General features: G+C 43.0%; 3 protein-coding genes and 7 long non-coding RNA genes across 15 annotated transcripts; 4 read left to right on the top strand and 6 right to left on the bottom strand.

Annotated features, from left to right (window-relative positions):
- The first annotated feature begins 366 nt into the window (after positions 1-366).
- Positions 367-53,146, top strand: LNPEP (leucyl and cystinyl aminopeptidase). Of its 4 annotated transcripts, none has more exons than XM_064402953.1 (19): positions 408-633; positions 21,191-21,297; positions 23,368-24,208; positions 26,582-26,720; positions 29,409-29,540; positions 31,689-31,809; positions 32,633-32,787; positions 33,095-33,208; positions 38,488-38,619; positions 41,374-41,505; positions 42,628-42,788; positions 45,290-45,378; positions 46,084-46,264; positions 46,973-47,129; positions 48,503-48,687; positions 49,334-49,495; positions 50,323-50,463; positions 51,435-51,516; positions 52,496-53,146. In XM_064402953.1, the coding sequence occupies exons 3-19, from the start codon at positions 23,391-23,393 to the stop codon at positions 52,625-52,627; spliced, it is 3,033 nt and encodes a 1,010-aa protein (XP_064259023.1). In that variant the 5' UTR covers positions 408-633; positions 21,191-21,297; positions 23,368-23,390; the 3' UTR covers positions 52,628-53,146. The 4 variants fall into 4 exon arrangements, with proteins under 4 accessions (XP_064259020.1, XP_064259023.1, XP_064259022.1 ...); XM_064402951.1 differs by lacking the exon at positions 408-633 and adding an exon at positions 1,349-1,487; XM_064402950.1 differs by lacking the exon at positions 21,191-21,297 and having other exon boundaries at positions 367-633.
- On the bottom strand, positions 6,120-7,174 carry LOC135290700 (uncharacterized). The gene is made up of 3 exons (XR_010353480.1): positions 7,142-7,174; positions 6,595-6,683; positions 6,120-6,171 (listed from the first exon to the last, which is right to left on the bottom strand). It is a non-coding gene; the product is annotated as an uncharacterized LOC135290700 (long non-coding RNA).
- LOC135289397 (uncharacterized) lies at positions 52,809-56,557 on the bottom strand. The gene is made up of 2 exons (XR_010352152.1): positions 55,973-56,557; positions 52,809-55,717 (listed from the first exon to the last, which is right to left on the bottom strand). It is a non-coding gene; the product is annotated as an uncharacterized LOC135289397 (long non-coding RNA).
- A 567-nt stretch (positions 56,558-57,124) lies between these two features.
- On the bottom strand, positions 57,125-59,008 carry LOC135289395 (uncharacterized). Its single transcript, XR_010352150.1, has 2 exons — positions 58,299-59,008; positions 57,125-57,806 (listed from the first exon to the last, which is right to left on the bottom strand). It is a non-coding gene; the product is annotated as an uncharacterized LOC135289395 (long non-coding RNA).
- Positions 58,500-61,082, top strand: LOC135289394 (acrosin-like). The gene is made up of 5 exons (XM_064402954.1): positions 58,500-58,682; positions 58,964-59,176; positions 59,489-59,754; positions 60,036-60,172; positions 60,568-61,082. The coding sequence occupies exons 1-5, from the start codon at positions 58,621-58,623 to the stop codon at positions 60,904-60,906; spliced, it is 1,017 nt and encodes a 338-aa protein (XP_064259024.1). The 5' UTR covers positions 58,500-58,620; the 3' UTR covers positions 60,907-61,082.
- Positions 61,083-87,254: 26,172 nt separating this feature from the next.
- Positions 87,255-89,155, bottom strand: LOC135291400 (uncharacterized). Its single transcript, XR_010354205.1, has 3 exons — positions 89,084-89,155; positions 88,648-88,752; positions 87,255-88,213 (listed from the first exon to the last, which is right to left on the bottom strand). It is a non-coding gene; the product is annotated as an uncharacterized LOC135291400 (long non-coding RNA).
- A 9,810-nt stretch (positions 89,156-98,965) lies between these two features.
- Positions 98,966-101,494, top strand: LOC135290954 (uncharacterized). 2 transcript variants are annotated; one of them, XR_010353786.1, is made up of 3 exons: positions 98,966-99,179; positions 99,624-99,735; positions 100,948-101,494. It is a non-coding gene; the product is annotated as an uncharacterized LOC135290954 (long non-coding RNA). The 2 variants fall into 2 exon arrangements; XR_010353787.1 differs by having other exon boundaries at positions 98,966-99,125.
- A 1,911-nt stretch (positions 101,495-103,405) lies between these two features.
- Positions 103,406-112,924, bottom strand: LOC135290925 (serine/threonine-protein kinase PAK 3-like). Its single transcript, XM_064404944.1, has 9 exons — positions 112,721-112,924; positions 111,790-111,827; positions 110,200-111,388; positions 109,190-109,253; positions 107,269-107,317; positions 106,021-106,133; positions 105,379-105,496; positions 104,641-104,740; positions 103,406-104,208 (listed from the first exon to the last, which is right to left on the bottom strand). Exons 3-9 carry the CDS (start codon positions 110,435-110,437, stop codon positions 103,973-103,975), a joined length of 918 nt encoding a protein of 305 aa, XP_064261014.1. The 5' UTR covers positions 110,438-111,388; positions 111,790-111,827; positions 112,721-112,924; the 3' UTR covers positions 103,406-103,972.
- Positions 112,925-113,016: 92 nt separating this feature from the next.
- Positions 113,017-118,414, top strand: LOC135291074 (uncharacterized). 2 transcript variants are annotated; one of them, XR_010353941.1, is made up of 3 exons: positions 113,017-113,356; positions 116,844-116,957; positions 117,877-118,414. It is a non-coding gene; the product is annotated as an uncharacterized LOC135291074 (long non-coding RNA). The 2 variants fall into 2 exon arrangements; XR_010353942.1 differs by lacking the exon at positions 117,877-118,414 and adding an exon at positions 117,077-117,306.
- Positions 118,415-123,956: 5,542 nt separating this feature from the next.
- LOC135289779 (uncharacterized) lies at positions 123,957-126,929 on the bottom strand. The gene is made up of 5 exons (XR_010352520.1): positions 126,497-126,929; positions 126,246-126,366; positions 125,086-125,661; positions 124,615-124,729; positions 123,957-124,262 (listed from the first exon to the last, which is right to left on the bottom strand). It is a non-coding gene; the product is annotated as an uncharacterized LOC135289779 (long non-coding RNA).
- Positions 126,930-142,412: the final 15,483 nt, after the last annotated feature.

Consider the following 142,412-nt stretch of genomic DNA (forward strand, 5'->3'; position numbering starts at 1 on the left):
ACACTATCCAGTCTTTCTTCGTAGCATCATTTGATCACAGTCCACACAATCGCTTGTGCCTTTTGATTCCTGTGTCTTGCGCAGCAGAACACTACCGGATGATAAGGGAATTATTTGTTTAAACAAAAAGTAAGGTTAAATTGCGACAGAAGGCGCACGGCAGGGAGATGCAGGCAAAGCCGGCCCGGCAGCACCACCACGGCCTGCGCGGCCGCTGCGCGGCGGGCCCCGTGCCGCGGCCGGGCCACCCCGCTCTCGGAGCGGCCCAGGGCACGCCGCGATCCGACACCCGCTCCCTCGGGGCCCGCAGCCCGCCCCGGCATCCCCGGCGTGAGGCGGGCCCATGCGGGGAGGAGGCGGTGCCGCGGGGCCCAGCCAGGGGCACGGAGGAAGCGAGCGCTGAGGCAGCGGCGGGTGGTGGTTGGCCGGAGCCGCCTCGCCTGGAAGAGCTGCCGGGCAGGGAGGGAGCCGCGGGCTGATACCGCTGCGGCCTCGGCGGGGTGGTGCTGGCAGGGGACACGGACTGAGCCCGTCCTGGGAGTATGCGGCGGCGGGAGGAGGAGGAGTAAAGAGCCGTGGCAGCGCCTCCGCTGAGAGCGGACTCCGGGAGGAAGATGGAGCCCTTTCCCAGCGGTGAGTACCCGGGCGGCCGTCGGAGCCCGGGACGGGGCCGGGGGCCTGCCGGCGGAGCCGCGTCCAGCGGGAGCTGCTTGCCCAGAGGAAAACGAGAGGCTTCGTAGTATTGCTGCCTTCGTGGTCCGGCGGCTTGAAAATTGTCTCAGGTTAATTAGGAATAGGTGTCTTGAACGACAGAGGTGAGAGGCGCTCCCTCGCGTTTTCGGCGTTGTTGCGCTTCTCACTGCCCGGCCGGGGTCTCACTGACACCGGGAAGCCGGGGCCACTTGTACACCAGGTGTACACTCGCCGTGTGTGGCACCACCGAAGGAACCTTATAGGTGTCTGGAGTTCCAAAGCCATCGTGATTCTGGTGGGAAGTAGGAAGCAGACCCGCTAGTCATGGCGTTTTCCTGATCGGGGCATTCGCACCACAACGTACCCCCTTCTTCCCCCCCTCCCGAGCGGAAGGAGAAATAAAATACAGAAGTATAAGCGGTGTACGAAATAGTGTTTCAGGGTGTTCTTGAAATGCAGAAAGCTTTCAGAGCTGCCCATGCGTTGACAGAAGTGCTTGAAATTCCGACGTGGTTGTATATGCTCAGAGATAAGCGTTTGCTGGCATCGTGATACGGCAGTGTGTGTGCATCCTGTGCTTGTGCCTGAAATGAAGCCATGAAAAGTCCGTGTTGCTTCTGCCTCTACTAATAGTAACGCATTCTACCCGTCCAGGGCAGAGGAGGAAACGAAGCTCTCAGATCAAACTGAAACTGAAGTATGTTTGGTTAGACTCGCAACCATGGCCAAATATGGAATTAGACAGTGGGTAAAACAACAGCCTTCCTGCTGAAAAAGCAGCACTTTTGTTACAGGTGGGATTTGGTCTGTTAAATGACAAGCACGTTGGATAGCCATCGCTAAAGTACCATGTAGTTTGCTGCATCGTTTTTTTAAAAAAACCCATGCACCAAAAAATAAATTTTCTGTTTCATGGCAGGGGGGTTGGCACTAAATGATATCTAGCGTTCCTTCTATTCCAGTCTATGGTTCTATGAACCGTATTGTGAATTTATAAGTATGTCTTCATTGCATTGCATTTCCCTGTTTTCAAACACATGAAATATCCCCTATAATTTGATGCTGCTGTTTAGAATCGGAAAGAAACTGAAGGTCATGAGCTCTGATTTTGGTGGCATAACTAGCAAGAGAGATATTTTCCCTCTTCTTTTTTTTCCCCCCTCTTTGTATTGTCATGCTAAAATTACAGTTGGTACAAGCAGTTGATGTTCTGGTTCTCTAGTTAATCCTGGCCTTAGTATAAGGTATTTCAACTACAGCCTATTTCAGTTACAGGGCTGTATTCTGCATTGTTTTATGCACCATAAAAAGAGCTTGTCTTTAAGAGTAAGGCAGTTTGGGGGAGAATTTTATTTTTAAGTCATCTTGCTAAGGCCATTCCTTTTGAAAGAGATGAAATGTTGTCTTAAAGGTGTGTTTGACATAATGCTATTGCTGCACTGTGCAACAAAACGTTTTAAAAATTCTGCTCCATGCAACTGGAAGAAATGGACCTGTGGGCTTTAGCATGTAGCTTAAGGTACTGAGAAGCAATATTCATGCACTGAGGTTCCTAATTTTGTTCCCTGAAATGAAAACCCTGCATGGTGGTAAGACTGGAAGAAAATTTGGCTCTCAAGTTGGTCAGTAAGTTTCTTTCTGAAAGCTAGCTCTGCTGGAATGGACACCACAGAGAATATACAAATACTAGAGCAAAAATGTTCCTCCTTATTTCTGATGATCTTGAAGCATGTCTGGTGCTCAATAGCACCTGCAAAAATCTGAAATGAAGAGGGTGCTTACATTATTGGCTTTTTGAATAGAATTTTCATTTTCATGCCTGGTGATCTGTAACTTTTTGCGGGTATCATATTTTTCAAATAAACTGGATTTTTGTTTTGTGTTATACAATGCTTACGAGTTCTGTTTGTGAGTCTGTTGACTTCCTGTGCAAAGTGCCGTTTAAATTGAGAAGAAAGCATGCCTATCACAGGAAGCTTACAATATTATAATTGTAGATCTTTTCAGTTCTTTGGGGTTTTTACCCTTGTAAAACATGGGGAAGAGGGAATAGACTGGATCTTAAGATTTTGCAAAAGCATTTTAGTTGGATTCAGAACTTTGATACCCATTGGGCAAACTAGCAATGAGACAATTTCTTGTTTTTCTTTATGCAAGTAGAGCTGTGTCAGAATGAGTATGTGTCTTAAAATAGATTTGAAGGCAGCAAGTGTACTAAAGTGGATATAAATTCCAGCTTTTCTAGTTCAGTATTGTGTTGGATTTTTCTTTTCTTAAATAAAAGAAAAAACACAGCCATAATGCATTTCAAAAGTCAAAGAAGCCCTTATCCTTTCCTTGAAATCCTAGTGTGTGTCCTGAACTCTTTACTGTTTGAATAGCTTCTCCAGTGAAAATGCTCAGATAAACTAAATAAACTTAAGATTTAATTTTTTTTTTTTACTTCTTCCCTCATCTCTGTACTGTAAACTTAGTTCTGGACCTGTCTGAAGAGATCTAGGCTGTGTCTTCCTCCCTGCCTAAGAATTTAGGTGATGATGTATGAGGTCTGTAGCTCTGGAAGAACAGTTAATTGCATATTTATTTTTAGCGCCTGGAATAGCTGAGTTAATCATAGAATATCTCAAGCTGGAAGGGAACTACAAGGATCATTAAGTCCAACTCCCTGATCCTCTCAGGACTACCTAAAACCAAACCATATAACTAAGAGTGGCATCTAGACATTCTGTGATCTCTGGCAGGCTTAATGCCATAACCCCATCCCTGTTCCAGTGACCAGCCACCCTTTCAGTGAAGAACATTTTCCTGATGTCCCATCTTCACTTTTCCTTGAAAGTTATGAATGCTATAAAGTAGTAAATGTTCTAGAAATGGTTACTGATAGGATTTTTTTTAGATGGATTCCTCTGTTTTGCATGACTGTTCTTATTTTGAGATTTTCCCCAAGAATGAATAATCAAAGTTTAATTAAAAGTTAATGGAAGTCTTCTTTATTTGTTGCTCAGAATTTTTCCCCCAAAGATATATGGTCTCCCATTCCTTTGAATTCTGCTCTGAATCCATGAGCAGAATTAATTTATTTTGACTAGTCATTTGTTACCTAAACAGTTTCACTAAAATTAAAAAAACCCAAACAAACAAACAAAAAAACCCCAAAAAACAACAACAACAACAACAAAAAAAAAAAAAAAAAAAACCAAACCAAAAAAAAACCCCAAAAAAACCCCAAAAAACAAGTGGAAGAAGTGAAATACAGATTAAAGGGAATATGTAATGTAATTTTGGACCTCTTTATCTTGGACATCAGTACAAATTATTTTGCAAGTCTTTTGCTTATTTTTTAGATTGTATGTGTTTCGGAAAGGTCATTTCATCATTTCCTGTTTAATACATTAAATATGTCAGTTCTCTACTTGACATGGAAAAAAGAGGTAGAAGTGAGCTATTACAGAATTTCTCATTTAAGACAGGTGACATGCATGAACTTGCAACTGCAGATGGGATAACTTGTGAGGATCTGAAGTGCAAATAACATGCACTTTCACTGACATTCCTGAATTATGTTTATCCTCCTCATACACAACAGATGCAATCTTTGATATTGATTACATGACTAAATTGATGAACAAAATAAAAAGACTCTTGGGAAGAAGTGGGGGGTTTTTGGAAAGTAGAAATAAAACAAGTTAGGTAATGTCCTTTACAAAATGAAAATGTTATTTGCAAAGTCTAGTTATTTCAGGTAGTTCCTGTCAATTCTAAAATATTTTTGTTCTTTGTGTTAATTTTGTTCAGTACAGAAGTGTATTGGAGGTTTCAGGAGCATGTACCTGTGTGCATAGCTTTAATTCTATTGGGGACAGCAGGCATAGCCTTGACTGTCAATGTTTTACGATGTTGAGTCACGGAGCAGAGGGGTTCCTGTTTGTCTTGAACTGTTACTAGGTCCTAAACAACAGATTGAGTAATTTTTTTTTGTACAATGGTAGATAGAAAACATCAAAGAGGTCTGTTCTTTATGTCTTTTTTTCTGCCCTGTGTTTTGCCTATCCCATCAATTATTACTGGAAAAAAACACTGATTTAATCTGTTCCTGAGTGTGAGTTTTACGTTGTCCAAGTGCATTGTGCTGGGTTGTTGTTTTCCACAAAGCCATGTTGTAGTATCTGTGCTTGTGTTCCTGTGTCAGCTCAGCTGAACAGGAACCTGTTTTTTCAATGTATTGGGTATGTGTTTGCTTTTACTGCTTCCCTGTGAACTCCCTGTCAAGCAATGGATGTTCAGAAGGGGAATTCAGTAACTTAAAGAATGTCTGAAGATGAGAGTATTGGTTCTCACTATTGATCATTTGTTAGTGTTTTTCCACTAAGCAGTTGGTCTTCCACTTGCAGAATGAAACCATGGAGTATCTGTGTGTTTAATTCATAAGTAAAAAACAATGAAAGCTTATGCTGACCTCAGTAGCTACCTGTAAAAGTATTCCAAGACTGTCCTGTCATCTTTTTTGGGAAGATGATGTAAAGTTGAGCGACCATGTTTCACATTGTTGGGGCTACGTGAATGTGTGGTGCATAAAGCCCTGGAACAACTGCGATAAAAAATAGTAGACACAAATAAAAGCAAGGATAAAACTACCTCTGTTTTATCCACTAGTCAGAATACTCTTTCATGTTAGACGGGCACTGGTGTAACAATTACATACAAAGAAGCTGAATTTTATTTATTTAATGCATCCTCTGATTAAAGTAGTGATGAATTCAGAGAATTCAAGTTTTACATCCTTTGCTCAGTGATTTAAGAAAGTTCAGTGAATTTCCAGTTCTCCTGCACAATATTTTTTTTCATTAAGTACAAAAGCAAAGATTGTGTAGAAGAGCAAAAACATTAAGATTTCTTTATAATTTGGAGCAGTATTATTCCTTTGTCTCATATGCATGGCAGCTGCTGCTTAGACTTCTGTCCAACACTGCCTTAAAATAAGATCATATTAACTTTTAAAATAAACCAGGATCTTGTGTGATCCAGGTTTTAATTGCCTCAAAGTATTTTAAAGAGTACATATGTACATTTTGAAGTTGTGTTTTGACTACTTATGATACTGCTTTAAATAGTGGAAGTATATTAATTTTAAATGGTAATAATCGCACAATGATTGTGTGCCTTCTTGCACGCAGAAAGATGGATACTCCTGAAGGAAATTTGGAGTAAGGAGGGGAGGGAACATGTCTGGAAAACTTATCTGGTTGATCAAAGAGACCGAAATTTCAGGGTGATACGTTCTGTTGGGTTCTGTGCAGTGTCCCTAGGGCACAGCTGATCCTTTATTGCTTCATGAATGTTGTCTCAAAATAGATGTTCAAGGAAGACCTCAGAGCCCAGCCCTTCTTCTAGATTATTCAGTGCACGCAGTAGTTTGTTGAAGCAGGGGTCGTCCTTGCTACATCAGGTGGAAAGTGAAGAAGTGGAATCCTGATTCCACTGAAACATGAGATGCTTTCAGTCAGCTCTTCTGTTCGTGTGGAAATAAAGTGAGTTTTGATTTTGGGATTTGTTTTTTATTCCAATCAAAACTCCCACCAAGATGTTTGGAGGAGTGTTTCAGTGTGCTTTACTAACATAACTGTGTGCAGAAAGCTTTCCTTTAGTTGTAATTGCTCTGACATTGAAGGAATGTATTCTATTAACTGGAGTTCTTGTGTAACAATACTTCTACCACAGTGCCATTGACTTTTATGGAGAATTGATTGTGTTCAAAACTAAGAATGTGCCTAATTCACCTACTGTTCTGTGGCCTAATAGTGATTTTTATTTAAGCCTTTCTTTTGTATAGAAACTGACAGTTTCTTCAGTAGTAGTGAGCTGGTAGCACATTAGAAGAACCACTTGTACTATTTTTCATACATGAAAAACAAAAGTTCTGGACTTCAGCAAGACTTGTGTTTGGAAGACCAAAATGCTTTGATGTGCTTTAGAGGCCTCATACTTCTGACCTGTAAACCATTAGAAGAGAACAACAAAGAGTGGTTTTTAGAAAATTGAGCTATGAATACAACATGTATAAACTCAGTTGCTGTCAAAACCTGTGTTTTATATTAATATCTCCTGTGATGGAGATATTAATGAGGCTTTAGTGTCTCTTTTGAAACAAAGATATAATCATAAGTGTGAATCATTGAATGATTTAGTTTGCCAAAGACCTTCTGAAATGTGTCCAGTACCTGAGCTGCCCACATTCCCCCATGGTGATGGTTGTTACAATGGTAATTTCAAAGCTGATATATGATACCTATATGGGGTTTTGGAGCAATCTAGATTTCAGTACGTCTTAAAATACCAGGCAGAGGCACTCTACCACTTCTTTCTTTGTCAATACCCTTTGTCTCGTTGTATTATGAAACTGAGAAAAATGTAGATAGATGTATTTTTGCTCCGTTAACACAAAACTTACTGTGTTGGGAATCGTAGGCCATAACCTCTAGCCATTTGCTTTCTGTGAACTGGACTAGTTCTAGGAAACTCACCACTTAGGGAGCAGTGAACACATAATGTGTGCTTGTGACCTGCAGATGGTTTGGTATGGTTGGAGTTATCAAGTGGGTATTAAGTAACAGTAGTAATCCAGAAGGCGTATCGGATTGCGTCTGCAGAGAGTGTTCAAGACAAGAGGATATGATTCTATTAATTTATTGCTACAAGCAAACAAGAGAACAAAAAGATTAGGCAAGCATTAGGCAGGTTTGTATATAGTCTGTCAGGTTCTATACCTAACAGTTAGATGTTTCAGAAAACTGTCAATTTTTTTTTTCTTCAGAACAACTGGTACCAGCAGAGAGATGTTTTGTATTCTCAGCAGTGATGAACGAGATATTTATCAGACATGATATTAATGGACAGCTGTTGTGAAAGGGACAGTCAGTAGTTCTGAATATGAGAGTTGAGTAGCTCAGGAAATCTGAGACACAACTTTCTGTGTGCCTCTTAAGATTCAGGACCTCTTCATTAGATCTCTGTGGTTAAACGTTTTATGTGATTTTAATTACAAAATGCACCTTTGGTAAGCCTGGAAGCAGGAAACTAAAACAACCATATTCTGTAATTAAAGCCAGAAGCTTTTTTCCTATCCCATTCTTTGTTCAACTGGTGGCTGAGGATTGAACACTGCCTCAACCTTCTGGAAGGTTTTCCTTCTCAGTAGTATCCAAAGAGGAAAATGTAATGTGATGTAAGCTACATCCTCTTTCCTTCCATGCACTGCCCCTGCATTTTCTCATAGGAAACCTAACTGGTACCAGATTTAAACTTGAAAATATATGTTAATGTGAACAGAGGTGATATATATCTGTTGGATATCAAAACCCAGACTAGCCCTGGTTTGGTTAGCCTTAAGTTCTCTTGTTTCCTCATAGCTCCTCATAGCTAATGGACAACATCTGTCCATTAATTTGATGTCTGATAAATAATTAAGACAAAAATAAATTGTGAATTTTTGCCAGTTGTATAGGTGGAGTATTCAGTAAGTGATCTACTCACTTTTTCACCTTCTATAATATTTTCTTTTTGTTGAGAACATAGAAGTGAAGATTTGAAAAGAAGGCTCCATATAGTAGCCTGGCTATTTGCATTTAAATCTAACTGGTAAATGGTGACATGTAATTGATCCATGTAGTTCTTCAGTCTGAGGTCCTGACAAAGAAAATGCAGTGGTACTTTGCTTAAAAATCATGAAGAGACTTTCAGAGAACCTTTTACAAGCACCCAAGACTAATAAACACTGACTTCCTTGAAATTACACTCCTCGCTGATGTTTCTTATGGCAACTTCAGATAAGAGAAAGTCTTAAAATACATAATCACACATTGTTTTAATTTCCATTATACAGTGAATTGGCAGGGTTTTGTTCCAGTCGATGTGCAGAAGCTTGTTATTGCAGTATTTATCTCACATTCATTTTTAAAACCCACGTAAACAACTAAACAGCAGAAGTGGACCTTGGAGTATGGCTTGCAGGGCAAGTGACCTTGTAAGGCTTTGAACTTGAATTCCCTTGTGTAGTTTGGAGTGGAAAGCAAAATTTGTCCTCCTTTGCAATGCAGGAAAATCTATTCATTTTCAAGTTAGGTTTTTTTGTTTTTTGTTTTGTTTTTTTTTTGAGAAAGAAGGGGTTTTTGGTTTTTTTTTCCCCCAAAACCAGCATCTGTTTTGAAGACCTTTTGTCTGTCCAGTAGAAGTCATTATATATGCTTAACTATACAGATTCTTCTAAACGTCTACCAATTATTTGTTTCTTAAAATCAAACCCTTGCAGAGTGGCATATGAGCTTTAGGTCGTGAGCAGATGTTAAGAGTATTTATTAAAAAAGTATTTATTAAAGAGTATAAGAGTATTTGTTGAAATCATATGGAGTCATATCTGTTTGCATGTAGATGTTGACATTACAAAAAACAACAGACTCTCTTTTGTTTTACTGGAGTCTGTGTGCCTTTTTTTTAATTTCTTTTAAAAATTTTTTTAGTTGCATTCAGCATATAAAAGTATATATAAGTATATATGTGTCCATTTTTGTCTATTAAAAATATGCAATGCATATGTAATCTTGCTGCATAGTGGGAATTAAGAACTTGCTCTTCGCTTACTTGTTGCTTCTGTTCTGTCTCTAAAAAGCAGGCAAATCCTATGGATGATTCAGATTCTCATAGCAATGCTTCATATTGCCTAATACTTCTTCTTTTTTTTTTTTTTTCCATTGGATTATTTCCTCTTTTTTTCTGAATTCATTAATTTGAGAAAGAAAAATGGTGACATCTATATTGTAGCAGCCTAACCTTTCTTTTTCCCCAGAAATGTTGTTCTCCTGTAAAGGTTCTTAAAGTAAGGTTTAACACGTTTGAAATAACTGCAGGCATGAATGTTTTTGTTCCTAAATGCAAAGACTTGTGCTTTCCTGTAAGTGGCTGTATATTAACCCTTTACAGTGACTGTACCAATAAGTAAAAATTCTGCTTAAATGTTCTTGTTGTAGGTAAACCCTGATAGGTAGCTAATCCCCTCGTAGCCACATGCTTAATTCCATGCAGCAGGGTGGGGAAAGAATCACAAGGGTAAAAAAAGGAAAAGTCAGGAGATGAAAATATTTTGATAGGGAGAGCAAAATCTGTGTACACACAAGCAAAGAGAAGCCTCAGCTCCAAAGCCGTAGGTGAAACCATGGTGAAATGAAGGCAAAGGTCTTTCCAGTAGGACTTGTGATTTCTGTGACATTCCAGTGGCTTGCTTTGTCTTTGTTAGCTGAGTAAAGGTTATAACCTTTTTCTTACTGCAGATAGATGCAGGTCTGAAATTATATGAATGACATTGTGTACTGTCCTGCTTTAGTAAGAATAAATAATTTTTCTGTGTAGAATTTAATTATTTTCTTGCTCAGAAGGAACTTAGAGTGTATGGAATGATTAGGGAGACATGGTAGAGAAGAAGGAAATCTTTGGTAAGAATCTTAGCATAACTAATGTGTTTGTGGACATGGGCTTTGTTTGCTGAACAAGCTTGTTGGAAGAGATAAGCTTTCCTTCATTCCCTCCAAACAAGAATTATAAATGGATGAGTTGGAGACAGCCCAGGGCATAACAGTGCAGGAAGTAATTTGCGTTATAGAAGGAAGAGCTAAATTGATGTGACAAGGAATAATAATCATAAACAAACAAGTTCTTGAAGCATGCTGAAAAGATTATAAAATTAAAAGGCAGCCTTGTAAAAAATCACTGCTTTCTTCAATTCAGTAACTTTTAATGTCTGATATGATCTATCTGTTGATACTTACCCACAAGAAGAAATAGTGTAATGCAATATTTAAGTATTAATACAGTGACGTTAATCACTGCTTCTACAAGACACAATTTTGCAGAAAGTTTTGAAAAGATGAAGATTTTTACTTGTTTTACTCTTATGTTTTACTTACACACTGTTCCACTAACAGTACACAAAGTACACTATCTTTCAAAAATTAGATTTCATAAGTAAATATTCAGGGTTTGGGTTTTTTTTTTTTTGCCTGTAAATGCGCAAACTCAAATTTGAGCATGTCTTCAGTTTAAGGAATTTTGCTTGTCTCCTATGAGATCCATGCAGCCAGTCTTCAGAGTTTTGATGTTGAGTTCTGGCTCCAGAAATGCCATGAGTAATTTGCTTTCATGAAGACTTTGAATAAATATAACTTTTTGCTTGATGTTCCTCCTCGCACTTCCTTTCCTATGTGGGAGGGAGGATAGGACTAGAAACATCACTGCTTGCCTGACCTCTGAAAGCTTGAGATTTTAGTTAGGATTTTGGGTAGGTTTCCTGATATACTCAGGCATTTGGCATGTGATCATCAACAGCCTGTGCCAATACCCTTATATGCTTTCCATATGTGAATTTCTTTGTCCCAAAGAGCAAGCAGGTGGCAACAAGGGTTATTTACTGACTATGCTGTAAAACAACTGTCTGTGAGAAAAATTCAACAAAGCTGATATAACTTCTGTGGGGTGATATTTTAGAAGAACGGAAAAGCAATTTTAAAAATTAATATTTGTTAATTAAGTATTTTTTCCACTTCACAGTTTTTTTTTAATTGCTTCCTCCAAAATTTTAAGGCATTTCTTTCAAGCTATGATCAGACAAGGCATATACAGTGACAGAGCAGGGAGAGCTGGCAATTAGAAGAGCTAAGTGAGTCTTGTATCTTTTCATGGAAACCAAGGTAAGGAAGCAGGTAGTTGAGAATTTCTGACTGTCACAAGGTTTCAGAATAAGGAACTGCACTAATTTCTGTGTTAATTGCTCCTCAAAATAGGCATGCAGTCCTACAGTGAATCAATGAATGTAGTGCTCAGAGGAGAAGTAGAAGAGCTTGCTCACATTTTTAATTATTTAGTCTTCTCGGTATTTAATCTGCTCGGTAGCAGCAGCTAGGTGTCCAAAACTGTTATTATTAAAGGAGAAAAAGAGCAAAGAGGAGGGTGGAAAATAAAACAGTGTCTGCATTATCCTGAACACTGGTGTCTGGGAAGGAATGGTGAGATGTGCTGAGGGGGTGATGTACCTTCTGTTAGAGGAAGTGATGAGTTGCGTAGGGGAATAGGCCCAATAATGTTCAGAGGGATGTTCTATCAGGATTAACAGCTAGGAATACAGTATGACATCAGCAAGTAAATTGCAAATTGTACAATTTACTTAATTAAATCAGATTTGTAGAATTTATACGTAATATTAGAATTCCCCATGATAAGCAATTATTTATTGAATCGTAGAGTCATTTAGTGTGGAAAAGACCTTTAGGATCATGGATTACAGCCGCTAACCTAACTGGCAAGTCCACCACTAAACCTTGTTCCTTAGTGCCACATCCATTTGTCCTTACATATGTCCAAGGATGATGACTCCATCACTTCCCTGGCTAGCCTGTTCCAAAGCTTGATAACCCTTTTGATGAAGAAATTTTTCCTAATATCCAGTCTAAACCACACTTGGTGAACTTGAGGCCATTTCTTCTTGTGTCTGTCATTTACTACCTGAGAGAAAAGACCAACACCCACCTCACTAACCAACTTTCTGGTAACTAAGTAACTTGGAAAGTTCCTGTCCTGCTTAACTGTGGTTTGAGTTTTGATGTGGTTTTTGTTTTTCTTCAGAATGTGTAGTTGAAATCTGGTGTAAAAATTGGAATTTTCTATATTGTGTGGGAACTGGCGTTAAATTTAGGTAACTTAACTCAGCATTTTGGCTCTAATTTTTTCCTTGTTATTTCAAGTCACTTAGAAGTAGAGTAATTTACCCATGGATAGAGTATACAAAAAAGAAATATCCTGAACCAGATTTAACCAAATAAGAATGAAATTTCTGGATAGAAGACATTAAATCTCTATACTGACCTCAGTTCCTTCATCATGAACATTCAGCAGTGGCTCTGAATTGATGAGGTAATAACTTCAATCAATGTTCTGCTTTGTTTTTTTTTCCTATGAAGAGAAACTGCTTACTGATCATCATGTTTTTTCCAGAAGTAACTGCAACTAAATGTTTTAATTACACTTCTGTAGATGTTTTGATCACAAGGCCGTACAGTAACTTAGACTCTCTGAGAACTGGTTATAGAAATGCAAATGGCAAAGTTGCCTCTGAATTGTGGCTTTTGTTTTTCAACAAGAAATTAATTTTAGGCTTTCTGTTTCTTTTTTCTTTTAAATAACCTACTCTTTACCCATATTTGATGTATTTGAACTGCAGAAATCTTTATGAACACAGCCTGGGTATTTTCACACAAGTTTTAAATTGAACTGCTACAAAGGCAGAACAGCTGAAAAGTGGAAATATCAGTAACAAATAACTTCCTGAGTATTTCAGTTAGTCTTAGCTGGAGTTTTCATATAAAGAAATGGAAAAAATGGCTCTATGGGCCAGGAAAAAAGAATCCACAAACACAAGACGCTGCATGACTGTTTTGGGAGAAATTTGAGGACATCAAAATATCTGCTGCATAGAGGAGAGCGCAGATGAGATGCTGTTTTGACTTGGACTGCTGAGATTCAAAGTAATTCCTCCTAGAAAAGATCATTGCTGAACTATCAAGTAACACCTTTATCTGTTGTTTAAACCTCTGTTTTGTAAAAGAGGGGAGAGGCCTATGTTTTTAAGAGCTGGTATCATTAGACTGCTATTGTTAAGCATAGCCTTTGATTTTATTTTTCTATTGTCTGCATCAGTGATACCAGAAATCAGACTGTCGACTCCTACAACTCCAAGACCTGTTGAGCCGCTAGAAGCCTTTTGTGTTCAGTTAACTTTTGCTCAAATCTCTAAGTGCTGCTTCTGACTTCACAGCTCTCACTGAAGGAAGGTATTAACTCTCACTGCAGCCTAACCTACAGGCCTACATACTAAACCTTTAGGCCGAGGGTTGCCTTGGAGCAGCTAAAATAAGAGCAAATATCTTTAGAGGAATTACCTCAATCCTGAAATAGATTAGAGAGTTTGTAAACTAGGGAAAGCAATTTTAAACATCAGATTTTCTTTTTTATAAAATGCTGCTTGCTCAGACTGTCCAGAAGAGCTTATCAGCAAGCAGTGAATGAAAAATTCAAAACTAAGTTCTTTAAAAAGTAAATACCTATCAGACAAAATCATATAGCAATTCTCCTAACTGTTTATAAGCACAGGTCTGATCAACTGTTACTACCATTTTCTGCTAAATATATAAAATGTCTGCCTTGTTTTTTTTTTTTGGCTTGATTTCAGAACTTTTGTTCATTTTTTAAAAAATCAATCTACAGCAACCACTGTGCTATGTGATAATGTACATAATTCATCAAGAAAAAATAAGACACTAGATCACAGCAATTAACAGTTCATACAAAAGGCAAATTTAATCCTTAAAGAATGGTTGCTAGGTAGTAGCAGGGACCCTGCAGTATTGGGAATAATTGCATGCTGAGCATGGAATATTGCTAGCAAATAAACTGAAGAAACTTTCCAAGACTGTCTGTAGCATTATTGATACTACTGAGTGTTTATTTTTCAGTGCACCTTTATTTTTGTATGCAGGGGTTGTGAGATATGGCTTCAGATTCATAGTTTTTTGCTTTTGAGGGGAATGGAATTGCATGTAAAGTCTGTCTGACTGATCATCAGTTGTTTTGCATGTCTATGACAACAACTGTATTGCACAGCTCCAGTCTGGGTCCAGTCAGTACTGTACTCCTACTGTTAAATTTTCTGATTGAGCAGAGATGGGAGGCAGTTCTGCTTTAGAAGTAACTTTGGAGGTGGTCTCCTTTCAGATGTCAAAAAGTAATGCAGCTTCTCTGTACTCATAGTCTGTGTTCAGGTGGATTGAGAGGCTTCAACCCATAGTTCTGGACTGCCCATGGACATTTAGATGACAATCACTTTTGCATATGAGTACATCTGTTTGTTTATCTGTTTGCTTAATTGTACTTAAAAATTCAGGATTCATATTTTTACTCAATGTTGAGAAAGCCTGGCTTTTCTTTCCTAGCTGCTGATGCTTCAACTGTGAAATACAGTTTGAAGGTTAAATACCAGTGTGGTTGATTTTGGCCAGTTGATTTAAGTATTTCTTGCAAAATTGTTGTTCAGGTTTTGAAGTGCTTGCCTGAACAAGCAATCTGTCATAGGCCTTATTGCAGAGCTGAGGTTATTTCTGATTTGACCAGTAGGTTTTGAAATTACAGTAACATAGAAAGCAGCTCTGAATCTGCATTCCAAACATAACAGAAGGCTTTTGATAGCAGGACGTTTTTTCGTCATAAGCACTTATTTGTAGACTGAGCATTTGCTGGCACATACTGCCAGAGAACAATCAGTGCCGATTATTTGTATTCTTTGAGAATTTTGTGGTAAAAAATTAGATGTTACCTAGTGATGAGATAATGTCATCTCTGTATTAAAATCCTGTGGCAAATATCTTATAGTACAGCATATAGATAGGACATAATAGATACATATGGATATGAATGGTGCCTAAATAAATAGGGAAGTGGGACTGTGAAAAACAAAAAACCGAATTGCCTCAGTAATCTGTTGAGGGTTTTATTCTTGAAATAGTTATCTTCCACAAAAGTATTGATACAAAATACTCCTAGTTTACTAAGTTGTCACTTCTGTTTCTTCATCTTTTTTTTTCTCATTTTATTTGCTGAAGTAGTTAAGTAGGGTAGAATGTGGCTTCCTTTTTTGTTGGATTTTTGAAACTCATTTTTGTCATATTAGGTTATGCAGTTCATAAACAGCATTAGCTGGAGTTCCCAGCCTTATTTCATCTTTAGGTTTAGAAAGATGAAGTTTATATATAAGAACATGTTAGCAATTAATGTTTTAAGTGTGCATTTTCAAAGTCTATCAATTCAGCTGTTTAGCTGTTAATTAAACTTTTTGTTTGCTGACTATTTTATTTCTCATCTGTTGAAAAAAAATATGATAGACATTTGATCTTTATCTATACCCTTGGCTGTTCTTATTTCTGTTTACTTGAACTCTAATGCTGATCTGCTGTAATAAAAAGCCTTAACTAGTGATGTTTGGAACTAGTGATTTTTGGTCTCCATTGAGGAAGTGATTGCACTTTCTGAAATATTTTTCACCTTTTGGATTTCCAGTGTAGTATTTGGAACCAAATTTTCTTCAAAATGCCTTTGTATGCCAGTTTGAGTATCTGTGACAATGAATCTGTTTTGGCACTCCCCTTTGGGCTGCCCATCTTTCTTCTCTCCTCTCAGACAACTTAGAAACAATAACCAGGACAATAGTTTTGGGTGAGAATAAGATGTAAGATTTGGAGCAAGTCTCAAGCATTGAGTCCAGCATGAGGTGCACAAATAACAGTGGATGTTCCCTTCTGTGTTCCATAAAACCATAAATATTTGGTAGTTTGGAACTGGAGTGATTGATCTTCTGCTTCCTGTAAAGTAGAATTGGTGAACTGCCATTAGTAAGAGCAGAGCCCATGTATATAGTTTTAATTTTTACAGTTCTGTTAAAGTTATATTTTTACTAAGTTACTCGGCATAGATAGATTTAAGTTATATGTGGAAGTTGGGCCTATGCTGAATTTAATTTAAAAGTCTCCCAAACTTAAAAGAGGTGACTGAATACTATATATGTTGCTTTTCCGTAGTAGCACTTCTGAATTTTTAGATAGGACAATTCTGAGAGATTTGGTGTATTAAACATTCCTCTGTCTCTAGCCTCCTCCTGTTTGAGGTTGAAGATGCAGATTTGCATCAGAATGTTCAGGAACAAAAGTGTAAACCTTTAATAGTGTTTCCAAATCCTTAGTGCTTCAGATGCCATTAAACACATTTTAAATGACCCTTTAATGTGAAAAATCAAAGTTTTGTTTCTACAGTCAAGTTTAGTTTTTCTAGGAAAAGAAGGAGAATTACGTTTTTTTTTGGTGACAGTCTTAGTGGCTTGTGCATTTAAAATATTGAGTTACTTTAAATTTAAGTAGAAACTAATAACAGAAACATGTAACATTTCTGAAAGCTTGTTGAATATTTGTTATACTCTTCTGCTATAGCTTGTTTTATTCCTTCTTGCATGCAAACTCTACAATGCAAGTACATCTGGTTTTAATTGAGTCTCGTACTTCATCATGTTCTGTTCACTAGCTTGATATGACTGAAGACATGATATGTGTGAGAAATTTCACTAAGTAGGTATATTTTTGGTTTCCTCTCATAAATATAGATGAGTACTGTACTGTGAATAATGTCTTAATCTTTTCCCTGAAAGAACTGATTCTGTAGCAGGTGCACCTGTTATTTGCAAACTTTCTAGAGCCATGTCTGCGCAAATCATATTACCTCTTAAAGACAGTGGAGTTGTAGCAAAAAACTTTAATGCATTTGTTATGGCTAACAGGTTCTTTTTAATTTGTGCTGTTTCTATTTGGTTATTTGGTTTTTTTACAGATACAATGAGAAAATATTATTTCACTAAGCAAAATATAAAGTTACAGTGAAAACATTTTTTGATATCTTTTGATATCAATTTTCAACCTTTCCCTTCTTTTTCTGGGAAATAGTTATACTAAATTTACTGCTTTTGATATGAGAGAGGGCAATGACTCTATATGTGTCATTATTTCTGCAGAATTCCTTCACTGGCTTTTCCAAGTGACATACTGTTAGTACTGACAAGGACTAAACAGCTTAAAGAGAAGTAGCATTTGTACAGTTTTGTATCCATGGCTATGTATGAGTGACCTGCTTCAGTTCTAACTACCACATTCCTTTCTGCTTGTCCCAAAGACCAAGAAAAGGAGAAAAGGTCAGATTCCATGTACTCTAACCAGTCTTATTATTTTTACTGATGAGTTAAACATACATACAAGCATGCATTTCTCTGCTTGGAGCATGCTTACATGCCATGCACAAAGTATTTGCAAGCGCTCATAAGTGCTTCAAATAGTTCCTCAGAGTCCTGGAAACAAGGAATTTTATACTGTTAACTAAACCTTAACAGTGTAGAACTAATTCTCTAATTCTTAAGTAGTAGTGGAGCCTTTGTTCTTTTAGTTTTAGACCGTGGTACACAGTGTTTGTGCCCAATGGCATCTTCTCCTCCAACTCACTTTACCATCCTGGTGGCATGAAGCTCATTCCTGTATTAGGAAAAACATACTCTGATCTTAATACCTGTGCTGAAATCCTGCAAGTGTTTCACTGCTACTTGTAGCTGAGGTGACATTTGAACAGGTACATGAAGATAAAAGATACTTTTAAAGGAAAAAATCCATCTTGGAGTTGCTTTTTGCCCTGCTGGATGGCGTTAGCCAAAGCAACCAGGCTTTTAATAGGAGCAAATTTATGTGGTTCGTCTATGGAATTTGCTGTTTTGTCAGCAGGTGCTTCTGCAAAAAACAAAAACAAAAACAAAAACAAACAAACAAAAAAAACAACCACACAAACAAACAAACAAAAAAAAACCCAAAAAACCAATGCTTTTAATTTGGACATAAAAGTTATGTATGCAAAACAGTATTATAGTTCTTAATAGCTAATGGTATTGTTAAACATCTATTACTGAAATCAGTGGGCAAAATTATTCTTTGACATAATATCAGTGAGTTGCTTGATAGCAAAACAAGTACTTGGCTCATGGTTTCTGTGTTCTTTCCTGATCCACAAGGCATGAATGTCTTGTTTTGGGCAGTCTTAACTCTGCACCTTCTCTCCTATTATTTATATGCAGCTGAAGTAGTTTACATTCAGTGGGAATCAGTTTTTATTCCAGTTGGTTGCCACACTTTATACCCCTTTACAAATTTGGTCTGGCCTTGGGTTTTGCTACTTCTGCTGGTACATGTTACCCAATAGTTGTTTTGCTCCTAGTTTATTCCAGAATTACAGAAAGGTTCTCACTTATTTTCAGTGGGAGTTTGATTGCTACAATGTGTCAAGTGTTACTGTAATTCCTCTAACATTTTTTTCAGCTAAAATATTTTATGATATCTTATCACTTATTTAAAGATTATATTGTGAATTTCAGTCTCAGGAAGCAGTAACAGTCTGTCTGAACTGAATAGGATTGAATACGATTTTTAGGGGTTTTTTTTTAGTTTTAGGCTCTTAATCAGAACTGAAAAATTGAAAAATAAAATGCCGTGAGCATTTTCTGCATATCTTTTAAAAAGGAATGAACTCAATTAATAGGTCACTTAGATCCATATAAGACTTTTGAGTATTGAGATTTCTGCTCAGAGGTAGAATACCCAGACATGATAGACATAGACAAAAGACTACTGATTTTGTTTTGCAAGGGAAAAGTACATACTTCCAGAACTAAAGAGAGGTATCAATAGCATTACAGGAAGATACTGTCTCTGAAATACAAAGGAATAATTTCTTTCTGTATTCTAGAGAATATTTATAATGGATTCCAAAAAAAACAAACATCATGAGATACTTTGTTATTGTACACACTAAAATTCAAAATATTGTGTTGTCTGTTAAACTTCAGGAAAAAACTTACTTTCCTCTCCTTAATGAGATTGGACCTCTTCCGACAAAATAAATACTGGCAGCAAACTAGACTACTGTTTCACTTCAACACCTGATTGTTCCTGTAGGATCATGTTTCACACTGAACATGAGTATTGTTGTGAAGTTGCTTCATAAGTTTAAAGACTACTTTGTGGGAGGTATAGAAGTGAAGAGTGTATGTTTTGTAAGAACAAGCTGTGTGGCTTGCCTTTGTGTCCTTAAGTCACACCACTCTATACCACCCAGGACACATTATCAAAGCCTATGGGGATTACATTGTCAAAGACTGCAGTACATACAGCAAGCTCACTGTACTGTTGTCTTGGCGCAAACTGCATCTGAAGTTCACATCTAAGCATTCTGTCCTCTTCACAGGAAATAATAGACCCAGCTTGTTACCATCCCTGAATATTGTAATGAGGAGATATCTTGCAATAGATTTTTTGGAATCTGTGCTGCAGGAGGCAGCTCTAAAGAAACTTCCAGAACCATCATTTTTGAGAAAATGTCTGCCTTCCTTCATTTTTTCAGTATAAGGAAGATTAGCTTTCTGGATTTGTCGATTGTATAGTAGTTAAGCTCAATTCTTTTATCAGAATTGTTCCTAACTGTGAGTATTCATATTATTCACCCTTAAATGTGATAATAGATCATGTATTAGGGAAGATGTTTAAAATCTCTTGCTTTCAGAATAAAAATTTGTAGAAGAATTGTGTAAAATCACTTTTGTTTGGGTATGTTTAAGCTTTTAGCTAATGTAGCTAAAAGCTTAAGCTTTCACCTTTAGGCTCTTAGCATTTCATTAGGGCCATTTAGAGAGCTGCAAGACTCACTTCCTAGACTTTTTCCTTTTACCTCCTTGTTTACTGCACACTAGACTTGTGTGTAGCAAAGATTTAGATTCAAGTTGCCATGCTTGATGTCAGATGGCTTTTGTAACGCATTTTGGCAGCTCAGATCCGTACTTCAGTTATTGTGGACTGGTATGACCACAAATGCCTCTAGTGCACCTGCAGCTTCTGGCATGACAGTGGTAGTTCACTAGAACTATGCAAGTTCTTTCCAGGTTAATTTTGCTACTCCTGAATTTATAATAATTTATCCTCTGTTATATTTGGAATATGAATTAATCTGCTTTGTATCTGTTTTAAAATGGGAATGTTTGCTGCTTGGCCTTACATGGTATGAGAGATGACAGTGAAATGTGATGCTTGCAATCATCTCTTCAAGCTGCTCCTTATTCCTTGTGGCATGTTTCAGTTTTAGAATACTCGGTTTTTTCCCTTTATGTGGCTGTTTAGCTCATATTGTAACAGATCATGGATTAATATTGAAATGTCATAAAAGTACAATTCACTCACACTATCATGTTACCAATGCCAGTGAACCAGCAAGAAGCAAAGAGTTCACAGTTTATTTGAGTGTTAAAGTTTTAAACAAATTTTCTATGGTTTGTTTATTAAAAATGTGTTCGGTAATAAAGAAAATGATTAAAAGACTTTTATGTCAGCATAAATAGCTCTAGTAACCTTTTGATACTTAGTCTGTGTTCTTTCCAGTGGAGAGTAGCAGTCTGGTGATGCTTTTGATACTCAGTAAAGTTTTGCTCTTACAGATTTTGATTACTTCCACTTTGTGCAAATATTTCTGTAGAAATTACCTGTAACTGTTGTTTTCCTAGAAATAAATGTCTCTAGGTATTAAAACTGTGAATTGTCTTGAAGCTAACTTCTAGTTTAACTTTTCTATCTTAGTTTCAGTTTGAGATTTTTTAGTATAATTCTATTTGACTGAAACAGTTGTTAGTACATGCATGCAACTTTGAAAATACTGTCTTTAGAAGTAACTTATTAGAAAATAAGTTCCTCAAAAAGCAAACTGTTCTCTAAGCCTCAGAGCTGATGAAACTTACTTTCTGCTAGATTTATGCACTTTATCTTTCTCCTCCTTCCCTCTGCAGTGCCTCCCCTGTCTTCTACCTCTTTTGCTGGCCATGCAGCTGCACATGCCATGGCTGGGGTTGGAGCTGTGTACTGATTGACTGCTACCTTTTGGAGTGGTTAAGATGTGAGTCTTAATACCTGCCTTTTCTACATAGCAGATATGGATTTGGGTGTCTTCTACCAGCAGCTGGTTGTTTTGGGGTGGGATTACATTGGGACTTGAAGAAATTTGGTCTTGAGTCTGTTTTCAAATTTGATTAAAGCTAGTCAGCAGATTTCAAAAGCAACCAGCAGAGGGGAGGAATCAAGAAATTCTGTTAAAAGTTGTAGTGAATTCTTGATAAACTGCTCTTGAGGAGAGAAATTGTAAAAGAGTTTCTGCTGCACAGTACTTTCTTCCCACATTTTTTTCCTCCACTAGTTTGCCTATGTGTTTTCACTTCTAATTTAACTTAGCTTTTGTCCTCAATTCTGTGTGGCCCCCAGTCTGACATGCAGGCGCATGTGCTCCAGTGTAAAGGTCATGGTGCTAGACCACTGAATACAGCTGCAGCCTGAAGGCTGGCATGTGAGCACTGTACTGGGAGATGCCATAAGAATAGAAAATTCTGGAAGCTGCTTTTGCCCAGAGGTTGGAGCAGGTGACTTCCTGAAGTCCCTTCTAGCCTCAGATATCTTGTGTCCCTCTGATCCTGTTCCTTCTTAGAGCAGGTAGATATAAGTTTCACCAAATTCCCTGCTTTTATACATTACTGTTATCTCCTGTTCAGGTTGACTAGAACCTTTCTCTTACTGAATTTTCTGGGCAAGGATTTTTTATTTTCTTTTTACTTTATTTTAAAGTCTTTTCATTGCTACAGCTACTGACACTCCAGTTTTTCTGAGTTTGTGGCCTTGGAACAGGAAGTCTTGATATATTTAGAGTGAATGTTGAGGAACTTTGTATATCTGGGTTGAAAATATTCTTCCCATCTTTTCTTTAAAGTGTTTTATTTTCACTTTTAAGATTTCCAGCCATATAGAAACTTGACTTTAATAAAATTAAAAATAAAATAAATAATACATTGGAGGAACAGTTATATTCTAGGTTGTTTATAGATTGGCAAAATGTACATTCTTGCCAGAAATTAATGAAAGTTAGCTTACTTCATAGTAGGTTTACATCCAGAGCAAAAATCAGCTTTCTTCTTCTGGAAACAAATAATGTGGAAGATGGAGGTCCGATGTGAATATTTTTTCAGTTGATTGTAGACAGGCATGTCCGAAAGAGATTAGGTTAATTTCTGGACCCTTGCAGTTGGGCAAAAGTATTATCTGGTCCCTTGGATAGAACCTGTGACTGCAGACTAATTAGCTAAAAGATAACCTTTACATAAACAGTGGAAGATATTATCAGAAGCTTCATCAAAATGTAACTGCATGTTATAAAAATGTGGTTTTAAAATTTGGTATGGATTTCAATTCCTCATTTATATTCACTGGCCCATTAGCTATTAAGGACAAATTTTAAGGAGGCAAATAGTCTGATTGGCACTGATTTGACTTCTTAGATGTGTGGATTGTTTCAAGAATTGTATGAGCTAGATCTTAAATGAAGATGTCAATTGGAACTATGATTTTTATACTGCTATTTTTGTGTGAGAAATATTTTCGTCTTTTTTGCAATGTTTCTGAAAATTGAGTTTAAAAATGTCTGATGGATGTTTTATTTGTGTGGCTGCCATCGCATTGGCAGATTTTCTCTGCTGCTAAAGAACTCAAAAAGTAGCATTTTTGAAACACTTCTAGACCTGTATTGGCTGCTGTGCTTTACTGTGCAACATAAGAAATAATCCAGCTTGAAGAATTTAGTTGAGTACCAATATTGTTTACTGGAATAGAGGAAATGCAGCCAAGCCAGTGACATCAGTGGACTGGGAGAGCAGTGCAGTGGTCTAGCTGATCTCCAGTTATGGTGTAAGATGCTTTTGATTATGCCCAAGGAAAGCATCCTTTTGAAGATACTGAAATCAAAATTAGGGTAGGCAGAAAAGCGTAGAAATATTTCCAGGAAACAAACTTATCAGAGAAGGTGGAAGAGATCTTGATGGTATATACTGTAAAGACATTTCCCATTCTGTAATTCAGTGAAATATCTTTGAGGCATTAAAATCAAGCCTGTTTATGATGTGATACATGGTAATTTATTTTTCAGATCGAATCCAGTTACCCAGGAATATGATTGAAAACAGTATGTTTGAAGAGGAGCCCGATGTGGTTGACCTGGCAAAAGAGCCTTGTTTACATCCACTGGAGCCTGATGAAGTGGAATATGAACCAAGAAGCTCTCGTCTCCTGGTGCGTGGGCTTGGAGAGCATGAAATGGATGATGATGAAGAGGATTATGAGTCATCAGCAAAATTGTTGGGGATGTCCTTCATGAACAGAAGCTCGGGTCTGCAGAATAACATGTCTGCATATAGACAAAATCCAAATGGATCATGCTCAGTTCCCTCTACGAGGACCATGGTGGTTTGCACAGTTGTTTTTGTGATTGCATTTTCATTAATAATAGTGATTTATCTTCTTCCCAAGTGTACATTTACCAAAGAAGGCTGCCATAAAAAAAATCATACAATGGAACTAGTATATCCTTTGGCAACCAATGGAAAACTATTTCCATGGGCAAAAATAAGACTTCCTCCTGATGTTGTACCACTGCACTATGATCTTGTCTTGCAGCCAAATTTAACTACTCTGAAATTTGCAGGCTCTGTAAAAATAGTGGTCAACATCCGCCATGTAACTCGGAAGATTGTACTTCACAGCTCAGGACTTAATATCACCAAGGCAACAATTACTTCAGCACAAGGGCAGCAAGCAACGCCAGTTGAATTCCTGGAATATCCATTGCATGACCAGATTGCACTCATGGCTCCAGAGTCTCTCCTTGCAGGACAGAATTATACTGTCGACGTGGAATATTCATCTAATTTATCAGACACCTACTATGGCTTCTACAAAATTTCTTACAAAGATGAGAACTCTAAGCAAAGGTATGCCCACTAATACAGCTTCTCTGTTCTGTCATTTCTAGATTGTGCTTTGATAGCGGAAGTAAAAAGGTTGCTTTTTTTATTGGGCATTTTATGCAACTTATTCCTGTTAAGAAAAATCAGTCTTTTTATCTATTGATTAATCTACCTGAAAAATGTGTTTCATGGATGAGTTCCTTAAGTAAGGGCAGCCTCTCCTACAGTGAAATGTACTTCAGTGTGGGGGTTGTAGTGTGGCTTTCTTGGTTTGTTAAATTTTTGGTTTCTCTCTTCGGAAATTCTTCCCACATTTCTTGAGCCCTTGAGTCTCAAGGCAGGGACTGAGGAAACAAAGTCCTGTCCTCATAGAAAGAGGCCAGGTTCAAGACCACCAGAGGAACCCAGTGGGGCCCAAAGGGATACATCACACAGTCATAAGGGAACTGAAATGTCATTGCCAAGACACTCTCAATCATATATGGAAAAGTCATGGCAGTCAAGCAAGTCTCACGTGACTAGAGAAAAGGGAAACATTGCCTTTATTTTTGCAAAGAGTAAATTAGTGCTTTTTATCAAGGAGATTATTAAAAATTGGCCCTTCCTTCCCACTTCAGATGGGCCTTATGTTGCCCATGTATTTAAGAGCGTTCATGCCTTTGTGGGCAAGTAACTATGCAGGTCGTCTAGAAACAGTGTGGTGCAATAAAAAAGAGACAGGAAGGGCAGTGTGGGTCAGCTAAGCAACTTAGTCTAAGCATTAAAAACATGCATTCCCATGAAGTAAGTGGACATAAGAGTGCAGTGGCAAGTCTAATAGGCAAAAATTATCTATATGGTTGAAACTCAGTGGATTTTTTTCCTATTCCAATATAGCTGCAGCTTTCTTTTCTGTTTGTATTTACCATAGTAGAAAGAGAATGCTTAATTGTTCACAGAGGAAGGATATGACCTGTGAGTAATTTTTTGAGGTTTTGTCTCCCTTCAGTCCAGTGCTACCCGCTTTTGTTCAGGAACAGGGTGTTATAACCTGTATGTTGAACATGTTTTAACCTGTATGTTTTTCAGTAAATTCTTTCCAGATAACTTTTTAGTGATTTCATAATTTCCATTGCCTTGCCTGCCTTTTCTTTTTGCAGGGACATTATCTCTGTCTGTCTGTTGTCTGTAGTTTTATAAATGCAGATTACTCTGATAACATCTGTTGTTACTGTACTTTCTATATAAGACTCAAACTGTCAGTTGATTTTGGAAGAAAATATATTTTCTTTAGTTTAGTTCTACTTTCTTTTAGATATTTTTTATATCATCACAAAAACACAAAATTACAAAATGGCAAAATAACTCACTTGTTGCCAAAACCAAAATAAAAGTGAAGAAATTTGGCCTTATTTATATTTTTACGCAGAATGGTTTTTTATTCGTTGCTTTTCTTCTGCACAATCTTGTGGTGAAACTACATTAATTTGTCAGAGGAAACAAAGAGTAAGAAATTGAAAGCAGACATGCAGTTTAATCTTGTGACTTGTCAGCACTGTGCCTTCTCAGAAGAGCTGTATATCCAGAAATGTTCAAATCATGGTGCAGAACAAATAAACCGCCCAAACATTTGTGGGTAGCTTGGCAGTAGGTTAAAAAAAAAAAAGCAAGGAAATAAAAAAACCCCACAATGTGTACCATCTTCCCCATGTAGCGCTAGTAAATACTTCAGTTAGTAGACTTGCTGAACTGTGTGTTGTCTTGCAGCTGCGGGAGTCAGAGATGCTCTCCATCAAAAGCTGTAATTTCCATGGCTAGTTAGTATAAAAAGAGTGAAGAAGGAAGATAGACTCCTGAGAAGTCTTCTTGTGATATTAATAGCTGTTGGATTAGAGACAAGACAGTACATGAACTTGGACAGAATCCAGCTACTAGCCAGCACAGGGAGCAGGCATACAGTTAGATGAACTGTGAGAACATCTGCAGGAAATGGCCTGGCAATTAGATGAAAAAACTTCCTTGCAGTCCTATCTGTTGCAGAGGTTTCCTAATTCTTATTTCGTAGGCATGCTTGCTAATTTAATTTTTCAATCTTATTTTTGTTTCCTTTCTCTGGAAACTGGCTGGTTTATATTTTGGCAATTGTTTTGTAAGGGAGTTATTCCAGGTGTATTCTTCTTTGTTCAGAAAGCAAAAAATAGCCAAGAAGATTACTCCTCAAATGGGTATGTTACTGGTTTTAAGGAAAAAATTGTGAATAAAACATTTATTCTGGCTGGCCCAACCAGTCTTCAAAAAGTTATTCCTATAAAAACTCTTAGAGTGTTTGGGAGGGAAATGACTGTTCTATCCTAGCTAAACTGACATTTATGCTTTTAATAATTCTTACTTTGCACTTTTCTCCACTCTTCCCATTAGGTGGTTTGCAGCAACTCAGTTTGAACCTCTGGCAGCAAGGTCTGCTTTTCCATGCTTTGATGAACCAGCACTTAAAGCTACTTTTTTAATCAAGATCAAAAGGGATGAGAAACTTTCCACTCTGTCAAATATGCCAAAGGTACGTGCTTTTGTAGGGGAATTTTAGTAGAGCTGCTGCCTAGGTAATCCATTTCAGTGTTTGTGATTGCATTTTTATTGCATTAATGTCCAGGGGATTTACCTGAGTGGGTAAGCTATAAACTATGACTTTATCAACTGTTTGGTTCTCAAGACTTGAAATTTGTAGAGAAAACACCTGTTCAATGCATTGCACAGTATAGGATGTTACTGACAGACCACTGAATGACCGAAGGATTCCTGTTGAAATTAAATTAACTTTTATTTTGCAAAGGTTATGTTGTTGGTGACATTGGTCTCAATAGCCCTTAAAGTTTGCTTTCAAGTTTTCTGTGTTTGATGCTGTTGCACATGTGCAGAGTACTGGAGTACCTTCAGCAGTAGTTTGTGTGATTATCACCAGTCTATGTGAAAGATACACCTGATCTTGAAGGGTGTTCTTCTGTGGCTAAATGAGGGGAGGTGTGGTATGAACACAGACAGAGTCAGCTCCAGAATGTGAATGAGGAATCTGACATTACTTCAGCTAGAATTTTTCAGACAAAGTCTTGTAAGAGCTTATCTGAATTTTATGGTGATGTTTTATGCTCTTATGCCTTTGACAAACCTTTATAGAAGCCTAATTTAATTTTAGACAGACAAGAAAGACTAACATTACCTAGTCTGTGTCTGAACTAGGTATTCTCTCATCAAAACATTACCACCATTTATCACCCTGAAGAAACTCAATACTGACATTGGTCTAATCCATAAATGAGAAAATTACACCTTTGGTGTTTCTGGTACATTTATGTACACTGTGCAGCTTGGGTTCCAGGAAGCTGTCTAAAGCTCAGGTGCTGATGCAGATGTGTTGTTTTTGAAAACCAACCTCATAACTGCAGCCTTATGAAATAGTATCTTTTCACACTGTGTGAACATTTATTTGGATTTCTAGTGATTCTTAGCAATACAAGAAGAAATGAACTCTGGTGGACTTCTCTTCTGTTTTATGTAAAAAAGAAAGGGTGCTCACTCACTTCCCTCTGCTAGTAGCTGGGCAAGTGGCTAAGGCGTCTTTCAACAGCCTCCCAAATTCTTCAGGTACAGAAAGTAAATGATGGTTTAGCCCTGCTGCATACACCCACAATTAGTTCCATTGGTCAGAACAAAGTGCTAATAATGCCAAGGCTGTGGGTTAGAGCCCTGTATGGGCCATAGACTTGGATTCTGTGGTCCTTGTAGATTCCTTCCAACTCAGAATATTTTGTGATGTGTGCAGCAGATGTTGCTGAAATAATCATCTATACCTACACGACCAAGAGATCTCAGAAGTAGGCCTTGTCAGCTAGTGTGTGCATCACTAACTTGCCAACATATAGTGTCTGACATGGATTAAGGCTAGAAATAAACTGTGTATTTTGGGCCTGTAGAGCTACCTTTTGTGGTTTTGTTTCTCCTGTTTTTGGTTTGGGTGTGTTGGTGTTTTTTTTTTTTTTTTTTTTTTTTTTTTTTTAATGAGCACAACTAATTTTCAAACCAGTTTATCTGCAGCTGCAGTAGATTTTCTTAAATAGACTGTCATCTCCTTATGAAACAAAAGCTGTAATAAAGGCAGAAATTTATGAATTCACTAGAGAAATTCAAATATGGCATTCTGCTCATATGTAATGGTCAGATTAAATTATTATAGTGGTTATATCTTCAGGTTTAAAAATCCATTTTTCTTTAAGGCTGACAGTTAAATTTGTAGTGACAAACCAAACATTGTTGGGTTTCAAATGGTCTTGTTTAAACTAAGGTTATTGTTGTTTTTTAAATCTTTTTGGGTTCTGAAAACAAAATCATATATGAAGTTTCAGAATTTATAAACTCATCTTTCCAGACCTTTAGTATTCTGCACTATAGTGGTTTTAAAAATTTTGCTTTGTTCTTTTTGTATTTCATGATTGTGAAGGAATACATAGAAAAGTACTTAAAGGCATATAGCCTGCTTTTCTAGGACTAGTATTAAAGAAAACTACAGAGAAAGTGAGTTGAGGTACAGTACAGTATCCTACTTCTATATGGTATCTTTCTATGTGCTCAGAAAACTGGGCAGACAGTCGCTTTTGTCAGTGTATGGTTAAGCTGGGCATCTTTTTGCTTTGAAGTAACTGAAGTCTTAGGTTTTCTTCAGTTTTTAAAATGCATTATTTTTTAATTTGTAAAAGTGCATTTTATGAATATTTTGTTTGATTTTAAAATAGTAAGTATGTCTGGTTACGTAGTTTTGCTGAGACTTATGGGAAGAGACAAATACTTAACTGATGTAACACCAGTATTTTTAGTAGGCTATGCTGAACTGTGTCTCTGGTCTAGCCTAACGCTCCCTTGAATCAATGCTGATCTATATGTTGACTTTGGATTATACTGCAACTTTAAATGCAACCCAAATTAGATTAGTTTCTCCAGCAGAGTAGTTGTTTGGTAATATTACATAATAAAACTTGACAAATAATTTTTGTACATGTAAGTGTAAATGTTTCATGTCTTCTTAAGCTTGTTACATTATTGTGAGTATCATCAGTCCCTCTGAAATATAACAAAAAAATAAAGATATTATGTAAGTGTGCCTATAAACTGTTTGTAGCATGAAATTATTTAATATTGATTTATTTTATGACTTAGTTCTTTTGTCTGCATTAATAATACTTCATTTCCCCTGCAGAAAGCCTCTACACCTGTGACAAATGGAATTGTTCAGGATGAGTTTTTTGTGAGTTTGAAGATGAGCACCTATCTAGTAGCTTTTGTTGTTGCAGACTTGAAAAACATCAGCAGGGAAACTAATGGGACTCTGGTATGTGTTCTTTGCACTTTAAGTTCTGCTTCAGTCTTCCCAAGGTGACCAGGCTACTAAACAAAACAAAAGTATCCCCAAACCAAAAAGCAAATTCTGTCTCTTTTAAATTTATTTATCTTCTTGGTTTCATTATGCTCATCATAGGTAGGGGACAAAAGCCATATGCTATAAAGTGGACTGATGTGATATCAGACTGAATACACTTTTACAACAAGGAAGTCTGCATCAGTTAAAAGTGGAAATTTACAAAATGTAAAATTCCTAAGAGCTTGTCAGAGCTGGCAGCTTTAAACTCTTCAGTGCTTCGTCTGTGAACAGTAATGTCACACAAACCAGGAGTTGTTCCGAGGGTGTAAAGAAATGTGACAAATTTCTAGGAACACCTACACATGGTTTCAAGCAGTGCCACAAAAATTTTCTGTACCTGCCAAGATAACTTAACTGAAAAGCTCATGCCCTACAGTAAAGCAAATTTAGGTTGACTTTAAATCAGCATTTAGTCCCTTAAATACAATTATTTCATTTTGTTTTTCCCAAGTTCCAAACATGAAAGAGTGGGTCCTGCTTGAGTTGTCCTTTACAAGGGTATGGCCTATCTCTATAATGTGTGCAGTTAGAGAAACTAAAGAATAATCGTGGTAATATTAGTAGATGCTCCTGAATCTTATTTTAGAAAGTGCATAAGTTTCATGTAAGCAACGACTTTCATGGCTTGTTAGCAGAAACTGCCCCTTTGTGGTGAAATGTCAGAAGTGCCTATGTACCTAGGAAAAGCCAGAGGGAATAGTATTGTAGAAGGAGAAGCTCTCTCTTTAATCCAGTAAATAAACACAAGTAAAGATGCAAGACAGGCTTTGATTCTGATTTAGACAAGTATTTCTAATGAAAGATGAATAGAACAGATTGCTACGCTTCTTTTTTTTTGCCTGTGGCTTTTATTCAGGTCTGTATTTGAACTGTACACTGGTAAGACTACTGTCAGTTCTTTGAGGCAGATAACTTCTAAATTTAGTAAGAATACTTTTTACTTACCTTTAATTTTTTAGTTTTAATTTATTCATTTTTTAAAAATTTATTTCTATTTTAATCTTATTAAGAGTACTTGCTACCATGAAGGGAGAAAGCGTAAGAATACCAGGTAAGGCCAGGGTTTTAGTAGGTCTAAAGTAGACTCATCAGTGTCCAGCAGGCCAAGGAAGTCAGTAAAAAAGAAGCATATATTGGCATTTCCCAGGAAATACAGACTCAGAATGCTTCCAGCTATTTGTGGTTGGGAGAGCCAAAGAATTTGAGCTTCACACAGAAGTCTATTGTCATGAAAGCTTTAATATAGTGCAGAGTTGAAGTAAAGTTGCTTCGTGCTTATGCTTTTGTACTCCAGGAACACTGGACTGGATTCTTATGTATATGTACTTCATTCAGACTCAAAAATTAAAAGATGACCTTTTCCATCTGTTTGAAATGTTGTTTGTTGAACTAATTTATAGCACAGGAAGAGTGGCTCTTTTTTTATAGAACTGGAATATGGTTGTCCATATTCCAAGCATTTCTTTGTGTAGGAAAGGGTCTCCTAAATGTGAGTGTACCTGTAACCGAATCAAAGATGTTTTCTTGATACAGACAATTCAACATAAATAGGGGGAGATTGTAACCTCTCAATTTTGACATAAATGCTTCTTACATCATGTCTGATGTGGCCATACCTTAGATAGGGATGAGCTTTATGCCTTTTTTTTTTTTGAGAGAGAGAATTTCTTGCAGATTATACTACTGCTGTCATACTATAAATGCTGTCATAGACTAAAGATTGGTTGAGGTGTACAGGGAGGGTCACTTAATAGCTCATGAAGGATTTTAAAATTTGTGTCACATAGACCCTTCTTGAACACATTCCTTAAAGTTGTCATTCTTGAATTGTTCTTGCATATGCACAGGACAACGTCCCTGTATTTTGACCTGTTAATAAGCTCTAGTAAGAAAAATTAGCTCTTTATGAGCAGCTTTGTAACTACTCTATGTAATTTGTGTATGTACTTGCAAAAATGTGTCTTATCTGTTTCAGGAACTCCTGCCAGCTCCTCCTTCAATTCTAAATCATTTGTAGCTATGAGTTTCAAAATATTTTCTCTTCTCTGTTTGGACTAGGTATCTGTTTATGCCATACCGCAGCATCTAAACCAAGTTGGGTATGCGCTAGACACAGCAGTGAAGCTTCTGGAATTTTACCAAAAATACTTTTTTATGAAATACCCTCTTGAAAAATTAGGTAAGTTCTTTAGGACTTTTTTTAACAAAAAAAAACCAAACAAAAAAACAAACACAAAACCAACAAAAAAAAACAAAAAAAACCCAAACAAACAAAAAAACCAAAACCCACCAAAAAACCCCCAAACAAACAAACAAAAAAACCCCCCAAAAAACCAGCCAAAAAACCCAAAACAAAACAAAAAAAACCCCAAAAAACCACCATAAAAAAAACTCAGAGGAAACTCTGATCTGAAAAAATGCATGGGAATTTTCATTTTTAAAAAAAATTACAATTATTAAATACATCAAAAAACTAAGTTTATGTTTATCTGACTGCAAGTATTGAGTCCCAAGTTGGAAAGCTTTTGTGAGCATTTGGAGACAGATTGCTTATATTTTTACGTAAATTTACACAGGAGAATTTCTTTGGTGTTACTCCACTTAGTAGTGACAAAATTCTCAGTCTGTGAACCATATTCACAACTGCAAGATTTGCAGCCTGACTCCTCTACATGCATTAGTTTGACTGGAAAGATAGTAAAATGCAGTCTTCTAAGACACTACTTTTCAGTATGTACTTTTCAGGTCATCTCGTTGCCATGCTACTTTTGCTCATGCAGGATCCCTAGGCAGGGTCTTGTTAAGTTGTTTGTGTCAGAGTACTGCTAGAGAAACATAATTATAAATCTGTGGGGCTTCTGTACCTCAGATTTGAGTGTATGTCCACACTGCAGGGTTTAAATAATTAATTTTTTAATTATTGTCTCATATAATAGGTGGGCTTGAAAGATAAGATTGGTTTAATTAGCAATTTTCAAAATCTTCTTTGACATCTTTTCCAGATCTGGTAGCAATTCCTGATTTTCAGTCTGGTGCAATGGAAAACTGGGGATTGATCACCTTCCGAGAAACAACACTCTTATTTGACAAAAATACTTCTTCAGTGAGGGATAAAAAGCTAATAACTGCAGTGATAGCACATGAGCTTGCCCATCAGGTACTAGTCTGGGAAGATTATTTTTTTCTTTTTTCATTTCTTTGTTTTTTAAGTGCAATTCTGTCCTTAAATTCACTCCGCTCCTCACTGTTACTGTGCATTGTATCTGTTTAGAAAAGCTGAAGGTATATTTTCTACAGCACAACAGGCAGAGTTCAACTCTCATGCCGTGCTTCAGGAGTTGTTGCTGCAAAGGCTTTACTGTGGTTTTGACTGACCTTCATTTTAGATAAGGCAGAGGATGAATGGAGTACTTCTCATTTGATTTTAATTCTAAGAAAATAATGATGTTTTTGGTCTTTCTTAGTGGTTTGGCAACCTAGTGACTATGGAATGGTGGAATGATCTCTGGCTGAATGAGGGATTTGCCACATTCATGGAATACTTTGCCATGGAGGAGGTATTTCCAGAATTACGTTCAGTAAGTAATTTCTGTAGTTACATTTACAGTACCTTCACTATTATCTGGTTTTATTGTTGCCTATAAATGATTAATACGTATAAACTGATATTAAAATTAATTTTGTGCATCATTGAGATCTTGCTACATCTCTGCTTTGGCATTTTATTATACTGGAAGTGACTTTGAGAAGGGTACATTGTTCCTGTGGATTTAAATTTTTTTTAATGCCTTTTTTTGGTAGTAATCTACAGGCAGACTGCTGTGTTTTGTGAAGGTTAAAGTATTCTGTGCAAAATAGCAGGTGTTAAAACATGTAGATGTCTATATATCAAATTATAAATTAAAATCTTTCTAGAAGTGCAGACATGTTGTTGAACAAGTTTGTCTACTTCTGCTTTTCCTAATAGACCTATGAAGCTTTAGGTTATTAAATATGCCTGAGAGTGCAAGCGCATGAAAGAAACTGAGTCCCCAGTCGTGGTATAAAAGTGTACATAGCTTTTATAATATTTTCACCATTGGGTTAGAATAGCGTTACCCTGGAAAGCCAATAGTATAATTGTTAATAAACTTGCTAACCAATAATATGTGTGATCAGTTCCCTAACAGCAACATCAGACTTTTCTCTTAAAGATAAATGCTTATATAATAGTTTTCTGCAAACTACTGTGCTCCTGCTACTTGTTACATTTTTTAAAATTTTGTTACATCTCTGGTGACTGAATAGTCTTCTCTTTCTAACTAAATGCTCTTTGTTCTCTCAGTTACAGATTCCCATTGTTTTCTTTCCCTATGTCTCCCCATTTCTTTTTTACTAAGTATTGCAAAATACGGTATGTGTCTGCATAACCATTACATGCTTTATGTTCTGTTGGATAAACAACTGAACACAAGGAAATACATGCTAAACTTAACATAATCATCCAAAACGCTATGAGTCCTACTGCAGCTAAACCAACAACATGTTTGACCCAAGGTCCAAAATTAAATCTTCCCAACAAAGAGAATAGGCCAAAGGATCCCATCCCTGGTTTTGCCACAGCTCTCCAGATAGCTCCTTCAATTACTGGATGTGTTTCTGAATGGATTTGGGGTGGTCATACAGCAGCACATTATCTTGGGAGTCTTCATATCTGTGTCCTTGGGCTAACATTAAAAAGTCTATTGCTGCTCTGTTTTGCAGTGTTGTTTTACGTTCTGAGTTGACATCACTTAACAATCCTGTTAAAGCATTACTAGTAGTGTTAGTTTCTTTTGCAAGCCAACAACCTGATTTATTAATTGTGTTTGTGACATGTGCAGTATCAATAGATTCAACTAAGGAACTGAAAAATCTCTTTGCACTATTCCAGAATTCAACTTCAGAGTTACTGTCAGGGTCAACTGACTCGGCATCCTGTTTATTTTGCCGATGTCAGAGTGTCCATTTAGTTAGAGTTTTCAGACTGGGATGAAACAACAGTCAAACAACCAAAAGTACATGGACCTCCCACTGCATTACTTGGAATGCCTTTCCATGCTCTGTTGCCACATATTGAAAATATGTTACCAGGCATATTATTGCACGTGTCTCTGTTGTGATTTGTGAAGGAGTAGTAAAATTGCACCACGTAGAAGCATTGCAATAAATGCCATCGCCATTTATGTCAGCCCCTGTGTTTTCTGCTTTTGGATCATTAGCATAATTAAGTTCAAAACACACAGGAGCTTTTATAGAGCCTGGTACATCCAGTTCTTGAGGCTGCAGGGTGGCAGCAGGGAAGTTAGTTACTTCTCTCATGCCTCCATTAGCAATGCCCAGGTACCATCCCACAGACTGACAGGCATTAGACTGGTGTGATCCCAAACACCATGAAGGATCTATGCTTACCTGGAGTTGTACAATCATGTGGAATTGTTTGATTGTATAATTTGGTCTGTTTGTCCTCCGACAAAGGGATGGCAACCAGACGTGTTTGAAATGGATCACTAGGTCTGGTATACAAGGGCAGATTGGTTAATTGCTTTGGCTGATGTGAGCCTAACATTGGTATTTAGTTGTGGGACCCATGCTTCCTTCACATTCATTGAGGATACACTGAGAATGATAAAAAGGGTTACATATGTTGTGCCCAAACCCATTGCAACTGATTACCAAACCTTCAATCTGTGATGCCTTCAAGTCTTCATCCCTTCCGTGGTGGGTTTGGTGTTCTTCGCTGGTAGCCAGTGAGCTCCTATGGATAGAGAAACACAGCCGTAACCACACCCCCATGTTAACAAAAGCACAGGGCCTAGCCATTGTCCACTCTGCAAATCTTTATAATAAAGAAGTCACTGACAATCTGTTAAAGCATCATGGGAAAATCTTTTTTCATTTGCTGTTTATCATAAAATCTGGAAATATTTAAATAAAGCTTTCCAGTCATCAGGTAGCATATCACAGCTCTCTGCAGTAGCTTCTGTAGGTCTTAATGTATAGGAAGATTGCAAACCATTCTCTTTCACAGATTTTCTTAATTCTTTAGCCATTTCATAGAAAAGTTGCTCACATCGAGGGTGAATGCCTTGGTACACCACAGGCAAAGGATGAAGCAATTCAACATCTTGAAGCAAAGCATTTTTCTACAGGTATCTAAAAAGTATTTTGGCTCAGGGAGCAGCAGAAATTCACTATCAGTAATAAAGGCTGGTCTAGCACCTTTTTGTCATTAGATGGCGCTGCAGCCATAATTTTCAGCTGTTGCAATGGTATTTTAGAACATGTTTTTTTTACAAGTTTGCTTTCTTTTTCCTCCCCAGTGGTCCCCTCCACGTGCAAAGCAGGTGAATGAAAGCATTGCTGTGGGTGCAGGGGAAGCATCTGCTGGAGGATTTACAGCTGGGAGTACTATGTCTTTGGAATTATGAAAAGCTTGCAATGCAGAATATATAATTTTCCATGTTGTAAATTCATCTGAGTCAATCTCAGGCGTATGTGTTTGACATGCTTTAAAGTATCCCCCACTCACTTCTAGTGATCGAGGTCATAGGAGCCTTTAGGGGGGTACCAGTGACAGTTTTCTCGCATATAAGGAGTTGTATTTGTTTCTTTTCCTGAATGTGAAGGTTTTGCTCCTTTGCTATGCATAATAAGCAGTCTTTATGGAAGGCTTCTAGTTTAGAGATATTGTTGCCTGTTTTATGAAAGAATTACCCAACTGCATTGCTAACCTGTTTATTAGCCAGAGATGAAGGGATGTCCTCAGTGATCCTGAAGCTCACCGTTGGTACAGTTGGGATGCACTGCTGGTCAAGGATTGTCTTATGAGATTGTATGTATGTTCAATGAGCCATTTGTAAGCACATGAAAGAAACACAGTCCCCAGTTGTGGTATAACCACAGACGTCTATAAAAAGTGTACATAGCATTTATAATATTTTCACTATTGGGTTAGAATAGTGTGAGCCTGGAAAGCCAATAGTATAATACTATAATTATATAGTGTAGTTTGTTAATAGGCTTGCTAAGCAATAATATTCGTGATCAATTCCCTAATAGCAACATCAGACTTTTCTCTCAAAGATAAATGCTTATATAATAGTTCTTTCTGCAAACTGCTGTGCTCCTGCTACTTGTTACATTTTTTAAAACTTTGTTGTATCTCTTCTGCCTTGACTGAATAGTCTTTTCTTCATAACTAAATGCTCTTTGTTATAAGTTCCCTTTGTTTTCTTTCCCTACGTGTCTTCCCGTCATCGTGGTACTTGCTTGTGTCTGAATCAGTTTGAATTTCACAAATGAGCAGACCTGGCATAAAAATAACAAAGGATTTTGATAGCATTGAGTTACACTTAATACAAAGCACTACTCCTACAGGTATTTCTGTTCACATATGTGGCTGTAGGATAGTAAATAATCACTACATTATTATATCAGAAAGATTCTAACTCGCTCAGGTACTAAGTGACCTAGCTTTTCAGGCACTGAAAAACATGATGGATTCAAATTTTGGTCTCTCTTTTCCAATGAAAGGATATCAGCTACTGCTATAAAACTTTCTTTTCACTGAGAATGACGGACAGATAAACAAAGGTTAGTGGAATTAAATGTAGAGGGTAGTGGAGAGACTAATTTTTCATTCTGGATAGAGATATCTCCAAGGAGAAGACATACCTGAGCCCTGAAATCAACTTCTAGGAGTGTTCACATGATTTGCCTTAGTTATGGGATTAAATACCTGATTTGTACTGACTGTTTCCTGCCTGATAGACAGCATTCTTCTCAGCATTCTGGAGAAGTGAGACTTTGAGTTCTTAAATCACTCTTAAAAGTATTAAGAAACTTGAGTTGCTAACCTGGTCCAGTAGAATTCTTACACAGCACTGGATGTTTCAAAACTTCTTCATTTGGCATAGCTTGGTTGCTCAGTTGGATTGTCACCATTCTGCTTGTTGGGTGTGTATGTGCTGAGGGTGATACACAAAATAGTGTCATTTTTTAGAAGAACACATCTCACATCTGTGTACTTCATTCCAAAAGCTGTCTGATAAGCTGCCTTGATGAATATCTCATTTCATTGTTTGGTGGTACAGAATGTGTTTTGGTGAAAATAAAAGATATCACCCAGAACTTCTCCATTCAAGAAGAATTGCCTTAACATGTTAAACTTTAACAGTTATTTTTATTTTATTTCACAGAGGGTTTTTGTGGATTTGTTTTCTTGTTGTTATTATTATTGCTGATTTTGGGGTTTTTTTTTAACTCTCTGCTGTATAGAGAATTGTTTGCTTGCCTTGATGAAATGAAATGGACAACTACCAATATGATCAGTTTCTTTTCAGTGTTTAGGGTTTTCTTGTTCTGGTACCAAGGTATTAAATTCTTATATCCTCATTCTAGAAGAAAAGAACTAAAGAGATTTTGGTCATCACTAGAGAAGCTGCTGTTTACATTTTCCCAAACATTACTATAATGAATAATTTCCCTAGACTTCATTACATGAAAGTCATATTTTTGTATTCCCTATCTCCTGTAAATGAACCGAAAACAGCGGTGAAATTTAATATTAAATTTGACACACACTTACTTAGAAGGTGCATTTTTGTCTAGTGCCTTTGACATGCTTGCCTGAGACAGGGGCTGTATAATGATGCAAACTCAAAAGTGAGATTGCATTGCTAAAATGTGGCAGGGAAATAGTAGCTTTTATTAATGATATCCTGACAATTGTTGTGCTGCCTAGAGCAATGGAGGAGCAAAGCAGAGACAACTTCTACTTTTCTGTTTAACATGTACATTTCAGCTTCCTAAACAGTTACAAATGTTCCTCTTCCAGGATGAAGATTTCCTTACTTTAATTTTCAAGGCTATGATGAAGGATGCCTTGAATTCTTCACATCCAGTCTCTTCTTCTGTTCAGTCTTCAGAGCAAATTGAAGAAATGTTTGATGCTCTTTCTTACATCAAGGTAACTGTAAAAATATTCCAAAATATTAGGAAAGTGATACATTGGGTATTGAAAATATGAATGTGGAATCACAAGTAAGTAGGCATGTATTGACAGACCTTTGGAGGTTATTTACACCCAATTCAAATAATGCAGGATTTCTCAATAATGTTTTTGATCATCTATGTAGCATTTGATTGGGAAAATACTATGTATATGTATTTGTTGCCTTACTTGCCACCTTGTTGAAAGCTTGAGCACAAGGTGGACTGCAGGTAAATACTCTGAATTTTTTGCTCATCTTATTCCAAAGTTCTTTCATATAAACAGGGAGATTACTCATGAAGACAGAAGAGGGGGAACCAATAGATGAAGCAACGTAACCAGTTAGGCATATATTCTTCTGGTAGCAGACTGTAACAAGTGATTAAAAAAAGAGTTAAAACAAAACACCAAAGTAATCATTCCATCTTTTACTCTCTCTGGTTTAAAAAACCTCCAGTATTTTAGAGATATCCTGAACTGGAAGCTTGCCTCTGAAGGCAAATTATTTTACTGCATATCCTGGTTGTCTGAAACGTGATTATTTCTAATGTCTAGTGAGAGTTGTGTGTTAGGCTTATGTTATTAAAGCATCTCAGTGCCTTGCTTAAAAATGCATGAGAGAAGAAATACCTGTGTTTGCAAAATTTTTATTCACATTGTCTCAGGTTTTAGATACCAGATTTTGGTAGTGTTGGAGGAAAGCCTTTTGTTTGTTTATTTTAGATTAGCTGGCATTTTTTTTCATCACTGTCCTGTACTTTCATCTAATTAGAAATCATGGGGACAGCTACTATTTTCTGCTAGAAAATAGTCAAATACTATATCTTCCTCTGCTCAGTGGAATGCAGTTCCCATGACAGTCTTGGTTTGTTTCCTCTGACTTCCATTTGCAAGTCTCAGCTGGTCAACACAGGCTGTCTGGCATCCTTGAATAGTCTGGGATGCCAAATAGACTTATGTAGTGATGTGCTTCCATTTATTTTGGACTCTGCTCTCTCAGCTGCAAGAAAAGATATGTGTGATTTTCAGGTTACCATGGTTACCAAATGAATTTGGATTCTCTCCTTTTATCAAAAGGCATGGCTGTTGTTTCGTGCTTCAGAGGTGCTGTCTCAAGTAATTCCCTTTTTGGTGAGCTTCTGGAAGCTATGGATTTGGCACAATTATGTGTGTAGCCAGCTAACTTTGGAGATAGAAATTCTGACAGTCTTTGATTGAAACTTTTCTATATAATTTTAATGGAAAAGTTTCCTAAGTGATTGGATGGGAGTTTTAGTCAGTATAACATTATATTTGGAGAATTATTTTATTATTTCATTGCTACTAATAAGTATTTGTACATTTTGAATAGAATTGTCCTAACCTACACCTTCAAGAGCTGACCAAAAGAGGTTTTGCACATTGTCAGAAATACTGTTTTTGCAGGTGCTTTCTATGTTTCAGAGGATTTCATTGCATAGCTTTTCATTCATGCATGAAGTTCTTGTATTCACTATTTTTGTCCTTGTAGCTTAGGTAGAGTTCTTAGTGATTCATGTGAGAAGACACTTGCAATGTAGTCCCTGATAGGCAAAGGATTGTCTGTTACTGAATTGTACAATGTAATTTGTTTTACTGAACTACCAACTGACACAGATTAGTAGGTGACCTCTGCATTGTACTGTCTTGAACATAAATAATTGTATAATATTATTTTTAGTCCAACTGTTTTGCAGACTGTCAGTAAACCTAACACCCACTTGGAAGGATGTGACAGTATGGAGAACAAAGGAGTAGAGCTGTAGGTCAAGTATGGATGCATACAGGATAGGAAATTGTGGCCATATTATTAAAAGCTGTAGTAAGGGCTATTCCTGACATTTGATGAGTAGTGAATAACTAGGCAGCCTTCAGATAAGATGAAATTCCAGAACTTGAAACTGGAATGTGTGGGAACAATGCATTATCTCTCCAAAATCTTCTCCTTTACTTCTTGTTTCTTTCCTAGAAATAGTACCAAAAATATAAAGTGTACCTTTAAACTATTCTTGATCTATGGCTGCTCCTGTGTTCAGTTCTCCAGTATGGAAGCCCTCAGGCAATTTACTTATTGGTGGCTTTCACATAGGAACATTCACAGCCCTTTTGATACTAAAAGTATACTTTCATTTTTTGCTTTACAAGACATGGCTGTATTTAAACACATCAAAATGTACTTGTTCATCTGCAGTCAGTTCCAGCCTACCACGTGTATCTTATCTTTTTCCTGTATTCTTCGGTTTTTGATATAAGTGCACATCATATGACTGTTAAACAGTGACTCACAAGAGCAGTTCTGTACCATACAGACGAGTGCTGGTAATGAAAAATGGCAGCCAGCAGAGACATATCAGTAAGAAGGCAATATTTTTCAGATTTTGTTGATTGGAAAAAATATAAAATTCTACTAGTCCATTTTGTAATTGTAGTTTGAGGCTTTAAAATATTTTTTTTTCCAAAGCAGCTGGGTAAAATTTTCAAACTACATTAGCCTTTTCTGTAACTGTATTTGGAGTTCATGAAATAGTAAAAGAATATTTTTCCAAGGAAACTGAGTGTAATGGTAATTATTTGAAGGATATTATTTGGAATAAAATCTGCTAGCTTCTGACTTACTCCTGTACTCTGAAAGAGCTATAATATGCATATGCTTAAAAAAGTTCTGTAACTTCAATTTACTGATTCATTTTCTGTTTTTTTTTCTCCCTAAAGGGGGCTTCACTTCTTTTGATGCTGAAGCATTATCTCACTAAGGACGTTTTCCAAGCTGGCATTGAGGTATACTTGCATAATCACAACTATGGAACTGCCCAGAGTGATGACCTGTGGGACAGCATGAATGAGGTATCCGTCTTGGACACACTGTTCTTCTTTTTTTTTTTTTTTTTCTCCACTTCTCTGAGTATCACAGGTTTTATTTATTTCCTTGTAGATTAAAAAAGTAGGATAATGGGCTGCAGGTAAATACTCTAAATTTTTTGCTCATCTTATTCCAAAGTTCATTCATATAGATAGGGAGATTACTGAAGCTTCTAGGGGGTACATTGCATACCATCCCAGAAAAAGCACTATGAGTGAGTATGTACTGCCCTGCATGTCCATCCAGAATGGACATATCATCTCTACAATTACATAGGTAGTGTGTTAAGACCAGAATGAAAGTAATAAAATTCAGGATAAAATTTACTTTCAATGAATAGCTATATCCAACCTCACAGAGGTCTTAGGTTACTTGCTACTAATGTAACTTTGTCATAGCTTCTGTTTTAATAAGTGTGATGAAATTTTAGATAAGCAGACTGTACAGGCAGCTCTCAAATTATAAGCCAGGCATAAGGCTGTGTCTAATTTTAAAACTAGTGTGAAGGGCTCAATAAAGCAAGGCTTGGGTAGAAGAGGGTGAGGACTGGAGTCAGCAATGCCATGGGAATCAGAGAGGCCAGGGAAAGGAGGGTGGAGAGAGGGCAGGAGGGACAGGGGAAGGGACTGAGGGTTCAGGGAGCTACAGGCTTATCAGCCAGAACTGAGTGCTAAGGAAGGTCATGGAGCAGATCATCTTTAGTACCGTTACAGGGCACATACAGGACAACCAGGGAATCAGGCCCAGCCAGCATGGATTTAAGAGGGACAGGTCCTGCCTGGCCAACCTGGTCTCCTTTTATGACCAGGTGACCCACCTGGTGGATGAAGGAAAGGCTGTGGATGTTGTCAGCCTGACGTTCAGCAAAGCCTTTGATACTGTCTCCCACAGCATTTTCCTGGAAAAGTGGGCATCTCATGGCCTGGGCAGGTGCACTTTGTTGGATTAAGAACTGGCTGGATGGCCAGGGCCCAGAGAGTGGAGGGACAAGTTCACTGTCAAAGTGATTGTTTCGAGATGCAAAATCGTGCAACCACTTAATTGGTAACTTAAGAAGAAAGTTAAGTGTTCTCCATTTGCTTTTTATGTTATGATTGTTTTTACAGATTACCAATGGAACACTAGATGTAAAAAAAATGATGAAGACTTGGATTGTGCATAAAGGATTTCCTTTAGTCACTGTTGTCCGAAAGGGAAAGATTATTTCAGTACAACAAGAGAAATTTTTGTATCGTGTGGAACCAGAAAATTGGACATCAGATGCAAGGTTATTATCTTCTTAATACCTTTTATACATTAAAAGCAAGCTGCTGTCTTAAGCTTGTACATCTTTCTAACTTGTATTCAAGACTTTTAGTGTTTCCTTTGAAGGCAGGTAGTAACAGAGAATTCAGCACAAAACTTTGCACATCTAGTATCTGCCTGAAGGTTTATGTCTATTTCCACTGAAGCAACTGGTAGAAATTGGTGACACTCTTTGTAATCTGAATTTCTTACATGCATCCTTTTCCTGAAGCTTTTAAGCTTGACATTGTGAGTTGGTTTTAAATACCAAAAGACAGATCTCATAAGTAAAGGTTTCTTTCCATTTGAGAAAGTTTTGTATGTTTAACAAGACTCTGAAGAAAGGCAGGCTGCAGAAGCTTCACAGAAGTTACAGATGAATGTATCCTACTTTTGAGTCTCTGCTTTTAACTTCCAAAATTCAGCTGTATACCTTGGGCTTTGCTACAAGAAGGTAAAGAAGCTAGAATCAATTATTTCTTGGCTTTGAAATTTTACAATGACACTACTACATGACAACAAATGGCTTGTTAGGAAAAATGTACAACAGAGGCAATATCCATTGTACCAAAATCTAAAAAGAAATACATAGGCAAATTCTGAAGAAGCAAAGATGCGGCAGTTGTAGTTTTAAAATTTTGTTTACTGAAAATGTAACTTACCTTATGACCCTCAACAGTGTCTTCTAACAAAAATATGTAAGTGTGAATTCTTTGGATATTTTGCTGGTTTTATTCAGTTGTTTGAAGTTTTACCAGGAGCTAAGTTCATTGCATCACCTTGCAGAAAAATAGGTCTATGAAAGAAGTTTGTCTCTTGAAATGTAGGAATTTAGAGGGCTCTGTTTTACTTTTGTTATGCAGAAAAAGAAAAGCAAAGTGAAGTTGAAAGGTAAGGGAAGAAGGGAAGGATTTTTAAGCTAAGTAATTTCTATTTCTAGTTGATGTAAGTTTGGGGCATGTATGAAAAGGTTTAGAAAAAGAGCACTCTGTGTGAGTCATACATAGAGGGGATCCCTGTCGAAATCTGATTAATATGTGCAGCTTCTTTCATCTCACTCAGATATATGTTTTTCTCTAAATAGCCAAGTCCTTATCATCATTATGATCCTCATTAGCATTTGTTCTTCCAACTTGCAGCTCACTTAAAGTCTTTGTGGTATGCTTTCTATACCATGATTTGGAATTTGAATCTTGTACTTGGATAGTTTTTTAATTTTAGTTCAAACTTGCAAAAGATCCAGAAAAACAATGTTGGACTCAGGTAAAAATCATACTAGATGAATTTCTGATGCAGCCAGAGATTTACTGTCTGTATGATTTCGGACTAGCTAGCTAGAATGCTGGAACTAGGAAAGATGTACTAGAAAAAGTAGAGGAATTCCATCAGGGAATAGTGCCATTTAAGATCTTCTTTGGTGATGTACACAGTGGGATCAAGTGCTCAGTTTGTAAATGACACCAGGCTGAGTAGTGCAGTTGGTGTGCCTGGGGGAAGGGATGGCATGCAGAGGAATCTGGACAAGCTCAAGTAGTGGGTCAGGCCAACCACTGGTATCAACACAGGCTGGGGGATGAACAAATCAAGAGCAGCCTTGCAAAAGAGGAGCTGGAGGAGTTGTGGCACTGGACATGGGCCAGCAGAGTGCCTTCACAGCCCAGAATTCCAGTTGTATCTTGGGCTCCATCCAAAGCAGCTTGGGCAGCAGGGGAGGGAGGGGATTCTGCCACTCTGCTCTGCTCTGCTGAGAGCCCACCTGGAGCCCTGCATCCAGCTCTGGGGTCCCAGCACAGAAAGGACATGGACCTGTTGGAGTGAGTCCAGAGTAAGTTCACAAAACAATCAGATGGACAGAACACCTCTCCTGTACAAGGACAGACAGTCAGTTTGGGCTTTTCACCCTGGAGAACAAAAGTCTATGGGGAGACCTCACTGCATTCTTTCAAGTATTTAAAGGAAAGATGGGGACAGACTTTTTATCAGGTCCTGTCATAACAGGACAAAGAATAATGGTTTTAAAATAAAAAAATCTACATTTAGACTAGATACAAGGAACAGTATTTTTACAATGAGGGTGGTAAAACAGTGGCACTGGTGGCCCAGAGAGGTGGTCAATGCCCCACCCCTGGAAACATTCAGGGCCAGGTTGAATGGGACTCTGAAGAACCTGAGGTAGTTGAAGATGTTCCTGCTCATTGCAGGGGACCCGAACTAGATGACCTTAAAAGGTCTCTTTGAATCCAGTCTATTCTATAAAATTTACCCATTTCTCAACATGGTGGGATTTTTAAAAATAATTTCTGTACATGCTGTACATTTATTCTTTCATCATATCCTGATTATATAAGTAAGACTTACATTTCATTATTCTACACAGCATTCAGTGATTCTAGTATTATTAGTATAAAAAAGTGCTTAAATTAAGCCATTCAAGGGAGATAATATGTATATAACATGTCAGTAAACATTTGTTTTCCTTTGCAGTTACCTGTGGCATATTCCTCTCACTTACATAACAAACAGATGCAACGTCACTCATTGCACTAGTGCATATCTACTGGATCAGAAGTCAGGTATGTGAGTAAAAGCTGTGGTAGCAAGTTACTTTAGTGTTACATATACAGGATTTTTCTGAGAGCACCTTTGAGAAAGATGTGAAGCTGAAGACATATGGGGCACAAAATAATTTCAGAGATCTGGTCTGGAACAGAGCACTGCTGGGTGTTGTCATCATCAGAGAGCTGGTTCCCTGTAGCACTGTGTGTATAAATACATGACTGTAACTGGAACAGAATCACAGGTTTGAAATTTATAAAAGCCTATGCTTTTCATCATAATGCATACACATAATCTCTCAAACTGCATGTTCTTTGGAGAGCAAATTATGTGAATGTTGATCTGCCAGTTTGCTGAAATGTTAGCAAGTAACTTTCCACTGAAATGTTTATTTTGTTTAATTGTGTAGGAAAATATTGTATTTGGAACAGTAGGTGGGGCTGTTTGAAAGAAAAACTGGACAAAAGGGGAAAAATTAACTGATGCAACTTGGGGTGGACTGTGTTAATGTTCATTCAATCAGATATAAGAAGAAGGATGAGGAAGTACAACCTGGAATTTTTGAGCTGTCTTTCAAAACCTTCATACTGGCTTTTCCTTTGTAGGGAGAAATAGCGGGAAAGTATTTACTGTCTCTCTCAAAGTCTACTTCATGGACTTTGATTTGAACAAACAGTTGTTAAGCGTTTGTTTCAGCTGATAACATACTGTCTGTCCACTAGCTGTCATTGAACTTCCAGAAGAGGTGGAATGGATAAAATTTAATGTAGATATGAATGGCTATTACATAGTTGACTATGCTGAAGACTGGAAAACACTGATTGATCTCTTGAAAAAAAACCACACTGCTCTGAGCCCTAAAGACAGAGCAGATTTGATCAACAGTATCTTCAATCTTGAACGGTAAGACTTCTAATTGGAAAAGGTATTTAATATGTGTTTCAAGTTTTTTTTCCAAGTTAGAGAAGATCAGATTTAGTTTCTAGAGACAGCTGCTTTAGAGGAAGTTTAATTCAGTCTTCAATAGACTTGTTGGAGCTGTTCACTGATGCTCTAGATGTTATTTCCCTCTTCTTTGTAGCATCATCTAGTTGTTTAGATCACAGAGAGCCACATGATAGTTTCCGTTTCTGGAAGACACTGTTTTCTTTAGTGTCCAGTAATCTGCCTGCTAACTGTTTTTGTGTACTGTAGTACTCCACTTTAAAAAAGCAAGCTATTTCCCTCTTAAATTTTTACTGGTGCCGTCTCATGTGTTTCACCACCACTATCAGAAGCAGGTGAGGCGAAACATATTGGATCATCTCTTTGGAAACTGCTACTCTATCTGAGTACCCTTATTTATGATAAATATTTTCTGACATCCTTGCCACACTTCCTTACCCATTTTCGATTTTTGTTAATTGGAGGCATGTTAGTGGCCTTTGTTGCTTTGTTGTAATCTTGCTGAAGTTAAAATATGAAAATTTCTACACATAAATTGTTTCTTATGTCATCCCCTCTATTCACTTACCTCTCTGTTCATGTAATTGAAAACATCACTTCTGATTTGTTTCAGGAAATGCTTTTGTTTTGTAATCCATTTTAATGTTTGTGTTCATTGACCCACAGTCTAGGAAGAGAGTCTCTGGAAAAGGCCTTTGAGTTGATAGATTACCTCAACAAAGAGAACAGCACTGCACCACTTACTCAAGCTTTGTTTCAGCTGAGTCTTATATATAGCCTTTTAGACAAAAAAGGTGAACAACAACTGGCAGCACGAGTCATGGTATGTCTTAGTTTTTCGTAAATGATAATTCTAAATAATTTGCTATAATGTTCTTTATAGTTACATTCTCTTTTTACATGTTTCCTGCTGAACATATTAATTAATTTCAGTAATGGATGGGGATTCTAGAGAGTTGCTAGTCTTGCCAGTTTTTTCTAATGGTCTCTTACCAAAATGCTGCATTTTTTGGACCAGCTTCTCCTCCTCTCCTTCCCCTGTTCCCCATGTGCCCCAAAATGTTTTATAGGGAGTGTGGTGCAGTAGTGTCTGGGGCTATCTTAAAGTGCCCATACAGGTGAGTTTAGTACAAATATCTAATGAAAAAGATTCCATGTACTTTTCTTGTACGGAAAAGTTTTTTTCAAAAGTTAGAGTGGCTAGAGATCATAGATCTAATTGCCTTTTAGAGAGACAAAGAAAAAAAACAGAACTGTTTTCTGTAGAAATAGAAACACAAGGATGGTTGTCATTGTCCTGTTCCAGTTGTGTAATAGAGCAATACAGTGTTTCTAGTCTAAATCTACAGATTTCACAGTGAAATCAATATTGTGGGTTCAGTTCTTGGTAAGTATATGTCTTTCATTTCTCTGTTTACCTTCTTATTATGGAGCTTCTTCTCCATATTCATCTACTGGTTTAAAATGACCTTTGCTGCTTTGCAGTGTAAAACAACAGTAAAGGGATTTAATCTATAAGAAAATTATTAAATTATTAGATAAAATAGCAGACTTTTTTCTTTATGCTAGGAAGGGGTAATTAGTGAGTGCTTAAGGAAACATAAGGGGAAAAAAGCAGTATTTTAATTTACCCAAAGTTGTTACAAATCTGCTATAAACAGCCTAAGCTCTGCTTTGCAATGCAGTCTGTGCAGTTTTATTTAAGTTCAAAATTTTCAGCTGAGATGTGGTAGCTAATCAGGCATCCAGCTGTGGTTTTGGCAAGCTACAAACAGAACTACAAAACTGAAGGGTGTTCAGACTATAGACATAGAAAAGTTGTTTCTTTGTGCTAAATGAAGGTATATTTACTGTGACTTGGTGAAGTTAAAAGCAGTTAAACATACAAAAGATGTAGTGCTTTGTGATTGTAAGCTGATTACAATCAAGTCTGAGCCAGGGCTCAAAGATGAGTCTTCAGTTTCCATGTGCAGTTTAAGATGTTGCCTGGCCCATCTGTCACATTTATGTGATATATGATACTTACAGTTAAGAAATAGCATGTGTAAGTTGGAATAAACAGATGAAAAACTACTGTTTAGCTTCCATTGTTCAAAAGCTCAACCTTTTATTTTTTTCTTACTTTAAACTAATTTTCTGTATAGAAAATCCTCTTGGAAGAGTTTAGCTATTGCTGGTAACTTTTTCCTCCTTTAGCATAGGATAGAGCACTTGCTTGGAGAGAAAATGGATCAACAGCACTGGACAGATGATGGGACCCTGTCTGAACGAGAGCTCCGGTCAACACTGCTGGCTTTTGCCTGCTCCCATGATATAAGAAACTGTAGAAAAACTGCTGCTGAGATGTTTGAGACATGGATGAAGTCTGACGGAACAAAAAGGTACCACAAAAACTGAGCTTCTATTTCTTGTACCCATCTGCTTTCCTGTTATGTTGCCACCATTGTACTTGGGAAAAGCACCCCAACAGCAAACAGAACAGTCAAAAAAAACCCCACCACACCACCACCATCACCGACTTCGTATTGATAAAGAATGTGATTCTGTCTTTAACTGTTCCATGTGTAGAAGTAATTGCTGTTTCACAATGAGAGAGTGTCTGTGCTAGACTTTATCTCCAGTCTCATTTAGTTTAACTGCAAAACCAACCATAAATTTTTTTTTCATCTGCATTTCCTGAGCTGCATGCTGAAAGAAGATAGTGGCAAAGCCAAAGCACACAGTAGAATTCCTTCTGCTGTGAATTCATGTGCATTTTGAGCTGTAGAAAATGCTCAATTTTGTGTACAATTTACTTTGTTTTCATGTGAGTAAATTATTTGCTTTTTCCTAGTGACTGAAAGTATTAGATTGGCGTGAATTCAGTAATGCCAATTCTTAACAACTGCTACAGAATCAAATTGCTCCAAAGAGAGGCATCTCCTTCAAGCTAATATTTTAATTTTGCGACTTCTTTCTTCTATCCTCAGGTGACCATTTTTGTACCCCCGTGTTTATTTGTTTTGTTGTTTTTGTTTTTCCCTGTAGTCTGCCTAGTGATGTTATGAAAGCCATATTTGCAGTTGGAGCCAAGTCTGATGATGGCTGGGAATTCCTCCTGAAGATGTACTTCTCTTCAGTTTCTGAAGCAGAGAAAAGCAAAATGATTGAAGCCTTGGCCAGCACAGAAGATGCCAGAAAGCTGATCTGGTATGAAGAGCCAAAAAGTTGTATGCTGTGTAAATTACAAGTGATAAAATCTTTTTGGAAAAGTGCATTTCCTTTTTTCTATTATTGAAAAAAATTGTGATTGCTAAAGAAAATCCATCCAGATGTTTTGCACAGGATTCCATACACACAAATAACCAGATATTTTTCACTTAAAAATAACTTATGTAACAGAGCAGCACAAAAAACCAAATTCTGAATATGCATAAAGAGAAAAGACTTGAACTTACAGGCTTTGCACTACTGGTAACACAAAATTTCAGGCTTTGCAATGCAGGTAGCAAAATTTCAGGCTTTTCTATAGAACCTTAAAGGATTGATCTATCTTTATAATCAAAATAATAACTAGTTGAAGTATATTTTTTGTTTGGGTTTTTTTCCTGTGCTTTTTTCCATTTCTTTCTTTGGGTGGAAATTTGACTTTACATTACGTTCCTTTCTATAGAGTAAATCTTAATACTGCATGGAGAACATAAATGTGTCCTACTAATTTAGTCTTCAGCTTCCCTCTCTTACATCTTCAATGTACTGTTTTTCTTTTACAAGTTATTAGAATTTACTTCATCTTTTCCAATACCAGTGAAAATTCAGGTATATGCATTAGAGCTAAGGTCATTCTGACTTCTGGAAATTAAAGGTAAGTAAATACAGTTGTAATAAAATGTAACATTGATTTCTTCCAGGTGGCAGAATTTGCTTGCTTGATTTATTATATAATCTTTTCCATTTACTTGAGAACTTCCAGGAAACCCATGTGAACATATAAATGATGTTTTCTTCCTGTCTCTGTGCATATGCTTTGTCTCTAGGCTAATGCAGAACAGTCTTGAAGGAGAAATCATCAGGTCACAGGAACTTTCACATATCATAGCAACCATTAGCCAGAATTTGCCTGGATATTTACTAGCCTGGGACTTCGTCAAAGAAAACTGGGAAAAGCTTACACGAAAGTAAGGCTTTTGATGCAGCTGAAACTTTTAAACCCACAGTGGCAAAAGCACCTGTTTCTTTGTTTCAAACAAGACAATAAATATGAGCGTTCGTATAAGAAGATTTGTATTAAAATTCTAGATCATGTTTTAAAATTAGAGTTTAGAAATGTAACTTGCTACATAAAATTTGAACTCTCAACAGTTGTTCTAGAGCTTTACAGTTAATCTTAATTTCTCTTAAAAGGTTGCTGTCTCTAAGATGATTGGTTCAGTTGAAAGATATTTGTGGGAATCAAATGGATTTCAAAAGGACATCCAGGGAAATAATTCAGCATTTATATTTTCTGAATTGTCACAGCACTCCCAAAACCAAGTAATATAAATATCCCACTTGCTTCAGAAATATGTTGTCTTTCACTGTCCTTGAAGGGTGCCCAGCAGGAAAGCTGGCTACCCAAGTCTTCAAAAAGCCAGCAGTACTAGAAACCTCTGTTTCTAAATCTCAGCTTTGATTTTAAAGTTTCATGCTGCTTGAAAAGTTTCTCCTCTATGAAAACTTCTGCTCTAGCAAGCTCTTTATAACCAGTATTACAGAATTACCTCACTTGAAAGAAAACCTAGTTGCAAGTTCAATTCTGGTGGAGCTTTAGAACACATATGTACCACAAATACAGATTTTTATATTCACTGTGTGGTATCCTCAGTACTTTACTATTTGATCTGTGATAGAAGTTTGAAAATTCTCCATGGCTTTTGCTCTGATGTTACGTTTTAGAGAGAATAGGGAGCTAGAGGCTTGGATTTCTAAGAACATATATTTGTTCTGAAAAATAGGATATGTAATTGTAATGTAAGGTATTGCATTTACATGCTTTTAATATTTTCAAACTCCTAAACAAAAAAGTAGAAATAGTAGAAAAGAATGCATATGTATACCAAAACTGCATCTTAAAGTGTCTCCTAGCTGAAAATGTTTGTTTGTCTTACAGGTTTCACCTAGGCTCATATACTATCCAGAATATTATTACCTGGTCAACTTCTCAGTTTGCAACAAAGGCTCATCTGCTTGAGGTTGGTGGCATAGTCTACCAGAAAGGGGTATTTTCTAGTGTCACTGCTGTTTTCATTTAGTTGAAGGATGAGGAAAAAACATGTTCACATGTTATTTATATCCTTGACATCCTGTTGAGAGTATGTATATCAGTTGCTTTCCCTATTTCACACATGGTAAATATATGCATAGACACTGGGACATTATATACCGAGACTGTGACAGAGTTGCATTACAGAGTTGAACACAGTTATTGGTTTATGCTATTGTATTTTCCTGTACACTGGAACACACTGTCTCACAAAGTAATGACTTGATCTATATGTAATTTTGGTCTAGATTTTGTAAACAAGATATACTTTCTGTGTCTCTGAAATGTGATACTGTGCCATAAAAATTACTTTTTGCTGTTTTTTCCTGTCATCAATCCCAAAGAGTTACTGTGGAAGTTGAATATCAGTTAAGAGTTGTTTAATAGCTTTCAGAAAGCTCTGTTGTCTTCCCTAAAGGCCTTGATCAAGAATGGTTTACAGTTTAGTCTAATGTTTTCATTCAGATAATTTGGTAGAGATTGGTGTTAATGGCTTGATCTATAATATTTTAAGTGTTAGCATTGACAGTTACAATGATGATTGGGTGTGGGGGTGTTCCAGAATGCTGAAGAGTGTTGCTCGCAGCAACCAGTTCCTTGTCACAGAATATCACTCCTGTTCTCGAACTCTGCATACTCTCTGTTGGCTTTGTGGTGTGGTAAATGAATGTCGGTTTGTTGGTGAAATAACGTATTGAAACCAAATGAGTTATTGCTGCTGTATCTGTGAAAAATGCTTTCCTTGCATTTTGGGAACTCCTTTAAGAGGTTTTCTTACTGCATAGATACAAACAATTCTCAAAGATAGATTTCCTGCAACATGTATATAGCCTTTGCTGCTGAACCTATTTGGCTGATGTTAATTTTAATTAAGATTTTCTTTTTCTTTCTTTATTCTTGCTATGCAGGTCAAGTCATTTTTTGAGTCAAAATCAGAAGAGAGTTCTCAACTACATTGTGTAAAGGAGGCAATTGACACAATTCAGCTCAATATCCAGTGGATGGAGAGAAACTTGGCAAAGCTACAAGATTTGCTGTAGTGCATATAATACTGTGCTGTGTCAGCCATTTAGGAGCTCTGTGAGCAGTTATTGTGTTTCATTTGCAAAAGCCAGGGTGAAACCAGGCATCACTGCAACATTGCACTATTAAGGAATCTAGATAGCTCAGGGCATGTCTCAGATAAATTTTTATTTTCCTTGAAGCATTTTGAGCAATATGTGAGTATTTACCCTGAAATTGTTTTCATCTATAGACCAAACATCTGCACAAATGATTAAATATAATTTTATATGTGAAACTCATGCCCTTTCCTTTGGAGTTGTGTTAAGTTTCTTGGCAGAGGGTTAATATTGAGAGTCAGATAAGAAGGAGTTACCGTGAACTGTTAGTTCTTTGCAGACTGCTCATTGAGCAGATTTTTTCTGAATGCAAAACTGTATGTGGTTTCCACACTTGTAGATACAGAAGCTGTGTGAAACAGAATTCTATTTCAGATATGTAAGTAGTAGTGAATGTTATAAAGTTCAAGAGGCGAAATAAATACAATTCCAATTCAATTTAAGTTTGGATGTTTTTATTTTCGTGGTGCTCTTTAGGAATTACACATTAGAAAAAACCCTTATGCTAATAGTATGCCATTTGGTATATAAAAGTGGCTGCATGGTAATATGGAAAAGAAGAAACACAGCAAAACCAAGCATTTTAGAGATGGGTTATCAGAAACAGTGGTGTGACTTTGGAACTTGTACTCCAAATTTATCAGATAGTTTTGAGAATCTCATCATTAATTATTGAACTTCACCTGATTTTGCGGTATTGGTCTCTGACCAGCTGCACGATTTGTATTTTTTCAGCTTAGCCCTAATGTGCAGCACTATAAAGATGCAATACCTGCAGTGAAATCTGTGTCTTTCAGAAGTGGTGAAAAAAGCCATTTTGGAATTACTATATATATATATATATATATATATATATATATATGCACACAATACATGCAAGAGTAAACATGCTTTTTAATCTTTTCATTTCACTACCAGTGTATCCAGTGTATCTTATGTGGATTCATGCAAGCAGATTTAGAACTGTTAAATTATGGAATGAGAATTGCAATTAAGTATATTATTGGAGTTTTTATACTGTCATGTGTTATTACTTTGATTTCTCTTGTATTTTAAATCTTTCAGATTCTACAGAAATACTATTTCCATCTCTGAATATTTGTGTATGTATGTGTGTGTATGTATATATACATTATGTATATATACATATATAAATATGCCATCTTTTTCTTCGTAGTCACTTCTTAAATTAAATTAGAAGTCAATTGTAAACTTCCATTTTTCTATCTCTGCTGTCCCCTCACATGTATTTTATTTCATTCCTGGCCACAGTATTGAGTCTTAAAAAAATTTAAAATCAAAACTGTGGAAGGGGACCCCATCTTCCTCGTGATTTCTGCTCTGGAATTTTGAAAATTGTTGCTATTCTATTAAAACGCTTTAGTGACAGCTATGAAGCAATAATATGGAGCTGAGTTTTAGACAAGAAAGTGTACCAAGAAAATCTGGAAAGTTGGGGAGGCTTTTTTCATTTTACTATTTGTTGCATATGCATATTTTTGTTATGTTTGTTGTAGAGGTTTTAAAATTGTTTTTCTTTTAGGGAGTCTCCGGCCCTGTTAATAAGTTGTACTGGAGTCAATTCTTCCTTCCATAAGAAATGCTTAAATATAATTCTCCTTTTTTGAGTGTACTGGGAACTCATGAAGACTGAAATGTCTAAGACTCAGTGCTAGGCAGACTGCCTTTGCTGGCAGAGCTCATGTTGGACATGGGCTTAGGGCAGGGTGAAGGTCAGGAAAAGGATGAGGTGTCAGTGCAAGACAGAGAGCAGCCCTCCACTGTTAGGAGGGCTGTGAAAAAGCCTCCAAGGGAAGGTGAGGACTGCCACTTCACCCCGAGAGCAAGAGAGAGTTGGATGTCCTATTAGCTGGATTCTGGTTAGAGCCTAGTGTGAGTATGGCTAGTTAAGCTTAGCAGGACAAAAACTTGAACTGTTCAAGCTAATCCAGGTAATGCAGGATTATGGAATTCTTAGTATAACTAAGTAGTACGTAGCAAGTGAGACTACCACATGTAGGACACCAAGTATTAGGGGCTGTACAAAATGCAGACTAATAGGCTGAGGTGTAGTAAGCAAATGTTTCTTTAGATGCCTTAGGAATTCACTTAATGAGCCAGCATTAAGCTGGCAGTGCTAGAGGGATGACTACAGAATTTAAAGATATTGCAGGACTTCTGGAAAAGGATGCATCATTGGGGCAGAGTTGATTTGGGAGTGAAGGGCCATGTGACATACCAAGAGGTTTGTCATGCAGCAAACATGCAGCCAGAGGGATGTGGCTCCCATGTTACCTTCAGTGTCTTTGGTGCTATTGGCACAATTGTCCAGCAGCATTCTTTCATAGGTGGTGCATCTCCTCAGCTCAGAGGCTGTGTAAGGACAGAGTGGCCATGCAGGGCTTGATCCTGCACTTGATACTGTCTTTTACCTCTCCTCAGCTCCAGATCTCCAAGTCCATTGCCAAACTTCAGTGGTGGCAGAAGGAGAAGGCTGCTCACATCAGCACCTGCAGCTGCAGAAAGTATTCCAGAGAGCAGAAGGTAGAGCCTGAGGGTACTGCTGGTGTGGGCACTTCTCTCCCATCACAGCAGCAGCAGGTATTTAACTTGCCATTTCTTTCCGCTCAGCATCTTCAGCCTCTCTCCTACAATTTTCATCCAGCTCAGAGAACAAGTCCTGAGGGATGTGCTGCTTATCCTACTTGGTCCTGAGGGTGAACTGTACCCACTGGAATGGAGTGTCTGGGGATAGAAGACAAAGGTCCATCCTGTTACTGTGGCTATCGTGCTCACATTCAAAATGGGCATCAGATGCGCACCAGTTCAGCCATTATTATTTCACTAGGCCCTTACCCCTAGGTCTGTGCACGCTTGCCCAGAGCCATGGAGGAGAAACATCTATGTTTCATTATTTAATTTTCACTGTATCCCTTAATGGTGCAGTCCTGTCCGTTTTCAAAGTCCATTTTGCTTCAGCTTTTGAACAAGTGCTGGCAGCAAGTGTTCCTGAAATTACAAAATCTCTTTTCAAATTTCAGCTTTGGCTGAACAACTCATATTTGTTCACGACTCATTTAAAAAAAAAACAAACAACCACCTCAGGTTTTGTTTAAATCTTCATAGCACATGGTGACAAGATCAAATCAGCCCCATGATAATGAACTCAAGAACAAAAAATGAAAATCACAGACCACAAAAATCACAAAATGAAAGATCACATAAATCAAAAAATGTCTGCAGCCATCACATCATTCTCCTGACCTCTCCAAGTTAGGAGCAGCCTCTGTGAGAAGTCCAACTATGAATTATCCAGCCCTGTGGTGAAGGCTCACACCAGAGCTTCTGGGGAGGCTTTCCCCCTTGGTTTAAAAGCTGTAATATTTTTTAAAGCCTGTGGAAATAACTGTGTTTATTCGTGTAGTATCACAGCACATCTTGCTGCATGTGCTGTTAACAATGTGCAGCAGGCATAGGGACTTCGTGCAGTGGACAAACCCACAACAGTGGTGGCACTTTTGCCAGGATGTCAGCAGACTCTCCATTCCGACTTCTCATACTGAGTATTGACAGCATTTCTCATCATTTCCTGGTTAGTTGCTGCCTCTTCATCTGTATAGCAGTGGGAAGGTGCAAGCTGGGGCTGGGTGTGTACAGCTCTCTTATGCCCTCCCAGGCGTCATCCACTCCCGCGTCCATGCAAGTCCATAACTGTCACACCTCGGCATGGCTTCTCCTCCAGGCACAGTTCTGAAAACTCAGGCATGTAGTTTTTCCCCTACCCATATGAAACACCCTATAGTATCACCTATATTGTATGCAGTGGGAATCTGAAAGTATTTATTACAGAGGGAGAGGCTGAGACTTTCAGACCAAAAAGAAATTTTGTGTCCTCTTCCTAAGGGGGGAAAAAAAGGAGGGGGGGGGGGGGGAGGGAGAATTTCCAAACTGGGGGAACTATCAAAACAAATCAAAAACCTGCAGTGCTGACCACAGCAACTTTCAGTGTGCAAAGGTGACACGTTCAGGCCTCCTTAGATCACACTTGGCCATGGGATGTGGCCATCAACAACAAAGACCCTTAAAAACCTGCATAGGTGAAACCTGTGAAATTGTGCCACATGAGGTTCAGGCTTCCCTTGGTGCAAACACGCTCTCCAGGGAAAACCTTTATCCTCTTTTTTTATTCTCCTTTTGTATTTTTTTGTCTTTTTTTCTCCTTTTTTTTCCTTCTCTTTTTTCTCTCTTTTCTCTTTCTCCTTTTTCTTCTTTTCCTCTATTTTTTCCTCTTTTTCTCCTTTTCTTTTTGCAAAAGCCAAAGGCCTAGAGCTCATGCCCACTTCACCTGAAATACCACTGCTGGCACAGCATGAAGAGTATTTCTGCCTTAAAAGCCAAAGAACTACAGCAACAAACTGAAGTAAATATTTTTATTTCTTTTTTTCCCCGTAACCAGGGCAGGGGAAGGGGATTACCAGATTTACTGAGTTCAAAGAAACAAAAACCCAGCCTCATCTCACACTCAAGTCAAACTGCAGCCCGAAGGTGGGCAGCTTGGAGCCTAAGGCATGCTAGGGAGGGTTGATTTGCTGCAGTTCAGGCTGCAGTGGACTGTAACTCTCTCCTTCTGGGGCAGTGCCTGCTGATTCAAAGGTAGCCTTAGTGCCAAAGGCCCAATCTGTCCTGCCCACACTCCTTCTCCACATTTGCTCAATGGCTGATGGTGACTTAGTTGCTATAGAAATATGGCAGATTTTCACAGATAGCCATGTGTGCAGTCCCATTCATTCTGCTGTGGGAGCCAAGACCTGCCTGAGCTGGGATTTGCAAAATGCAGCTGTGGGCAGGCAGGTCAGGCCCAAAGGAAAAGGGTCCCTCCAAAGGGCTGGAGCTCCCCACGTAGAGAGGATGGCAAGTGCAGTGTAATAAGGGAATGTAGGTCCTCGGGGCTTCCAGGTCTTGGGGACAGCAGCTGGACATGCAGTGTCTTAGGCTGCTGACATCTGATCCTTCTGTGTGTGTGCTGTACAGCACACCAGGGAACTTGAAACTGGACTCTGGATATCTGGGCAGGAACCTTCCATCTCATTGGTCCTCCCTGAAATTCATCAAAGGAGAGCTGAGAAAACTGGAATTTGGTAATTGAAGGGAGGAACTTGATGGCAGTAACTGAAATGGCAGTTCAATACACAGCCTCTGCTGTACCTCTCGAAATAGGGGTAAGGTGTTCAGCAGTCCAATGGAAACAACTAAATAAACAGGCTCAACTCTGGCTTCTTGAAGGACAATGACCTTTAATTAGAATTCTTCATAGTTAGTTTCTAAACAACACCAAAATAGCTTAGGCCTTGAGACTTTTTTTTTTTCTTGAGGCCTCGAGTTACATTTGTTTAGTTGATTTTTCTGTCTCAAGCAAAGCAAATGAAAACAATTTCACAAACTGTTTCTACAAATCAGAATGTGTGTTGCTTTTAATTGTTGCTGCAAATTCTGTAGGATTTTTGGATGCCAAATAAAATCTTGTATCATTGTCATAGTACTGGCAGAAGTTGCCTGCCCAGAGGAGCTGTGGATGCCCCATTCCTGTTACCATTTGAGGCCAGCTTGGATGGGACTCTGAGCAGCCTGGTGTAGTGGAAAGCATCCATGTGCATGGCTGTGGTTGGAAACTAGTCGATCCTTAAGGTACTTTCCAATCCAGACCCTTCTGGGGCTCTATGGCTCTACGTTGCCCTTCCCCCCTGCCTCCAGAGGCCAGCACCATGCCCAGAACATAGAACCAGTCCCTCTGTGACATCAGCTCTGGGGTCAAGGGCACTGTGGCACTGCAAATTCTGTGGGCACTAGGTTGGCAGCTGCACTGGAGGTGACAAGCCCTCTCTCCTTGCAGCTGACTTGTGTCTCTGACCACAATGATTTTGCTGAGCATCCTCATCCTACTGGCTCTGTGCGGGCCTGCACATGGCATCTGTGGGTAAGTAGCCCCAGGCTAGACCTGAGGGGACCCAGGCAAAGGCTTAGGGTGTTCCCTGAGGATGCCTGCTTGCTACCTGTGGCCATGCCAGTTTCCAAAACCCTGGGCACAAGCCTCAGTTTATCACCAGCACCCAGGCTGTGGGCACCACTTGTCCACAGGGCTCAAGCAGAAACGAGCCAACATATGCATGCCCCAGGCAGTTCCCTGGCCCTGCTGGCTTTGCAACCAAGGCCTTGTGGAAGCCTTCTCACAGGACAGTAATGACTTTCTGCTTACAGACAGACCTGTGGGCTCCGGCCCATGGGTACTACCGTCGGCTCAACACGCGTTGTGGGCGGCACAGATGTCATGCCAGGGACTGGGGCCTGGGCAGGAATTGCCAGCGTCCGTTGCTACTGGAACCCACCAGTATCTGTGCATGTCTGTGGAGGCACCCTCGTCAGCTCACAGTGGCTCCTCACAGCTGCCCACTGCTTTATCAACATCACCAAGTAAGGAGGATGAGGGTGCAGGGATATCCCCACACCAGTCCATGCTATTCCCATCCCATTTCCTTGCAGTGTGCCTAGTGCCAGGAGGCCAGGGCCCAGGCCCAGCTGCAGGGCCCAGCTGAGAGACTGCTCAGGCAGAAGAGTGGGCTCATGCCACTGCTCCCTAGCAGCCTCCAGCTTATCTTGAGTCTGCTTTCGCCCTCTGTAGTCCTGTTTTCCTCTCTGCCTCAGGAAGCAGAAGGCAGGGAAGTGCTGGGCTGTCACAGCACATGATACTACTCCCCCTCACCCCTCTCTCCATTTGCCTTCCAGTCCCCTCAGCGAGTGGGCCATTGTGCTTGGGGCCACCTCACTGGGCCAGTCAGGCCCTGATGTGGAAGTGCGCCGGATTAAGCGGCTGATCCTTCACGAAAAATATACTCCTAATCTTGAGCATCACGATGTTGCCATGGTGGAATTGGACCGGCCAGTCCGGTGCAGGTCCTCCATTCAGACCGCCTGCCTGCCTGGTCCTTCGGTGAAAGTGTCAGAGCTGAAAAATTGCTATGTTGCTGGCTGGGGTGACAGAATTGTAAAAGGTGAGTTCCCATAAAGGACCTGTGCCCGGAGGGCAAGGCTGGCACACCAGGGAGGGATGGCTGGGGCTTCCTGACAGCAGACTGGCCAAAATGAGAGTTGGGCTGTGGGACATATGCCTCTGGAGGGATGGGCCTGACCTGCTGCCAACGCCAGACAGCAGTGACACAGCACTGCAACAGCTCTCTAGAGGCAGAGCCAAGCCCTAGGGAAGGACTTTAACGCACAGGCCAGGAGAATGGGCAAGGAGCTGCTGGGAACTCATTCCTTTCTCTGCTCACAGCATCAGGTAGAGATGTCCTGCAGCAGGCCAAGGTCCAAGTCGTGGATAACCAGCTCTGCAACAGTAGTGAGTGGCTGCAAGGCTACATCTACGACTTCAACGTGTGTGCTGGGCAGGGCGGTGTTGGCACCTGCCAGGTAGGAGCGTGCTATGAGTCCCCCAGCAGCGTGGGTAGCCTCATCACACCACCCAAGCACAGCCCAGTGCCTGCTTTGCCTGGCCAGTTGCTCTCCCAACCCCAGCTCTGCACCACTGCTGGAGCTTCCACTCCCTTTCCCACCCATGGGTCCTTGCTCATTGAGGTCCAGATGCCAACCCTGAAGCATCCAAGCACAGGGGAGACAGAGAGCCCCCCTTTACAGGCCCCCATCCTACTCCCAAGGGTGTCAAGGTTCTGCAGGTCCCAGCACTCGAGTAGAGCCTTGCTCTGCCAGGAATCCACTTCTAGCAGGGGCTGGCAGAGTAAAGGAGCCAACTCTAACTGCTTACAGAGGCACCCAAAAGCACCTTAATCCTCTCTGCTTTTCTTCAGGGTGACAGTGGGGGACCTCTTGTCTGCCAAGATAAGCGTGCTGGCTTCTTCTGGCAAATTGGTGTGACCAGCTGGGGAGTAGGCTGTGCCAGACCTAAACGGCCTGCAGTCTCCAGTTCCACTCAATACTACTACAACTGGATCTGGAGCACAATGGGAAGGAAGCCAGCACCAGCAACTATGCCACCACCACCACCAGCGCCAACCTACACGGCAGCCCCCCCGCCAACAATAACTCCGAGACCAGTGCAACCCTGTCCATTTCCACGTGAAAAGCTGCTGCAATTCTTTAATCTGCTGAAGGATATCTTGCGGTACCTAAAGGAAAAACTGTTCTGAACTGCAGAATGGATCACCTGCAGTTCAGTCTATAGTGACCCTTTCCTTCAGAGTTATATTAATTTGAATTTCATTAAACTGAATTAAATTTTAAATTGTAAGAAAAAAAAATAGACCTGTATTTTCTGCTCTGAGAATACTCTCCATCCAAATTTAATAAAATCCTACTGGCTTGATCACTGCCCAAGCAGCCCTTAACTCAGGGAACTCTTCATCCTCATCTAGGAAGAATTTGGCTTCACACTCCCTTACCTGTACACACTCCCTTACCTGCCTTCCCTACAGATATTAATATATATACAGTGAAAAAGTAACATCTGGTGCCTTAAGTCTGCAACAAAAACAAGTGCCTTTGTCTACGTGGACTTCAGCAAAGCCTCTGACACCATCTCCCACAGCATTTTCCTGGAAAAGGTGGCAGCCCACAACTTGGACAGGAGCACTCTTTGCTGGGTTCAGAACTGGCTGGATGGCTAGGCCCAGAGAGTGGAGGTGAATGGTGCTGCATCCAGATGGGGGCTGATCACTAGTGGAGCCCCCCAGGGATCAGTTCTGGGGCCAGTCCTGCTGAATACCTTCAATAATAGTCTGGATGAGGGGATTGAGTCCCCCATTAGCAAATTTGAAATGACACCAAATTAGGTGCAATTATTGACCTCTTAGAGGGTAGGAGAGTTCTGCAGAGGGACCTGCATAGGCTGGATAGATGGGTCAAATCCTACAATATGAGGTTGAACAAGTCCAAGTCCCAGGTCCTAGACTTGAGTCACAGCAAGCCCCTGCAGCACCTCAGGCTGGGGCAGAGTGGCTGGACAGTGCCCAGGCAGAAAGGGACCTGGGGGTGCTGGTCAACAGGTGATTGTACATGAGCCAGCAGTGTGCCCAGGGGGCCAAGAAGGCCAATGGCATCCTGGCCTGGATCAGGAATAGTGTGGCCAGCAGGAGCAGGGTCATCCTTCCCCTGTACTCAGCACTGGTGAGGCCACGCCTTGAGTGCTGTGTCATACTGGGCCCCTCAGTTTGGGAAGGACGTTGAGATGCTCACACATGTCCAGAGGAGCTGGTGAATGGTCTGAGGCACAGGTCCTATGAGGAGCAGCTGAGGGAGCTGGGGTTGTTTAGACTGGACAAGGCTCAGGGGTGACCTGGTCAACCTCTGTAATTCCCTGAAAGGAGGGTACAGCCACGTGGGGGTCGGTCTCTTCTCCCAGCAACTAGCAACCGAAGAGAACAAAGTCTTAAGCTGTACCAGGGAGGTTTAGGCTGGACATTAGGAAAAATTCCTCAGAGAAAAGGTGATTTTGGGCATCGGAATAGGCTTCCCAGGGAGATGGTAGAGTCACTGTCCCTGGAGGTGTTTAAGGAAAGACTGGACGTAACTCTTAGTGCTGTGGTCTGGTTGACAAGGTGGTGTTTGGTCACAGGTTGGACTCAATGATCTCAGAGTTTTTTTGCAACCAAAATGATTCTGTGATTCTGTGATTGGCGTTTAAGGCAATTGTGCTCTTTAAATCTCCTACAATATTTTATACAGCTCTGGTCAGCAAGGGTGCACAGGTTCTCAGAGCCCCTGAGAGCTGTCAGCAGGGAGCAAAACCTGCATCTAGACTTCACTAGAGACCACCTGCACAGGTGATGCTTGACCAGCATACCCAGCTGATGTGCACATTGCCTGATACTGGATTTTTGTCCACGGTGTTTACTTTGTAAGAAGAGAACCTCCCCCTTTAAAAACTGCATTCAATTAATGACATTTTCTGATTCAAGAGTGAACTTGAAACAAAAAAAGACAAAAAAAGGAAAAATGCTGTCGCCAGCCCTGAGATTTAATTAAAAATCCAGAATCTCAAAGATATTGAACCACTTAATTCCCAATATCTTTTATCACAGAGAGGTGATAAACACCTACATGTTTTCAGCTGCCAGAGACCATCTTCCCAGGCTCTCAGAAAAGTCACAGCCTGTCAAGCATATCTGTAAGATCTGGAGGGCCGAGTCTCATCAGAGTGGTAGTGACAAGTGACACCGGCAACTATTTACAGACACGAACGGAACGGGACCACACCTGAACAGCGTCGTGAGCTGTTTATTTAAGAAGCATCAGTCTCATTACATGGCTATGGCAATGGATCGGTGCGAGCAGCTCGCTATCCAGACAGAAGGCCAAGGAAACTTAATGTTACAACATATTATAAGATAGTTTCAGACCTAGTTTCAGCCAATTACATAAGGCAAAAGCATATTGACAGTCGTTCTATCCAACTACATGAAGCACACGTAGCTTTGGTTAAAACAATAGCAGCTTTTCTCTCATACAATGGTTCGTTTATAAAAGACAAAGCACAGAGCCCTATTCATATTTAACCTTCTAACTATTTACTAAAATATACCTTTTTGCAACTTAGAAAGCCAAACTACATAGGTTTATTGTTCTATTTCTCATGTCTTCGCTACTGCTGATATTTCTTTTCTGCTGCTTAAGCATTTCACTATCCTTACTGTCTCTGCGGCCTTTGTTTTTCCCAGTTTTCCTAAAATCCTCTAATCCCATGGATTCCCACAAGAAGGGCATTAGGACTTGAGGAGTGAGAGAGGGCACCCTTCTCCAAGGGTTTGGGCATTTCTTCATCTCCTCCTTTGCACAGCAAGGGACCAAGGTTTCTCCGTTTTTTTGCAGTGTGTGAGATTCTTTGGTAGTGCCAGTGATGGGGAGCAGCTTCTCAGGACTCCCTGAATTGCCATGGAGAACAGACAGAGGCATGGGGACAAAGTGGAGCTGCCCCATTTGCCATGATAAGCAAGAGGGTGTCACTTATGTGATACCCTGTGGCCATGAGTTCTGCATGGGCCGCATCCTGCGTTGGGCAGAGAAGAAACCAGAGTGCCCACTCTGCAGAAGATTGATGGAGTCTGTCAGGTTTTCTCTGCAGGAACAAAAATACCTAGAGTGTGTCATCACACCCCAGGGAGAATCACCAGAGACCAGCAGCCAGGCTGGATGCAGGGCTGGATCCAGACAGAAGGAGCTCTTGGCGTCTTGGATGGAAACAGGTGTCAGTGCCTTGCAGTTGTTCCTCAATCTTCTTTGCAAGGGACACTCTCCCCAGCTAAGCAAGAGCCTGCAGCATCCTCATGGTGGCTGGCAGTGAGAGCAGTCCTGTATGCCCTATGCCTCTGTGGTCCAGATGGGTGTAGTAGAGCATCTTGTCCCAGAAAACCTTATCTGCTGCTTTCAGCTGGTGGAATAACAGAGTACCTTGTCCCAGAACTTACCTGTTTTGTGCTAGTTGGTGAAAAAATGCAAACATGATAAGCTGTCTTGTAGTGAGTTATTTTTGCACCATGAGAGTAATTGATGATAACAAACATCTTGCTCTGGAAGTGACATCTGGAAAGATAAATTGGAATTTCTGACTGATAGACACCTCACCTTACAAACTATAAAAGCTACACCAAATTTTCACAAAGCGGGAAATCTTCTGCACATTCCCTGGAAATGTGTGGGATTTTCCCCCAAAGCAGGGACAGCTGATATGTCATTACTCCTCTGAGGTGAGTGAAAGGATTTAGTGTACACTATCACAATTTCAGTGGTAAATTACATCTGACTCCTAATTGATACTATTTCTTTTGCTAGCTTTAATATGGGTACACTAATATTGTGTACTGTTTTATGTAATCTACCAGATGAGCTTTCTGGTTTATACCATGTAGTAAATAACTCAGATTAAGGCCTTGTTTTGGTTATCTGTTCAATAAATAGCTCATTTTATAAATGGACCTGATCTGCCATGCTTAGAGTTTGCAGGACAGAGTGGTTTTAGGTGTGGGTGACCTAAATTAAGCTGTTGCCAAAAATCTGAGCTTAAGGCAGGGCTTGCCTGAAGCTCCCACTTGATCCGTGACCATGGGGAGGTCATGGTCCAAATGCTGCAGCCTCTCCTGGAGGAATACACAGAACAGCTGGTTGATGCCACTGTCAATTTCCATTGTGGGCCAATGCAGTGAGGAGGCCCAGAGGCTGCTGCACTCCCATGCTGCTGGGAAGGAGGACAACAGCCCTGAGGCCAGTTCCTGCTCCACCAGCTCCCAGGGAGTGACTCCCAGCTGGCATCCAAGCCCTGCCAGCAGCCCTGCAGGCTCTGACATGGAGGACCAACCCAGCACATCAGAAGCTGCCCTCTGTGCCCTCCGCATGCTCCAGCCATCTGTGCAGACTGGTACAGAGCAGGTGCAGCCCCAGAAACAGCAGGGGGAGGTGGTGGTGATGAGTTTCTCTACCCAGGGTATTGCCTAATGTAAAAAAAGAAAAGTCTTGCAACAGTCTTAAAATAGTCAAAAAATCCCAACTCTTCATTGGAAGCTTCCAGGCGCCCCCACGGTTATGGGCACACCTGGCACCGGATTTCTACAATTTTTGTAAGTTTAACAAATTAGCATATCTAACAAATATTGTCCAATTAGAAAAGCAGTTGTTTAGGTAATTTCCCCCTGGGTTCTGCCCCATTGGAGTTGTTCCAGGGGCTTCCTTGTTATGTCTTCCAAGTGCTAGTAGAAAACACAGTGTCCTTTCTAGCCTAAAAAACAAGGCTAAACGGTGTTTCAGGAATGTGTTAGGAAGTTAGCTCACCGTTCTGAAAGGCAGGGGAAGGGTAGGAAAAGTACAACTATATATTAGCAGTCTAAAAATCTACAAATACATTAAAAACATATAGAAAGCAAAAATGTCTAGGCACCAAGGGCATTAGCCACTGTCCCACTGTTCCTTGTCAGGGCTAGGAACACTCTCACAGGGGGCCCTGGCATCCCCAAAAGAGGATGGCTGCTGGCCCCAGGATTCTACCCAGAAAGCAACCCAATTTGCTGGCAGAACTAGCAGGGCTTCAGCACATCTTTAGACTGGAGAAAGGAAATACATTATTTCACTCACACAGTCTCTGGCTGCTGCCTTCTCCCCTTTCTGCTGCCTTTCCTCTTTCCTTTGTGCCCCACTGTGGCTGGCACGAGGTTACCTGTTAGGGAGGCAGGCTACTGAGGAAGTTGCAGCTGCATGAGAGCTGCAGGCTGAGCTCTGGATGGGAGCCCGAGGCAAGAGGCCATGGGCTGCCAACCCTTGGCACAGGAAGGGGCACAGGGACCTGTGGCATCAGTCTGGGCACTGGACACTGAGACACAGCAGGAGCTGAGACCCCCAGACTTTGGTGCTGCTAGGGTCTGAATGCCCAGGGGTTCCTTTGTTCAGGGCCCCTTCTCAGAGCCACCAGCTGGAGCTGTTGTCATTTAGTTACTGCACCACAATTAAGCTAACTGAAGGACTTGGATGTTTGAGACTCTGCTATGGGAAACCTGGGGTTGAGTTGGTAAGGAATCCTGGTCTGAATGGAAGTGTGAGGGGTGTAGCTGTGAAGGGGCTTCAGTTCCAGCTTAGGTGATGCAAATGTGACTGCCAGAGTGGCTCCTGGATGGTCAGACAGGGAAGCTTCCTTAACAGCAGGATTCAGGGCTGGATCCAGGTGAGAGCAGGATGTGAAAGGCCCTGTTGGTCTTTGCAGCCAGCTGGATAGCAGCCTTATGGGGAGAGCAGCAGGAAGGGCGGCATGGCCTGGCTGGAAGGTCCTTACCTTACCTTACCTGGCTGGAAGGGCCTTACCACTGCCAGCCGGGAGTCCATGTACAAATCACACACGGGACAGGAGTGCTGAGGAACGCCTCTCACACTGTTTGTTTTCCAGCGTCAGTCTCATTACATGGTTATGGCAAGAGAAAGACGCCAGCAGCTCACATCCGAGGCAGCAGACCAAGAACTTAATGTTACAACTTACTTTACAGGTTTTTTGGCCAATCACACAAAACAAAAACATATTGACAGTAGTTCCATCCAACCACTATAAGCACACATCCCTTTGGTTAAAACAATGCTTGCTTATTTCAAATAGGATACCTGCTTGTAAGCCTTAAGATACAATGCACAGAGCCCCATTATTAAGCTTAGAACTTCCTAATATGATGGAGAAGGAAGACTTGCTCACCATATGATGATCGACAAGTCTCGTCTTTATTCCCGAATCACCGATTATTATACACCTTTTAATTAGCTCATGCATAGTGCAAAATCCCAGCTCACCATTGGCTAACTAGCTATCAGCTAACTACATGCTGTTTTTAGTATAACTATTCCACTTTCCCAGGCTATGCCGGTCCACCACCTGTGCTTGTGCATTACTTCATCCGTGGGCCAAGGACACAGTTTAATTGGGATAGCAACTCCCTCATTTTCTGTCTTGGTCAAATTAATCTCACTGTGAGCTTTAGCTCGGAGCTAGCTTGTTACAAAGCTCTCAACATTTCCCCTGTTTTCTTTTTGGGCCAGAAGTGTTGTTTTCTAAGCCCTTTCTATCATCTGACTCACTATTCTTTGTATGCAATTAAGCAAGCATGCTAATACAAGCATTAGCAATACTATCACACAATATCTCTATAGCATATTGATACAGAATGATCTGATAAATTCATACAACACATACCCTCAAATTCCTCACAACCATGGCCTTGAGCTAATAATAAGAAATCGATTGCTGCTCTATTCTGCAATACTGCGTGATTTACACTTTGCACATCTTGAGACAGCATGTCCAATACCTGGGAGGTGGCGTTCTGTTCGTCTTTGGTCCAGCAGCCTAATTGCTTGGCCAAATTCATGGCCTTATTAGCTGCCCCTCCAGGTAAAAGTGTGGCTACTACTACCTGTTTCAGCTCGCTCCAGAATGTGGGTTGCCCTATTTGGCAGTCCCTCTGGAGCGAAGAGAACAGGACTTAAGCTGCTTGATGCAGTCGTTTAGTGCCTCTTCAACCCCACAGTCTTTTTTAATCGGTCCAACAATGGATGTCTGTGTGAGGGGCACAAGCTTTCGACAGCACGAAGCTATTATGTGAGTACGTACTTGCTTTTCTACTCGCTCACACAAGGTCTTAAGTTGCCAAGTAACATATGCCAAGATAATTTGCTCCGGAGCTTCATACAAGTCTAACGATCCTCTCAAATCAAGCCCTGTAAAATCCCTTAGTGCTCGCTGCCACGAGTTCTGCAAGTTCCAGGAGAATCGGCAGCTTGGGCACCAGTTTTGCCGAACGGTCGATTGCTCCAACCAAAACACCTTATTACAGCCTCCACAGTCTAGCGCGATCCATGCAGCGCATTTATTGTCCCCACAGTCCAGGCATGGCTGTGATTGAGGAGCTTTTACTTCTACCGTAAGGTCCTGACACCACTCGATCCAATCGTCAGGAAGATGAACGCAGGCACGTCGCGCGTCGTTAGAGTAGGGCTGGAGGTGTTGCAAATATCAGCGTCAGTTTGTTGTGCACCCTCTCTTTGTCCTCCGGTGACAAGGCCGCAACGGTCCTCAACATCTGGTACAGCTCGAGTCCACTTTGCGGGGATCCACAAGGGTCCTGTTGGAGAGGAAACACAAAGATATCCCCTCCCCCAGTATAGTACCCTGGCAGCTACTCCTGCTACATAAAGGGAGTCAGTCACAATATTTAAAGGACCTTTTAAATTCATCATTGCTCATACTACAGCTAAAAGTTCCAATGTCTGTAGACTATCTTTGGCATCTGCATTTAACAAATGTTGTCGCCACTGTCCTTGCTGTTTCCATGTCACAACTGCTCTCTTGGACTTTTTACCAGTGTCCGTAAAGGCCGTGATAGCCCCCCTTAATGGTGACAGACTCCGAATGGGCTTTGTTATCCAGTCCCATTCTGTCATCCACTGGAGGGGACTAGGATGCAGTTTCCCAGTCTCCACGACAGCTCCAGCTCCTAAAAGGGCTTCCTGGAGCTCCCCAGAGTTCACTAAATACCAGTCAAGTGTGTCCTTTTTAATGGGCAATCGTATTGTGGAAGGCTCCGCTCCTGTAACTTGGATTGCCCTAAAACGTCCTTTCTTTATGAGGGATGCAATCATTTCAATTTTCATTCTCAAAGTTCTCTGTTGCTGTAGAGGTGGAGAGAGCCACTCCAATACCCTGAGCTCCCCCGTTTTCTTTTCAAGCTGAGACAGGGCACCTGTTAAAACACAAACAAATCCCACATCCCTGCAGGACTGAAGAATCTTCTCAAAATCCTGGAGGTGAAAAATGGGTCCTGGTTTCATCTTGCAATGTTACATAAAGAAATGTTAAGATAAGAGTAATGATAAGAGTAATTAGGAATTAATTTAGACAATACACACAATTAACAACACATATAAGATCAGAAAATTACTAAACACTACAACACTGAACTCTTATCCCAGAGTCTGCGACAGCTGATAAACCTTAAAATGACAGAGAATTGGAAAAATCATGTCAGGACTCATGTTTCTCCAAATTACCTCTGAAAATGGCTCAGCCGTCATAGATGGTCAAATTGCCAAGTCAAAAGGACTTGAATACATTTTGATGCAGAAAACATCTGGGTTGATTATCAGTCACTCCACCCAAATAGAGTTAGAACTTGGCCAGAGCCCAAACTCTAATTGGTGAGTGTCACTTAACATACCTTTTAAACAGGACTTTTAAAAACAATCCTTATAAACAAGAAACTTTAGGGTTACAAACCAATTAAACTATCAAACAATTGAATCCTTCTGAAGTTTCTGTCAAGACAGAGATTTTCCAAACACAGCAAACTTCTTGAATTCTCTGCTGGAGTATTCCTGTAATAATAATTTAAAAAACTACAAAACTGGCAATTTGGATAAAAACCCTCAGAAACATCTAAATAGTTAGGAAATAAAAAGACAGGATCCTGAAGAGACACGTGTTGTGCAGGTGATCACACAAAAAAAAATAGAAAAACACATGAAAAGAAAACACATGAAAGCTAGCTGCAAATACTACAACAATACCTTAATAATAATTCTTATCACAAAAATCAAAGAATTCACATAATGTAATCAATTTATCAACAGCAAGTGTTCAAGGAAGTTAAAACAACCCCTTTTCTAAGCATTCATGTAATATTAACAACAATCACTATCTATCAGCATTACTTACAAAACTGGAAATAACAAAGATTATAAACTTAATATAAATAATTCTTAAAACTTTGAATCTTGGATAGATATTTTAAAACAAAACTGAGAAAGATGACAGATAATCTTAAACACAAATAATTTCACTTAAAATAAGGACAGTACAAAAACAATTAGCACATTTACATCCATTTATCTAATGCCATCTCTTAATGAATAGAAGAGAGCAAAGACTATAAAGCCCATAGTATACATTAATATTACAGTTTAAATCTTCTCATATGTAGTCCAAATAGAAACTAGGAAGTTTACTTAGACTCTGTCCCCCTAAAAGGTTGTTCCTGCCTCAGGTAAGGGAAAGGTAATAAAGTCATCAAACTTAAAGCCATCAAACCCAAATACTCAATCACTTTTAGAAAAGCAAACACATTTACAAAAAAAAAAACTGGTAAACTAATTGTAAAGTCTGTGGAACAGTTGGGTGAAATGCCTTGTATAACATCTGCTGTATGATGCACTGTGTGAATTTTCAGAAGTTTTCTATCCTGATCTTGAAGGAAATTCCTGACCTGTTTTTTCTCCGACACTTGTTTGAATTGTTGCGATGGGCTGGTTGCCGGGCAGCTGTGACAGGGCGGTGCTTTGAGGAATGTCTGCTCGCGCCCGTCTCCGCCTGCTCCGGCAGCCTCAGTCTGCGCTATCCCGGGGGTGCGGAAAGGAACGCCCTCGCCCGGACCCGCGCAGCCCCGATCTCCTTTGGGCTCTGCTCTGCCTGGATCTCCGCTCGGGCTGGTTCCCCCTGGCTCTGCGCCAACACCCGCAGCCAGCGGGAGCATGTCCCACACCGCTGGTGCTTTTGTGCGCTTGCAAAAAGTGAAAAAGCCCTCCCAGCTCCAGCTTTCGGGTTTTGCGTTACTGGTACGCGTCCGCCGCCGCTAGCACCTATTCGGCTGCCGCGTCTCGCTTTGGCTGGCTTGGCCCTGGCCGGCACCCCCCTCGCGATCTGTGCGCTTTCCCCACGGACAGCTGCCGTGCGAGTTTTTGTCACCGTGCGCGTCACTGGACCCGCGGTGCGCGTGCCCGCCGCCGGCACCGAGCACGCCGCCGCCGCAGCGCTGGCACCGCCGCCACCATACGCGTTTCCCTCATGGTCCCGAACTTACGCCACTCTGTTAACTTATGTAGTGCACAAGGATCTTGAGAAACTCCTTGTGCACACCCGTAAGCTAACAACTGTGGGAGCTCTTTCTGCAAGTCTATGTCCTTAATCTGCTGCTTTTTTAAAAAGCAAATAAATAAATCATATGCTGCTTGCCTTTCCATTTCTAATCAGCGCTGTTGCAAGGCTCCAGACTTCGGCAGCACGTAGGCTGAGACTGTCTATACAGCTCTCAGGGCCGCGACCCCACAGTGGTCGTTTGCCGTCCCCCCCCTTGCTTCAGAGAGACCCACTCCTACTTCCCCATCCGTGGCAGCCGTGTCCGTCCGTAGTCGTCGACGTCGGGGTCAGCCATTTGATGGAGAAGGAAGACTTACTCACCATATGATGATCGACAAGTCTCGTCTTTATTCCCGAATCACCGATTATTATACACCTTTTAATTAGCTCATGCATAGTGCAAAACCCCAGCTCACCATTGGCTAACTAGCTTTTAGTATAACTATTCCACTTTCCCAGACTATTTGCTCCACCACCTGTGTCTGTGCATTACTTCATCCGTGGGCCAAGGACACAGTTTAATTGGGATAGCAACTCCCTTCATTATGTATCTTGGTCAAATTAATCTCACTGTGAGCTTTAGCTGGGAGCTAGCTTGTTACAAAGCTCTCAACACTAATATCCCTCTAGATATACTTTTCTGTATCTCAGGGAGTTATTCTAGACAAGCATTAATACACAGCCCACTGTTCCATTTGTCCTTACTTTTCCACTTCTTATATAATTTTTCTGCTGACCAATCCTATGGCTGCTGCTTAGCTCTAATCACAGTTCTACTGTCTCTGAGGCCTGCCTTTTGCAGCTTTCCCCAAACCCTCTGATTTTAAGGATTCCCACAATTCCCCTCTTGGTTCAACTAAAAAGAAACCTTCACAACCATGTTGTTTATTAACTACCTTGCGTTTCGTAGCTTTACTATAATTACTTTCTTAAAGCATCTTTTTTGCTCACATTAAGCATTGCTGTATTACAACACAGCAGTTTTAATGCTGTGAAAGTCCAGTCAGTTCAACGGGCATAAGTCATGTCTGATAACAATTACAAGTCATTGTTCAAAAAAGTCTTGCCTGTTCCAATATTTTAATTCAAAACCTTCCTCCACGTCTATACCTTCATCCACCATCTCTGTAAGATTTCAAGAACTCTCTGTGAATCCATTTCCTACCTCTTTTCTCTTGTATGATAAAAACTTCTTTGATAGTTTTGTCCATCATTTGTCGCACATACTGAAGTAAGCAAGGTATCACTATTAGTATCACCACTAAAACACCCAACACCTATAGACCTATTTTATAAAGTTCCCTTTGCCAAGGTGCAAAGCTCCATTCTTGGAACAAATAATCTAACCAGGACCCACCATATTCTTCAATTTGAGCTGTTCAAATCTTTCAGCTTTTGTATGTTTTTGCGGAGGGATTCAGAATGATCAGACGGGTTCATACAACACAATCCTTCAAATTCCTCACAACCATGTCCATGTGCCAGTAAAAGAGAATCAATTGCTGCTCTATTTTGAAGGGTAGTAGGTCTAACACTGTTAGTATCAGTCAGCATAGCACTCATTGCAGTGGATGTGGCATTAGTTTGTTTACTCAGCCAACATCCAACCTGATCTAATTGTTTCAATGCCATTGCTGAAGCCAGTTAGGGTAAAAACAAACCTGCTGAAACCTTTTTTGTGGCATTCCAAGGCATGAAATAATTCTTACAATTCTCATCATAATGATGAGCAGATCTTGTTACCCTTTGTTTCTTCTTAATGACTGCTTTAGCAGTAGGTACTATCACAGTGAGCATTCCAGTGCTACATGGGCCACCTTCAAGGCATGATGGAATGCCCTGCCAAGCCTTATCTCCATAAATGAGCCAATATTCTTTTGGTAATTGTTGTGGATATTGGTCAACCTCGGAAAGTACACCCCAACTGTTTGAATAATTCCACCAAAACCATAAATTTCTGTATGCAAAATAATGGGGAGTAACATTGTACTTTGGAGGATCACCTTCTCGCCAATCATTAGCTGTAAATGTAAAGCAAAAAACCATTGTTAAAGAACCAAGGATTTCTAATTCTTGAGGTTCAGATACTGCTTTGGGAAGTTCTTTGGCCCAAATGTTCCAATTCAATACAGGATTGCTCCCATTGCCAGTTTCACAAAGCTTACTGCTGAATTGCTTTTTGATCAAAGGCAAATCCTTTACTGGCACACCAACCAGACAGGTTGAGAAAGGCTTTTATGGTTCCGAATTGGACAAACATATGGTATCCAAGCCTGCTGTCTTGGCTAAGGTCACCCAAACATTTGGTTTTGGTTGTTCCACAGGCAAATGTGCGCTACAGGAAACAATTAAAACCAGCCAACACTAGTGTATCATTCGATTTCACTCCATCTTTTTGTGAGCTAATTTTTGGCAAAAGATCCACTCATATATCAATTAAAAAACTTTGCTTTTGAACTTCAAAAAAAAAAAAAATCACATTTGAAAATCCAATAGAGGCAATCTATGGCATAACAAAACAAAAACTATGCTTTTGCCAAAAATCAGTTCTATGAAACCAACAATTGACACATTTATAAATAGCATAAAATCAAAGTTCCACTGATGAACAAGGAACGTCAGGTGTGACCCGTGATCCCTCTGTTCGGCTCACGTCTGCGTACTTGCTTCTATGGTCCTGGACTTGTCAACACCTTTTGGGGTGTGATATGGTTTGATGTTTTTGGCTGGGACCCACTTAATTCCATCACCTGTAGAGACAGAAGCATACCCTTTGCTCCAAGTGATTAATCAGAAAGGATCTTCAATTTGTCCTGTCCCAAGGTTTCTAATTAAAACAGAAGGATTTTCTTTTCGTTTTGCCTGTGTGTTATTTGAAAAATGCCTAAAAATTTTGTTGCAGATCAGGTTTTCCAACAGAGCTGTTTAGGAAATTAAAAACATACAAAGCTTTGTTCAATCTCATCTGTGGTGTGACCTCTACTCCCCCCTTCTGTTGATCAAGAATAAGTTTTAATGTCTGATGTGCCCTCTCAATAATTGCTTGAGTTGTGGGAGAGTAAGGAAAACCAAAGATGTGATGAGCACCCCATTCTTTTAAAAATGTGGCCAATTTTTGAGATATACATGTGGGGCCATTGTCAGTTTTTACTTCTTGGGGCACACCCAATGAAGCTTGCAAAAATGGTGACAGGCATGATTACCTGTTTCATCTGTGTGAAGAGAAGCAAAAACTGCACCAGAGAACGTGTCCACTGAGACATGAATATTTTTAAATTTACCAAAGGAAGAGTATTTAGTGATATCTGTTTGCTGTAACTGCAGGCTGTGCAAACCTCATGGGTTGACCTCTCCTGTGGAAACAGGAGGCTGCAGAAGCTGACAGTCAGAACAAGTACTGATGATAGCTTTAGCTTGACTTTTAGTAATTTGAAACATTCACACAGGTGTTTTGCACATTTTGGTGAAAAAAGGCATGACTCAGTTTTGCTTGTTCAAAAATGTTTGGCAAAGTGTTTGAAATAACCATTGTCAGTTTGTCTGTTCTCATGTTTCCTTCCACAAAAAATCCAGGAAGCGAAGAATAAGCCCTGATGTGAAAAAGAAAATATGGATTAGTTCTATATTGCAAAGTTGTATAAAGACATGAAAGCCAATGATATAGCGTGTCATTACTAACATCCTTTAATATTGATCCTTCTATTCTTTTAAGCATATCAGCAACATAAGCAGAATCTGTAATTAAATTAAAAGGCTGTAGAAAGAGCTGAAAAGCCCAAACCACAGCAGCAAGCTCAACAATCTGAGGAGATCCTTCTATTATTTGAATATCTGATTCCCAAGTTTTATTTATTTGGTTCAACCAAATTACAACTGATTTAAGACTTCTGCCACATCCATCAGTGAAGACAGTTAATGCTTAAAAGTTCTTCACTTAACATAGGTTTCTCTCTAAAACTCAATTTTGCTTGCAATAATTTGTAAGCTGGGTAATGAAAGGAAAAAAATACCTTGGAAGTCTAACAATGTGTATTGCAAATAATCAGAATTTTGCATTGCCCAATCAAGATAATCTTTTTTTCAACAGTAAATAGATAACTGAAAATTCTTGACCTGCTAAACTTAATAATCTGTTCTGGCCTTAATTAGAATTTGCACTATCATCTCTAAAACTGTAAAAATAGTCTTTGGAAAACTGTAAAAATAGTCTTTGAAAACCTGTAGGGAAGAAAACCCATTCTATTCTCAACAAAGGATCTCTCTCAGAAGGGTCCCATTTTAAAATGAGACCATAAAGTTGCATTTTTTCTCCTAAAATTTCAAAAAAGAAAGGCTTTTTTGGAATTCAGCAATGAGCTTGTCATCTTTGGAGAGCTTCCATGACCTTGTGAACGGCTGCACAAACTTGAGGTGTTCAATTTCTAGGAGAATTGATATCACAGCTTCCTCTCAATAATTAAAAAGTGGACCCAGTTCATCGTTGATAATTCCCAAAACAGATCTGACCCAATTAGTTTGTCCTAGGAGCTGTTGTAAATCTTGTAGCTTGCTGACACAGGTCCGGAGCTGTATATTCTGTGGTGTAATTGTTTTTTCAGTCATGTTCCATCCCAGATACTTCCAGGGCAGAACTTCTTGAATTTTGGTTATAGAAATTTCAATTCCAGCATTTTGGATTTCAGTAACAACACTAGCATGAGTTTGCTCCATCTCTGGCTGCATTGGAGCTGCAATGAACACATCATCCATGTAGTGCAGAATCATGGATCTTTGATGCTTCTTGTTGAAGCAACAAATTTTTTGGAGACAAAATTTGTGCAACAAAATATTGGCAAATTATAGGCAAATTCTCATTCTTTGAGGCAGTGATTTCCACTGGCATCTCTGCATGGGTTCTCTTCGACTGATGACAGGAACTGAAACGTCAAATCTTGGAGTATCACCGGGATGAAGTGGGATGTGGAAAAAACAGTCCTTTAAATCAATGACCACAAGAGGCCAGTGTTTTGGGATCATTGATAAAGAAGGAAATCTAGGCTGAAGTGGTCCCATGTCCTCAATCACTTCATTGATGTTCCTTAGGTCATGAACCAACCTCCAGGAGTCCTATGTCTTCTAATGGATGATGAATACTGAGGAATTCCAGGGACTGTTTGTGGGTGTGATGTGACCTTACTGTAATGGTTCCTTTACCGATCTTTTAAGGATATTTAATTTTTTCTCTGTTAAAGGCCATTGATCAATCCATATAGGATGATCAGTTTTCCAGTTCAGCTTTAAAGTGGCAGGTTTCAACATGGTTTCCATCACAGGCCCACTTCCAGTTTTTCTCCCCATTGGGACAGGACGTCCCTCACCCGGATGGTGAGAGGCTTCTGAACAACAAAAGGACGCACTGTTGCTGTCTTTCCTTCCGGATCTGTAATGTTAATCATGGATGCACTTTGCAAACACACAGTAGCACCTCCAATCTCTGTGAAGGAACCAGCAGAAGTTACCAAATCCCAATCCCTGGGCCAAAACATGTGAGAAATTACAGTGACATCTGCACTGGTATCCAGCATTCCTGTAATGTAAATTGTTTGACCACAATGAGTAAGGCTGCAAGTCAGTTTTGGTTCGTTGCAGTCTAAACATTGCACCCAAAAGACCTCAGGACCTGAGGTTCCAAATAGCACAGACATAATTGAATTCTCTGGAAAGTTGTTTTGCTTGGGTATATCCATAGGTAAAACAAATACAATAGCTACAGTTGTTTTTGGTGGAATTACCATAGGAACATTAAATGCAAGAGCTGAAATTATTAGCTCTTCATTGCAACTTACTGAAACAAGAGCTGGGAGGACTGAAAGTCCGAAAGTTTTATTGCTGGACTTGCCTATAATCAAAATATCTTTTCTCTGTTGAAAAGAGTGACAATTTCAGTAGAAATACTTTCATAACTGATCTCGCCAAGTTTCTTCACACTCTCCTCTATTTTTTCGATATTTTCATGAATTGACCTGGAATGGTCGGAGAGATTCATACAGCACATTCCTTCAAATTCTTTACACCCATGGCCGTGAGCAAGCAAAAGATAATCGATTGCTGCTCTGTTTTGCAGAGTTGCCTGTCTTACACTGTTCATGTCTTGCAACATGTCACTCAGTGCAAGAGAGACTGATTGAGCATGCTTGCTCAGCCAACAACCCATATGATCCAATTGAGTCAAAGCAATTCCTGATGCTGCCTGAGGTGAGAAAATTGCTATCGCAATTCTCCTTGCCTTGCTCCAAGTGTAAACCCTGTCATCACAATTCTCATCGAAATACTGTAAAGATCTTTTTTCTTTATGTTTTTGTTCTCTCTGCATCTTTAAATCTGGCGTCAGCATTGAAATTCTTCCAATGCTGCATGGACCTCCCTTGGCATTCGCAGGAATACCATGCCAAATCCTGTCTCCACAAATCAAAAAGAATCCCCTTGGCAGTTGCACTGGGACTTGGAGTGACCCTTTGTCTGTCACCATGGTGTTGTTGCACCAGGCTGACGCATTTCTGTAGAATTCATGACTGAGAGTAACATCAATAGTTTTGTTTGGCTTTGCTGTACCTGAAATTTCAAATTTCATGCATACATTCATTGTCATGGACCCGAAAATCTCCAATTCCTGAGGTTCAGAAAAAGCCACAGGAAGAGAATGTGTCCAAGTATACCATTCATTCACAGGATCTTTAACGACCTGTGAGATCTCGATTGCAGTGTGTCCTGGAATTGGCCATTCACTCACTGGCAATCCAATCATGCATGCTGAAAATGGCCTCCCTGGTCTGGAGTGCGTCAGGCAAATGCTATCTAAATCTGCTGCCTGGGCTAAAGCTTCCCAAACATTTTTCTCTGGCTGATTGACTGGTAAATTTGCTTTGTTGTTCAAAATCATTGGCAATGAGACAAAACACATGAACATTGCAAAGTTCATCACCCCACCTTTCTGACTAAATATCACCATTTTCCACCCAAAGTTTTCAGAAAACCCCCCAAAGTCTTTTATTCTTCTGTTTCTTCTAGATTATTGCTTGTAGTTTGAGTCTCCTCCTCTGTCTGAGTACTTGTCTCTCTGTTTCCGGGATCTGTGTTCTTTTGTTCTTGCGTTCGAAACGGCTTCATGTGTCGTGCCGACACCCACTTCGGACCTTGCTCTGTGGAAACACAAGCGAAACCCTTGCCCCAAGTGATTAGTTTGAAAGGGCCTTCTATCTGTCCTGATTCTGGGTTTCTGACCAAAACTAAAGGATTCTCCCTTAGTCTTGCCTGTGAACTGTTTGAGAAATGTCTCAAGATTGGAGGATTGGGTTCTGAAGGTGAACTATTTAGGAAATTCAACACATACAATGCTTTATTTAGTTTCATGTGTGGCGTCGCCTCTGGCTCCCCCCTCCTCTGTCTATCTAGAAGGGATTTTAAGGTATGGTGTGTTCTTTCAATGATTGCTTGTCCTGTGGGTGTGTGTGGAATACCAAAGGTATGTCTGACACCCCATTTTTTCAAAAATTTGTCAAGCACCCTGCCTGTATAAGTTGGACCATTATCTGTTTTTATTTCCTGAGGCACGCCCAATGACGCAAATGCTTGTAGAAAGTGTCAACAAGCATGGTCTGCTGTTTCCCCTGCATGTGCTGAAGCAAAGACTGCTCCCGAAAATGTATCAACTGAAACGTGAACATTTTTGAGCCTCCCAAATGAGGGATATTTCGTGACATCTGTTTGCCATAGTTGAAGACTTTCCAGTCCTCGCGGATTGACCGCTCCTGTTGAGGCTGGCGGCTGTACAAGTTGACAATCTGGACAAGCATTGATGATCTCTCTCGCCTGAGTTTTTGTGAGACGAAAGGATTCCATCAATGCATGTGCATTCTGATGAAAAAAACTATGACTCAATTTTGCCTGCTCAAAAATGTCTGGGAGTGTCTGTGAAATGGGCATTGTCAACCTGTCTGCTCGAGCATTCCCCTCTGCTAAAAATCCTGGAAGTGTTGTGTGAGCTCTGATGTGTGTGATAAAATATTCATGTTCTCTATTTTCTAACAAAGTTTTCATGCTCACCAAATATGAATACAATACTTCATTGTTGGCCTCTTTCAAGAGTGAACCTTCCAAGCGTCTGACTACCCCCGCGACATATGCGGAATCCGTAATCAAATTGAGAGGTTGTTCAAACAATTGAAATACTCGAGTCACTGCTGCCAATTCCACAATTTGTGGAGAACCCTGAATCATCCTCACATCCGAGTCCCATTTCCCTGTCTCAGAGTTCACCCATGTGATCACTGACTTGTGTGTCTTCCCTGAGCCATCAGTGAATACTGTGATCCCATCCAGAGGTTCTTCACTTATTCTTGGCTTTGCTCTGTAACATATTTGTGACTGCAGCACTCTGTGTTGTGGAAAATGAATTGTGCAAGTTCCTGGGAAAGCTAACAATGCAATTATTAAATCTTTTGATTTCTGCATTGCCCATTTAAAATAATCCTTTTTCAATGGTAAATGAATGATTGAAAATTCTCGTCCTGCCATTGTCAACAACCTTGTTCTCCCCTTGATGATGATTTGCGCCATCATTTCTAGATCTGTAAGAATTGTTTTTGAAGGCCTGTATGGTAGAAAAATCCATTCTATAATTATCAAAGAATCTCTTTGGGATGAATCCCATTGAAAGATCAAACCGTGGAACTGTGTTTTCTCTCCCAGCACTGCCAACTCAAAAGGCAATGATTCAACGAACCGATGTGCTTGACGATTTTGAATAGCATCTGTGATTTTTTCCAATTCCTTTTTTGCCTCTCGCGTGAGTGTCCTGGGAGATCGAATGTCTGTGTCCCCTCTCAAAAGATTGAGCAACGCTGGAATGTCGTTGTTCGTGATCCCTAGAATTGGTCTCATCCAGTTGATTTCTCCCAAAAGTTGTTGCACATCATGCAGATTGTTAACTTTTGTGCTGATCTCCATTTTTTGGGGTTTTATCGTTCTCTCTGAGATTTTCCACCCTAAATATGTCCAAGGTGCAATCTCCTGAATTTTTGAAACACTGATTTCCAAACCTGCCTTTTGCATCTCTGTGATCACACAGTCACGAGCTTTTTGCAGCTCTTGTTGTGTTGACGCTGCAATGAGCAAATCGTCCATATAATGAATAATCTTCACCTGTGGGAATTTCTTCCGTGCCGGTGACAAAGCTCGTGCCACATACCATTGACAAATTGTCGGCGAGTTTTTCAGACCTTGTGGAAGTACCACCCAATGGTATCGTTGCAACGGTGCTTCCTTGTTGATACTTGGAACGGAAAAGGCAAGTCTTGGTGCATCATCTGGATGAAGTGGAATGCTGAAAAAACAATCCTTGAGATCGATGATCACGAGTTGCCAATCTCTGGGAATCATCGAAACCGATGGAAGTCCCAACTGAAGAGGTCCCATGTCCTCAATGACTTCATTGATCTTTCTGAGATCATGCAACAGCCTCCATTTACCTGATAATTTCTTCTTGATGACGAACACTGGAGAATTCCAAGGGCTATTTGTTGGTTTGATGTGTCCCTTCTCCAATTGTTGTTGGACCAGGTTCTTCAGCGCACTCAACTTTTCTCTTTCAAGGGGCCACTGATCCACCCAAACCGGATCATCTGTTTTCCAAGTCAGTTTCAGTGTGGCGAGTGCCGCAGTGACCCCAATTAAAAATCCATCTCGATCTTCGTCCCCCACTGAGCCAACAAATCTCTTCCCCAAACTGTGATTGGCTTTTGCACAACAAACGGACGAATGATAGCTGTCTTGTTTCCCGGTCCTGTGACAACAATAGAATTCTCACTCTGCAGACATAGAGAAGCTCCCCCTATGCCTGAGAGAGATCCCAGAGGCACAATCAAATTCCAATCATGGGGCCAAAAGATGTACGAAATTACTGTGACATCTGCTCCCGTGTCAAGCATTCCTCTGACCACTATTGTTCTGTCCCCACAAGTCAACTGACATGTGAGTGTGGGTCGATCTCGACCTATATGTTTGATTCACGTGGCATGAATTTCAACATTCTCCCTCAGAGGATGCCCTTCCTCATCAAAGATTGACAAAACCTGCCCGATGGCATGTGGTGGCAATGCGAAAGCTCTCGCAACTTGAGTGTTTTCCGCCACGATCAACGGTGGACGAAGGGCTTTTGCTAGAACTGTTAATTCTGTACTTCTGTCTGCTGATATAACTGATGGATAAACAATGAGTCCCAGGATACTACTTCGGTCCTGCCCTACTATTAAAAAATCTTTGACTCGAGGTCTTTGGCCTCGCTCCTGGACTTAAATAAGGAATTTGAAATTCTTGCATCTGCATCCTTTTCATCGCATCAAATGATGGCATATATCCTTTTCTTGCTTCTGCTGCTGAAAACATCCATGCCGGAATTCCCTCTGATGCTGCGATTCGTATCACGTCTTCTTCTTGCCCTTGATCCTCGTATAATGTATCTTTAAGTTCTAACTGTGGTACTGTTTTCTTTGACGTTGCCTTCCCTTTATATGTTGTTGGAAAAAACTGCTGCATGGTTGCAGTCCTGCCACGAGATAACGTTGTGGCTCTGCCCTGCATTTCGGTCATCCTCCCCCCACTGGGTTGCCTGGACAGGTGCGATGACGTCACGAGCTCGATTGGCTCCTCAGCCACATCGATTGGCTGCAGCAGTTGTGTTTGTGGAACCTGAGCCTGCACGGATTTTGACTGAGCCAGCAATGGAGGTTGAACACCTGAGCACCGCCCTGAGATGGGAGTGGTCTGAACCACAGGGGTTGGGATCGAGGAAACCAGAACCGGAGAAGGGGTGGAGCCCCGGGACACGGAGCCCCGAGATCGGCCCCTCCTCGCCCGAGACGTCACCGAGGATCGGACCCACCCCCGACCGCGCTCCGTCCGCATTTTCCGCGTGTGCGCTTTTTCGGAAATGCTTCCTGTCTCCCCTGGACTGACGTCACTGTCTCCGTCCCGCTCCCCTTCTGATGTCTCCTCCCCAGTGTCTGTCCCCGACTCCTCCCTCTCTGATGCTGTGTCCACACCCCGTCCCCGTGTGTGCGATCCCTGCTTCGCCCGTGCCCATATTTGCTCCGCGATGCGAGCTGACCGCCGCGGTGCGACTTCCGGGTCCTGCGTCACCGCCGTGCGTCCCCTACGTCTACTTACGGGTGCTGCTCGGAATTCCGCGGCTGCTTCGAGCTTGTTCCCCGCGTCTGACGTGGACGCTGTGATTCGGGAGCCCTTCCCGGATGTCCCGCGTGTCTCGCCCCCCGCGTGCGTCTTTGGCACGGCGCCCGCCAAGGCCACCACCCCCGGTGTGGGTCCCCCAAAACTCGTGTTCCCCACCGCTTCCGCGCCCCCCTGCCGGTCGCGACCGCCGCCGTCGCCGCCGCGCCGCCACGAGAAAGCGTTTCCCCATCCCCCTTCAATCCTCCTCGGACCCCCCTTCCCGATTCTTCCGCCTCCCCCGCCCCTTTGTCCCCTGAGACTCGAAATTCAGGAACAATCGTTCCCGACCCCTCGATCTCGCTGGGTGAAGATCTCAGCTCTTCTGGGGTTGGGATTGCATTCGCGTCTGAATCGGAACCTGAACCCCGCTCAGTTTCTGGGGTTTCAGGGCGTTTTGGAGGTCTCTTGGGACTTTGGGATGACAGGGCTGAAAGCAGTGCCTTTTCCCCTTGCTCCTCTCCGTCGGGAGCTGTCCCCCCCGGGCCAATTGGAACCAGAGCCAATCTCTGCACCGAGCCATGCTCTTTTTTCCCTGCCCTTGTGGGAGTTGTGGAACCTAATTCCCTGGCTGATCTCCGACACCTTGCAGAGATAGCCTCTAACATAATTCTCGCTGGAGATAACAGCTTGAAAGCCGTCTCTTCCTTTCTGGCAGCTAAAAAATATAAATGTCTGTTAACTTCTTGCCAAAAGCCCACCTCAAACAACACATGTGTTTCTGCAAATGGATAATTATATCTGACCCACAATAATAACTCTTTGAGCTCCTTTTTAGAAACCCCCTCTGCGTACGCTTCTGTCACGCCTTGTAAGGCTGACAATGTTTCTATTTGTTCCTGTGTGAGTGTGTTCCCCATGTTTCTTAATTTTGACCTTCTCACCGAATTTGTGTCGTCAGAGTAGTCTGGAGGCTCCCGGTTCCCGTCCAGCAGGTCACAGGAGATGGATTCGGAGGTGCCTTTCTGATTCCGATCCGGGCTGTTCTGATACGAGGTTTCTTCGGGAGAAGTGGAGTGCGGTGTTCTCTCTTTGGCTGCTGCTTCTTCGGACTCTTCTGGCTGCCTTCCCAAGGAGTTATCAGTGCTCTCCTGGGAATGAGTCCAGCTCCGGGAACTGCCCGCCTGGGAGCTGCCCGCTCGGGTGCTGCCCACCTGGGTGTTCTCTTTGCAGCTCACTCTTCGGCTCTCCGCTCGAGCTGTCCTTTTCGCTTTTCGTGCTTCGTGCCCACCTTCGGGCCCCCCTTCGGGCCCACCCAGGGACGCCAGATGCCGGGGTTGGCTGTTGCTTGTCTCTGCCCCAGCACGGGAAAAAGTGGTTCTGGGTAGGCCGCGCTCTCGAAGAAGGAGTCTGGACTCTTGCTTTAGGTCTTCAGTCGAGTTTATTATTTCTTATCTACAAAGATTTTCTGTCTGTCCAGCCGAGGTCTGATCAGCAAGACAGCCAAAGGCACTCTCCCCCGCCCACGAGGCGGTTGTCTCTTTTATAATGAAAATTACGTATTAGATATTTACCTTTACTTCCCAATACTTTCTGCCCTTGTTGGCAAGTGTACTCTTTCTATGAACCAATCCACACATGCCAACATCATCCTGAACATGGATGCCAAGGAGAAGAAAGAAGAAGGACAGGACATGCCCAAATTCCTCCATCTTGGGACTCCTGATCCATGCACAGAATTCTAGACCCCCCTGCACAACACATAAAACCCCCCTGTACAGTGCATTCTAACTTAAGTTCTAACAAGTGAATAACATCCCCTCACCATTCAGACCTGAAATTCTCTCATCTCCTCACCTTCAGGTGTCATTTCTTTAAAAGGATCAAAGTCAAGCCACCAGGTACTTTTGGCAACATTCCAGGGCCTCCGAGCCCCCCAAGGGTTGTCTCGGTAGCTCTGGACATCCGGAGTGATGTACTGAGCTCCCACACATAACAAAAATTATTGAAAAGGTGTATTGATTTTGAGGAGGCCAATTTGAACCTCATACTTCAGGGTATTGAGTTGGGACCATTCGAGGAACGGTTGACTGAGGGATAAATGATTGAGGTACCAACATCATTTGACTGGGTAATTGATTGTAAGGAGGTACCAACTTGTGTCGAGGCACAACGGTAAACTGCACTCTTTTTTGAGTTTAACAACAAAAGATTGCCATCGATGTCAAATTGAGAATGACAGTGCTTAGCAAGATGGCTCCCTTTCTGACATCGAGGGCAAATAGAAAGTGATTCAGGTTGGATTGTTGTTGTAGGACAATCCTTTTTAATGTGTCTTGGTTTACCACAAGCAAAGCAACAAGTCTTTTTACCAGAGTCCAACTGTACAGTACCAACAGATTTTTCAAAAATTTTTGTTTGTGCTTCTAGGGCTTTTTCAAGCTTTTCCATTTGTTGTCCCATATTTTCTCCCATTGTTTTTCCAAACCTTTCTTGAGATTCTGCAAGCTGCTTTCCAAAAGCATTCACTTGTACATTAGCAGTATGTTGTGGAGAGGTGAGCTTACTGCAAGCTGTTAGCATCTGTGTTACAGTTGGAGGCTGGTCAGGTAAAGTTAAAATAATTTTTTTACATTCTTCATTAGTATTTACAAAAGCAAGGTTTTTGAATAATATAGGAATGAGCTTGTTCATCTGGACATTGTTTTTCAACCACTTGGGTTAACCTATCTAGGAAAGAACCAAAGGGCTCCAAATCACCTTGTCTGATAGTAGTGCAAGCATTTACATGGGTACCAGCTGGCTCAACTGAAAGTAAAGCCTTTCTAGCAGCATTTTAAATATCTGTGAGTACAAGCCGAGGCAATTCCACCGCCTGATTTTCTGGTCTATGGAAAGGTGGATCACCTGCTAGTTGGGTAATATCTATATTCTCATTTTTCAACCAATTTATTAAGAAGTTTTTTCCATTGTAATTCCCATAAAAGATATTGTGAATTGGTTAAGATCAGGGAAGCCACATTTTGACAATCAGCAGGGACTAAGTCATAAGAATTAAATACACTTTTCAACACATTATTAAAATAAGGAGAAGAGAACCCACTTTCTTTCAAAGCTTGACAGAGTTCTTTTATATCATGGTGAGAAAGAGTTTCATATTGTGGATTTATATCATTATCACCTTATCTTACATGTAAGGCAAGGAGTTGTGTATTTGAATCCAATTTTTTTTTCTAAATTTTGAGTAATATTAGACCAATTAGGTAGCTGAAATGGAAGGTTCACCTCTGATTTAGACTGTGTTTTGTTTTTCCCTCTCATCACTCCTGTATCTGATAGAGAGCAGGTAGTGTTGTTACATCACTCAGTTGCCCAGGAAGCTCCAAACTCTTGGCAGAAGTGTTGCTGCAGCAACAAGCTTTCCCGGGAGCCCCACCATGAAGGGTGGAGCAGGAGAACTCCACATTCCTAACAACCGCCCACCTGCTGGCGGTAGCAGCTGAGGAATGTGCTGTATTGGTTACAGGAAAAAAGCCAGAGCCTGCTAAATCACGTCTCAATTCACCAAATTGGATTTTCTCAGATTCATACAAGTCGGGCTGCTCTCGAGCTGCACATCCCGAATTTGTGGCCCTTTCCCGAGGCCCTGCCCACGGGGACTCAGCTGGAAACCTGTCAGCTCCGAGCTGCAATCTCTGCATGCTGTTTCCCCCCTCAGCAGCGAATGAGACAGGCTTCAAGGCTTCTAAATGAACTATCTGTGTCTGCACACAAACTTTGCTGAGCTCTCCCGCCTCCACCCCATCCATCCCTCTGGACAGAGCCATCCCAGCCGTGCTCGGCGTCTGGCTGCTGCCTGTTATGAATAGAAAGTTGTATTTTTTTTTGAGTTTCAGAGTTAAAAAACAAGTCAGGCCTCTTTGGTTTTGCTGCCGAAGAAAAGCTCTTCAATTACCTGTTAATGGCCAGTGATTAACTATTGTTTCCCTGATGCTGGCCGCTTGTCAAGAAGATACCAGGACAGACCCTCCAAGGTAAAGAGAATAGGCAGTGACATCAGAGCCAGTATGCAGATGAGAAATGCATTGCGCCCCAAATCTTTACAGTTTTACAGTTTTTACAAGAAAAACTCCTAAAATCACGAGCCAACAAGTGACTTAAGTGACGTCTAAGGATGGGAGCATAGTCCCGTACCTGCTTAGACCCTTTTTGTTTCTCACCCTAACCTAGAAAGATACTAATTAAAGATACACCCCGGGGTGTTAAACAAACAAGCTAGGAATCTGCGACTCTCCCGTGAGGACGGAATCCCCAGCTTTGCCTGCAGACCAGCAGACAAAGCTGCATCACCCTCCTTCTCCGTGCCACGCCTGGGAGCAGCAGCAGCGTGGGCGCGACCCGTCGACTTCTCCCTACCTGAGCTGATTCTTCTTAATAAAGGCATTAAAAAGGAGAAAGATCTCCTGCCCATTTATTTCACTGCCCACCACCTCTGTCCTCCCCCCTGCCCACTCCTCTGCAGGCAGAGACAAATCCAAAGCCCCCCCACCAGCTGGAACCAGAGCCTGGAGTGCTAAAAGCAGCAAAAGTCCCAGAAGAGGCTTGGGCGAGCAATCTATACGAAAAGAATTCGCAGAACTGCAAAGCAATCTGCCTGCCTGAGCCCGGTTCGAGGGAGTGACTTCCTGGGAAGGGGAAACTGTGGCAGGGGTGATCCCCACAGCCAGGCGGAGCAGATCCACAGTCCCCCTCGGCAGACCCCCCCCTGCACAACTTCAGAACAAGATCCAGCTACAGCCTGTTCGGAAGAGAAGCAAGGCACAAAAGCCCCTGTTTTACAAAGCTTCCCCAAATTCTCATCTCCCGGACTTGTTCGACTCCCAACCTCCCCAGAACAGGACCCCTGACCCCCTAAATTCTCGGAATACAATGAAAATCCCAAACCCTTTCCCGGGAACTCCAGAGGTGGATGGTTTCCCAGAGGAATGGGAGGATGCCCGGTCGCAGTATCAGTGACGCAGGGAATCCCAGAAGAAACAGAAGACATGACCGAATCTGGAAGCTGATCTGATTCCCCCTTCCCGGGGTTTGGGATGCTGTTCACAATGCCTGGGGAAACCCTGGACATGCCAGGAGAAGGGCAGGAACCCCAAACAAAACCCGAGATCCCCCCAGAGGAGGACGAAGACCCAGCACCACTCAGAATGAAGGTCTCAGAACCAGGTGTTCTGTTTTGGTGTTCGAGAAAGTCTCTATTATGATCATTCTGTTTAAAACTCCCAATTAAAGTTCTGGAGACAGGCATTAGTTTGACCAAAGTATTTTCCTTTTTGGGAGAGACTAGATTGTAAATTTTCCAGTTTATCCGGTCCCAGAAATCAAAGGTAAAAGCTGACTTCAAGTCTATATTTTGAGTATTTGCTTTTACCCAGATTAATAAGTTTTTTAGTTCATGTTTTGAGATGTCTGAACGTCCTTTATCTTGTAAAATTGTCTCAAGATGATAAAAGGTATCCCATTCAGTTTTAGATAGGTGGTTTCCCATATTGTTGTCCAGGAGCCCATAGAGTTGCTATTTATTACTTACAAGGATACCAGCTACAGATGATGAAGGAGATGATCCATGCCTCCTTTTAAGAGCCTGGGCCTCAAGCAGTAGCACTGTCCATGGTCTTCTTTTTTGTTTTTTATATTCCTCTAGTCTAAAAATCCTCCTCATTCAGAAGCATCATTTATTGCCAGCCGGGAGTCCATGTACAAATCACACACGGGACAGGAGTGCTGAGGAACGCCTCTCACAATGTTTGTTTTCCAGCATCAGTCTCATTACATGGTTATGGCAATAGGAAGATGCCAGCAGCTCACATCTCAGGCAGCAGACCAAGAACTTAATGTTACAACTCACTTTATAAGTTTTTTGGCCAATCACACAAAACAAAAGCAGTAGTTCCATCCAACCACTATAAGCACACATCCCTTTGGTTAAAACAATGCTTGCTTATTTCAAATAGGATACCTGCTGTAAGCCTTAAGATACAATGCACAGAGCCCCATTATTAAGCTTAGAACTTCCTAATATCCCTCTAGATATACTTTTCTGTATCTCAGGGAGTTATTCTAGACAAGCATTAATACACAGCCCACTGTTCCATTTGTCCTTAGTTTTCCACTTCTTATATAATTTTTCTGCTGACCAATCCTATGGCTGCTGCTTAGCTCTAATCACAGTTCTACTGTCTCTGAGGCCTGCCTTTTGCAGCTTTCCCCAAACCCTCTGATTTTAAGGATTCCCATACCTTACCTCCCATTTGGAAATGTCAGCCAGCCCATGACTCAGATTCCTGATCGCCCCTCAGACCCTCTTCTGCACAGCAGTGGTTTCAGAGTTGGTGAAGTCCAGCAGCACCTGGGAAAAGAAGCTGCAGATAAGCCCTGGGAGCAAACAGCCACTCCAGCAGGAGCAGTGTGATTCCACTTCTGAGAAAGACTTGCATGGTCCCTCAAGGCCTCCCCTGACCTTGAGCAAAGTCTTCGTGGGCTCCTGCTCCAAGAGTCCCTGACAAGCCTGGGAGAAAGGCTCCAGGCCAACCCTCCTGCAAGGCAGATGCCATCTTCTGTAGCCACTGTACTGTAAAAGAGTTTGGTGCCAGTCCCTGATGCTTCCCAAGGGGAATTGAGCACCCTCCCCACAGCACACTGCCCAGCACACTTGAGTTGGGAACCACTCACACTCCTACCTAGGGTGAGGAACAGCCCTGTGACATCCACTCTTTTCCCAGGCCAGAACTCAAAGACGCAATGCAGCACCTCATTGACTCTGGAGGCAGGAGAGCTGAGCACCATTGCTTCCAGCATGGTGTCCACAGCTCTCAGGGTCTGCAAGGACAACAGAGAGTGATGGCAGTGATTCTGCTGCTCCTTCTCACCCTAGAAGACTCATCTGAATTCTCAGGGACAAGACAGGATGCACATGCTGTCCGGGAGAGAGACATAGGCAGAGAGTCTGCTGACTACACATAAATATACAAATAACAATTTCAGTTTAAAAAAATAATTTATTGCAGATTTCTACAACTGTGCTGACTATATGTAAGCATGCAAATATCAGTATATCTATCTAAATATCCATATACCTCTAACTGTGTAAGTATAACAACATAAAACACATCTATAATTATAACTACATAGAGAGGGATCCCAAGTAGTCCATCTTCACAGGCTTTCCCTCAGTAGCTTCCTCCCATGCAGAGCAGCCCTTCTGGAAAAGTACAACAGGATGGAAATCTAGGAAGCAAAGGGAGCATTGAGTCAACACTGGACCTAGTTTGTGTCTCCCTTGGCAGCACACCTAGCAGTTTTATCAGAGACTATAAAACATGGCCCAAAAGGCAGGTTCTCTCCTGGGAATTTGAGGTCTGCTGTTTAAAGAATAGGAATTCTTCCAAGTTTTCAAAAAAGTTTTGAAGTACTCCACAAAAAGCTGCAACACTAGCACTAAAAATGGCAGCCACAAGGACTTTGAACAGTGACATTCACATCTCATGAAAAGAATTACAGCCTTGTTTCTTCTCTGTACTGACAAAGAGACCTCAGTCCTTACTTAAATGGTAGAAACTGATGGGCATTGTGAGATGAGTTATTAACTAACACTGTTACCTGGGATCGAGAAATTACCCTTTGAAGTGAGAAACAGCTCCTTCAACTCTACCATCAGCTCTTGGATCAACTACTCTGATCCTCCCTTTCTGCAGAAGTCAGGCTCAGAGTAGATGCCTCAATCATCTCAAAAAACATGTAACTCTCTTCTTACCAGGGTCCTTTGGCTCAAGGGAACTGTTACCACAGCTTGTGTGTTGTCAAGTGAAGCTCTTCCACTACAATGTTCACAGGCTGAGGTCCTGAAGACTCACACTGACCCAAAATATTCTTCTTAAAAGAATGAAAAACAAAAAGAAAAAAGAAGCAAACCTCAAGATCATTTCCTACTTTCTTGTAATCACTTTTGGGACACAATAATAACTGTTCTTCTCTACCCTGGAAGGACATGTAACACAAGGTCAACACTGTTGACATGGTTAACATGGCAAGCCTTTTAAATTCAGACGTTTGACATATGGAAACTCAAACTCTTACAAAATACCTATCAATCAAAACACAAAATAAAAAAACCCACCAGAATACAGCAAGAAGACATGTCCTCACAGTCTGAACTTTGCCCTTGCTTATGACACTAGCTATAGGAAACAAGAAAAAGCCCAGAAGGAGAAATCAAGGTGCCTTCCTAGTTACCACTAGACTTACACGTGTTATTACTTTTGAGAGATCTCGCTCAAACCACTGCACAGGTCTGTGTGGTGCAAAACTACTTTCATGAGCCACACATTTCTGGCTGTGAATCTCACCCCATCTCATCGAATTACTAAGTCTAATTACCAATTAATAATTACATTTAATAATTATTAAATTATAACATGTTGCTTGCTTTTTGGAGCTCTTCTCTCCCGCTCCATATGTATTTTGTAGACAACAATTTACTGCATGGGTATGTTTCTATTATTATGTGGCAAAAATCTGTAGGGTTAAAAAACCTCACAAAGCTAGACAACCTAGTTAGGTTTCTGTTCCGCTGCGAAAGTAAAGGCCTGAAGTACTGGAATTTATCTGTAGACAGAAAGATATTCTCATTATCACCTGTTAATATATTCTGCAGACTGGTTAGCCATCAGTACCTTGAAGATGAATGCTTGTCTAGAGCCTGCAACATTTCCTTCTATTAAAGAAAAGAAGGCTTTTGAAAACTGGTTATGTGTGAGTTTACAGAAGATAAAAGGGCATCACACTAACAGGATATGGATAGCTCCAAGAGATCACACTCCCCACCTTTAGTGTGCTCTTACTCAGATATTTAAAGGATGATGCCTGTGTATATTAATAGAAATAGACATTTTCTGATGAAGCCATTCAAAAATATGCAAAAAGGCTGGGTCAATACAGGAACTAAACACTCAGGAAAGTCTGGGAAGAGCCAAGAGTTAAAGAAAGGACATTTTTAATCAAAAGAAGGAAGCTGTCAAACCAAAGGCCTTGTAGTCCCTGAACTACTCAACACAGAATAAGCCACAGATCTTTAACCTCTTCACATCCAGGATCAACAATAACCTTCTCATCACATACATAACTCATGAGGACTCAAAACCAAAACACCTGTTCCCCACACTTGACTCACACACTTAATCCTTCTATTCCTAAGGATGAAATCTGGGCCCTAATTGCCAAAGCCTTCAACAATGGAGAATATACACTTCTCAAAACACTGTTCAAAAGCTGTCAAAACTGAAAAAGTTCAAAGTGCAGACAAGGCAATTCACTTAGTGGGCGCTAAGGAAGAAGTCCTGTCACCTCTGGCACAAGGACATGCTCCTCTCTAGCCAGCACTGAACAGAGCAGTCCATGCTGGAGCTTTGTAAGGGATTCATCAGAATATACATCTTTCTGAAAGACACCCAAGAGGAAGATGAATAATTGTTGCAACACAAAGAGCACTAGTGGCAAGTTTGCACCAGCTGAGGATTTCCCAGGTAGAAACTTAATTGAAGGCATCAGGATACTGAGAGGACAAAATAAAAAAAAAAATTAGTAGCTTCAACACATACACAAACATGGCATTTCAAGTGCCCACACACTAGGTAGGTCTTGTGCAGCAGCAAGAGATGCAGCCAACCTTCTCCTTTTCCTTTGTGTTCAAAACCAAAAGGAGAAATTGCATTTGGTGCTGCAACAGAATGACCTCTCCCATGCCCCTCTCTGTACATGAGACTTAGGAGTTTTCTATACAAGAACGACCAGACACAGGTAGAGCAAAGGACACACACAACTTGCCAGGTGCCATAAAATATAGACATCCTTTGTACCGAAAAATTTTATTTTCCATAGAAGACATAAAATTTGTAACTCCATGTAACCATTTCCCAGAGTTTTCAACAAAAAATGTTTCTCTTCCATGGCAATTCTCAAAATACTCTTTAGCATCAAAGACATAACCTAAAAAGCTTCCACATTAATGAATCTACAATGTACATTTTTCCCTTGAAAATGAACACCTGAATCTGGCCAACACAAGCAGTGGTCTCATGCTCCGGGATGCGAGATAGTTTTGATTCATGTCTCTTTTTAAAATTTTGCTTTAAATAAACAAGCACTTAACTAAAGATGCTTTTACTTCTCAGGCACGTGACGGCACTGAAAACTCCCAGTGCACACCCCAGCACCACCATCCAATAGTCACCTCCGAAGAGGCCGCCAGTTGAGGGTGGGACAAAGGAACGATCTTTTCGAGTGCCTGAAACACCGCCTTGAGGTTGGCCGGGCGGTGGGGGTGATCCTCTGTCGCGGGCAGCCGGCGACAGTCGCGACACACACGGGGGAGACGCTCGGGGTGACCATCCCGCGAACCTCTGAACATCGATAAGGTCACCAGTCACGGAAAATTCGGAACTGAACCGTTCAGGCTGCAAGTCACCTCACAAGATCTCCCCTTCAGCCTCCTGCTCAGAGCACAGTCATTCATCGGGTCAGACCAGGCTGTTTGGGGCTTTACCAGTTAAAGGATATGAAACATCTCTGGGCCCTCACTCCACCACGCTGTGCTAAGTTTTTCCTTATCTCCAGCCCAAGCCTCTGTAGCTTCAGCTGATGCTGCTTTCTCTTTTCTCCTGCCAGGCACCTCTGTGAAGAGTGTGGCCTCAGCCCCTTGATCCCATCCCATAGCCTCAAGGTGCTTTCAGATGGCTTACAGCTGTCTCTGCTCCAGAGTGAACTGGACCAGAGTGGTCCAGTTTCAGTCCTGGACCCATGGCCTCACCTATCTATCAGAGTCAACACCTCAGCCCCACTCGCATGGTGGCCTTCCCTGAATTTGTCCTATTTTGCCAATTTCCATCTTGACTTGTGGATCCATTTGTGGTCTGACATGTGCCAAGCAGAAGTGATAATCCCTTTTGTTCTTGCTGAATTTGATGGGATTCCTTTCAGCTCATTTCTCCCCCCAGTTCTGATACCTGTGGCTGCCAGCCCTGTTCTTGTACATATTGACGGCCTCCTCCTCCTCCTCTTCCCTAGTTTATCATTATCTGCCAGTGTCAGGATGGCTTTATTTTGCTTTGCCCATTGCCCCCAAGTTAAACAGGAAACATCCCAGATTAGACCCACTGCTGGATTGCACTTGTTGCTAGATATTTCCTTCATTGTTTTGCTGTCAGGAATCATTCTTGGCATATGCATTTCTGCTGCACCTGGGATAGCAATACCTTTCCTCACCCTGGAAACTGTAAAGTTTAAATAACTGGATTTGGACTTATAATAAGGTATCTGGTTTACAGCTGGACTTGATTTTAAGGGTCTTCTCCAATGCAAATAATTCAGTACTGCCATATCCTGGACTAAGGAATATTGAGCGCTTCATTCAGGGTGATGAACAGCTCTTGCCTTTGCACCATGTTATAAAGCATGCATGCACAAGTCCTTGTCAGTCTACTGAATGCAATCACAGTTCTGCACATTGTTTTAGCATGTGTTTGACAGCAAACATTTGAATGCTTGCTCCATTGACTTTTCTGTGTAGGCTGCATCTTGGTAGTTCTCTTTGTATCTAAATGTCTTAGCAGATAGGCATTGGATTTAAATGACTTTCTTGTGTATGTACTATGATGAATATCCACACCTGGCAACACTGAGTTAGTGTCTGTTGTTATATTCATATGTAAGAAAAAGGGAGTGCTGAGAGAGCTTGTGTTACATGTGAAATTGCACGTGGCACAGAAAATTAGGAGTCACTTACTAATTAACAAAAAGCAAAGTAATATTTCACTAGGCGTGCCTAGAATAGCGCTGGAGAAGACACAAGACATATTTATTTGAATTTTTATTCTGTAATACTCTGTACCACTTATATATATATAAGAGAGTAGGATACTACCAGCAAGTAAAACTAGTAATAGAGAAAAATGTTCCTTTTTAACTTCTTATTACAGATGAACTAATTGCAATCAGTTTTCTCAGGGAACATCCTACTGACATTCTGCAGAGCATGATGCTGGATTACAGTTTGCTTCTAGTGAACAAGAAAAGCTAATCTAGCAATCCTAGACAGAGCTGTATCAGATTTTTTTTTTTAAATGGTTTACAGATACTTTCTCCCCAATATTTTGTGACTTTCTTTTCCTTCCTTACACTACTAAATAAATAAGAAAATGTGGTTTAAAGTTGATCTTCCAGCAATTTCTGACGAAATACAGATATATACACTGAGGATATGAAAGCCTGGAGGATAGATTATGTATCTCCTGCTACTCTGGTGGGGCAGGTGGTGAGTGGTATCTCAATCTATTTGTGTTAACCACTTCTAACATGTTGATTGCCAACAGCAACAAGTCAAATTGTGTGAAGAAACAGGTACTACAAGGCTCAAAGCCAAACTGCTGATGCTTTGTTAGCATGACCAGTGACTCTGCCTTATTTTATCAGAGACTGTTTGTTTACAGTCACCAAAGGTCAGATGAAAAATTTTTATACTTCTGTTTTGGTTATTGCAATTCAAAAAATCATGAAAGTGGTCTTAGCAAGACCGCTAAGAAAGTTCTGCCTTCACAGAATCATTTGCAGTTATTTTCAGCTTGGACAATACCCCTGTGCATGTGGGGGTGCATGCACAAAAACTCCAAGAAAACAATCCCCTCTCACTTACTTGAAACAAGGAATTTTTTTCCCATTCCTCTTATATTCCTACGGAGCCATGAAATGCAATAATTTTTGACTCCATTTTGAGCCTAATAATCCATTTTATACACTGAACTTGCTAAATCATTGCTTCAATACACCTCTGTCACATGCTATTGACTTTACTACTACTATTGCTGTTCTTTCAAGTGAAGAATCTTGTTTCACAAGTCTGGGAAGACAAAAATCCATTTCAGAGTCTCTGACAGGGAGTCAATTTATCATTACTTCAGTAAGCACTCTTAGCTGCATAGCACATTAATTCTCTTTCTTGGTGTTCCATATGAAAGGTGTTGGGCCTTTCCTGAAATACTGCTTGTGTGATTAAATACTGCTGATTTTCCTTCATGATGAAGGGCAACTGAGATGTTATTGTCCATTTTTTATACTCTTTCCTATTAGATCTAGCCAATGAATCCTGTCAATTACATATACAACTAACATATGTATTTATTTATTTACATTTCTAATGGCCAAGCATCCTAGGGTTAATATAAAATTGTATTAAATTTATATGTAACATAATTTGAAACTTAACAAAAAGCACCTTTTATGTCTGTCCATCCGTCTGTCCATCTATCTAGCTACCTACTTACCCAGCTACTCGCCTGCCTTTCCACCCAACTCTCTAAGTTTGAGAACAGCTTTTGTAGTAATCGTCTCCCTTTACACTAATTTTCAGATGTAAACCCAAGCATACATTTACTGAAAAACACCTGTTGAGCACTAATTTATAATGTCCACCTGGTCCAATTGAATTGTGAGATGAAAAAAAAATCTGCAGCCTAAAAAGAGAGAACATTGAAGCAGAGCAAAAGACCTATTTTGTTATGGGGTTTCCTGTATCAGAAAAGGTAACATTTAAATTTGTTCTTTTTGTTCTATTTCTCTGCTTCAGTTGAAAGTGGAGAACAAAGAAAGTGGAAGAGGTACACCCAAAGACCCATCTTTTTAATGTGGAAATTAGTTTAGAATGGTTTGGCAAAGACCTCTGTGAATGGAGCCAGGTTGTGGATCTGACTGTCCAGTTGAATATCTGTTCTTTCAGGTCATTATTTTTGTGGGGTTTTACCTGGTCTCTCCTCTCAAAAGGACTCTATTGCTTCTACCTTGTACATGTTTTAACTACTTCATTCCAGAAACTAATGTGGCCTTGTAAGAGTGATGAAATGCTTGATAGGAAAAGGGAAAAATGAAACTGAGTGTGGATCAGATCCATAAGAATAAATCCTACTCAAAATAAGGAATCAAACTTCACCTAAAAAATTCACAGGAATGTCAATAGAAATGCCGTGATGAACTGATACTAAGACTGGAGACATGGCCAAGGCCTTGGTGACTGGCATTTAACTGTGATGGTGAGCCAAAGACATGGGTGAGAAGAGAGAGGGTAACATGGAGCTGCAGTAGCCCTGGATGTATGTGTAGAGACACAAGGAAATGCAGCGACGGATGTCCTGTTGTAACATCACTGGGTGGGAGGATGGCATCACCAGGAGATGGATTGTTACCTAACATCCCCCAGCACTTATATTTAGGGGCCACACATCCTTTGACTGTGATATCACTGGGTGGTAGAGAACAACATCACCAGGAGGTGGACTGTGATATCACATCCCTTGCTGGTTATGTGTGCGCCTGCAGAGCCTGGCTGAGCCAGTTTACCTCAAGCCTGGACTTCTACTGAGTGTGCCTGCAAGTGCGAGCTCCTTCTGGCCCTCAGTTCTCCCTAGCCTGCTGTAGCAAGAAGACATGGCCACGGGGACAGACTGGAGCTGCCCCATCTGCCACAACACTCGGGGTGATGTGGCTTCTGCTCTGCCCTGTAATGACCAGTTCTGCCTGGGCTGCATCCTGAGGTGGGCAAAGACAAATCCAATGTGCCCACTCTGCAGCAGACCTATGGAGATTGTCAGGTTTTCTGAGCGGAGCGAACGGGACTATCTACAGTTTGCCATCACAGCCTCAGAAGAGTTGGCAGAGGACAGCAGCCAGGCAGGGAGCACTCCGTTCCACCTGACCCAAAACAGCCCCCATCACCCTGGGGTATCCCCTCCACCTTCTCCACAAAGGATGCTGCCTCCAGATGAGCAGGGGGCTTCAGAGACAGAGTTCATGGGTGGTCTCCCACCTGAGGTCTGGGCAGAACTTTTCCAAAGGCAACAGCAACTGCTGGACCCTGTGCTTCCCTGGCTGCGATGGAGGTTGGCAGCAGTCTATCAGGACCAGTGGTGGCGAGCAGAGGCTGCAGAGGGCTCTATCCTGCATGGTCTCTGTGTCTGTGGTCTGAATGCAGAGACCTTGGTCGAGCTGCTGGAGCCTCTCCTCAATGGGCACACAGCATCGCTGGTCTATGGCATCGTCAATGTCATTGCAGGCCAGTGCAGGGACGAAGCCCAGAGGCTGCTGTGCTTCCATCATGCCAGCACCAACTCCAGTAGCTCCAGCTATACTAGCTCCCAGGAGGTGATGCTTGCCAGTGGACCCACAGGCTCTGAGGTAGAGGAGGAAGCTGGTACACAAGAAGCCGGTCTCCAACAGAGTCCCAACCACCCCCCATCTATAACCACCCCCTCAGAGCAGGACCAGCCCCAGGAAGAGCAGGAGCAGATGGTGGCAGCAGCAGGTCCATCTGGTCAGGGCTGCAGCCCCTCTGCTCCTGACCAGGGCAGGGACCACTCTTCTGGAGAGCCCCGGCATGCCCGGAAGACAAGAACTCCCGGCCTCCAGGATTCTCCCAGACCCAAGAAGAGGCCACCTCACCAGCAGCACTAGCACATAACCAGGAACTCTTCAGTCAAGAAAAAAGAAATAAATTGTCATTTCCCTGACAAAGTATCTGAGTGCTGCTTTCTCCCTGTTCTGGTGCCTTTTTCTGCACCCCATTCTCCACAATCAGCCAAGAGCCCCCAGGACTCCAGGGCCATTTCAACATTGCCTCCTCATACACAGGAAATCCTGCTGCAGCCATGATGATTGAAAAGCTTTTGAACAAACACCGGGGTGTGCTATCAGAGGTATCAGGAGTGAAAGACTGACCAGGCATTCGTCACATGAGAAGAGAAAAACTCTGATAGTGCCTAACACAATTTCTGCCTAAGACATGATAGCAAAATGTATGGTTTGATGATGTACAGTCAGAGGACTAGTACAGCCTGAAGGTACAACCAATTAGAGTTCATTCAATCAGTGTGAGGCAAAAAGACTCCCTTCCTGGAAAGACCTATGCATTAATGTAGAATGCATTCTAATCTATAGTAGTGTAAAGCACTATAAAAAGAGGGGAGGAGGAAAAGGAAATGTGCATCAAACTGGGGAGTGGAAAAGGAGGTAATACCAGAAGCACTGTTCATAAGGATGTTAATTACACATTTTGCAGGTAAGTTTCAAAAAACTAAACAACAAAATCAAAACTAACCAATCAACCAAGAAAACCCCAAAACCCAACAAAAAATAGAAGTGTTGTTCTTTAAAACTTTGTTTTTGGACACATTAAGTTTGTATTTTGGGTGATCTGTTTGTTGGAGAGCAGAAAGAAGTTTCTACAGACAGTTGAAGGAGAAAGGAGAAGTAGTAACACTTAGCACATTGCCTTTTTGTTTCTCATGTTTGTACAGTATCTAGGACAGTTCATGCTGACCACAGAAAAGATTGGCTGATGGAACACAGTGGGAAAGTTGCAGATTTGCCATTTCCTTGCAGCAAGCAGCAAGCTCAGTTGCTGTCCTGCTGCATGTTCCTGGCAGGAGCCTGTGCGGTCTCCCAGACCAAGTGTGTGCTGTATACCTCACAAACATCTTATGAGATGCCTTCTGAGCATGACTCAGCCCACAAGAACCTGGGTGGCAAAAACATTCTCTCAGGAGGAGGGAGGGGTGTCCAGCCGGCCAACCAGCAGAGATTCATCCGGGGGAAATCCCACTGAACAACCTGGTGGTCTTCAATGATGGAGTGATTACACTTGCAGATAAGGGAAAGGCTACAGATGTAATCTTCTGGAGTTCTGTAAGGACTGTGGCACTATTCCCCACCACATCCTTTGCTCTAAATGGGAGAGAGGTGGGTTTGATGGGACTGTTCAGTGGAAGTGGAATTGGTTGGACTGGGATATCCAGATGGTGGTAGTCAATGGCTTAGTGTCCCTATGGGCATCAGTGAAAAGTGGTGTTTCTCAGGGGCCCATATGGGAACCAGTGCCATCTTCACCAAAGACATAAGACAGAGGAATCTAGTGCACTCTCAGGAAACTTGGGGGTGACACCATGCTGAGTAGGTGACATGCCTGAAGAGTGAGATGCCATCCAGAGGGATGTGGACAAGCTCAACAAGTGGGCCCATGGGAACCTCATCAGCTTCAACAAAACTGGGATTACAGCCCAGAAAGCCGACTGTGTCCTGGGCTGCATCACCAGCAGCGTGGGCAGCAGGTCAATGGGGGTGTGTCTTCACTCTGCTCTGGTGAGACACCACCCGTAACACTATGTCCAACTCTTTGTCCCCCAGCATAGGAAGGACATGGACCTATTAGAGCAAGTGCCAAGAAGGCCACCAAGATGATCATAGGGATGGAATGCCTGGACAGATGAGAGAACTGAGTTTATTCAGACTGGAGAAGGTAAGGCTCTGGGAGACCTTACAGCCCTTTCTAGTACCTAAAGGGGTACTATAAGAGAGCTGGATAGGGCCACTACAAAGACATGTAGTGATAGGAGAAGGGGAAATGGCTTCAAACTGAGAGAAGACAGGGTTAGATAAGATGTTAGGAAGAAATTCTTGATTGTGGGGGTGCTGATGCACTGGCATGGCCTGCCTAAAGAAGCCGCATCTGTCCCTTCCCTAGGAGTGTTCAAGGCCAGGTTGGACAGGTCTTGGACAACAAGGTCCAGTGGCAGGTGGCCCTGTCCATGGCACAGGGGTTGGAACTAGATGGTCTTTAGTATCCCTGAAATCTTAAAACATTCTATGACTCCATTATTTCAGGTAAACCAAGTAGCTTTCCTCATATTGGTGACTTATGCTATTTACTGCATGTTTCACCCTCCAAGCCAGCAGTTCTTAAAGAAACATAAAAACTACATTCCTCTTCCAAAATCTCCCAAGACATTATAAAACTCCATGATTTCAAGTATTTTTTTACTGGAATAGTAAACCATTAGTGTTGTGCATAACAAGATAATAACTTACATGGTTATCTGTTGTGGAGTACCAGGCATAAGAAGGTTTTATCTCAAACATTCTGAGTGTTGCAACAGAAAAGCTGTGACTGGAAGAAAGGGTGTTATGGAGACTGGAAAGCACTGAGCTGAGCAAACTTATTTTTCTGCCTTGAGACTTGTGCTTAGTGCTGCTGTGTGAAGTCCCACTCTGGACTCCCTTCCTGGAAAGCACCAAAGGGCCGACTGCACATGCCCGAAACAGTGGCAAAAAATCTGTTTTACATAAGAGGTGTGCACCAGAAAAACTATAAAGGAGGTGGATCAATGCCATCCCGCCCTTTGTCTCTTGCACTCTTTGTTCACCCCATTTCCAAGTAACAGTTCCCTGGCATGTGGTCTGGTGTCTTTGTTCAGCCTGAAAAGAATTTATAATGAACACCACACAGCTGATTGGGTCAGTTGTGACATAACAGACCAGGAAAAGAGGGTGGGAGTGCTGAAGCCTTGGATGAACTATTGCATGCACTATGAGTGAGAGTAGCATTGGAAAATTGATCCAAACACTGAGAAGCTCCAGTGCTATACTAAAATCCTATTGAAGAATAATTGTCTTCATTATCCAGTGTAATTGCCTAGATTTGAAAGCCTGTCATTTTCTCCATTTACTTCAGAGGTAACATCAGCAAGCAAGTGATATAGCTTAGGACTGAAAACACCACCTCAATCTTGCTGCATCCCCAGTCTCAGGAAACCCATTCATCCATTCATAGAGCTCCTCAAATGTTCACCACAGAACAAGGTGGGACAGAGGCCTAGGGTAGGATGAATGTGGTAGGATGAAAGGGTAGCATGAAGGAAAGCATGGAAAGCCAAGCAACATACCTACTGCATACACATCATCCTGCTGCTGCACTGCTGTGGCATTTCCAAGGAGCCTTGCCCATCTGAGATGCACCTCTGGGAGTTTCCCTGGGCACATCCGTGGATCAAAGGGAGCTGCCTGCTATGGATGTAAAGAAAGAAAGAAAAGAAACTTCCAACACACTGGGAAAACTCACCAAGTACTGGTACGAGGAAAGCAGTGAGCCCGAATGGGCCACTCCCGGCAACACTGGAAGTTGTGGGACAGAGAGGACACATCAGGTGCTTGGTATTGGTCGTTGATTGCCTGATGTGTGGCCAGGTTGTGATGCATCCCCTCCAGGACAAGTTCCCACAACTCCCCCTTTTTTGTTTGATTTAAAATGAAATGTATAACAATCATACTTAAAATAAATAATCTTGTCTTAACTAAAAACAATGAAATACTTAATAGACTTGAACTAAACTTGAGAATTTAAATAAACAGGTGGGTTCATATTGCAGAGCACAACTAAAAAATAAGAAAATACAATTTTCATTCCCCCTCACTTCTAAGGGCCTGAGTCCTGGGTGGCTCCCTGCCACTTCATTCCCCCTCACTTACCACAAAACAAAAGAGAACAAAATCAAAAGGACTTGTGGTGGCATCTTCCCTGAGTGCCCTTCACCAAGCATACAAGTCAAAAGAAAAGCTTTCATGGGGGACTAGACTGTGGAGAACCTTCTGACAGGGCTGGGAACAGGCCTCCTGTGAGGGCAACAGAGTTGTTCCTCCGGCTGTATGGAGAGTGCCAACTCTTGTGTTTAAACAAATAAAATAACTAGGTTGACTGGCTTCCAAGGGTCACCTACAACAGTAATTTCTGAAATATGAATTACAACAAAAATGGGGAACTGCTAATACAGTAGGAAAGTGGGGGTAGGGATGAGGGCTGTCGGAAAGTGGGTTAGGGTAGACTCCAGGGTGGCATGGCCGGTGCTGTCCTGGCAAGGGGACAGAAAAGGAGGGGAGATGGCAGATGGCTGGTGGTTCACCTGTGCTCTTGAGCAGGTTCCATCTCCCATCCTCTCCTTCTCAGGGATAGTGGGTTCAGGGAAGTGAAGGGTGCAACAGGAAAACTGGGAAAGGAAGTCTGTTAAATATTGTGCAACTAAATTTATGTTTAAATGGTCATCAAATACACTGTCACTTAACACCAAACATCACACAGTAAATGATTTTCAATAATTTTCAATAATCACTGTACATTGAAATGAAAAACAGGACTCCATGGGAGAGGTTAAAGTTCTAGGGAACATTGTTCCAGGGCATAGCCCCAGGAAGTCCCCTAGCAGTGTCCACAGTGGCTCACACAGATCCAAACTGAACAAGTTTTCACTCCCTCATGTTGGCCTCAGTTCCCATGGCAGAACTTGCCTTCCCACTGGACACTCACCTGTGCCTGATACTGTGGAGAAGCCCAGCTCTCTCCCCCTCTGCCCACAGCAACACAGACACTCCCAACCTTTCCCAAGAGCTGCAACACAACCACAGGCACAGCAGCATCCCCAGCAGTGACACCACTGCTCGGCTCCATTCTGTCCTGCTCTGCTCCTCTAGTCACAGCTGCAAGCCTGTATCTCCACAAGAGGTTGTGGCCTGGAGGCGATGAAGGAAGATGACCTTTGCTCACAAACAAACCATGTCACAAACCCCATCCATGGGTCTTCCCACACAGAAGAAACACCTGACCATTCAGAAGCAAACTTAAGAGCTTATTCACAGGGTGTGAAGAAATGGAAGCTTCCAACACAGTGAAGGTTTTATTTATTAAAATATTTATTCTTACTATCACTCTAAACAAACTACAAACTACAAGCTAGAAACTACAGACTACAAACTACAAACAGTAACAAAGGCCTCTTCCAGGGCTAGTATCTCCTATCGGCCATGAACTGCTGTGTGGCCATGATCAGAGGCATCAGGGTGGAGGTCGGCTTGGCTGATGTAACAAACGGATGCTGCCCAAAGAGAAAAAGAAGCAATGAACTTCTACTTTCCCCACAGGCTGAAACAGGCTTTCTCTGGCTACCAGAAAGATACAGAAAGGAGGGCATTCTGTGCAATGCTGTCTCCACATCCAGGACGTGCAGCCGCTTTGCCTTTTACCTGCAGAAGTTCCTGGGCAGACCAGCGCCTGTCCTCGTCCCTCTCCAGGCAGCAGTGCAGGAAGTCTCGCAGCCACGCCGACTGCTGCCTGGGCTTCTGCAGCTTCGGGGCGGCCCCGGTGCTTATCAGCTGTTGAACCTAGAGAAGAAGGAAATGCCACACTCTACCTGTCTCCTTCGCACCCCAAACTGCTCACACAGACCCCACTGGACAAGCTCCACTCTCCAGTGGCACTTTACTCCCTGCCACAGGGTGCCAGATGCCTTTCCTAGCCCTACTAAAACAACCCAAAGCCAGAGGCAGCCATAGCCAGTCCAGTATGCAAAGGCTCTTGCCTTGACCCCTGATTTCACTGGCTGCTGGAATTAGCAGCAGCTCCATCAGCAACAGCACACTTTGCTTCTCTGAGCACTGACACCACCTCTTCAGGCATTTTAAAAGAAGGACTTCCATCTCATTCTACTATTTCCAAGGATTATTCCACAAAATGCAGCTCAGCACTGCTCCCTGCTCCCTGAGGCAAAGCTTCTGCCAAGCAAAAGGCATCACGATTTTTTGGTGTTGTTCATGCACAAAAATGGCAAGGGGATGATCTGGCCAAGAAGCACAAGAGACTGTGCAGCCTGGAACCTATCATTTTCAGGTGTTGGCAAGCTTCCCAGGCAGAAGGATGGGAGCAGATTTTGTCAGGGTGACAGCAGTATCTGAGAGCAGCTGCAGCGTACCGTGCGGGAGGTTTTCATCAGGTACGGAGGCGCTCCTTCCACCATCTCGATCCCCACAATTCCAAAGGACCAGATGTCCACTTTGGGGCCATAGGGCTTCCTGGTGAAAATTTCTGGCGCCATCCAGTAAGTAGTCCCAACAGCTGATCTCCGTTTGCTCTGCTCAGCAGTGAGCTGAGCAGCAAGGCCAAAATCAGCTGAGGAGGAAAAACCACTCTGATCAAGCCAGCGTGAATTAGGAAAGCAAACAAAAGAAATCCCCACTGTACCAACGTCCAAGAAGGCAGTGTGGAACCCAGCTGTAAAGGGGCCATACAGCCATTCCTCAGCCTGCAGCCGAGGAAATACAGAATTGGCCACTTAGCAAAAGTCCCCAGTTTCAGGCAGTGGCTTTTAGTCCCTGAAGCTATTAGACTGAAACTGCCTTGCTTGGGAAGGGACACACACAACCCAAAGCCACTCCTGGGCCCTTCTTCCCAGCAACACCTCTCTGCACCTTGTGGCTGTGCTCTGTGCTTGCAGCAGGGCAGCCTGCACTGCCACAGGCCCCTCTGCAGGGAACTGGCAGCCACCCAAAGGCAGCCCCACACCGCAGCCCGCCACGGCTGAGCCTGGCCAGCAACACCCACCCAACTTGACAGATCCATCCAAGCCCAGGAGAATGTTGTGGCTTTTGATATCGCGGTGGATCACTTGATTGGAGTGCAGGAAATCCAGGCCTTGCAGGCACTGAGAGAGGAAAAAGAAACACGAGCCTAAGTGGATTTCATCCCACAAGCAGGGAAGTGGCACATCTGAAACACTGACTTCCTGGGGGATGGTGAGCCATGGCAGGACAGGCTGCTGGCAAGGGCAAGAGCCTGCTGCTCCACCACGAGGACAGCAGTGCCTTTCTAAGTGAGGGTGTGTTTGCTTCTGAGAGAGAAGGGGCAATTGTTCCTCTGGCCAGTGCCCGGCAAACACAGGCTGAAGGAGCCCTGCTGCAGTGGCTGTGCTCTCTCCAGCCAGACAGCAGTGGATGCCTTTGCAAACACCACTTTGGGTGCAAGGCTCTCCTTTGAGGCTGAGCTCTGGGAGAGTCCTGTGAGTATCTCTTTGTCTTTGCCCCCTGCTTCACTTTGCGCCACCATCACATTTGCCCTTACAGGGAAGGAATGCAGCACACACAGGCACCAGGGAAGTGTTTAGAGAGGCAAACACAAACACACTAGAAGAAGGGCAGGGACACTGGCAGGCACTTCAGATGCTCTTGCTACTGCCAAGGACATAAGAGAAAGGCTTGGAAGATGAAATCTCTCCTCTCCTTATCACCCATTTGGAAGGACCATCCCGACCAAGCCATGGGAAGCACAAGCGCCATCCCTTACCTCCCGAGAGACAGCTGCTATCTCTCCTTCTGCCATGTGAGTCTCCCTGATGACATCATGTAAAGAACCTCCGTCCATGTATTCCATCACGAGCCAGAGTTCCTCGTCCACCAGGTAGCTGAAAGGAGGAAACAACAGCATTGACATGAAGGCATGCACTTACATGACCTGGTGGATTCTTGTTTTCTGTGTCTCTCTCAGAGGAACACAGGAGGAAGTGAGTAGTCATTCACTATGCTCTACAGGGTTTGAACTCTGTGCAGTGTAAAAGACAGCTCGGTATGCACACCAATGTAACAGGCCAAGGGAAATACAATAGACAGTGCTTTGTTAGCACTTCAAACCCAGGGGAAAAATCAAACCCCAAACCCAACAAAACAATGTGGAGAGAGGACAGGAACTTGGAGGCTGTTGGCTCAGTAAGACAGGGCCCAGTCCTGTCTTTGAAAGCGCCCTTCACACTAGGTATGCCAGGAAAGATTAATGCAGCCCCAATGCAATCTCCTTCCAAGATGCTGTAAATCAGCTCAGAAACAGGAATTAACAGCTCCATCCGCTTTTGCCAGTGCCCAAAAGAGTGGATGAACCTCTGGCTTGCAGGATGTGAATGACCTTTCATGGCAGGACAGCAGAACCACTCACCTGTCTACATAGTTCACAAGGTTGGCATTCTTAGTGCCACGCATGACCTGGATTTCATTCAGGCACAGCTCACTGCTGCTCTCTTGCAGGAGACTAATTTTCTTGATGGCCACCTAAAACAACATGGAAAGCCATGAACCAAAGAAGTGTGTGGCACACGTCCACAAGGGGAAGATGGAGACAGTGATTATGGGATGACCGTAGCCCAGCTGGGCTGGGCCAAACTGCCCTGTGACTGGACATCAGACTGCTTGCTTGGGCACCTCCCTGGACAGAGAGACAGATACCCTTTGCCTTGTAAACAGGGTCTGAGCTCTCCACCTCAAACCTCTAACAACACTCACTGTGCCCACCGTCTTCCCCCAGGGCCTTACTTTATCATTCCCATTGTCATTGACACACCTCTTGCAAGCAGGAAGCCATTTTGTGCCAGTAAAAATGGAGCAAAAGTGCTGGGAAACCTTGGGCACTTCTAGGGGGCTTGATCATTCCTCCAGCAACCACTGGCATTCTCCATTGCACAACTACAAAGCAAACTCTTACAGACAGGACAGATACAATGCTGTCCTAAAAACATCATGAGGGTTTTTCCCCCCAAGAAACACAACCCTACATATTTCACAGAAAAAATGCCATGATGATGAAACCATCATTAAGGACACCTCCAAAACAGACAATCCTAGCACTTCCTCACTTCAGGAATTTGCATTTCATTCCACTAAAATACTTTACTTCACACCACTGATATTTGCAATTACTGCCTGACTGTAAAAAGAAATAACCCAAGCCTGGATCCTCTAGGGATGTACCCCAGGCTCTGAGCAGGGCTTAGGCCCTTGACAGACTCCTTGCAGACCTCTCTCTCTCTAAGTACAGATCCCAAGGGCAGCACTGCAGGTGGCTACAGAACTACCAGCACGATTCCCATGTATTGGCTAACAGCCAGAAATGAGAATTCAGGAACCCTGCAGCCCCAAAGAGCAGTGCCATGCTCTGAGACACCACCTGGGCACTTAGACCCAGCCAGCGTGTCCTCCTCTGAACGATACCGCTTGGCCTCCTTGCATCCCCTGGGGCAGCTGGGAAGGACAAAGTCTGTCCCCACTGAATTTGGCAGCCAGTCACTGCTCTGCATTCCATTTGCCTTTGCAGCAAAGCTCTGCTGGCGACCCAAAGCTCAGCCACAGCTCACAGCAGAGCGGAGGGCACTCGAGAGCTGCAGAAGCTGCGGTGCTGCTTGACGCTTACCTCTTCTCCTGTGGCAGACTCCACTGCCATGCACACGGTGCCGAAACCCCTAGAAACAAAACAGCAGCAGAGAAAGATATCCTTTAGTCCCTGCAAGTGCAAAACACTGCAGTCCAACGGGAAAAAACAGTTTGCCTTGGGCAAACAGTAAGTGGAACACGACAGATTCTTCTCTGGGTCTTTTCTCCTTTTTCTCTTTCTCTATCTGTGCATGTGTGGGATTTTTCCAGGAATTTGACGGTTGGGTCTCCTTACACCTCTCCTTGGAGTCTGTCTTCCAAACTCAAGCAGAAACAGATTCCTTTTCCAGCTTGCAAGGAAAATAGTGTCCAGCCACAGCCAGAGCAGGCAAAGGCTTCCCTTGCTGCACACACAAATGGAGAAGTTCTCAAAACACAGGATCCTTAGACAGCTGTGCTCTGGGTCCAGAACCATTGGCAGCTGCTTCTCTTCAGTGCACCTGACACTGGAAGGACTCTACTGTTCTGGTGGCTTCTTGTACATTTGGCTTCTGTTCTGGGGTGACATTATGATGCTTGCACCCCCAGTCACCTGTTCTGTTTATGCTGGATGTTATATTCTGTGCCTCCAAGATTGGATCAGACAGTAGGTGTCAGGAGAAGAGGGAGCACAGAGTTTTGTTATCAGCTGCACTCTCCCCCGCAGTCTGCTGGAACACGGAACTCCAGTGTTGTTGTCTGGGCACAGTTGGGGTAGAGCACCACACTCCTTTTGCTTTTTAGTTAGTTAGTTAGTTTAGCTAGCTAAGGCAGTCTGAGTTTTCCCTTTACTGTTTTTCTTTCCCCTTTCTTGGAACCATTTGAACCTGCTGCAGACTGGGACCCGGCAAAACACCAAGGGCTCACACTTTGTAGCCCACCAGGGCCTACTCTGCAGCCTTTCCCAGCACTGGAGGGACAGATAACACAGTGACAAACCCCAGGAGAGACTTTCTGAACTTGCCATCTCTTCAGAGCAGCAAATGAGTGTTGTCATCTGTGATTGCTCATTTTGTCTGCTGGGGAGTGTTTTTCCTGTTAAATAAAGAACTTCTTTCCAATTCTGTGCGAGGAAATTGTTCCCAAATTGGCTGGGGGCAGTGGCCATGTGGGTTTCCTTTTGGGAGGGGGGCTTTTCAGGAGGATTCCTCCCAAAATTGCCCTAAACCAGGACACATTGTACAGAGAAAATGTCGCAAATCAATCCCACCTACAGTCAGCAGAGCTGGCTTTCAAAGGGAACAGCTTGGCGGATTCTTTGCAGCAACGGCTTAAACCCCACAGGATCCACGAGGGGTCTGCCATCAGGCAAATGATGCCTTTTCCTCTAGAGTGCATTGGCACTGGGCATTCCCCTGAAGCTTTGTCTTTTGCCACCTCAGCCAAAAAAGAGAGGTGCTGCTTTCATTTCTGCTTTTGGCTTCTAGACTAGTTGGTGGTCATCCTGACCACTGAATCTTGTTTTCAGCAAAATACTGGAAAGAAATGTTACCAAGAGCTGTTCCCAGACAGCTGTCAGCTGCTAACTTGACCTTTGAGGCAATGAGGTTTCTCCTCCTTTCATTCCCATGTATTCTGTATTCTTTTGAGACACTCAAAAATTATTCATTTTACAAAATTATTTCTGTATTCTTTTGAGACACTCAAAAATAATTTCTCCTGGCAAACAGGTGCAAACACATTTGAGGGACAGGAGATCTGCCAGGTGCTGCTCTTTGCTGCAGGAAAGACATTGCCAGCATCCAGGTGCCTCTGCTGTTCCTTTAGACCACAGCTATAAATGCTGGCCAGCACTGAGAGATCACCAGGCATCATCTTAACGCAGTGTCTGAGCAGCTTTGGAGATTGTCACTCCAGGGAGATGTGACACCAGCAAAACGCACAGCCCCTTGCTTTGAAGAAGGAACTGTGGCTGCACTCACCCTTTGCCAAGAGTTTCCACTTCTGTGTATTTCGCCTCAGGATCTCCCTTGCTCACCAGCATCTCTGTAAAAAGCCCAAGGAAAGATGCTCACTTCAAAAGAGATCACACCCTGCAGCAGATCACAAAGGCAGCCCCACTCTCTGGGACACTGGGCCCTCTCAACTCAGTCAGTCGGGAAACAACAACACCACCGCACCAGCACCACCTCAAAAACAGCAGCAGCAAGACAAGCAGCCCTGCAGCGCAGATGGCCTGCACTAAACTAAAAGTCTAAACTGCAATCTAAGCACATGGAGAAACAGTCAGAGGAGACAGGGATCAGAAAACTCTAACCAAGAGAAATGATTGTTTTCTAGAAACATTAAGGGCAGCAGGAAAAACAAAACCTTCCTGTTCTTGGCAATGAACACTCCGTGACATTCAACACAAGCTTTCATCCTTGCAAACATCAAAGGCATCTTGGGTTCTGGCATCAATTTTTATCATCAGCTGCTCTCTCCAGAACAGGAAGAATAGTGTGCTTCCAGCAGAGCCCAGATGTCCAGCTTTAAGCAGGACTTTGCCTAAACAATGCCCTTCAGCCTTTCAGGAGCAGCAGCTCATGTTATAAGCTACTGTGATGGCCTCAGGAATGAGGCCCCTCAGCCTTTAGGACAGGCTGAGTGCTGAAGATGACCTTGGCCGTGCCCACAGCAGCTGGGCCCCGCAGGAGCTCCTTGAGGCCTACTCATTCGCGAGGTCACAGCCTCCTGCTCAGCCAGAAGCAAGCTCTGCTTGGCCTTTTGCCTACAGGGAAGCTCAGGCAAAGCCAAACCAGGCCGAGCTGCTCTCAGAGGCAGGAGCAACACCCCGCTGATCCCTCACCACCTCAGGGCACAACAACAGGTCCTGTGTGGAGGCCTCAGGACCTGGCACTCAGCTGAGCAGGAGCAGGAGGTGGGACAGCTCATGCCGACACACGCACACACAAGGCACCGCTCCGGCACACAAGGATCACAAAGGACCTACTCAGCACGGCCAGGCACTTGTCCTCTGTGCTCTCTCGCTGCTGCTCTCTGCTGCCAGAGGAGCTAGTCGTGCTCCAGGTGCACGAGCTGCTCGTGCTTGAGCTTCCAGCCTGGGCACTGGAGCCTTCTTCCCAGCCTTCAGCTGCAGCTCCTGCAGCTGCCAGGACAGAGGAGGTGGAGCTCTGGGACAAGAAATGAATTTGGGTCACAAATGTGCCTGGCAGAGATGCCCCTCCCATCTCATTTCAAATGCACACCCCTAGGAAGATGCTGCTGGCCACACCCAGGGCTCTTCACCTCCCAGCTTGTGCAGCTTGCTTCAACAGCTCAAGGCACAAAATCCCAAGGCTGCTTTTACATGACGGACAAAATGACACCAAAGACGCTGCTACCCAAAGTGGGCACTTACTGGTGTTGTTTGCTCCAGCCCTGGGCTGACAGCAGGGCCAGGTTCATTGGCACCTTCCTCCTCTTCAGCCTCTTCCTCGGGTACAGAGGCAGCCAGAGCAGGTGCTGACGCTGCCCTTGTGCTCTGTGGACAGACAGCAGCACGAGGGACAGGAAAGAACCTGTCATTCACAACCTTACCTATATTCAGCTACAGGCCCTGCTGCAGCTCAGCTCTTCCTTTAGCTACTGACAGCTGCTCTGTGGGGAGGGCCAGGTCCCTCCTGGGGACAGTGCCACCTCATATCCTGCAAGCTTTTGAACTGCATCTTTGCACTGCTCTCCTCACAGGGGACAGGGAGCCTGCACAGCCACTGGCCACCAAGGGCCTCACTTGTACCCCAGGAGCATCCAAAGACATCCTAATGCTACCTCTTGTCTCTTGCTAAGACAAATTCACAGCCCCTTTCAGAACAGTAGGAAGGTGCCTACTGCCTACTGTTCAGATGTCTGAACAATCCAAGTTCCACTCCCCTTTTCCAAGCCTAACTGACTGGGGGAAGGGCTGGAAAAGATTCCAGCCCTCAGCATCTTCAGCCAGGCATGGGAAGTGCTGTCTGATCAGAAACTTGCAGCTATGCCTTGCTCCAGCCACAGCACTACCCAGAGCTGCCACTTACTGATGCTGGATGCTCAGGCCCTGCAGTGGCAGCAGGTGCAGTTTGGGGAGCATCTTCCTCCCCTTTGGCCTCTTCTGCAGGAAGACACATAGCCAGAGGAGCCTCCGAGGTTGGTGTTGGGCTCTGCAGACAGACAGCAGCATGAGGGACACATGACCTTCTTTATATTCAGCTCTAGACCCAGATGCACTAAGGAGAAATCATCTGTAGGGAAATGGGATTCTAAGTTGTTCCAACTCAAGTGAAAAGGCACAGTTAGATGGGACTGCACTCTCTTGTGCAGGTGAAATTCCATCATAGTTTAAAACACCAAGCAACTCCACTTTCAGCAGCTTAAAAGCTCTGAAAAGGAACTGCAGAAAACAGCCCAGGCTCCTCCTGCTGCTGCTGCTCTTGCTGCAAAGAGTCTGGACTGTACTTTCATTCATGCAACCAGGCTGGCACTGGTCTGCAACAGGCCCAGCTCACAGCTTGCTCCACAATTGTCAAATGCTCCCAAGGCCAGAGGCTCCTTTCCCACTCACCCAAAGACCGGATTCTCTCCAGGCATGGCTGATGTGACCTGCAACACACAAGGGAAAAACAACCAGATGCTGAAAGAAAACTGCCTGTGCTGGGCAAGCCCACCAAAAAGTCAACCCAAAGACAGAGCATTCTGCTTTCACTACATCACTCCAGCTGCAACCCCTGTGTCACACAGCAAGCACATCAACAGCACAAAATACTGCCTGATGTCTACCTTTTGTCCTCTTTGGCCACTCAACCCATAGAAACCTGGGACTGAGAAAGTCCCAGTGGTTCTGCCCCACCCCACCCAGCAGGAGCTACAGCTCCTCCTTTTCCTGTGCTTCAGTTTTCTCAAGAGATTGCATGTAGCAATTGCCATGAGCTCACTGAAAACCTTTCCCCAGAAAAGCTTCACCCAAGTGCCCCTTAGCCATGGTGGCAGTTCTATCGTGACACAGCAAGGGAACAGCTCCTGTGTTCAGGAGCATACAAGAACTCCTCTGAAATGTCTATCTCAGAGGCCTTTTCCGAGCTGATTCTGTAATTTCTTTACAGAACAAATGGCTCTTTTAATGTGCAGGAAGTGTCAAGTTCCACAGGCACATGCTGGGATGAGGGAATGCATATAGGAAGGCTTGAACTGAGGGACTTCCCCTCAGTCCTGGAGAGCAGTGCACAGCTTTTACAAGGACTCCTGACAAGCTCTCCCACTCTTCCTATCTTGGAAGTTGTCTTCCTTGAGCCAGCAAACTGAGGGGACTCCAGACTCCATTGCCACAGGCTGTGCCACGGGAGAAGCGGAACCCCTGCAGGCCACATTACAAATGCTGCCCACTCCCCGCTGGCTAGAGACACCCCCTTCTTGGCTGGAGCTGTTGACAGTGGCTTTACCCAACCAAAGGCCTCCTGGTGGCACTTTGGTTTCCATATGCTGCAATATCTACTTACGTGCCAGGTGGGTGAGAAAGTACCCAGAATAAGCCACGGAAAAAGCTGTGCAAACTGCAGCACACACTCCCTCCATGGCTTGAGCAGCGCTGCTCAAGTCTGCAGCAGACAACGCCTGTGGGGAAAAGCAAAAATACTCAGAGTCCTGCTGGCAGAGACCTCGTCGATCAGCAGGTTCCGCCCGCAGTGAGCGTGCCACAGAGCTGCTCTGCACACTGAGCCCTTCCGGGCCTCGGCACAGCAACTTTGCCTTGACAACGCCGGGATGCGGCCGCTGACATCACAATAGCGGCCGCCCTAGGCTGGATTGTGAATTCATGCACAGAACCAGACCTTCTCTACACCTAATGCCAAAAAAAGCCTGCAAAGTTCTCCTCTGTTACAAAGCAACACACAAAGCCCTCCTAGTCCATCACCTGTTGCTCAGGGCATCTAAGAGTAGAAACACACTGAGCCCCTGGAGCCCACACTGAGAAGCTGAGCACTGAGAAGGGACCAGGATGTGAGGAACCACATTAGTGGTCTTTGGCCGCTATTGCTGATGAGCAAAAGCCAGAAGGCTTATTCCTTTGTTCTAGAAATCAGAAAACAAGGAGAAGAAGCACTGCTTTAATTACATTTAGAGGTTTCTCCTAGGTACAGAGACATGGTCATGGATCTTTCTATACATATATATATATATATGTATGTATGTATGTATGTATATTATATTATTGAATACTATATATTCAAAACATTTTACATCATAGCCATGGGTGTGATTTCAGCAGGGAAATGCCATGACAGAAAATGCAAGGAGGATTGTTCTGTCTGACTCACTCTAGCAGGGAGGCCTTGGGACCAAAGCACCACCCCATTTTTCCCCCCATTTTTGTCCTTCCACAGTATTTGTTAGGAGATGGGGCTGAGATGGGTGGCACAGAAATGACAGCTCTGACACACAGCTGAAACCATCAGGGCCAGGGTGGCATGTGGGACTGTTTTTCTGCTCCAGCAGAACAAGGCAAGCCACAGTGGTGACACTGATCCCAAGTGAGTCCAGCCAAGCCAAGTGGAGCCCAGCAGGGTGGTAGGAAGAGGCAGCGAAGCGGCAGATCCCATTCCCACACACATGCCCAGCGTGGCAGACTGATGGCAGCGGCAGTGCCAAACAGAGCTCTGCAGGGACAGAGAGACACTCATCACCATCACCACTGCCACCATCCCTGCTGCAGAGAGGGAGCAGGAAACTGCCACTGCAGGTGCACAGCTGCTCCAGGCAGCACCAGCAGCCCCCATCTACCATCAGAACCATTCTGTAAGCCCTCGCCATCCTGTCTTTGTTTCAGCAGCCCCATGTGACACTTCACCTTTGTTGCATAAGCCAGTACCCCTTTTGCACAATTTTCTTCTTATTGTTGTGCACTGCTTTTTATTTCCTCACTACACTGTAACTCTAATAGTTTTAACCTCTCATCGATTGTTTTCTCCATTGTCCCTTTCCATTGTCATGGAGAAGGGGAGAGAGGAGAGGCTTTACAAGGACCACCTCAAGAAGAGGACATAAAATGGAGGGAATGCCTTAGAAAGTATAAACAAGCCTCATGCAGCCGCTTTTGGAAGGAATAGATGTCCAAGTTTCTTAAGATCCAGTTGCAAATCTGTGGAGTCTTGACAGCCAAGAAGCACAGGAACCTGGACACCTTGCTGTGAGGGACTAGAAGAGAGTGCTGGCTCAACACTTTTCAGGGGCTTGTATGTAGGGAAAGGGGCAGATCAAGCCTTGCTCTGGTGAGGCGATGCCCCACTCGGCACGCCCCACACCCCCAGGCCTGTATCCCAGCCCAGCAGTGGCTGCTGATCCCTGGCACACCAGAGGCAATGCTCCACACCTGTGTCTGGAGCCCCTAACCCAGCTCCTAAATGGCCAAGTGAGTGGGAGCCCCATGTGGGGGAAGGCCCCAGGAGAGCCAAAGGCTATTTACCTTGGGATATGTGGCCACCACATGTCTTGACCCTACCTCCTCTTGGAATTTCTATCAGCTGAACACCACTGGAACCTGGAGTGATAGCTATGTTGGTTCTTTTCTGTCATTCTCTCTTTCTCTTTCTTCTCCCTTTTCCCTCCTCTCAGAGTTTTGAATAATTTAAAATCTAACAGGTTTAATAATCTAAATGTAAATTAACTTGCAGAGATTATAAATTGAATGGGCTAAGTTAATCCTTCATGGAATGTTTTATGTTGATTGAATCCTGCTCTAAATTATTTTTGCCTTTAAAGTTCTCTGATTTTCAAACGTTGCCAGTCAAGGGTTTTTATGTTATTCCGAACTCTTGAGAACATCTCGTCGGTATTTCTCCTGCTTTTCTAACTTAGAGTACATGAACAAGTTGAAGTCCTTTTAAAGTGTCTCACAGAGCAACATTTTTGGATGCTTGCATTTTAATTGGCACAGCAAGCCAGGTACTCTTGAGGTGACTTGGGCCTTTTATACAGCATTAACTGTTCATGACATAACAAAGGAGAAATAAATTTTCAGTCAAAGCTGCTCTTTTCTGGCAGAAAAGTAATAGAATCCCACGCAGAAACTGATCTGAACTGCTCTCCACTGACGCACTTGCTAAAAGCTTATATAGAAAGCTTGTCCAGCCCTAAAGAGAGATGGGGATGGAGAGGAACTAGCACCATCCACAGTTACTTGTGGAGAAACATGAAATTTGGTAGAAGAAAATTAAAAACTCCCAGTAAAGGACCATGCGTGGTATCCATATGCATGGAGGTTTGACTCAGAGCTGTATGGTGCCCATCAGCTGCAAATTGCCTCAGAGCCTGAAACAATAGCCAGCCTGAGGCCAGAGCAGGAATTGAATGCCAGGATGAAGCCAGCCCCCACACCATGAGAAATCAGTTAAACATGTTCCTCCAAAGCCAGAGAGGTTTAGAGTTGCAATTTAACAGTGCTGGGGAAGGTCTGGAAGCAGTGTTTTCCAGACTCCAGGAACAGCAGGGCGTTCCTGACTGCAAGGTCAGCCCTGCAGCCCTTGGGAGGGCTTTAATGCCTCAAAGTCCAACCCCGCCCCTCACTCTAAACTCCGCCAGCCCCTATAAAATACAGAGGTAGGATGCCCCGAAGATGATGTCACCTTCCTCTGCTCCCTGGAGGAGAGGTTCGGCTCTGCAAAGCCAATCTTCTTCCCTCCTCATCCCAAGCCCTGCTCACTGATAAAGAAGGAATTCGCTTATCAGGATGCAGTGTCTGGCAGTGCTACCTCATTCTGCAACAGAAGTGGTTGAACTACACGGGAAAATAAGCAATGATTGCAAAGAAAGGGAAATGGAGAATGTTTTGCGAATTTGGATTTGGGGGAATGAAATAGAACTTTTGGAGAAGGAAGCACATGGTGAAAATTCCTAGTCTTTTGCCCGGGGAACAACCTGTGATGTGACAAGTTTGGACCCCTTGCAGGGGAGAGAACCCCAAGCAATGCATGAGAAAGAGCTGAAGCCCGTTGACCTTCGTCTGTGTTGTTGTAAGTTATTTCAGCATTTAAGGATCAAAACTGAGAAAACAAAATCTTGGCACCACCTCCAAAAAGTTATGGTTGTTGATAGAAGGTGGTGGATTGAAATATCCCAAGAGGCTCTCTGGAAAGAAAATGGGGATTAAATGGGGATTCGGTTTCCCCGGATTCTTAAGGAAGCTTTGCAAACTGCTCCTGCCCTGCCTCCTTCTGGCAGCCCTGGCTATTGAGCCTTGTCTGCCACCAGAGGCTGGAGGCCGAAATGCTGCTGCTAGAGCATCTGTAACCCTTAGGAGAAAATGCTTTTATCATCATGCAAGTTTGTTGTTTTGGTCTCACTAATAAGCCTGAATGTTCAAGAATGTCCTCACTACTCAGGAGACTGGGTGTACATCCAGACCCAGAAAGGAGAGCCACTTAACCAGAAGTGGAAAGGACTTTTGATCCCATGGCTGTGAGATTTACAGCTGGACACTCCTAAATTATGTGATTAAAGTTAGCTCTGGACACATGGAATTGTATTGGACAGTACAGTAAATGTAACTCTGCTGCAGATAAAGCTGCAATGGAACATTTCTAAAGTGAAAAACATTGAATGGTTTCTCTTTCTGCCCATTTCCAGAGCAGTGTCCCTGGTATGGCAGCATGGCTGTTTGTTCCTGAATTAGTCAACCATCCTAGCAGGACCTTGTAGCTAATGACTACAATAGCAAGTATGGCTTTGAGTGCCACAGAGGTAAGAGAGCAAGAAAGAAAACAGAGCCATGTCTGTAGGAGTGTGCACCCTAATGGCAGAGTGGCAAAACTAGCCTTTGTCCCCGAAAAAAGGAAAGAAGGCCAAACGTTTCTCTCAAGGATTAGGTGAAAAGCCACCTCATGGGACCTCAGGGACTTCACCAAATACTTGAGGACATCTAATTGGATAGAAGCCAAAAAGTCCTGCTTGATCCATCAGGGAGAAAAAGAAGAGAAAAGAGCTAAGTGCTTTTGTGAGGTGTTTTTACCAGGAGCAGACCTCTGCACCTGGCTCGAGTTTTTCTCTTTGTTATTATGCCTTTTATTAAACCTTTTTGTTTCTAACACTGCAGCAGAAGTCATCCTGCTAATTTTATGCCCCCAAAGTAATACATAAGCTGTCCTTGGCTGTATTATATTTCTTTTGAGGGCTTATGAGACCTGGCTAAGAAAAAGAAACATAATAGAGCAGAGCTGGGCAGCCGCTGGGGGTACTACAGTGCACTCACAGCCACCTGCCAACGCAGCTAGCCAAAACTAAAACAAGCAAACAGAAGCAAAACCAAACAGACCAACCCTCAAATAATTTTTAAAAAATATAAAAAAAAAAAAAAAAAACAAAAAAAAACCAAACAACCAAAAACCCAAACAATACAGGTGCTTGGCCTAATGGCCTGGTTACTAATAACATAAGAAAACAACTATTAAAGATGACACCTGGGACACCAGCTGGCCAGAGCCAATTCCCAGCTATCCTATAACTTGCCTTTCTGTGCAAACACAGAGGTTTCAGTTGCCCACCTTTCAGAGAGAGGAGCCTGCCAGACCAGTAGACATCAGCAATGTCTACTTGAATGATCTGAAGCTTTCAATCCAGAAGCCCAAGCTTATGAAGTGCAATTCTTCCTTTAATTTCCTAGATTCAAAACTGATTCTTCAGACCTACGCATGAGGCAGTTCTCCAGATCTATTGAGGACATGGAATGGTTTGGAAACCAAACTAAGGAACAAGGCACAAACCCAATCTTTATAGGACCAGGGAGAAAATGCTAAGAGGAAAAAGAGCAATTGTGGTTTTATTCCATCATTATTAGCTATAACTTGCAATTGCTGTGGGGTAGTTCAGAGTTTATTCAGGTTGACAACTTGAGTCAAAAGTTTATTTCATTCCTGAAGCTGCAGACTTGAAATGCTTCGAGTTCTTACATCCCAGGGGAATCCCGTATGCAAAATACTTGAAAATACATTTTTTATCAGAAAGAAAAAGAGATTTAAGCATTGTTGCAAGTGTTTTATATATTCATAGAAATCTCAAACTACTAGGTTAATTCCTGAGACTATTTTTACCTTTTGCACTTGTGCTTATTGTTGTCTGATTCCATATTCTCTTACTGCTTGTAACCCACACTAATCCTATCTCACTGCATGCAATAATAAAGCAAAGAATTACCTAAGGGATGAAAAGAACACATTCCTCACTGTCTTGCATAAGGATGAAAACAGAACATTTCAGGGACTTCAACAACTCATTTCTCTGAATAGGAGCAAAGAAATAAAAGGCAGCAAGCTTTAACCACTCCACAAATCCCAGCTCAAGTAAGAAGCTCACAAAGGGCACTAAGGCAGGGAGACATGTGGACACGTGCACACCATCACCTCATCTGCAAAAATGGACCTGTTTCACAGCACCAGCCAGTTCATAGAGCCAAACTCCTTCCCCAGCCCCATGGGAAAGCAGTGTCAAGGCACAGGAACTGGGAAGTGTCCCAGGGTGCAGAGATAATGCTGGCGGCATTTGTGCCAGCAGTACTGGCTCAGACACACTGAAGTTCAGCTGATGCTGTGCAGCAGTCTCTTCACACTGCTAAGTTTTATGGGGCTGGCTGTATTTTTCACAACAGCCACTTCGGTACAGGACGGGTGTAGTGAAAAGTTCTGGAGTTCTGTTTCCTCTCTCGTAAATTCCTATTTCTCTTCTTCTTTAAGACACCCACAACTTGAGAGACCTCAGGAGGCAACATTGAATTGCAAGCAGTTCCCAAAGTGAGCTTGTAAAATATGCTCTAGGTTTACATTATGTACTATGGGGATTTCAAAACTCTCTCTTTCAAAAACTGTTATTTTTCCAGTTAAAAATGCCTGTCAATTAAAAAGCTTAAACTTGGCCAGTTTTAACTACAGAGGAGAATACTCCCTGTCCCAGACCACCATCCAAACACACCCTTGCTTGGATACAGCTCTTGGACCTTTTGGGTAGCTTGACTACAGAATTCAAACATCCAAGAACAGGGGTACAAATACAAACCCTTATGCAACCATCTGGAAGCAACTAGGAAGTTGTTGGGTTGTTCTCATTCTGGAGGAAGAATTTACACAGCAGTAATAGAAATCACCTTTCTCCAGAAGCAGCTCTCACAGCTAGCACACTTAAGACTGCAGCACAAGCAGTTCCTAGGTGTGGAAGCTAATTGTTACATGCCACAAATAGCATGTGGAACTGCTGCAGGAAAACACCACAGACACATTTTCTTCTCTTTTTCCTTCAGTTCCAAAGAGAGTCATAAAATCTGGCTGGCTCCCTGGGGAGCTGTGTTAACACTAAAAACACTGACCAGCAGAAATGATTGCAATCACACCACTACAATCTTCCATGGAGGAGGGCAAGTGTATGCTCAAATTTGCCCCGAATTCTCATCATGTCCATCTACTCTGGATACCCTTACTTGGGATTTTTGTTTCTCAGCCATCACAGAACTGAGAACTGAGAAAAAGAGAAAAAAACAAGAACAGTCCTTGGGTAAGGGCAATACTGGACTGTCAGGAACTAAAAATAGTTGATAGCATCTGTATCAGGCATTGGTTTTTTACTCTCTACCAGTGTCCATTTCAGGTATCCTGATAGCATGATTTAGGATTTTGCAGCTAAATACAATGGGCTGCAATTGGAGAGGCCTACAAAAAATAAAACCTTATCAGACTGGTTTCTCCCCTAGGTGACAGGTGCAAAGTAGAAAATGGAAGGGCCTAGAGATAATTTTAGAAACATGCAGTATTTGCATCAGGTTCCAAGGGCATAGAGATATTGGAGCAGCAAGAAAATGCTCCCAGAAATGTTTTTCTAGCCTGAAGAGACCAGCCAGCCACAGGAACAGGAGAGAGCCACTTCTTTTAGAAATGTGTACATTACTGAATGCAAGATCCATTGGGCCTTTCAGCTTCTGTTTGCAACAAAAAGTAAGATATTAACTTGTGTTTATGACGACTGTAATTGGATGTCAATGTTGTTGAGACACTCTCAGAGCAAAATACAAAGAAACTACATTCCATGTCAGTAAACCCAGCATTTAGAGTAGCAACTAAATAGTCCTATCTCAGAGTTAAATGTTCAATTCTTCATAAATGCAGTACCAAAACCAGTTAAATGCCACCTACACCCCAGACATCCACCTATACCTGCTTGTGTAAATAGTATTTTCCACTCCACTCCCTGGCCCTTCTCTCACCACAGTCCTCAAGCCCTCAACCAGGCACAAGCCAACTTCTCACCTGGCTGTTAGTAATTACCAAGCACCTGTTGGTAATTACCTGAGCACCTGCCCCACCCACAGCAGCTGTGCAGGGCCCTGACTGCTGGGAGAACAGGCTTGAAATGCAGACCCCAACCCCCAACCCAAAAAAAAAAATAAAAAAAAAAAATTACAACCTTTCTGAACAATTTCAGACTAGTAAAAGATCAGGACATAGAGAGACTTGTTTATTCCCTTCAGGCCAATCAAGAAAAATTTTATATCCTTCTCTGTGAAGGGAAGTCATGGCTTTTTTTTGAAGCAGAAGCATGTTTTATCAGCCCACTTTCCTTCCTCGTTTGTCCCTGCTCCCCAGGAGGCCACTCACTAGGCATATCTAGAAATACCTGTGTCTGAAAACACATCTCATGAGTGCATGACTTGCACTGCAGCAGTTTAAGGCATCGCTCTTATTGCAAAAAGATCACAAACCTCTTCTAGAAGAACTGCAGAGTTCTTACTATGGAGCAGTAAGAACCCTGCCATCACATCTGCTGCTAAAGCAACAATTCCAGCTTTGCAGTGGCTTAAGCGGGCTGAGACAGAAGTGTTGCTCCATCAATGCATAAACCACAACAAAGCAGTGGTGACAAGCCTTTGTTCCAAGTTTGACTGAAGCTTTGGGAAGCAGCTTTGCCTGCAGAGGGCACACAGAAGCATGACGCGTTTGCCTACTGTGCCACTACAATTTCTACACCATCATTATCACTGCTCGGGTGACTGAGCAAGCTGACAGTGTATGACAGATTGTCTGTCGTGTACAGAAAGTCACAGAAAGAAGAAGGGAGGGAGAAAACATGGAAGATCACAATGCAAAAGATGTTGAAGGAGTGTGGCAAGGATTGAGGATTAAGAGACAGAAATAAGAAGAGACCATACCCCTAAACTGTCAAGTACTGAGGGGAAACTGCAAGTACTTGCATGTTTGAGCTTACCACCTGGACTTGCATGCCTTGTCCACATTGCCATAATTTCAATCATTTTGTTTCCTGGACAAGCTGCCAGGTCCCCAATACCAGTCCTACCTCCCTTCCAGCAGTCTCTGTCTGTGCAGAGAGTTGAAAATAGATCAGGGATTACGTTTTACTCCATAAGCGTTCAAGACAGCCAGAGAGCTTCCAGGAAAAAGGCCATACAGAGTGCCCAGGACAAAGAGAGTTTAAGCAAGTGGAAGATGGAGGTATTGATTGAGGATCACAGTTATGTTGAGGTTTAACCTTTCAAAGGTTTGTTGCTTTTGAAAGAGAGATTTTTGGAACTCCCTTGAGTTAGCAATATGAATTAAGCATTTAAATTTTAGCTTGCAGAATTATGTGTTGAATTTTAACCATTTACTTAAGAAACCTCTGTCTATAGAGGTTTTCTATAGAATAGAAAAATGCCAATTTTAGAAGCTTCTTGCATAAAGAACAATACTGGGAGAAGACCAAGGATGCAGAAACCCAGATAAAGGGCTCCTCTCTCTCTCCAAGCTCATCAAGACTGAGAGACGTACTCACATAAGCACCAAGGGACCAAAGCACACGCACAAAGGAGAAAAGTTGAAAAGTTCAGCCATACGGATGACCACAATCTTCAGCCTCAGAGACCACCAAAGACTCCTATGTCACCCCCACCATGAACAAGGCATGCTCAGAAGGGCATGGATCTAATTATCATGCCAGGCAAGGACAGGCAGGGCCAGGGGTTGAATGTCATGTATATGGAGCACCTTTGTGAATAAAAGATGGAGCTCAAACCAGGGCTCAGGGCACAAGTTTTCAGGAGAGCTATCTCACTTGTGCCCGGTGCTGACAATACAGACCCACTTCATAACTACATCAGGTTGTGGAGTCTATTTATTCCACCTATGGCTTCACTTTTCTTTGGAAAACTGCAGGTGAGAAAGCCAGGCAGAAAAGGGAAGGAGAAGCCATGTAAACAAACCCATAGCTCTATACAAGGACAGAAGCAGATTTCACCTTCACCAGGCTCAAGAGACTTCAATTTGCTCTGGCATTCTTGACATTCATTCTCCTGTGGAAGAGCGCGGGGCTCCCATTACCTGAGAGGAAACGCGCTTTGATCCTGGCTCAGGCACGGGCTGTACAACCTGCGGCCAGTCCCGTGCTGGTGTGGCTGGAGCAGCTGCGCTGCGCTGTGAGCTCAGGAGAATGGAGCTGTAGCTGCTGCCACCCTTGGCTGTGTTTGGGAAGCAGAAGGTAGGAACATCAGTCATCTGTTGTGTTTGACTTTATTGTTATTTAAGATTGTAGTAAATACTGAGCATGAGCTGGGGTGCAGATTGTAATTGCACCTACCTCACTGGGGGCTCCTGGGGAAGCAGTTGCCTTGAGAATCAAGCTCCTCTCCTCCAAAGGCACTTCCCCAAATGTCAGCATTTCCCAGGGAACACCAACACAAATGTCAGAAACCCTGGCAAGGCTGAATTCCTTCTGCTCCTTGCAGCACAGGCACTCCAGCTCGAGCTCATCTTCCCTCCCCCAGCTCTGTGTCACTTCCTTCCCCACGCCCACGTGTCGCTTTGGGCGCACAGCCCCGGGCCCCTACAAACACGAGCTGCCCGCTGCCTCTGCACGTGCCTGAACTCCTGCCTGCGCTCAGGGCAGCAAAAGCAGGCTGTTCCCAGCCAGGGAGCGGAGCCCTGTTCCCGCAGGAGGCTCTGGTCAGCCCCTTGCAGGACGCTCCGCTGTGCACACAGCACTTCTGCCCGCCCAGAGCGCTCCTGGCACAGCAGAGCACAAGCTGGCCGGCTCTGGGCTCAGCGCACCCCAAACACGGGCACAGGAAGACGCAGTGGCTGTTTTGCAGCCATGCCCAAGAGAGCTGGGAAGGTCCCCTGCCTCTGGTCTCACTTGGTTGGCTTTCTGACTGGGCCTGAGGCAGGGGCTGCAATTCCTCACTTGTGGGGAGAGCAGAGCTGCCAGAAGCGCACCCAGCCTGCAGGCACTGCCTGACAGCGCTGCGGCCACTGGGACGCTCGCGCCTCTGCTGCTGCTTCATTTGCTTTGAGTCACACCCAGAGCTCACTGTTAGGCCACCATGGTCTCTGGTTCTGCCCTCTTCCTGTCCCTGTGTATGCATGGAGCATTGCTGTACTTTCAGGAAGCTCTTGGTGAGAACTTCCAGCATCGCAAGCTCCTCTGCCCTTGGTGGATGCTTGCCATGGAAGAGCATACTCAAGCTGGCTTTTCTAAAACCCAGGGTCCTTGTTCCCCTCAGCGTGCTCAGCACCACCTTTAACTCCACAGTGCTGTGCAACTGGAGCAGCAGGACAGGGACCTTTGTAGCCTGAGCTACCCTTGTTCCTTCCTGCCCGTGCACAGATGACGGCGTAGAAGAGAACGGCAGTAGGGCCCTGCGTGTCCCCAGGCTCAGAATTTGTGCTGCTTCAGCTCCATGGACAGATCCACGAGTCAAATGAAAAAGCCAAACTGTTTAATAAATAAGGGAAGGCAAAGCGAAGGGGTGAGCTGGGAGGGAAAAAGGTGGATGGGCAGGGCCTGGGGACTGGAGGGAGTGAGCTACCAACAGGGAGGGAGATGGCAGCAGCTCCTGGAGCTTGCCACAGGCTCAGCTGTGACCGGCAAGAGCTGGGCCTGGAGCTGCAGCTGGTCCCCTCTGCTCTGCAGGTGATCCCATCTTCAGAGGGAACTGAGGGTGGCCAAAGGACACCGGTTCTTCTGAGCCTGCAGATGAAGTTTGGAAGATCTCCTGGCCAGGGACAGCAGATGGCACATCTGGGAAGGAAAGGAAACACTGAGTCAGTATGGGGACATTTCCCTTGGCAGCAGCTGCACTTCCTTCAGGGAAGAGGAAATGTCAGAGCCTCCCCAGGAGGGTTAGAAAGAGAAAGCAGCCGAGCGGGCCGGGCTGTGGTGAGCGCAGCCGCGGCGGGACCGTCCCGCAGCCCCGGCAGCCCGGCAGAGCCGGCACAGATCCCGGGCCCTGCCGGCACAGCTGCCTTGCCCAAGGACAGCCCCTGTGCCAGCCGGGGCAGCTGCGCTGAGCAGCCCCAGCACGGGCAGGGCCCACGGCCACAGCCCACGCCAGCCTCAGCCCCACCCTGCCTCCCCGGCCCTGGGGCCTCACCCGGGCTCTCTCCAGGCTGGCAGCAGCAGGGCCCCGCTCACTGCTCCTGCTGCTGGCCCTCGGCTTCTCCCTGCTGGCTCCTGGCAGTCTCCAGCTGTCCTTGTGGTCATTGCAGCTGTGGCAAAAGTGGAGGCTCTGGAATTGGTTCCAAGGCCTGGCAGAGCTGCAGTCCCGGAGCCCTCTGTGCTCCCTGCTGGCCCCTCCATCCCCTCAGCCCCGCCATGCTCTCGCCAAACCCCCAGCCCCCTTCAGCTTCTCCAGCCCCTCACAGTCCTCTCACCTCCCTCAGTCCCTTCTGACCCATCCCGTCCCCTTAGACCCGCCACTCCCTCAGCCTGTGCCACTTGCCTGTCACCTCAGTGCCACCATGGCCCTGGGCTGCCCCACAGCCCTCAGCCCCAACAGCAGCTCAGGGTCACCATCCCTTCAGCGCCACCGCCCCCTCAGCCCCCTCAGGCCCCTCAGTCTCACCGTCCTTCAGCAGCTCCTCAGGGGACAGTGCCTGGGGCCACCGGCAGCTCCCAGCGCTCCAGGGACACCCGGGGCTGGAACTGCTGCTGCGCCCGGCCCGGCCGCCAGCTCGGACCCAGCCCAGGGAGAGGGGACACAGGGGGTACAGGGGGAAAGCAAGAGGTGAGCGAGGAAGCAGAACAGGGCAAGAGGTTAAAAAAAGGTGTATATAAATATCAATCTACGTAGCTAAACCCCCATATACAAATAGGCATTTACAAATGTATATATGTAAATGTAACTATACACAGGTATAAGTGCAACTGTGCACATCTATAACTACAACAACATATCTAAAGCTATAACGATATACCAGTAAAACCAAAAATAAATTAACTGTACAGATCTCTATCTATATAGATAAATATAATCACATAAATCTATAAATACGACTACCTAGATAAACAAAGATAACTATATACATCTATAAATATAACTAGAGACAGAGGAATTCAACTTGCCCGATGTTCCAGGCTCTCCCTCTGTCTCTTCCTGCCACACAGGCCAGCCCTCCTGGAGAGGTCGGTCACATGTGATCTGGAAAGCAAAGGGAACACTGAGTCAATATTGGCCCTTGTGCAAATGTTCCTTGAGCACCAATTGTCCTTCTGCAAGGGACTGTAAAAGATGGCCTGAAAGGCAAACTCTCACTTGGCAATTTGAAGCCTGCTCTTTAAAGAACAGGGATCCTTCCAAGTGTTCAAAACTGAACTGTGTAAAGTGTTTAAGTATCCTGATAAAGTCTCAGCAAAGTCTTGAGCTTGAAACACAGTCTCAGTGACAGAGAGACCTCAGTCCCCACTGAAATGGCTGAAGCTGAAGGCTGGTGGGGCTGAGTTATGAACCAAACTGGGACATCCAGCTTGGTGACACAACTCCCACAAGGTCAGCTTTATTCCCTGCTCCCTTGCCACAGCAGAGGACTCAGTGTCAGAGCCTCTGGAGAAGCGTGGAGGGCAGGGCTCGGGGAGGTTGTGCCCGTGCAGGATTTGAGCTAAAGGCACCAGGAAGCACCAGCCCTGCAGACAGGAGCTCAACTCTGCTCATCTCCCTTGCTGCCAGAGGCAGGCTCGGAGCAGCCATCTCACACCTCTCTAAACCAAGGGGGGCTCTGTCCTTACCAGGCTCCTCGGGCTCTGGGGAACTGTTCCTGCAGCTCTCCGTGCCAGATGAGGCTTCCTCTGCTGCAGCTCTGTCCACAGGCTCACCTCCTGAAGACTCAGGCACAGCATTAATATTGCCCTTGAAAGAACAATGGAAAGAAAGAAAACTCAAGATCATTTGGTATTTTCTTGGAATCACATCAGGGATGCAAGTTTCTCTTCTTCTCCATGTAAGCCCAGCCTCTTCCTTTCCCCTCCAATGGAGTTACCTGGGCAGAGGGAGACCTTTCAGATAGGGATCTCCTGATCTCCCGGATCATTTGCTCCACAGCAAAGGCAAGATCCACTGCTGGTGACTGCTCTTCCTCAGGTGTGTTACGGGCTGAGCTGGAGGCTGTTAATGCTGCACCAGCAGTGCCAGGTGGAGCACTGGATGCTGAAGTGCCTGGGGTGGCTGCAAGAATCCAAACCCATTGGTCAGGCTCCATAATGTGGCTCTGGGATACAGAGCTCTATTGCTGCCTTCGATCAAACATCACAGGCAGCAAGCAGGAAAAAAAAGGCAGAGAATTTTTTGGCCTTCTAGGTTCCCCTTCCTAATAGGCTTGACAATTGCTGGCTGAGAATGACAGAGCCTTGTGGAAAAATACTTCAAACGGTCACTTTTAAGTACGTTTGGGAAAAACAAGGCTACAACTCTTTTCCTACCTCGTGGGTCAAAAGCCGGGGGCTGGGGCTGCTGCTCCCTGTGCAGCTGCTGGAAGCTGCAGGGCTGGAGCCGGAGCACCTCCCGGTCGAGAGGAGGCAGCTGCCCCCCGTACAGCTCCTGGAAGCGGCTGGGGGGTCCCTCCCGCCCGAGCGGCGGCGGCGGCTCCCCGTGGAGCCCGAGCAAGTCGCAGGGCGGGATCCCCAGCACCTCCCGCTGGGCGGGCGGCGGCCGCTCCCCGTACAGCTCCTGGAAGCGGCTCGGCCCCTCCCGCCGGGCCGGCACCGGCCGGTCGCGGTGCAGCAGGTGGAAGCTGCAGGGCGGGCGCCGGGCGAGCAGCGGCCGCTCCCCGGGGCGCTGCTGGAGGCGGCCGGGCCGGGGGCTGCGCAGCTCCCGCCCGTCCGGCAGCGTCCGCTCCCGCTGCAGCAGCAGGAAGCCGCTGGGCGGGCGCCCGGGCGGCAGCGGCGGCCGCTCCCGGGGCAGCGGCTGGAAGCGGCCGCGCCCGTGCCGCCCGTCCGGCAGCGGCCGCGCCCCGGGGAGCTGCCGGGAGCCGCAGGGCGGGCGCCTGCGGCCCTCCCGGCCCGCCGCCGGCCGCCGCCTGTCGGCCGCGCTCCGGCGCCGGAGGCGGAGCAGAAGGTCGGGGCGGTCGCGGCGGAAGCAGGGGCTGCTGAAGTGCAGCCAGCCCCCGGCATCGCCCGGCGCAGCCGCGCCGAGCCAGCCCGGCACCCTGCGGAAGCCGTAGCGGTAGAGCTGCCGGACGAAGCTGCTGAACTGCGTGGCCCTGAAGGGGCGCGGCACCGGCCCCGCCCCAGCGCCACCGCCCCCGGGGGCGGGGCCCGGGCCGAGCAGCTCCCGCTCGAAGAGGGAGCGGTCGACGAGCAGCCCCTGGGCGCGGCTGTCCCAGCGCACGGAGCGGACGCGGGGGCTGTTCACCAGGCGCCACAGCTTGGCGGGGAAGGCGCTGGCGCTGAGCCCGGCGGGCAGCGGCAGCTCCGCCATGGCTCCGATCGCCGCCTGTGGCCGCAACGCCCGCGGCGCAACGGCCGCGGCTGCGCCGGCGGCGCGCGGCCGGAGGGGGGCGCTGCGCTCGCGCCCAGCGCGGCCCCGGCGCGGGCCGGACTTGGCGGGGACGAGCGCGGCAGAGCCGGGGCCGCGGGCACAGCGCGGGCGGGGCGGCTCCCGGCGCTGGCCGGGCTCCGCACGGCACGGCACGGCACGGAAGGGCAGCGCCCGGCACGGCATTTCAGGGCAATGGAAGCCCGTGGCGAAGGCACTGGGAGCAGTTGCGGGCTCTGTCCCCACTGTGCATCCCGTGCCTGGGTCACCATCGGTGACAGAGAGGAAGGACATTGCTCTGGCTTGGCTGGGGAAAGGATGAGAAGGGGGCATTAGAAAACATTCATTTGGTCTCCTTTTCAGCAGACTGGCTCTTTTTATCTCACCGTGTCTGCCTGTCTTTGGCAGAGTTGGCACATTTCTCGTGATTTAGAGTCAGCTACAGCAGCAGGAAGGGGCAGCAGGTTTGTCAGATTGATTTCAAAGCTAAAGTGCTGCCCCATGGATGGATGCTGCTTTATTCAAGGGATTTCTGGCCTGGAGTTGTAGTGAACTCATGCTGGTGTTTTCCCAAACAGTGTTGCCTTTTTCTTTCCTCAGGAATCACCTCTTCTTCCCCCCATCTGGGGAGAGTTCCAATGCAAATGCCTCCTGCAGCCAGCTCTTGTCACTGTAGACTGACAAAGGAGATTTCACAATGGAGAGAGACTCCCTAGAGCTGCTGTGGAGAGCTGAAGGGGGAAGCTTTGTCCCTCAGCCTTGAAGTCTTGTTGGAGAACTGCTTGTGCTCTGGGGGACGCACAGCTTTTCCGAGCCCTGCAGGTTCATTCCTGAGCTTCCTGACACGCCACAGACTTTGGGGCTGTCATGTTGGAGCACAAATTTCAGTCTGGGAACTTTTGTGACACAGGGAACAGGATTAGCCCTGCAAGGCCAGGCTAGGGCCAAGAGCAGAAGGCCAGCAGTCTGCATTTGCCCCCAGGGAGCCCTCCAGAGCAAGAAGCCACTCCTGGCCAGGGGCTGAGGTGCCCGAAGCTGCCTCCCCGCTGTGCAGCTCTGCAGAGCCCACGCAGCGCCGGGTCCTGGGCAGCTGGGACAGCCCGGCTGCCCTGGAGCACAAGGAGTGTCCCAGAGAGAAGCTGCTGCCCTTTGCTTTGCAACTGTTTCACAGAGTCCTGTCATTAATCCACAGAGTCTGACATGTTTTTCTTTCTTCTCAAAAATGTTACCCAGCTTTTTGAGAAAATTGACTGATGTAGCTTCTGCTGGTGGTGGTGCTTTTGTCTGCAGGTGAGGGCAGGTGATTTGAACCAAGGACGGAGTCCACTGTTGACATCCTAGCTTTGCCAAGTCAAGAAAATCATTCACAATTGAGCTACTGGTGCTGAGCAGTAGGATTTTTTCCTAGTTTTTGGAAAACTACAACCTTAAGAAACCCAACAGATTTTCCTCCATGAGGATACCAGCAGTAGCATGATACCAGTTTTTTCACCTCTTTTCTGTGTCTTTGGTGCTTTTGAGAGTTCCTCAGTGCCCAGCAGGAATGAAAGGACATGTGATAATGTGATGTAAGAGCTCTGTGTTGTTCCTTGCCACATGAGTGTTCATGACAAGCTGGACAGCCCACTTGTGGCTCTGTCGAGTTAAATTCATCCCAGTTCTGTGCAAACAGCAGCCCTGAGGTGCTGAGGAGAGCAAGGACAGTGGGTGGGTGTGCATGCACACAGCCGGGGCTGACTGCTGTGTGGGCAGAAGGTTTTGGACTGCTGTACATCTTCACTCTCCAGGCTGGAGGAATATATCAAAACTATATGAAATAAAAATATTTATCAAAACATATCAAAATGTATCACACAACACATATGAATTTATGATAAATGTAATTCATCATCTATATACTACATATTATATATTTTAATATAGATACTATAATAAACAGAAGATATAAAATATAGACTTGGTCTTTTTCTAAGCCATTGCCTGTGGGTCATACAGACCATCTCCTGGTGTTACTGCATTTGTGTCTTCTGGTACTACTTATTATAGCATCCGTGTCCTTGGGAGTTCCTTCAGGGAACTTCACACAAGGGGTTTCCATCGTTTCAGTGCCTTCAGAACTTGTTCCTTCCCAGTTCTCCAGCCTCCTTCTGGATTTTGGAGCATCTCAGCACTTGTGTCCGTGGCCCTTCCTTCATCCCCAGCCTGCAGCAGTCCCAGTCACTGCTGCCTCCCCCTTGCTGCAGCTCATTTGCCCAAGTGCTGCCAAAGGCAGCGGAGCTGGCTCGGGATCCCTGTTGGCTTCTGGGCTCTGGGATGAGCTTCAGGGGGACACTTGGAGCTCTTCCTAAAGAGCTGCCCGTGGGATGGGGGGTGGATTTGTCCTCTCCAGGTGGCTCCTGCTTGGAGTTCTTCTCTCAGTGGAGTCCCGGAGTTTTCTCAGCAGGCCTTGGCAGCCAGTGCTGAGCCAACGTGTGGCTCTGCTGCCATCCCAAACCTGCGCTGCCCGTGCCCAGCCTGAGTGCAGGTGGGGCATGTGCTGGCCATGGCCCAATCCTGCAGCATTTCCATCTGCTCATGGCTTTGGGCAGCACAAATCTACACTTCTTTCAATAGAAACACTGCATTTATTGCAAATAGTTACACCTGCACTAGTAATGTACAAATATGCAAAAAACCTTAAATTTAAAAATGAAATTTGTTTTAAATTGCTACACTTGTGCTGCCAATGTATAAACATGCAAATATCAATTTAAGTTTAAAATGTAATTTTTTTGCGAGAATTGTGCTTTGTAAATATATACAAATACCAACTTCAGTTAAAAAAAATATTTTATTGCAACTCTGTACAACTCACTGTACACAAATATGAATTGAAGTATAACAATTAAATTTTTTACCTATTACTACAATTGTACAACCCATATACAAATACAGAAACATCAATATCCCTCTCTAAAGAATTTCAGATCCAGAACTAAATAAATACAATTTTAGAACTATGCAACTCCATATATATTTAAGTAGAAGTAAATACATATATATCCATAAGAATATATAGATGTAGAAATGTATTACATATTTCATTACATATATGACATATATAATATACACATATCAAACCTATCTATAAATATACAAATATCAGTGGACCAATAAAAAAATCCATACAACCCCAGCAATAAAACTACACAGCCACACAACTGTACAAGTATGTAAATATAACTACAGATGTAAACCGATCAACTTACATGCATCAATATAACAATACACATAGACAGATGTCTACACAAATATCAGTCAATGTATGTAAATATCCCTACACTTGTAACTATCCAAGTCTAACTGTACCCATCCACAAACAGAACTAGATCAGGAGGGATTGCAGCCCCCCATGTTCCCAGGCTCTCCCTGGGTCTCTTCCTCCTGGGCAGAGCAGCTCTCCTGGACAGGGACAGCAGATGGGACATTGGGAAGCAAAGGGAACACTGAGTCAGTATGGGGACGTTTCCCTTGGCAGCAGCTGCACTTCCATCAGGGAAGAGGAAATGTCAGAGCCTCCCCAGGAGGGTCAGAAGGAAAAGCAGCCGAGGGGCCGGGCTGTGGTGAGCTGTTCACTTCTTTCAGGCATCCCAGTTGCTCTGGGGGAACTCCCTCATGTCACGTTATTGAACCACCTCTGCACTTACCAAGACTGTGGCCCCCAAATCAAGCAGTATTTCTGTCTCCAGCTGCTTGCACCAATGACGGGGAACGTCCTCTGACAGAGCTGGGGCACAAAGTTACCTTCCACAGCTCATCTGACAGGGCCTTGTTCTTCCTGTGCTTCCTGTCTTTCTCCTTATCTTCCACTTGGAAATTTTACAGCATTTCTTTTTATTTCCCCTTGATCAGTGCTAAAATGCATGTTTCTCTTCCGAGTTTCAGTTTGTTCAGTGATCCTGTCAAGCGTTTTCTCAGAAGCTTTTATCATGGAATTGAGTGTTAATTTCAAAAGTTTTGGTGATTTTCTGTGTGATTTACACAAATCTCCTGCTAGTTAAGACACCACTTGGGAAGGTACAAAGAGGAAAAAGGATGTTTCTGTGTGTCAGTTCAGCAGTGGAACATTCATGGATAGATGGAGTGATTAGCTGCTTTTTACATGTACTCCTAACCTGAAAGTGCAACAGGTAACTTGGGGAGAAATTAAAGTCAGATCTCTTCTCCTACCAGCCTGTATTCAAATGCAAAGTAAATAGAGCAGAGTGAAAATGTTAGTGCTCAGTTCCTGAAGTGCCTCATTAAGGTGTTCTGAGAGTAATGGAGATAAAATCTGGGTTGGCATTCCTAATTCCCAGACATTCATTGTCAGTTTCATTGACTCTGAAAACAGCAGAGGTGTGCCCACCATACCTTATCAATCCATTTGGGGATGTTGTAGGTTCAGGTTTTGTGAGGCTTTAGCTTTATAGATCTCTAGACAAGGCTTCCAGGACTCTAAATGGCTTTCAGAAATTAAACTTTTCTCCTTTTTTCCTCAATCTTTGCACCAGAAACCTTCAGTGAATGGATTCCACTCTAATACAACTCGAAGCTGAATCTCTCAGCGGCCCCGGCGCGGGCCGGACTTGGCGGGGACGAGCGCGGCGGAGCCGGGGCCGCGGGCACAGCGCGGGCGGGGCGGCTCCCGGCGCTGGCCGGGCTCCGCACGGCACGGCCAGCTGCAAACCCCCTCTGCCTCTGGCTGCCATCGTCCTCCTGCCTTTGCTTTGCAGCACGCCCCGAACCAGCAAGGCAAGGAAGATAAAGAAGCTGCTTCCCAGGCAGTCAGCCTCCTGCAGCTCTTGATGCCTGCGGTTATCCCTGCTCAGCTCCAAGACTTCTCGTTTCTCTTCCATGAACTCCATCAGATTCCCCTCAGGCCAATTCTTCAGCCTGCCGAGGTCCCTCTGAATGTCACAAGCATTTGGGCTATCCCCTGCTCCTGCCGGCTCTGTTTTGTTTGCAGGCTTGCTGAGGGTAAACTGCTCCTCCAGGCCGGCCGTGAATGAAGACATCAAAGAGTATCTGCCCCAGGAGCAGCCCCTGGGCGTCAGAGCAGACGCGACTTGCCTCCAGCTCTGCTTTGTGCCACTGATGACAGTCCTCATCCGTTTTTCAGCCTTCCTGTCTGGGCATTTTGGCAGTTTGTGTTTAAGGATGCTGTAGGCTTTGAGTGTCTCAAAGGCTTGGGTAAAGCTGCGGTGGGCATCATCCATTGCTCCACCCATTTCCATCAATCTGCCTGTCCTAGCATGGGCATCAGGTAGGTTAACCATTACTCCCAATCAACTTCTCCATTTGTATGGAACAGTTTCCAGGATTAGTTACTCCTTCACCTTTCCAGGGGGTGGAGGCAAGGCTGACTGACCTGTACTTTCCTGTCCTTCTTACTCTCTTTGAGGACATTCAGTGTATTAGAGCAATTCTGGCTGTTTCGAGTTAGGCAATTCCAGCAAAAAGTAAGAAAAATGAAGCTCTTAATACAGTCTATTAAACTCCTCTTTCTGCTACCATTCTATGCCACAAGAAAGAGCTTGCTTTTTTCCCAGTGTTAGGCAAAAAAAAAAAAAAAAAAAAGAAAAAAAAGAAAAAAAGTCTCATTTACTAGAATGTAAATATGCCTATTTTTCAGGAGACACATAACTTAGATTTTCTTTCAGGATTAGACTGAGATGAAAGGATCTGAGAGCTTCCCGAATTTTTGGATATTTTGATATTTTTGTTGTCTCCAACTGTTTGGAAAACTGTTAGCACATGGTGAAGGTGTAGTGTTTTTGAAAATGCCATTCTGACGTTTTTCATGCTTGCATTGCATATTCACGTACCTGCAGGAACTTTAGCAAACTTGTAGCACAGATTCATTACTTTCAACATCAGGAAATGCCAGAATTTGTTTGATCTTTTGCTTTTTTATGTGGTGTTTCTGATTCCCACATTTTTATACGCATACGTATCTTTTTTTAGTATCATGGTCACAGACTCCGTTTTCCTTCAGATCCCAACATGGTCAGTGCCCAGAACAGCCAATGAACAACTAATCAATATTCTTTTTCATCTCTTTTGTTTAATAATAAACTCAGACACCATTGATCTTTTGGGAATCCAGGACAATACTTGTGTGCAAAGTTTGCAGGGAAGATTTAAGTATCAAGCCCTGTGAATTTTCTCTTCTCTCTTTTCCGTTCCCTTTTTCCTTCATCTCTTGCCTGACCTCAGGGCCCCTTCCCTCCTGTCAGGCCCTCTGTTTGTTGCACTCCAGTGAAGCTCTCAGCTGTGGGTTCCCCAGCGTGGCAGCTCCAGTCTTCAAGCAGCAGAACCCAGCTGAGGCTGGCAGCTCAGGCACCCCCTCGGCCAGCTGGGCTTTCAGCTGCCAGGGCAGCACGGAGGGAAAGGGGCCGAGAGAGAGCTGAGGACGCTGCCAGAGCAGCCCTTGGGCAGTGCAGGGGGAGGGTGGCTTGAGCTGCTGCTGAGCCCACTGCAGGTGCACAGGAGGCTGCTCCGCACGGCCGGGGTGTGCCGTCCATCCACACAGAAAGGCAGGGCCAGCAGGCTCTCATGGGGGGACAGTAGGCTCCATCCATACCAAAACTTCGTCAGGCCTGCTAAAACCTCCCTTTGTCCTTCTGTCTGAACGTTGGCAGTGGTTTAGCTTACAGAACGGAGGTTTCACGAGACAATTGATTATAACTTGTAAACACATTTCCATGGGTTCTTGTTTTGCGTGGGGCTTTTTGGTTTGTTGTGGTGTTTTACTTTAGTTTGGGGGTTTTGCAAGTGTGTGAGGCTGAACTGTGTCCCAAAGTTCTTGTGCATTCATGAAGCTGTAGAGTGCCCTCCATGGGAATGTCCTCGGCTACGTACAAGCCCAGAGACCAGCACGTGGCACCTCAGGCCGAGCACAAAGGAGCACAGGACGATCTACAGAGTGCTCTGTAACAACAGGCACTTTGAGCTGCTGTCCAGTGTGCAAGAACTACATCCCCTCTTCCTCAGATTCTCCTAAAAATGCACACCGTTCTTGTTTTGTATGATGCAGCTCTCTTAAACCCCTGCTACAGGGTATCTGCACAGCATTCACACTGATGTTTGCTAAGACAATTCTGTTGCAGCTGAAAAGATCCAGGTACGCTGCGCCCTGAGCAATAGCAGTAGATAAATGGACATAGAGAGACTTGAGGAGCAGAAGCAGCATTAAATCCATGACAATATGTAGGTGTGGAAATAGAGAAATCCACCCATCATTGTGCAGCCCACGCATCTCCACTGGGTTCTGTAGAATGGCAGCAAATAATGCACAGGTATCGAGACCATGACTGACCCAAGAAGAGCAGGGAACAAGTTGGAAATGAGTAGGGGAAAAGAGTTTTGTAGAAGGAAATCATGCTGTATAGGCATTTGTGTTCTTTCCACAGCATGTAGAAGTTAGAGCATGAATATACATCAGATTTAAATATTCCTGTAAAGCCTTAGAAACATTCCTTTACATGTGGTTATTTACACAAACATACCTGTGAACAAATAAAAAAAATCCACAACTACATGTATCATTAAGCTGGATCCTCTGTAGATTCTCACATTAACGCTTGCAAAATTACATGATACTTCCAAACATCTAAAGACTTTTGTCCTCCGTTTGCTTCTTTAAAGCTCACAAAATGTAATTAAATTCTCTTTAAAACTGCAGAGAATGCTGCATGGCTAAGCAAGCCATTATTTGCGTGCTCACAACCATCTCTTCCTTGTCTGTCAGAGTCACTGACACATTAATTGCTTATCCAAACTCCAAACAGTTAATGAGTCACTCTGAAGATGAAATAAATATTAATATGAGCCAATTTGAATGGAATTCATGTTCTCTGCCTCTTAAAGCTGAAGGTCTGTATTTATTCCATGTCAGAATTAAGTCTTGATACCTAATAAATGGGAAAACATGAAATATGCCGACTAGGGCACCATGTTTCAAAGGATGATTGCATTTTAGTCTTGTTGGACCAAATCGGTGATCAAAGAGAGAAAGGACCGGTCAATTAGAACCGAGAAAGCAGGTGAAAGAGCTGTCTAGGTCTGGTGCAGCTGGAGTTAAAAATGGAGTGTGTGGGTTTTGAAGTTGGGCAGGGATTCCAGAGCAGATGATTTTAACATAACATTACTAAATGCGTGATCTTCAAACAAAGACCTTGGCAGCAAATATCATGACATAAGAAATGTGATATTCCTTGCATTGAGCAAAGGAAGGGGAGAAGGAAGGCATGGAGTTTTCAGGGGTATCCAAATAAATCCACTTTATTCTGGATCAATATGGAATTTTCATGAAGCCAAACCATGAAGTGGAGGGTTCTTCAGCCATTCAATTTTTTAGTAAAATTCAGTGAAAGATACTATTTTGGAGTGTAAAAACTTCCATGTTGAAAACAGGAGTGTGCTGAGAGATCCTGAAGCCTGGGCCAATGGCAATTCACTGTTGAAAATCCAAGTCGAAAACTTTTCAAATGAAATGACCCAGGATGAAGTAGAAAACAGAAGTCCTTACCTTGAATCTTTTATGTGCCTCTTCTAAGTCATTCCTGAAAGTGGTAGGCAAAGAGGATCCCACAGAAATCAAAGGAGCATCAGGGTATATCCCCGAAAGGCAACTGTAGGTGTGAAACGACTTGGGAGTTAGAGAGACATCAGTGAGCCACTTGTGAGTCAAACTGTTAGTGAAGAGCCCTTCTCCAAAGAAATGAGAGCTTCTCTCTGTAGCCATGATATTTTATGAAAAATCCTTTGCTAGGATTTTTCTCCTATTCTAGCTGAGAAGCCTCAGAAAATAAATGTAAACAATTAACTATCTGATGTCTGTGGAATGTGGTCTGGACATTGTTTACCAACAGGTGCATCTGTGATTGGTGCATGTTGGTTGTTTCTAATTAATGGCCAGTCACAGGTGCAGCTGGCTCGTACTCTCTGAGAGTCGTGAGCTTTTGTTATTCATTCCATTGCTGTCCGTTCTAGCCTTCTGATGAATCCTTTTCTCTCTATTCTTTTCGTATAGTTTTAGTATATCATTTTAATGTAATATATATCATAACATAGTAAATCAACCTTCTGAAACATGGAGTCAAGATTCGCAGCTCCTCACACAAAGCAGCAACCATGTCTCTGGAGGAAGCTGAGCAGCAGGATATTACGGCTCATGTAGCTGGCAGGTATAAAGCAGATAAAGCAGGGAATTTGTGGAAATGAACCCTGGTATTCACTGGTCTCAGAAGGATGAAGAACCCATTTTATCAGACTCTGGGTCTTAGTAAGAAAGGAAGAGACCTCTATTTATTATATCAGGCCCAGCTGTTCATGGTCAGAGGTCGTATCAGCTGCTCAGCAGAAGGCACAGCTTTAACTCCAGCTCATCACACCTGGAGGCAGCCCTGGAAGTGCTCCTGCACCTCAGCTGGTGCCAGAGCACAGGGACACCCGCACACCCTCCTTAGACCCCTGTGTGCCATAAAACTAAAGGCATCTCCCCGAACCAACCAGCCAAAGCAGCACTGAGCACAGAACACGTCACTGCCAGTGACGCCTGCATGAAAGGATACAGAGAAAAGTACAATTCCAAAACATATTGGGGGCTGAGTATAATACAGGAAAAATTCAGATTTTGGTACTTATCTTCATAAATGAGCATATATACTAGCTCTTTTCCCTAACGTGTGCTTAAAGAGCCTGCACTTTCCATAGCAGTGTCTTAAATGCTTCCCTTCACACATTCCCAGCTAGCAGAGCTCTCACACAACCTGTTTTTTCTCTTAAGTGTAAGGAAGGACTTAGTTCAGATGAACTGTGCTGCTTCCTCTGAAAGATACAAAATTATGGAAACAATATCTGCAAAGTCATAGGTTCTTTGAGGCAGGCCACTGGTATGTAAAATAAGGACTGTGTAAATGTAGCATCATGTCCACATCAGATAACACCCAAACTATTTTCTTAGGTTCATGTAAAATACTTTTTGTATCTCCCAGAAATGGCGCAGCCAAATGAGGTTGCGCTTAGAAACAAATGCGTTCCTCACGGTCCAAGCGGCCAAACAAATGACAGCTGCCAGTGACACTTTTCCTACGGTCCCGTTTGCCCCAAGCGCGGATAAAAGCGGCGTCCCAGCTGCTGCGCTCATTCCGGCCCGCGGATCCCAGCCTGCCCCGGAGCGTCAGGAGCAGGGATGGAAGCTCAGCAGCTCGGGCTCGATGCCGTGTGCTGCGCTCGGCGCTCCTGAGAGCTGCTGCAGGGCCGGAGCAGGCCCGGCCCGCGGGGAGCGGCTCCTGCTGCGGCAGCCGGGCGGCCTCGGGGCTGCAGGGGCAGCGGCCGGGCAGGGCTCGGCTCAGCCCCGGGCAGCGCCGCCTTCTCAGCAAAGCTCCGTGCCGGCTGCGGAGAAGGGCGGGGGACCTGCTGGAGAGATCCTGCAATGCCCAAATTCAGAGCCCGCGGCAAAGGCCGCCCGGGGCACAGCGACCTTCCCGTTGTCCTGCGGCCTTTTTGGGAACGATGCCAAAGGGGCCCGGGTCTCTCCTGCCGCCTGCGGGCACCAGCACGTTGCAGGGACCTGTCCGTCAGAGCAGGGTTAATCCGGGCTGGAGACTGCTGCAAACAGGCATCACAACATCCCTTCCCAAATTCTTCTGTGCTCAGGGCTGTGCCAGACAGGAGGAGCCCACCACCTGGGAAAAACTCCTGCACATTCACAGCAGCCTCAGCAGCCGTGGTTGTGCACACATTGCAGAGCGGTGTGCTTGTGAATTCTCAGCCAGCCTGGTAAGCATTTCAAAGGTTTCTGCAACCAGTCAATAGATTGATCGATCAATCAATATTTTTCGAGGATTACAAAAATAAGAAATTAGAGTACGAAGTCAAAACAATTGCGTTACAACAACCTGCCTATATCCCAATTGAATTCTTGCATTATAATTTTTGGGAGACAAACCTCTCCCAATCTAGTACAAAAGTCTTTTCTCTATAGGGAAACACTTTACAAGTAATATTACCACATTTAATAATCCGTGGGTTTTTTGCAGGTTCCACTAAACACAGCCTAAAAATATATATAACAGAAAATAGTTGTAAGCTGAGTTATGAAGTCACAAAATGTAGCAACGGCCTGTTGTGTGTGTACGTAAACATTTGCTCTCCCATCTGACGGCTCATTCTGCAAGTTGCAATAAACAGCTGAATGCTCTCAGCAGCTCCAAATCCTTCCCCTTACCATCCTGAACGGATCGACAAAAGTAGCAATAACCAACATGAACAGCTCTTCACTTCTATTAAAACTTAACTCTTGAAAGATCCGTTTTTATTTTGTGTCTTCCAGGGGAAGCAGACGTACCAAACACACGGGAGAACATAATTTTCCACGGTGCTGTTTGGTCTGGAAATTGGCGTGGTCAAGAGCTGCTTTCCTCAGGAACTGGTGGATAATCCCTCTAAGCCTCAAGAGCTGCATAATGAGTAAAGCCTGGACGGACCAACTTGCATTTCACGTGTTAGATGGCAATCCTTAAATACTCTGAGCGGTGTTTAATAAAGCAGTTAGAGGATACTGGAAAAACATCCTCTCCTGACTTGATCTGTGATTTGCAGGTAAGGAAAAATGTCCGTTTTCTAAAGAGAAAAAGAGTGTTTACATTGAGGAATTCCCTAGACCTGCCTGAGAAGGTTGCACTTCAGAGAAGACAAGGAAGCAATCTAGGGATCAAAAGGAAACTTAGTGTAGAGTTGAGAATAAAAACACAGAAACCCATACTGCAAACATTAACCCTTTTGATACACTGAATGGCTACGACTCTGTAACTTTTATTCCAAGTTGTACAAATTTTCATGTATTTTTTTTCACATTTATTTTTAAATAAGGCTGTACAAATAAAGTAGGGAAAAGCACGAAGTACAGTTAATATTGTCCACAGAGTGCTGTTAAATACAGGCAGAATCAAATAGTGTCAAACTATGTCAAGCAATCTCTGAAGTCTGCTAGTAAGTTGCTGACCAAAAGGAATGGTAGGAAAACCAGAACAAATGTAAGAAAGACAAGTCTGGCTATCACATCTTTAATAAAAATCCATGCATAAGTGCCTTCTATTATGATAAAAACATTTGTCCTGTTCAGGTCCGTGAAAGGATTCTCACTGATTGCAGTGGGTTGGAAATTGCATGCTTTGTGAAAAGATGACAGAGAGAACATTAAAGTGATCTGGATATCCTTTGTAATCAGTCTCTGTTTCCTCCAATAAAAATGAGATACATGCTTATAAATCACAATCATTCCTCTGCTCTCTGGAAGTCTTATTTTGGTATTTCACACCACTCTTCAGATTGAATTTGCTGTTCTCCTTTCTATTCTTCTAGCAGTCACATGAGTAGGGACAAAAGTGCTGACAGTTCACCGGAAAGAGTCAGAAAGTGCATTCCACTTGTGTGGTTGTTTTGTTTTTATTGCTACATCACATCCATGTGTGACCCTCTCCTTAAGTGAGTGTCACTATAACCATTCATACCTGTCAAATATCACAGTGATTCAGGAAAGGGATTCATTTGTTTCAGAAGTCAGACTCCCAAAGTCAGTGCCCTTCACGAAGCTGTGTTCCCACCAATGGAGACCTCCTCAACAAAGCCTCTTGGGTTTATCCTGGGAGTCAAGAGCAGAAATGCCAGCTGAGCAGATCTGCAGCTGCCAACATCTCCTGCAGCCCCTCATGCCTCTGAGCTGAGCTGAATTTTCATATATCTATCTATATCTTTATATATCTATGTCATCTATCTATCTATCTATCTATCTATCTATCTATCTATCTATTTCGATATATCTATATTTATATCTATCTATCTATATCTATATCTATCTATCTATCTATCTATCTATCTATCTATCTATATCTATATCTAATCAATATTTATCTGTTTAAAGAAGATGAGTGTACCTTCAGCCTCAGCAGCTCATCTCCTGTACGTGAGACCCCTGCCCTGAACCCCATGTCTGTAGAGGTGTGCATGGGTGTGTGTGTGTGTGTGTGGGAGACCTTTTTCCTTCTGGAGCAGCAAATGAGGCTGCTCCTCAACATATTCCACAGAGCAGATTAAATTGAACAAGATGCCCACTTGAAGGCACCTGAACCGAGGATGAGATCTCCACCAGCTCTACAGGCAGTTTGGACACCCGGCTCCTATGGAGGAACAGGCACATGGAAACTAAAGTACAGCCCAAAATTATTAAATACCAACAATAATACACCTCCTTTTTAGTGGGGGAAATAAGGACCGCAAAGAACATGCAGTCCCACTACAGAAACTTTATGGAGCTGCCTAAGAGTGTTAGAGAGCAATTTTAAGGGGAGATGCCATTTTTTATTTGTCTGTCCAAAAGGACATGTGTGCTCTGCAGGTCTTGGGTGGTATCTGTAGGCTCTTTATGGACATGTTGCATTTAAAACAGTATTAGATGGCTGTGCTGAGACCACAAGAGTAAATTCTAGATACCTGGTTATCAGAGGCTTGGCAAGCCTTCATGTGCAAATCTTGGGGCTACCCAGAAGAGCAAAGACAAAAACTTAGGCAAAAGTGATTCTTGGTTTAGATGGCTTGAAAGAATGAAATGTGAAGAATGTTAAAGCTTTTTTAGTATTACTTTTCCTAGATGGAAACCATAAAATCAGTGATCTAAAATGCCTCTTCCGATCCATGGCTGCACTATCCTATTACCAAGAGCACAAATATTAGCTGAAAGAATAAGTCATGCTGCACGTGGATAATCAAGAGATTTTAGAATGTGGTCTGAACAATAACAAATCTTTGATATGGAACAGCATTGCTGCTGCTGCCTCAGCAACCCCCAGATGAATGAGGAGAATAATTAACTATGCAATGATTAACTATGACTTTTGCTGCCTTTCTAAACAGGATATGATGATACTGGCCACTTGTGTTTACAATTCTGCAATAGTGTTGCTTAATTGTCATTTTATGATTTCTTACCGAATCTGTTATCCAGCTTTTTTCTACTGGCACATTTTCTCCTTTATAGCCATGGCAATTTCAGAGATTTGGTTTGCTCTCAGCAAATTTGCTGCCAGACTGCAAATCAGACCTATGTTTACTTGCAGTGCTGACCGGATCCTGGGAATACCTCGCCATGGCAGTCTGTGTCATTTACAACACTTCCTGATACTTCAGTGACAAAATCAAGTGATACCAGTTCCATACTGCAAGCTGGAGCAATGTGTTTATCTTTGAAGTCTGTGGGCTGAGACTAAAATAATCAGCATTAATTATTCAGCAACATACAAGAAGTGATGAGTTTTCAATCAGTATAAATCAAATTCCTATAAAATACATTTTAAGTATAACTAAGATGGGCAAGATAAGCTCTTCTTATTGTTATCAAA

This window comes from Passer domesticus, chromosome Z (genome assembly GCF_036417665.1).
Source record: "Passer domesticus isolate bPasDom1 chromosome Z, bPasDom1.hap1, whole genome shotgun sequence".
Taxonomy (NCBI): domain Eukaryota; kingdom Metazoa; phylum Chordata; class Aves; order Passeriformes; family Passeridae; genus Passer; species Passer domesticus.

Bases quoted from the DNA above. Each gene is read 5' to 3' on its own strand.
- LNPEP (XM_064402950.1), top strand. The intron at 26,721-29,408 runs GTACGTGCTTTT...TTTCCCCTGCAG, and splicing joins CTCTGTCAAATATGCCAAAG to AAAGCCTCTACACCTGTGAC. The intron at 29,541-31,688 runs GTATGTGTTCTT...TGTTTGGACTAG, and splicing joins GGGAAACTAATGGGACTCTG to GTATCTGTTTATGCCATACC.
- LOC135289394 (XM_064402954.1), top strand. From the start codon at position 58,621: ATGATTTTGCTGAGCATCCTCATCCTACTGGCTCTGTGCGGGCCTGCA. The intron at 59,755-60,035 runs GTGAGTTCCCAT...CTCTGCTCACAG, and splicing joins GGGTGACAGAATTGTAAAAG to CATCAGGTAGAGATGTCCTG. The intron at 60,173-60,567 runs GTAGGAGCGTGC...GCTTTTCTTCAG, and splicing joins GCGGTGTTGGCACCTGCCAG to GGTGACAGTGGGGGACCTCT.
- LOC135290925 (XM_064404944.1), bottom strand. From the start codon at position 110,437: ATGGGAGGGGCATCTCTGCCAGGCACATTTGTGACCCAAATTCATTTC. The intron at 107,318-109,189 runs GTGAGTGCAGCC...TTTTGTTTCTAG, and splicing joins GTGGAAACTCTTGGCAAAGG to GGGTTTCGGCACCGTGTGCA. The intron at 105,497-106,020 runs GTGAGTGGTTCT...TCCTCCTTTCAG, and splicing joins CTTGTGAACTATGTAGACAG to CTACCTGGTGGACGAGGAAC.